Source organism: Equus przewalskii, chromosome 1, assembly GCF_037783145.1.
Source record: "Equus przewalskii isolate Varuska chromosome 1, EquPr2, whole genome shotgun sequence".
NCBI lineage: Eukaryota > Metazoa > Chordata > Mammalia > Perissodactyla > Equidae > Equus > Equus przewalskii.
Window position 1 is genome coordinate 10,416,969 of NC_091831.1, and position 111,398 is coordinate 10,528,366.

At 49.4% G+C, this 111,398-nt stretch overlaps 1 protein-coding gene and 1 long non-coding RNA gene across 2 annotated transcripts; one reads left to right on the top strand and one right to left on the bottom strand.

The window, feature by feature from the left end:
* Positions 1-35,525: 35,525 nt before the first annotated feature.
* HTRA1 (HtrA serine peptidase 1) lies at positions 35,526-87,276 on the bottom strand. Its single transcript, XM_008509315.2, has 9 exons — positions 86,520-87,276; positions 61,278-61,377; positions 60,422-60,626; positions 43,442-43,636; positions 42,445-42,477; positions 40,921-41,035; positions 39,616-39,673; positions 37,562-37,657; positions 35,526-36,242 (listed from the first exon to the last, which is right to left on the bottom strand). Exons 1-9 carry the CDS (start codon positions 87,115-87,117, stop codon positions 36,074-36,076), a joined length of 1,569 nt encoding a protein of 522 aa, XP_008507537.2. The 5' UTR covers positions 87,118-87,276; the 3' UTR covers positions 35,526-36,073.
* On the top strand, positions 85,573-85,957 carry LOC139076075 (uncharacterized). Its single transcript, XR_011527302.1, has 2 exons — positions 85,573-85,703; positions 85,810-85,957. It is a non-coding gene; the product is annotated as an uncharacterized lncRNA (long non-coding RNA).
* Positions 87,277-111,398: the final 24,122 nt, after the last annotated feature.

Here is a 111,398-nt window from a genome sequence, read left to right on the forward strand (position 1 = left end):
AATCAGATGGCACACGCAGGTTGCCAGAGAAGGTGACACCTAAACAGAGCCTTGAAATATAAGCAGGAGTTACCGGGTATCGCAGTGGGAAGCCCGGATGAGGATCGAGGAGCGACTTTCCAGGGCTGCGCAAGGAGGGAGGCAGGGAGCCTGCCTGCCAGGAGACCGCGGGTCAAGCCCCACCGACAGCTCCGCTCAGCTCAGCCCAGGAACATCCTTCTGGAGACCTCGGGGAGACCTCCCAAGGGCACAGCTTCTCCACTTTTGTCATTTTGGTGACCTGGTCTTCCCACTGTGGTCAGCAGCAAAGATCCTAACACAAGGGCTTGTGAGCGTTTTGTTCAGAAGACACCAGGAGGAAGGAAGTGGAAAGAACCCAGCTGTCATTTCAAAGCCTCCTGAGAGGCATTCCAGGTGGGAAAATGGGTGATGTCAGAGAAGCAGGAAGGAGGTGCGGGTCCTGGACATGTGGGACGGACACAATGGGGCCGAGGGCCGCCTGCCACCACGTGTGCGTCCTTCATCACCCGAAACTCAACCTTGTCCCAGTGCCCTTGTGTGGTTGACAAGGCCCTGTTCAGAGAGGTCTTCATCCTGTGGAGAGGTGGGCTCTGCGGGACCCCCATCCCACCCAGCAGCATCTGCTCCCTCTCAGAGGACCCACCTTTCCCTGGCCCACTGGCTAGAAGCATCTGTGTCAACAGCACGTCTGGGTGGAAGACCAGAGCTCCAGAGCTCCATTGACTAACAAAAAACTGCCATTCAGAACAAGGGGAAGAAGGAAAAGCCTGTTAAGGCGCCTAGGCTTGGCCGCATTTCTGAAGGCCCTGCTGACCACCAGCTCTTGCAAACTCCAGGAGGCAGAGCCCTGCGCTGGATCTCGGCCCCGGAGGCACAGCCTTCACTGGGGAGAAACTCATACAGGGTTGCACGTGGCTTTGTTTTAAGCAGCCAGAACCCTTTCTTAAACTGAAATTCACCAGGAAGCACCAAACATCAAAGGTCAGCGGAGCCCCTCTGATTGTGGCCGGGGGTCCCCTGCCTGCTCAGCCAGCTCTTCCTCCTTTCTGTCCCCATCATCCTCTGGCTCCCCCCATGCCCCCAGCATCCCCTGAGGGCAGCCTGTGGCAGAGCTGAGAATTCCCTGATGGAGGCCAGCCCCACCTGTGCAGAACGGGGAACGGAGAGGCCCAGCGAGGCTCCTGGGGTCGCCAGGGGCTCTGCCCCGATGTTGAGCTGGTATCCCAGGCAGACTCCCCAGAGCAGGCAAATGCCCTCGACTTAGCTCGTCTCACCCCTGTTTCCAGACGTTGGCTCTGCCCACAGCCAAGAGCCCTGCCTGCCACCCTGGGAGGCTGAGCAACACAGGCCTCCACCACTGCGGTGTCTCTGGTCTCTGAGCCCCGGAGCCCGGGACCTGGGATAGATCAGGGCATTGAGCTGAGGGGGCGAGAGAGAGGACTGGGAGCCTCGGTGGGAAGGGTCGGGGGGCTGCGGCCTCTCCAGGCATCACCGTTTCCTTCGGGGCACTGGGTCCCAGAAGTCTGTGTGACCACAGCTCCTCTTCAGGTGTCGGGTTGACCCCCAAAATCTGCTCTGACCCTCGTTGATTAGCACACATTACTTGTTACCACTGTAACAACCCTTTAGGCTCTGTGTACATGATGCTCACAATGCCACTCGGCTTTGCCCTCAGAGCCTGACTGCCCAGCCAGCTTACAGGGACCCCCACCACCACCACCACCTCCACCCCAGCCCCGCCATGATTTGAGGACCAAGCTGAGTCTCGTCATTTCCTGCTGCTCCTCTCTCTTCACAGGCGCTCAGCAGGCATTGGCTGTTGAAGGTGGGCGTCAAGAGCAACCCCCTGCTTCTGCTCTGCAGGGTCACCAACATGCAGCCTCAAGCTGGGGACACTGAGGTCCAGAGAGGGGAAGTGACACACCGAGTCACCCAGTGTCCAGGACAGCACTCACAGCTGAAACTGCCCCCCATCAGAAGGATGGAGAGCAGCGGGGCTGACACAGCTCGCTGATCATCAGGTGCAGTCCAACTGCAAACCTTCCCGCAACAGACACAGCACTCTAATGACCCTTGCAAAACAGAATTCTGATCACGGTCCTCTCGTCTGTCTCAGAGTAACACTGAACGCCCTCACCATGGTTTACAAGGCCCCACACACTCAGCCCCCATGGCCTCTCTCCCAGCCCACTCCAGCAATAGACCAGCCTCAGGGCCTTGCGCGTGCTGTTTCCTCTGCCTGGGAGATTTCCCCCAGAAATCTGCAAGTTCGGTCCCTCCCCTTCAGATTTTTTGTGATGTATCATCTCCTCGGTGCAGCCTTTCTGGACCATCCCTCCCCAGCACTCCCTAGCCCCTGGCTTGTCCATCATTCTCCAAAGTGCTTCTCACCATCCGGCCTCCTTCTGTTTCCCTTTATTCTTTTGCCTGTCCGCCCCCACAAAAATGCAAGCTCTACAAGGCCAGTATTTGCATCTATTTTGTTCACTGCTGTATCCCAGAATCTAGTACAATGCTTAGCTCATGGTAGGTGCTCAAGAAATACTTGCAGACGAAAGTGACTGGATGAGTGTGAGCAGGTCTGAAGACGAGGAGCAGGCCTCTGCACAGACAGTTCCAGTGAGTTCTGCAGTAACCAGGTGCCAAGCACATGCTGAGGACGATGCTCTTCATTCATCTGTTCCCTCAGCAGATACCTGCGATGTGCCGGGTGCTGTTCCACGCAGTGGGGCTGAAGCCCAAGCAGCCAGACGCCATCCCGCCCTCGTGAGTTTACAAACCAGAGACACACAGACAGCAGACAAGAAGTAGATACGTGGGGAGAAGCATTTCAGAGTGTGATAAGAATTATGAAGGAAACGAACAAGAAGCTAGAATAGAGAGTTTCCGTGGTTGGGAGGGCTGCTTTGGATAGAGTGGTCAAAACATCACATTAACTTAGGAAGTGCTTCAGGAATGAGGAATCTGAGGCTCAGAGAGGGTATGTAACTTACTCAAAGTCACACAGCTAGAAAGTAGCAGAGCCAGAGCTTGAACCGAAGTCTGCCTCCAAAGCCTGGTGTTTCTCCACCAGACCCTAAGTCTTCACCTTCCCTCCAAAAGACTATGTTTGCATTCAACTGGTGGGCCTTGGGTTTGAGCGCCCTCCACCAAAGGATGTCTTGCTAATCAGAAGCATCTAAAGGAAGGGGTAGAGAAGGAAAACTGGCACTGAGGTCATCAGAACAGTGAAGAATTTTTTTTGACGTACGCCCTACAAAAGATGCTTAGCAGCCTGTCCCTGACAGAGTGAAGGGAGAACTGTTCAAACCAACACTAGATCTGGACCAAAGCAGGTGGAAGTCAGACAGGCCGCCTGCGGCCCAGAGTTGTTTGCAGCCAAGGGGAGATGAAAGATCGGAGCTGGGGTTCCCCAGCCCCTCTCTGCTCTGCTCCTCTCCCTCTCTCCTCACCCTCAGACACCCAGGAGTCCTTTCTCCATCACCAGCACACACCATCCTCCCGAGTGATTTATGACACCTTCCCATTAAGGCACATGAGGTTAGTGAGGGCCTCTGCACTGCCTCTCAGGTGGGGGAGGGAGATGAGGCCGGGGCAGTGTTGTAACTGAGCAGGGACCTCCGAGAGCAAAGGTCAACGGCAAAGTGACGGCAGCACAGGGCGGGGGACAGAGGGAGTGGCCTCAAGTGAGGATGGGGGTCATGGAGTGACAGCCTTTTCCTGTCCAATTCACCCCAGGGCAATCAGGTCCTAGGAAGTGCGTTACACTAATTATGCTCACAAGACACTAATTGGTAAGTCAAGAGGCCAATTCACTCATTTACAGCAGGAGTGTTCTTTGGCTCCAGAATGAGTCTGCTTGAGAAAGCAAATTATACACCAGCAGTTTGCTTGGGGAGCAGAGAATGTGAACAAGGAAACTGGATGGTGTCCAAAAGAAACCCTTATCAAGACAATGGAGCCTGTCACTGTCCTTTCTTGGGATGTCTCTGGTAAAGAACTGTTCTGGGCACCTCTAATGCTTGTCGTCATGCCTGCCCTTCCAAATCCCAGACGCTGGGCCCTGGTATGTAAGAGACACAGGACACTGCCCCAGGCCTCCTCCAACCAGAGCACGGGGAACCGGCCACAGCCGGTTCGGTTCCTTTCATAATTGTTCGTGTTCAGTTCAAGTTGCTTCAGAAGGGTGGCGTTTGGTGGTCTTCTTGCTAAATTAAGAGACTGGAGCTCAGTGACTTTAGGAGAAGTCTTGTGGTCCAAAGAGGGCTGACGAGGGGTCAGTGTGTACCCAGAGGGCGTCCAGATCTGTAGGACAGCCTCTCATCCCCGCCTTCGCCCATGACTGGGAAACAGCATGGAGGGAGGGATGAGCAGAAACCAAAATGCCACCAGTAGGCACGTGGCATTAAGTAAATACCTACTGAAGTCAACTGCCCCAGTCCTGGATGGTGGGGGCGGGGGTGGTTTTCACTGAGCACGTGTAAACACAACTGCGGGGTCAGAATTGACCAGACACCTAATAGGAGTCCAGGGGAATAAGGTGCCACCAAAAGTGAACGGATCTAAGGGTGACTTTATTGCTGCCCGGGACCCTGAGTGAGGAAGGACCCACTTCCCTCTGGATGGACCAGACCATACCTTGAGTACGGGCTCAGGTTCATCCGGTCATTTGATGCGCTAAACCAGTGGTTCTCAAAGTGTGGTCCCTGGACCACCAGCATCAGCATCACCGGAGAACTTGTCAGAACTGCAAAACCTGAGGCTGCGGAGTGGGTCCCTGCAATGTGAGTTTTAACACGCCCTCCAGGTTTCCCTGAGGCTCACTCAGCACAGAGGATGTCTGCGCTAAACGGACCTGCAAGGAGCACAGCCTACATGTGGGGCCCACTTCCCCATCCGGGGACACACAGATCCTTGAGGGCCAGCCCTGCTCTGCAGGAGAGAAGCCAAGCCAGCAAGAGTGGGGAAGGAGATTTCAGAGATGACAGTAACTGAGGGCAGGAAGGTAAGCTGGGGACGTCTGGACGTCGGGGGAGTAGGAACAAAGGAGACGGAGGAGCCTAGAAGGACCAGTTCTTTGGGCCTCCAACTGGAGGAGCCACCACACAAGACAGGGAACCCAGGAGGAAGGGTGGGCTTGGGGGACACTGGGTGCTTTCCTGGGCTCCGCCACAGCCCACTTCTCGTCCTCCTGCTGACGCACTCCGTCTACCCCCACGGCTTCATGGACCTTGACACTGACCCAATCTCTCTGCGCAGCTCCTGCTTCCCCCTCAGTCTTCTAACCGCCTGCTGGTCGTTTCCACCTGCACCAAACCTTAACCTGCACGCCCTGTCGATTTAGCCCTGGAGGGGATGGGAGACGGGCCCTGACAAAGGATACGTTGAAGGACTAGCAAGCAGCCAGCGGTGGCTGAGATTGGGTCACAAGTAAGAGGGGCCCAGGCCCGCTGGCCTGTGGTGTCCCCTCCACCCAGGGTAGGGTGGAGGGACTGTCGGGGGGTTCCGGGGGGCTCTGGAAGCCGGGTGAAACAGAGCAGCATGGGCGTGATGAAAGGAGAGAAGTGAAGCTGGGGGTGGGGGTGACTGTAAACCAGGGCGGTGGGGACAGAGGCTCCAGGGAAATGAGGTCTGGATCTGTCACCATGCGCGTGGAGGCAACAAGGAGGAGAAAGGGTGGGGGCTCCGAGCTGAGAGTGGGCTCTGGCAGCAACAATCAGGCTGAGGTTCTGGAAGTTTCTAAGGTCCAGGGTGTGGCCATGGGGAATAGAGGGACAGTCACTGGGCAGAAGGGCTCTGAGAACCGAGAGGCTCTGCTGGACTCCACACTTCGGGCGTGACGTGGACCTCTTGCGTCCAAACATTTGGTTTTACAGACCCATCGATTTTCAGATAAAGCTTATTTGGGGGAGTGACACTAGGCTGCCATCTTTTATTTGGTGAATAAAGATGTTTTTAAAGCCCAGTTTTCATCACCACCATTTCATAAACTAAGGGACATTTAAACAAAAAGAGGTGGGAGTGACATGAGTTCAGATTCAAGGACAGTCCTTCCTGAAAAGGGGCCTTGTGTTCTCGTTCTGCCACAGGCCGGTCCATCTTCACCCTAGTGGCACGTCCATGAGCCAGCGGCTGGGTGTTAGTGGCAGAGACCAACGGGGGCATCCCCAGCTAAGAGGGGCCAGGGCCATGGCTTGAAGGGGCACTTCTCTCCACTGCTCAGCCCCAGGGCCATTCCCCACCCAAGCCTGGCCTGGCCCCGAAGCCCCTTGCCCCCCTCCACTCTTTATCCACACAGAGCTAGAGCGAGCTTTAAAAACGCTGAACAGATCCCGTTGTTCTCCTGCTGACAGCCTCCAGCAGCAATCCCAGAGTCCTACCCATAAAGACCACGCTCCACAGCAGAGCCTCTGAGGAGGGACCATGTGTCCAGTTGTCCTGGGACAGCCCCACTTCTTCTCCCAGGGCCATGACTGCTGCAACACCCTTCCACCTACACCAGTGTCCTGGCTGAGATGATATGATGTGGTCACCTCGCCAAAGACCATTCCCTGTGCACATCTGGCCCCGCTCACTGGCCTCCAGCCTGGCTGGCCATCCCTTCTCTCCTCAGCTGCACCGTGCTTCCTTTCTCCTCAGGGTCTAGAACTCTCTGCCCACCTTTCTCTCTCACCCTCAACAAGGAACAGGGGCTTTCAAGTCACTGAAACAACACCAGAGCAGGAGGGGAAAACAGAGCAGAGAGAAAAGCAGTGAGGTCGTCACAGGAATGGGTGATGCTGGAGAGAAATGTTGTAATTGATCCGGATTCAAACCCAGTCCTACCCTCCCGGTGCTGTGGATTGTCACACTTCACTGTACCTCAGGACTGGAGGAAACACAGGAGGGGAGCCAGCTCTTGGCAGGCCCAAGCCACCACTCCCCAGTCTTGGAGACGCCACCTCTGCCCAGCCCCTCGTTCTGACTCCGAGGACGAAGGCAGTGGTTCCAAACTCCAGGCAAAGTGGGCCAAGTGGAGCAGCCCGAAGGACACCCGTCACCCAGAAGGAAAGCTTTTTATTCCATAAGGGGGGTCAACTGTTGCCCACATTGGCCGAAGAGCCTGCTATAGTCCCCAAGTGAGCCCAGGTGGCAGGTGTGGCCCTGGGGACCTGGAAGGCGTCCCCATGGCCCCTCCAGTCTGGAGAGCTGGTTCACATGGGGTTTACGGAAGTGGTTCAGATCCACTGCTTTGCTCATCAACAACCACCAAGGAGTCCTGGTTGTGGCCTGGATGGGTGGTGTTGAAAACCACAACAAATACTATAACTCACAGGAAACTGGAACAAAGGAGGAGTCATAAACGCATACGGGGCAATGACAAGCACGCAACACTCAGCCAAACCAAAGAAAACAAAAGTGCCACTGGTGTCACCAGAGTTTAAGAGCAGTGCACCCATAATGGACTTCTTGTGCATGACCAGTGAAGGGGGAAACCGCGATTGATGGCCTCCACAAAGCTGTCGCTGACTCTCCAGCTAGTTCCTTGAGCGAGAAATGTTTTGCTCAGATTTCCTTCTTCCTTGTTACAACACGGGGCCCTGGGAGCCAGTGCACGTGTGTGTGTATGTGTGTGTGTGTGTGTGTGTGTGCGCGCGTGCGCGCGTGCACACATGCACTATGTTCCGCAGGAGACGCTTGACCTACCGTTTGTGTGGATATAATCAGATGAACACGTTTTTTCATCACCTTAAAGGGTGCTTTTGATCAGGCCGAGAGATTAGCACCAGGGGGTCCAGCCCAGCGGGGAGCTGGCCCCAGGCCAAGAGAGCCAACCCCGTGGGAGGATGGGAGGAGCTGCTCTTGCCCAGGGTTGGGGTGGAGCAGCCAAGCCCTCCACCACCTCTGGGGTCACTCCCAAGACACTGGCAGCTCGGGCTGTGCGGAGGGCTCCCGACTGGCCAGCGGTCCACCCTTTCCTCATGCCAGAGGGCCAGGGCATGGGGCGGGCTTTAACCCTTTCTCGTTCAGCCACAAGAGACCCACTCAGAGTTCTCTTCCCTTCTCTGCCGTGGCTGCACCCATCTCTGCAAACTGGATTAATCCCTCTTGCCTCCTTCCGCAACATCTTCTCCCTCTGATGGCCACAGCCAGCCCATGGGGTCACCCCACGCACCCTCGGTCTTCCTCTAGCTCACATGCCATGTTGGGCTGGGTCCTAATTATTTCATGCACCATCATCGTGGGTCCTCCGTGTGGCATCAGGGACCACCGCTTCTATTCCCCTAGGGCTTCACGCCCAGCAAGCTCTCACACAGCCCTCGAGGACGATTGTAGAAACTGCCGTACACTCAGCCCTGTACCGACAGCAGGGCAACTTCCCTTCAGGGGCGACTCGGTTGTAGCAGCACAGCCATTACTGTCGCCACTTTACAGGGGAAGAAAACGAGGCTCACTGGGTGAAGCACTTCCTCCCGAGGTCATGGTTAAAGCGTGAGGAGGGCTCAGGACGCAAACCCGTGGCTGCCTGGCTCAGATCCCAAAGCTCCCTGCTGATACTGACGGCTCTTCCTGGCTGAGAGTCCATGATGGGATGCAATATTTTTCTCATAACCTGTTTGCACCTTGTCTTGCTCCAAAACAATTTGATGCAGTTTTCAAAACCACATACAATGTAACAACAAAGAAAGAAACGTCTAGCAAGATCATGTAAATGGAAAACTACTGGTAGGCTGGGGAAACAAAGCCAGGGAAAATAACACAAAATTGAGGAATACCATAAGGCCCTCCACTAGAGGACCTTAGGTACTGGAGATCAACTGGAATTGTGGCTCTAAGCGTCCTAGCAGCCAAAGCAAAAAAGGAACCAAGACCACTATGAGATTGAACCCATTTGTTGTTCTTAGAGGCATTACTTTTCTTGTTTTCAAGACCTGAGAACAATGTCCCTCACATAGTCTCATGGAGGGATTATCTGGGTGAAGGACAGCAGTTTTCAATCCACATTCCACATCCCTGAGGTGCTGAGGGTGTGAGGAAAGGAGGGCGAGGGGCTGGGCTCTGCTCCTGCACCTTCCTCCTCCCCACCAGCCTCCGCTCCAGCAGAGCAGCTCCTCTTTCTGGGTCATGCAGAATGCCATGCGGGCCTGTGCAGCCCAGAGATAGGCAGCTGCCGCGTTTCAATTCATGGCAGAAGGAATTTCGACTTTGACTTTCCTAAAATCTTCCATCCTAGTCTATTTTCTAGCACCCAGAACTCCCAGGAGCCTGTCACTTTTCCACGCAAACACACATACAAGAATCCCCCATCACATACAGCAAGCCCCACATCTGGTCCCCTTACCTGGGCTAACACACCACCCGGGAGTAGCTTTCCTACTAATGTTGTTACCCTCTCGATTCTCCTGTCGGCTTTGTCTCTTCTCTCCTCTGAAAGCAAGGAGAAGAGAAGCTGCACACTCAACAGAATGAAAAAGGCTGTGTCCCCTACATGAAAATATATATACACACACAGAACGCCCTTGATTATAGTTTGTCGTGGATTATGTATGTCTTGCATTTGGATTAATAACCACGTTGAGAGTGGAAGGAGGAAGAAACAACACATTGAGAGCGTGTCTCAGTTGCAAGACAATTCCCAATTTCAGGAATTTAACACACATGCTAGAATCGACAAATAGATTTTATTAGGGACGACTGTTTTCGGATATATCTTCCCAACACAAAAGGAGAATTTAGAGGTCACCTAATCAACGCTCCTTATGTTCCAAGGAGGAAATTGAGCCCAAAAATGTCATGTATTTTGCCCAAGCGTCCCCGTCTGGAACCCAGTCTCTTGACCCCTCCAGTCAAAGGTCTTCCGGTTCCACCTGCGGCCTCCTTGGGGTTGCTAATGGTTTACACCTTTCACCTCCTCGATAATGCACTACTGATATGGAACCCGAAGTGAGTTTGCTCACCTGTTGTGCAGCAAGCCAATCTCTGACACCGGGTGTGGTGGAAGAAAGTAGGAATTTTATTTTTGCACATTGCTGAGCAAGGAGAGAGGGCAGCTAACGCTGAAATCCCAAACTCCCCGAAAACCTAAAAGGAAGGGTTTTTATTTGGGCTTTCAGGTAGGGGAGGGGGAGCATATGGCCTTGCTGGTCGGAGCTTTCCCACCAGCCCGTATCTCTTTGCAGGAGGAGATAATCCAGGTGCTTGTCCTTAGTGGTGTCTGTCTCCATGGAGGATAGTGGATTCTGGAGCCAGGAAGCCAGAGAATAAGCAGGGAATGAGTGTTTTGGTTTTAACCCCATAAATGCTGGGTTTAATGTGGGGAAACTGATATCAGGGTCAATAACGCACTGCTTTTCCCGTAACAAGCTGCAAAGAAATCTGCGAAGTAAGCAGAGATAAGAGAACCAGACTGTTCAAAGTTGGCTTCCTGATTGAGCCAGGAATCACTTTGCCTCCCATTGCCCTTGGCCCAAAGGTGAGGAGGGCCCTCCCTGGGGATGGAGAGACAGAAGCTGCCTCCTCCAGGTGCCCCTGGAAGCTGCCTTCACTGAACCACGGAAGCTCACACAGCTCAGGGGTCATTAAATGTCCGCTTTGTTCCTCACTAGAGCTACACGCAGAAGGCTGATGAGGCTGCTCCTGAGAGATTCCAAAATCAGAGGCCCTGAATTGCGCGGGGTGGTGTGGCATCAGCAGGGGGCACCAGTTTAACATACAGCCAGGGCCCCCACCCTGAGGCTCCGATACACTAAGCTTGGCGCTGAGCCTGGAGATTCTTCTGTTTAAACTTCCCAGGTGATTTTGACGCACACCCAGCTGTGGGAACTGAGAGAGACCCATGTTGAGTGTGGCCTCCGGCTGCAAACCCGGCAGGAAATTCAGACTGGTGCAGCGGTCATTGGGTCATTGGGAATGGCGGAAGCTGGTTCGGACCGCAGGTGGGGTCTTAAATAGCTCACGGGGGACTCTGTATTTAATTCATGGGGAAACGGGGAGCGCTGGCAGGGTTTTGAGAAGGAAAATGGTGAGAGATGAGTTTTATAAAGACAGACGAGAGAACAAGAAATGACAGCGCGTCTGTATTGGGAGGCCTGGAGGCACACACGTAGTTACTGAACACAGTACACCCGACGCACTGGAAACCTGCTCAGAAGGATAAAATAGTTCCCACCTGAAGGAACTTACAATCCAGCTGGAGAGAAAAGTCACTGGCACCGCAGAAAACATCCGATGAAAACCACTCGGCCCCTTTAAGACCTCTGAGTCAGAACCAATGCTAGAGATGGTACTAAGGGCCTCAGAAGACGCTGGGCTCTAAGAAGAAAGACAGTTGAAACCAAAGACCTTTTATAAGCTTGAATCTGGGGAACAGATAAGAGTTGGATGGATAATAGTGAAAGATTTGTGAGATGGTCCCTGGCAGAGCCTCGATATAAATAAGTTCGAATCTTTGTCTATATTATATATCACTTTTTATAACTAGAAAATCACCGATTGTTTTTGGATTATTATTTACATAAATATTTTTTATTTAAAAGGTAAAGATGACACACAGGCCGTCCGTGTTGTGCTGGGGGACGGCTACGAGCGAGGTGGCTCTGCAGAAGCCAGCCTTGCAGGGGCTCGAGGGGCCGCCGGGACTCAGCACAGATTAGGGCTTCAGCTGGACCCGCAGCTGCTGTCGAGGAGACCATGACATTTCTGGGAGACAAATCCCCAGATCCGGTGAGCGTCTGATGACAACCACTTCAGAACATTCTAGTCTACTGACAGAACAGCAGCCAGAGTGAGTTAAAATAAGCTACAGTGTGAGTCATGAGTTATTTGTGCTTAGATTTAAAACGGTCTCATCAACAAATTGCTGCAACAAGGGGTCAAAACTTAATTTCCTGGTCGTTTTTAATTTTATTATGGAAGAAAACGTCCACTTTTCAAAAAAAGGATAAAATGTTTCATTTCATTAAAAAGGGGGAAATGAAGATAAACTCTCCTTTTACATTTGTGTAAAATACACCTTCCAAATAAATGTTTTTAGGAAGGAAAATACATTTGTTTCTTTGTCACAAGCAATGATGATAAATTGCCCCACAATACTCGGAAGAAATTCCACATTAGTTTTTCTTTACACAACAGGACTGCTCTTGAAGCTTCACAAACAACATTGTGTGACTGGAACCCAACTTGTCCGGGCACTAGGGGAACCTGCTATTTAAAGGAATCCATCCGCACCCGTCCTCTACGTTGAAAAATCCTTTACTGGTGATTTGGGGAGTTAATTAGGCTTCTTAAGCATCAGGTTACTCAAAGGTTTACTTTACTTTTCTTTTCTTTTCTAGTTTAGTTCAACTTCTCTTTCCTTTTGGCTGGGAAATGGAAATGAAAGACGCAAATTGGTTGGTCTTCCATCAGGAGAGCAGGAACCCCCAGTCTTAAACCCGTAGGAAGGCCCGTCTCCCTCGAGGTTTCAAGACCCCTTCCTGCTTGGAAACTGCTGCACCAGGTCAAGGTTCCCTTAGTCACGGGACCCTGGAACCAGCACGGACCTCAGCGAACATCCACATCCAGTCCTCCTTCTCCTTCCCCCCATTTTACAGATGACAAAATAGAACTTTGGGAGGTCAAACCACGCGCCCAAATTCGAAGGAGTGGATGCAACCCCTCCAGCCTCCACTGTCGCTCTGCCTCGGAAAGGCCTCCCGCGGACGAGGCTGCTGCAGGCCGGGGCAGAGACGTGCTTGTCTGCCAGAAGGTTCAGCTGGGGACGCGGGCGACGGGAAGGGGAGGACACGCAGGCGCACTGTGTGGAGGGGAGCACCTCACGCAGCTGCTGAGCTGCGCAGGCGCCGTCCGCGTGTTGCGGCAGAAGGACTGAGCAAACTGTTCCTGAGCATCCCCTGCGGCCCCCACCACACCCCGGAGGCCCCGTACACGGAACAGATGATCTCAGCGCTCTTTGTGTGCAGTGACTGTGGCAGAGGTTGCCGAGGAGTCGGGGGGCAGCTTCCTGTTCGTGCTGCCAACACACATTGCCCAACTCCCTCTGTCACTTCAGCTCTGTCACCTCCCACAGTCAGTGCCACAGCCTGTTTTTCCACGCTGCGGGGCCTCGATCTTTTCCAACCCCTTCCCGGTCCGTCTCCCTCTCTCTTTTTGACTGCTGTTCCGGAGCCAATGCCGCAGATCTCCAAGCCTCCCGTTGCCTGGCTTGCTTTCGGGGCCTGCGTCCTCACCCTCTCTACCAGCTCACTCCACGTCTGGGCAGCCCCATCTCAGAAGCCAGACTTGCTCCTGCCAAAGAGCCTTGGGCTTCTTGTCCCTGGCATGGCTGCCAGGCCTGAGACCCAGGCAGTGGGACCTGCCTGTCTCCATCCTTATCACTTTCCTGCTGTCAGCTGCGTGGAGCAGGAGTCCCTCCCCGGGGTCTCTTTCACAGCCTTCCTGTGTGGCTCCCACCCTGTTGTTCTTTGCCTCAGGATGTGTCCAGAGTGTTGTAGCCATCTGTCATCATGAGCTTGTGAATTAACACTCAAAACTTCAGGGTGTGCATTTAGGTGCCCTCTGTTAGGGGCTCGCTGGCCATGTTCATCATCATAACACATATATGTAATGTTTGGGGATCCCTGGACACGAAGGGACTCGCTAAGAAGTGCAGCTTACCCATCCCTCAGTCCTCAGGTTAGAATAGCTCTTTGAACCACCCTCAGATGGTGAAAACTGCATGTTTGAAAGATATTCAAAAAAAAAGGCCCACTATCTTAGTCACCCTCTCTCCTGGGAGATAAAGCCCATAATAAGATAAAAGCCGTGAGAATAAAAGTTGTTAAACATTGCTCAAAATAAGGAAGGGAAAACACCCGTCTCCCTCTGCCCCCGCACGGCCAGGGCAGTGTTCCCCTTGTCTTCCTTGGGAACCTGCCGAAACAGGAATGGGCTGGACTGGCCCATGTTCATGCTTCTCCACCTGTTACCTGGCTGAGACGCACCCTCTGCCATAAATGAGCACTAATGCACACGTGTGTGTGCGCAAGCATGCAGAGAGAGCACAAAGACGTTCAGGTGGAAGCCGGATGTTAAATTACGCCAGTCAGTCAGAAGTTTTTCAAAATTCATTTTGAATATTATATTTTACACAGTGTCATCTCTCAGGTTCACGTTATATGAATTTACCTCCTACCACTTAACATATTTCATGGATCCTTTCCTCGGTCTAAATGGACCTCTTCCAGGGAATTTAAAGAATAACTCTATCTTATCGTTTCCTCCTTCCTGATTTCATAACCTTTTCTCCATCCTCCCTCCAGCTTCATCTTTCTATTCCAAAGTTTCTTCCTTTGACTTTTGTCAGATGGTGGCATATCTGTGTGTATGGAGATCTTAATTTCTTGACGACACCCAGTTCCACTCTCCTTGAAAGGCAGTGATTAGAATTCTGAAAGTCCTTTTTTCAGTTCCTTACAGGAAAGTGGAAATCACTTGTACTTTAAGCACAAAGGGGATTTTCCTCGCTAAGGGCGGTGTGCTCCATTTGATCACCTAGGCTCTCTGCTTGCTCACACAGCGTCCAGAGAATTTCTTGTCCTTTCTCCTGTCCCCTTTCCTGAAGAGCCAAGTGTCATTCAGTCTTTTGCCTTTTGGAAGGTTGCGTTGTTTCCTTCATTCTCGTCCACTGTGGATGGAGGAATAGTGCTGATAGTGCTCATGCTACACACGAGCCACCACAGTGTCTGTGGCTGGAGAGGACAAGCCCTCTTGTTTCCGTTCCCATTCAAACAAATGGGGAAGGACTCTGATTGGCCTAATTTGAGTCTGATGTTCACCCCTGAGACAATCAACTCAGGACAGTTGCTGGGGTCTCTAAGAACATGGTAACTCCCACTCAAATGGATGAAGCAGTTTCCAGAAGCAAAAGGAAAACTATCCTCAAAAGAATTGAAGACAAAGTACTCAAAACAATGGATACCATGATGAAGTCTTTGTAAGTCTGCGTGTAGGTGTAGTGAGCTACGTATGATAACATCACTGCCTGAAGACATGTTTACACATAATAAATACATTGAGCAGAAGTTGTCAAAATGCCAATAGCTATTATGTTATGATGATAGACTATAGATATTGAATAACTTCATATTTTTCTAGGAAAAAGTTAGAGTTAAATATTAAGTTTAGAAATTTAAAGGTAAGAATTAAAGTAAGAAATGCATAATTTCTAGCTTCCCCATCAGCAAAGGAAAAAAAGGGAAATATATAGAAAATTTCATCAATCTGAGTGAAGGCAAGATGGCAAAAAAATGCAAATAAAAAGGATGGAGGGCACAAAAGAAGATGTTTAAAATAAATTCAATTATATAAGAAATCACAATAAATGTAAAGAGATTATATTCATTTTTTAAAAGAAACAGACTATTTGTATTTTTAAAAAATCAAGCTATGTCCTAACTATAAAAGTCATGCCTAAAACAAAATGATGTAGAAATATTGAAAAAGATGTGCCGTGTAAGCGCTAAACCAAAGTTTGCATGGTGATGTTAATTTATAGTAAAATGTGATACACTTATAGTGAAAATCATTATTTGAGATAAAGAGGAATGCTATATAGTACTAAAAGAAACATTCCACCAAAACTTAGTTGTGTCTATCAAAATAATCTTGAAACATGTTAAGCAAAATCTGATACAATTGCTAAAAGAAATTAATAAAACCACAACTGTAGAGAAGCATTTTAGCAGATCTTTCTCAAACACTTACAGATCAAGCTGGCATAAAATTATTAAGAATATAGAAGAGTTGTATATGAAAGGGAGCTATTAATCACCAAACCATGATAAAAAAAAATCCAACCACTAGTGCAATTTCTCGTAAGTCATAACAGGCAGAAGTTTACACACTGTAATAATCAATATCCTTTCTCTTATCAGCTTGAAAATCATTTACCCATAAGTAACATGACTGAAAAGTTATTGCTACTGGGAAATGATTAAATAACCTGGAAGACAAGACACATTTATAAAACTTGCCAAAGGGTGCAATTTCATAAAACGAGAGCAAAGCAGTCCTTGACTTTTTATCATTTCATCACTTTGAAAAAAATGCCGTCAAGCTTGGATCAAGAAGACCACTACTATCTTCCATGGTCTCTGCCCTAAGACCTGCTACCTACTGACCAGTGGCCTGGTCACCTCTCAGGAAGTCTTTCTAGGGCAGAGCTTCCATCTAGAGTTTTGGCAGGAAGTTGGAGAATAAAAGGCTCAAAACAACACTAAAGATTTAAACAGAATTTTCGTGCTGTCTATAAAAGCCTCCACAGTTAGTGTGACGTTCCCCCTGATCACGATTTAGCACCATATCTCTGATCAGAAACCTTTATTGCCCTGACTGTATTCTCTTAAATGTTCACATCCACACCACCTGTGACTCACTTTCACGCTAAGCCCCTTCTCTCCCTTCAAGTAAGATCAGGGAAAGAGCACCTCACTTCAAATGCCCTGCTTAGTTCCATGAGCCTATGACCAACACCGCCATAACAAAATGTACATTTTATCAAAACAAAAATGTATTTTAAGTGTTTATCCCACTCTACTGACCCTTCTTGAGCAGAGTTCATAACACATTGAAGTTCCACAGCCCAACACTTGAGAACCACGGTCCTAGGGTCTCACAAGACTTACATCCTGGAGGTTTTCCCTTATAATATTTTGCTTTAGTTTGTCATTTCCTGGGAGAGAACAACGAATGCACCCAGGAGAAGTCAAATTTATGAGGGGACCTTTTTTTACTGTATAAACTTTGGCGTTGTTTGGATCTATTACACATGCGTGAAACATTTTGTTGTTAATGCCATCAGGTTGATTCTGACTCCTAGCAGCCCCGTGTACAGCAGAGCAGAGCCCTGCCCGGTGTTTTTGCGCCATCCTCTCACCTTCAGCGCTGTATTAGACAATGTTCCACTGCTATTCATGGAGTTTTCATGGCCAATTTCTTTGGAAGTGGGTGGCCAGGTCCTTCTTCCTAGTCTGTCTTAGTCTGGAAGCTCTGCTGAAACCTGTCCCACATGGGTGACCCTGCTGGTACTTGAAATACTGATGGCATAGCTTCCAGCCTCACAGCAACATACAGCCTCCACAGCATGACAACCGACAGATGGGCGGTGTGGTTCCCTGACGAGGAATGAACCCAGGCCACAGCAGTGAGAGCACCGAATCCTAAGCACTAGACCACCAGGCTGACTACATTAAATATATCACCATAAATACAAGTATTAAAGTTTTAAATGCAAAACGACCAAGAAGTTTATAAAAAAACAATGTCGTAGTTGAACACAGTTGTGTTCTTGGCCAAAAAATCAACAACAAATTAATCATAGATTCAGCAAATGTTACTAAAGCAAAGTTGACCATAATAACCACAAAGGAAACATTTTAATTAGCATTAACTGTGTCAGCCTTGTTACAGTTTATAAGGACTTGCGGAAAGACGTATTGGATGGCTCAGCGCTCTATAGGAACCTTCGATTTTCCTCTCAATACATTTTTCTACAGCAAAGAGAGAAGTGAAAATCGTTTCATGGATCTTAGGTCCTTCAAACACACCCATGGAAGCACTTCTGCCAGTTGATGGTGGAGGTTCTGCCAGTTTGAGAATCAGGGTCATCATCTATTCCACAAATATTTACTGCATCTGTGCCAGGCACTGTGCAGTGAGCAAAGAACGCAGGGCCCTGCCCTCCTGGGGCTTCCAGGCTAGAGGAGAACAATAAGCAAGCAAACACGCGGTAGAGAGGGACCGAACCGACATCTCTGCCCTTTACCCGCTCCTGTTTTATTTAGTCACTCAAGTGACTTATTTAGATGTACTTAATGATCACCAGAAAAGGAGAGTGTAATCCGCCCAGGATTTGCCCCATCCCTCCCCACAGGGGTCTATTGGGGTAGCTTGCTTGCGCTTGACCGCAGAACTACTTCTCACGTGAGTTCAGAGGCATAAGGCAGTTCTTGGTATGGGGATTCCAATGTGAGCATCCAGACCTTTCCCTGGAAAGCTGAGGGGGGCTCCCTCCACTGAGGACCCAGATTCTGACTGTGACTGAATTTGCGATTCAAGGAAGAAGACTGAGGTCAGCCCACTGGACACTCGGCTTCAAAAGAGAAAGGGGCTGCTGAGGAGGAGCTGCCAGCACCATTTCACATCCTGCCAGACTCCAAGTTCAGTGCATTCTAAGTGCTCCATAGCCTGTCATCATTAATTTCCTTTGAGCCAGGGCTTCTACCACCTGGTCCCACGGATCTATGGGCTTGAGGGCCCCATGGACGCTTAACGTGCAGGGTGTGGGTGCATTTTCCAGGGTATAGCGTTCACGGCTTTCACCCAATTCTCAGAAGAGTCTGAGCTTCAGAGGTTGATGTTCTTATCTAACCAGCCATTATGAACCCAGAGTGCAGGCAGCAGAGTGGTGAATTCATGTTCTGCCGTCGTGGTCACCCACAGGAGGGCACCAGCCTGCTTTGGTAGACCAGACAACAAAGACAGCAATGGCTTCAATCGGCTCTGTGCATTGTGCCAAGTACCTAAGCTGCGGTATCTTGTTGATCCTCCCATTGCTTGTAAGACCAGCCCTGGTGGTGTAGTGGGTAAGATTCGGCACTCTCACTGCTGTGACTCAGGTTTGTTTCCTGGTCAGGGACCCACACCACCCGTCTGTTTGTTGTCATACTGTGGCAGCTGGGTGTTGCTGTGATGCTGAAAGCTATACCACCAGTATTTCAAGTACCAGCAGGGTCACCCATGGTGGACAGGTTTCAGCGGAGCTTCCAGATTGAGACAGATGAGGAAGAAGGACCTGGCCACCCGTGTTCAGAATATGGCCGTGAACCCCCTGTGAATAAGGGTGGAGCATGGCCTGATACAGTGATGAGGGTGAGAGGATGGCGCAGAAAGACCGGGCAGGGTCCTGCTCTGCTGTCCAGGGTCACTAGGGGTCAGAATGAATTCGACAGCACTGACAACAATAATATATTATCACATCCCTCTATAGATGAGGAGATGAGGAGCTGAGGCTGGGGAAAGTTGAGTAAGTTGTCTATCACCACAAGTAATAGGTGATAGCACTGGGACTCCGTCCCGGGTCTCAGTGGTCCCAAGCCTGCTGCTCAACCACTGCCTTCTGTTTGTTCTTCCCTGGTCAGAAGCACTTGGCATCTCCTTGGGAACCACAGAGCACTGTGATTACAAAGAGCCCCCAGCCATCCCCTTTGCTGCTAAAATCAAGTCCAAAGCCTGACACCAGTAGACCCCAAAGGTGTCACCAGCAAAATCAGACCTAAAAAACAAAAAAAAGGGAAATCCACACAGGTTCCCAAGATCCCACAGTGCTAGGAGCTCTGACACCCGCTGCATGCGTATTTCAAGGAACCATTGTACACGTTAATGACAGGTAATAGATGGACAGAATCGTCTCTGTTGACTCTTTTCGGGTCTAGCCATTTAATTATAGTCTGCTATTAGGTTTGCCTCCAAAGCCTGGCCTCCTTCCCGCTGGCTCCTGCTGCAAACCCTTTGCTGTAACGTGCATGCGCTCTCCGGTTTATCTGTTCTATATCCTTGGTCTTCCAAGGAGCATATTCAAAATGCTAGTTTTTAAAATGCAGTCTAATTCTGGATTTGAACCATGCAACATGGATCCGTGATCCAGGAGCAGTTGAGGCCTACGTGCTGACCTTCCTTTTCAACGTCATTTTTGAGAAGTCTACCATTCGCCATTTTCCATTTGTTTATTACAAGCAGCTCATACCTTCGACCACAAGCCAGGGACTGGTGCTCCGGGAGCCCAGCTCTTCGGGAGCTGCTAACACTAGCTGATCACTCAGGTTTCCTCTGCAGGAAAATGAGCCTGAGAAATTGCACCAGCCTCCTAGCGCCCCATGCAGGGACACCATCCAGTGGTCCACCTTTACCCTGCAGTTAATCACTCACAGCATTTCTTCACAGCTTAGGCAGTGCCGGTGATGTACAGCGTGAAAATTATCTGCCAGAAAAATGATGGGGTAACAGCAGTAGCCTTTCTATTGCTCCATTATGTTATAAAACAATCAAATTGCTGACATTTAGGTTATCAAGCACTTAGACTGGAGGATAACACTTTGTCCCAGGAGTGGCTTTATCATTATGATTAACTCTGATGCACAAAAGTTTTCCAGGCCAAGTGCACCATCCTGTCTTTTTCAAACATCAGGCTTCTAAGAGCCGCATATCATGCTATCAGGTAGTAGACTGATTTCATGTGACGTGTTGAACAGGTAGAATAATAAATTTTCATTTAGCAAAACTGATGTACGCTGGAGATGCCATAAAAAGCCTACTGTTGTTACCCCTAATAATTGTTAATAGAGGGCAATTATAAAATATCTTTTACCCAGATTGTTCTGAACTCTATAAAACCTGAAAGGAAAATCAATCACCAGAATTAATTGGTCCAACCAGGAGTACTTCGTTCCCCAAACTTCATGCTGAGTAAATTCATAAAATTGCTAAGATTGTTGATATTTTGAAAAAGTTTTGATTGATAAACAGAAAAGTCACCCTGTTCTCAAATCTTAGGTAACATCAGAATGCGGGGGGGCGAGGGGCTCAGACACCGTGATGTGGGCTCAGGTAATTCTGATACAGGTGATCTTCGAGAACTGCACATTAAAGGGTGTAGTTGACCTGTCTGGGTACAGGGCGCTCCCCTCCCCTGGCAGGATGCCCATCAGCAATGTCCTGGGGCTGCCCCACACCCTGGTGGAGGGAACAGAGATATGACCGTTCCAGTCCTTGCTCTCCACTATTCTTTTCAAAGGTGAGGGCTATGGTATGAGGATAAAGGGCAGCGTAACCTTGGGGAACATGGCTGGGTTGTTTACCCAGCAATTCAAAGGCAGGGACACGTGGCTGTAAGTTACAGAGGCAGGCGTGATGAGAGTCCTCTATGGAGCGCTTCCTCATTCCAGCCCCTCCCAGCCCCCGACCTCTGCAGTCCTCACCTGCTTCCTCCCTCCATCCTCTTGCCAGCTCCCCCTGGCCTCCTTATCCTTGTTCTTTGTCATCTGGAGTTAAATTACATTTAAAGAAACTTTTATTTTCACTGCTACTCATTTAAAAGTCAGAGGACCCCTGTTTCTAGCTTCATTGATAACATCTTACTAAATTTGTGTTTTCTTTTGCGTTGTCCCATTTGATTTCTTCGCATGATGGGGACCCTCAGGCACTAGCTGGTTATTACTCATCTCTTTCTTGCAAGGTTTGGAGCTGGAACCTCTAAAAATGCAAAGATTTTAGTTGTGGTCTTCCTGAGGGCAGACACGTGTTTTACTCGTGTCTGTGTTGCTTTCCACAGACGCACTACACTCAAAAACACAGCGAGTGCTCAAAATATAGCTACTGAATTCAGTGGTTCCCGGCTTCAGAAACCTACCTCCCGGCTGGGGAGCTGGAAATAGGTGTAGGAAAAAGAAATCACAGCACAGACTGTATTAGTTTCTTACTGTTCCTTTTAATAAATTGCCACAAACTGGATAGTTTAAAACAATACAAATTTGTTATCTGGCGGTCCTGGAGGTCAGAAGTACAAAACGAGTTTCACTGGGCTAAAGTCAGGGCGTGGGCAGGGCTGCGCTCCTCCTGGACGCTCTGCAGGAGAATCCGCTTCTCTGTCTTTTCTAGTTTCTCGAGGCCCCGCGCTATCTTGGGCTCACGGCCCCTTTCTCCATCTTCCAAGGGCTTCGCTCCCACTTCTGCTTCTGTAGTCACGTCTCCTTTCTCTCCTTCTGGCCCTCCTGCCTCCCTCTTATGATTACACTAGGTGCACCAGCTGGTCCAGGATCATCTCCACATCTCAAGATCCTTACTTTAATCACATCTGCAAAGTCCCTTTAGCCAATGAGGTGACGTATTCACAGGCTCCAGGTTAGGATGAGGACACCTGCGGGGAGGAGCATTATTGGGCCTGCCTCAGAGGAGCACGGATCTAGGAATCCAGGGAGCAGGGTTGGGGGCGGGGCGCCCCCTCAGGTGGGGGTGGTCAGGATTGGCTTTCTAGAAGAAAAGGCTTTCCAGCTGAGCCGGGAAGGATAGGTCAAGTTGACAGGTAAGAGCACGAGTTTTGGACTCAGGCAAACCTGAAGTCTCAGTTTCCCTATGTGGAGATTCGTATAACGTCTATGCCATAGGGCTACGGGAAGATTAAATACGACACTGTATGTAAGGTGCCTGGTGCGTGGTCAGTATGCCACGTGACTGATATGAAGGACACAGAAAGACAGAGGACTTTGGACACATCAGAGATGACGTCTAATGCAACTGCTCATTACAGACTGTTTCCACCGAGGCTGAAAGGACACAACACAAGAGAAATTATCAGTGAAAAAGGTAACATCCTGAGTGACCAGGAAAACATCTTATGGTGCCTCTCTCCTTCCCAGAACTATAAGTTCCACATTCAGTGGTCAAGGTTTCCCGCCAAATTTCTTGGCTTTTCCATCCAGAATAAAAAGAAGTTGGGGATATGGTCAAGCCAAAGGAAATGCCCAGGGCTCCAATCCAGAAGCTGTTTCCATGGCAACCATGCACCACGCTGCAGCTGGGCGCAGCCATCTTGGGCTGTGCTTGAGGTGCTAGCTTTTGTCCTCGCCCCCTTCGAGGGAAATGCTCCCTCCTGGGGTTTCTTTTAAAACACTTGGTTGAGTGAGTGAGACAAGTAAGCCTGACAGGGACTGCTGGGGATGATCCTGGTGGTGGGAGGCTGACCCTATCAGGCCGTTTGGCAGCTGCTTCCTAATGCAAGTGCAAGGCCGGTGAGTTGGGGTTTGGCTCCAACCAGTAAGAACAGGGAAGCTTGCATTCTCCCTGTCTGCATGCCAGAACCCTGCTCAGGGAGGAATACAACCACCGGAACAGGAAAGTCACAGGTAGACACCCAACGCCCTCTGGATGCACTATGGAGGTGACAGCAGAACACGGGAGGGACATTGGACAGCAGAGGTGGCACCTCATGAAGGGCTGAGAAACCAGAGGTCAGGGGCCTGTGCATCCTCCAGTCCTTCAGCTGTGTAGTCACCCAGGCCTCTAATATTTAATATAAGAGGCTCACAGTCCCAAGCCACCTACTGAGGGCATCAGCACAGTCCCCTCCATTTCTGTAACTCACACTCAAAATCACCATCGGCTCCAGCTTCCAGCGCCCCCTGAGCTCTGCGGCTGGTCTCACCAAGGTCCCACCACTTCATCCGTTTGCTCCTCTCTGCCCGGCATTGACCTAAAGTTTCAGCAAATCTTTTCCCAAGTTTGGGGGCAATGAAGAGAGTTTACAGAAGAGCAAGAACTTCAAGTTAAGGATAGACATCTCCCTCAGCTCTTCCCACCTTCGAGAACCTCCCACTGGCTTCCTGTCTCGGTGCCTCTTCACCCCTCTGCCGTTGTTTTTCCTGGGCCTGTTAACCTCTCTCTCTCAGGGCTCCCCGGGAGAAATCCAAATTCCTCTCTTCTTCGATGAAGCGGTTCAGCCATCTCCTCCTCCTGCCTTCTCCCTCGAGATCAAGAGATGGCCTCAGTTGGAGCCTTCTTTTTTTCAACCCCAAAGGCTTCCAAAGTCTCCCCAAAACAAAGAGCCATCTGCTGTGGAGCGAGTTAGGCCCCTCCTCCTCGGGGTGCACAGCAGCCGCAACAGCTCTAGATTCAAACAGCAGTGTCCTCTCTTCCCACCAGAGCTGTAAAACCCCACTTGTTCTGAGGCACCAGTGTCATTTTAAAGAGCATGCACCTGCACTTCTGAGCCAGCCTCCTTCTGGTTGAACAGAGCCTCCTAGAAGAAGGTAAACGTGTGTCTCATGGACCCTGGGGTCAGAAAAGACCCGGAGTCACCTCCCGGCTCAACTAGCAGCGCATCCTAGGACAAGCTAGTTGGCATATCTGAGCCTCACTTGGCTCATCTCTGAAATAGATGACAACACATACACTGCAGGATGTTAGAGGATTAAATAGGAGAGTTGACACACTTCTATCTTCAGCAAATGGTAGCCATTCTTGTCATTATATTCTACTTGGCAAAAACTCTTTCATCCATTTTTTTTATTTCATCCTCTCAAAATTCTGAGATAGGTGGGCCCAGGATTCATTAGACCCATGAAAACACACACAGAGTTAAAGGGTCCCCTGGCCAGGGAGACCCAGCTCACAAGTGGCTGAGCTCAGGCCAGAACCAAGGTGCCCCTCCTCCTCCCGGCAGAGCTGCTTATTCCCGCTGCCTCCCGTTGCACCGGGCGGCCGGAAGTGGGGCAGGGAGGGGGTGGACTTCCTTCTCAGGTAACTCGATTTTCCCGGCAACTGGGTGAGACTGATGTGGAAGCCACCCTGACATCAGCGCATTTCCTAGAGCCTTGGGCTGGACAGTTCTCTTCGTTGAGTGAACTCCAAGATCAGTTACAAGCACAGGTGTGTCCCATCTGTGAGCCACTTGCCTTCTCTCTGGACCAGGTGGAGTAGTGGAATGGGATCCCTAACAAAGTCCAGTTTGATGCTTTTAACAGGGAGTTTCCTCTTTCGCCCCTACACTTGACTGATTCCAGTGCTGTGCCCTACTGCCTTCCAAGGCAATAGAGGTGGCTTAGGGGAAAAAAACTATTACAAAAGTGGCCATGTGAGGACACCAGACTAGAGGCCACAGGGAGAGGAGCCACAGGGAGCAGGTGTGACTCTGGACTGGGTCAGATGGCCAGTTTTGGCAATGGAGTTGGCTTGGCTCCATGTTTACATGAATCAAGACTCTTGTGGTTGCAAGAAACAGAAACTTAACTGGAACCAGCTCACACAAAAAGAGAGATTCCTTATGAGCATCCAGGCTGTCTTGTGGCCTCTGTAGGGGAGGAAGAACTATTCCTCTACCCTCCAGGTTCTTCTGATGGGTGTACGAATTAAATTGACATGAGCTAGGCTAACAGGAGAAAGTCAAACAAATTTCATAACATGTATACGTGGGAGAAACCCAGGAAAACTGAGTAACTCATCAAAATGGCCAAAGCCACCACCTTGAATGCCATCTTCAGCTAAAGACCAAGGAGGCTGTTGGGGGTAGTGGTTTGGGACTTCAAAGGGGAGGAAGGCAATTCACATGGAGATGGAAAAGCAAGTGATTGGTAAACCAATGTTTGCCTGCCCTTGACGAGACAATGGGACATGGGGAGGACTCTGATCAAATGGGCCTTGCTGGGTTCCTCCCTGTCTACCACACCAAGCTCGTACTGTACTCTAGTTATCTACAGTAATAGCTCCTTCCTGGAACAGGCCTTCTGTCTTAAATTCTTCCAGTCACTTGGGAGGAAGGTCAAAGTTTCTTGCTGAGTCTTTTGTTCTTAAAAATAGTCAAGCCACAGAGACACATTTTGGGCTGGCAAATTCTGATTCTCTACATCTCCAAGGGCCAGTACACAGCTGGTCCCCAAAGTGGATGGGAAACAAGGGCGTGGACTCCTCAAGACTCTCTCTCCTTCCCTCACCGCTCCTCCATCAGTGCCCTCTCCCTCTCCTCTTTCTCTCACTCTCTCTTCCCTTCTCTCTTGCTGGATTTTCTCTGCTTCTCGAGAAAACCTCAGGCTGCCAGCAGCTTGCTAATTTCTGTCTGCTTCTTTAAGGAGATTCACAACCTTGAGCTAGAATCTCTTAGTTCCAACCTAAAAGGCCAACAAGTGAGGAAGCAGTGCTTGACACTGCAATGAAATGAAATTCACCTGAGGTTGAAAGTCAATTTTTCTACATCAAAGAATGGGGACCACATGCAACATAGGTTAGAGGACTGGGGAAGGAGGGGTGTGGAGGCCTTAGGCACTTCTCAGAGCTGCTAGTGTCCTGGTCCCCTCCCTGTGCCAGGAGACAGGGCCACACTGTTTAAATGATTGCCTGGGTGCCCATTGCAGTTTCCATGTGAACTGAATGAAGGGTGAGTTCCGAGAAAAGTTGTGTTGGGGAGAGGGCCCTGGGCAGAAGAGCCAGGAGATGCTTAGTACAACGCCGTTTGTACTTAAGGCAGAAAGCATCCTCACAGGGTACCACATTCTCATTTCTGGTGTATGCTGCTGTCCCAAACATTTCAGCAGGAACCCAACACAACCAGGAATTTACCACCTGTGACTGGGAACAGGAGCCCATGAAGAGGATGACTGGCATGGCGAGGGAAGGGAGGACACATCCTGCGAAGGCTGCATTTCCTTTTTGAACTGTGGATGTCTAGAGGATGAAAGACAGGAGGAGGGGTGGGCATGCCTCCTGCCCTTAAATATGCCACTGTGGTGCCAGAGGGGTGGGGTGGCTTCTGTACGACCCAGCAGGCAGAACCGGGGAAAAAAGTGGAACTCAGCGGGACACAGATTTTTGACGCAATATAAGACCAAACCGCCTTTGGGGATAGGAGATGCCCCCCTCCTGGAGGTGTGCACGCAGGGTGGATGGCCACACAGTACCTCATGGAGGAAATGGAGTTAGAGGACTCCTACAACTTCTTCGAATATTAAAGTGGAGCCCCCAGTGCTGACCCTGGTCACTGCGTCACAAGCCCTCCTTCTATGGGGCCAACCTGAAAGGCTGCCATCACTGGACATCGGGGAAGACACTGGACACAGCGTGTCCTACACCAGCACTCATCCCAGGTGCTGGAAATCTGCTCCCTGTGGCGGGTCTCGAGAAGGTTCTGTGGCCAAGTGCCTTGTGAGGTACCTTCGCCTGTGGCCCCTCACACAGCTCCGCAAAGTGTGGGGAAACTATGATGATTCCTGCTTGACAGCTCAAGGCACTGAACCCCGAACCGAAAAGGTCCACCACTCAGGACACAGGAAAATTAACTGTGGCATGTTCACAGGATGGGATACTAAATGCAGCAAAATATAAATCTGTATGTGTATATCCATACATATATCTGCAGGCTAGAATTCAAAAACAAAGTTGAGTGAAAAAACAGAGCTGTAGAATAATACACACTAAGATATCTTAATGAAATTCTTAAAGCCCACATAAACCAATGCATATTGCCACAGACATATATGCAATATATAAATGTATGAAAAAATGACACAAATTAATAACAACTGGAGTGAGGAGGCGGAAGAATGGGATTGGGTGAAAGTGCTCGAAGGGAAGTTCAGACATATTCGTAGCACATTTCTTTTTTATTTATAAAAAAGCAAATATAGCAACGTGTGAACAACTGTTGAATCTGGTTAGATGGAAGATAGGTGTTTGCTGTACTGAGAGGCAGAGACGGGAACAAAGTGAGGCCCCAGTCAGTTGAAAAGCTTGTCCAGAGTCACCTGGGATACCAGCTAAGATGCACTCTCCAGGCCGTACACCCAGCGGCGAGTGGATCCTGACCCAGTTCTGCTCACTCCTGCCTCTGCCTCACGCTGACCTGGAACCACTGTGCTTGACGGCCCCTCGCCCTCACTCACCCTCATCTCTCCCTCCACCCATTGCCTGGACCCCAGCAGCCTTGGCCTTTAACAACAGGGAAGCTCAAGAGGTCCAGGGAGGGTGAACCGCCTGCTCACCAGCCCCAAAAGGATTGATCAGCTCGCTTCCAAGCCTGAGGAAGCATTGGGGATGGAAGAGCCCTGGGTCCCAGAGGGGGGTGGGAACAGAGGAAGGCAGAAATAACGGCTGTAAATAAATGTTCTGGGCTGACAATTTGCCACTCTGGAGAAGCCCGAGTTGTCCCCTTGGCTCCCAGCATTTCTGGCTGGGAGGGAGAGGCCAGCATGATGGAAACAGATCTGATCTCCCCAGGCAGGGGGCTCAGCTGGCGAGCCTGTGAGCAGGCGGGTCCCTGGGGTCAGGAATCCAGCGTGAAGGGGATCCTCACACCAGGGGTGTCCCCATGAACAAATACACAGTGGTTTAAACCAGACCCCAGCCCAGTGCCACAGGGGAGACTAAATCTTGTGAATCTTCAAAAATGGGAGAAACGCTCAGCACGTAAAGAGAGCTACAAGCAGAGAAGACAAATACAGCAGGAGAGGAAACCAGCCACCCAAATCAAAGACCTAAGAGGTGCTCCCAGTCCTAAAGGGTGCTCCCCTGCCCCTTAGGTCCTAAAATAGTCCCGGATTGCAAAGCGCAGGAAGCCAGAGGCAGGAGGAAGCCTCCCCTGGAGCAGGCGGGCCCCTGCAGATCCCTGAGGACGTGCAGACGTTTCTCTACAGGCTTCAGCCCTTTCTGGACCCTTCGCTTCCTGCGACACCCCACACCCGCCACCCGGCATTGTCCGCGGCGCGGGAGAGGCTGTGCGGACGTTCCGGCTGTCACAGGGCTTACATTTCAGCGGGAGAAACAAGCGATAAACCGGCACACAAGTGAAGTGGGTCAGTGTGTCCCGTCAGAGAAGGCGGCTGGAGTGGCGGGGCATAGAAGGGCAGCAGAGGGCGAGGCCGTGGGCTGCGAACCCCTCCTCGGGCCTGGCGGTGCGTCCCCACCCTCGGGTGGACGAGGCAGCCCCGTCCACCCGCAGGCTCGCACGTGGGTCCTCTGCCTTCTCTCAGGTTGCTTCCTCCAGGCATCCTGCCCTTTCACGTCCAAGTCCCCGACATCTCCCGGGAGTTTCATGAGGTCAGTTCACCCCCTAGTGGACACACCTGCACCATCAGCACAGCCCCAAGGTTTAACGGGACCTCTCCTTCTCTCCTAGCCCAACAACAAATGGTTTACTGCTCTGGAGCTCAGATGCAATATGCCAGCGCCACAGATAAAGAGGAGGTTATAAAATGAACCTGCGGAGCAGAGGGGCCCCGTGTGAGCAGGGACCAGGTGGTCCCAGACCTTGTAGCCCAGCACTGCTGAGGGGCTTGGTGGAGGGAACAGAGCACGTGAGCCAGGCAGGTGCACCTGGGGTGGGGGGGACAGTGGCTTCATGGAGAAGCAGCAGCTCTGGGCATCCAAAGCCTCCTTCATTCTGCCTGGGCCCTGAGGGATTTTGTCACAGGGCAGGTCACAGCCACAGGAAAGGGGTCTGCACCCAGGGCGTAGAAACACACACAAAGGTGGCCCGCCTGGAGTGCCACACCATGCCACACGGGCCCAAGGCACAGCGCCCCAGGCCTCATTGGTCAAGAACAGATTTTCTTCCATCAAAACATGTGTTTCTGTCATGGGAAAACGGTGGGTCGGGAAGCACTGGCGGGACAGGTTTCAGGGATGGGGGCCTGGAGTCACGTGGGAGCCCCGAGGGAACCAGCTGCCACAGTTCAAACAATTGCAATTGAGTTTTTGATTTTTATTTCAGGGTTAAGTCTGCCAGCTTGAACCTGCTGGCAGAGTCTCTCCCCTTGGGAAGTTCTTCTCTAAAGAACTCTCTCCTCTCAGGTTCGCCCGGAACACCTGTCTCAGATCTGCAGTCTGGACCAAAGGAGGCAGAATGTGGCCACTGCTGGAGGCCATCACGGGTGAGCGGACTCTGAAGTCTTCATCCGGGTCAGACAGGTGCTCTCTTTGGCTCTAGGCTTGATTGTGAGCCTCCTATTGTTCAGAAGTTTGTTTTTTAATTTTAATTAATAGGCTTTATTTTTCAGAGCAGTTTTAGGTTCATAGCAAAACTGAGCAAAAAGTACAGAGTTCCCGTGTGCTTCTGTCCCCCAACCTACAGCCTCCCCCCGTTATCAGCATCCCCCAGTAGAGTGGTACATTTGTTACAATTGGTGAACCAACATCGACACATCATTATCCCCCAGAGTCCATCGCTTCCTTACGGTTCACTCTTGGTGTTGTACGTCCTGTGGGTTTGGACAAATGAACATACGTATCATACGGTATCACATAGAATAGTTTCACCGCCCTAAAAAATCCTCTGTGCTCCACCGATCCCTCCCTCTCCCTCCCTAACTCCTGGCAGCCCCTGATTTTCTTTTACCATCTCCGTAGTTTTGCCTTTTCCAGAATGTCACATACTTGGATTCACACAGTATGTAGCTTTTACAAATTTGCTTCTTTCACTTAGTAATATGTATTTTTAAGTTCTTCCATGTCTTTTTGTGCCTTGATCTCTCATTTCTTTTTAGCACTGGATAATATTCCATTGTCTAAATGTACCACAGTTTACCTACCCGTTCAGCTCCCGAAAGACATCTTGGTTGCTTGCAAGTTTCCGCCGTTACGAACAAAGCTGCTATAAACATCTGTGCGCAGGTTTTTGTGTGGACATAAGTTTTCTTTCCAGATGCTTTTAAGTGTTTTTATTCTTTGTGGATTTTCAGTTCAACATACATTCAAGTAATTTTTGCTTGTGAGAAAACTGTGGCTGACAAATGTTTACCCCTTTTGCCACCCAAACCCAGGACAGGGACCAGGCCTGGGGCTCCAGACCCCTTAGCCAGCCAGGACAAGCCTTTGCTCACGCCACTTGAAGGATGCACTGTGGCCGCTGCAGGGGGACCAGTGCAAGGGGTTCGGGAGGCAGGCAGCCCAGTTTGGACCCTCTGCTCTGACTTCAGTCACCGTTCGTTGTTGAACAAGAAAAGCCACCCCTCTGAGCTTCAGTTCCTGCCCTAAAAGGAGGGGAAGGAATGGTGGCTAAGGCACCGTCAGAATTCCCCGGGGTGGTGGCTGTAAAGCTTTAGCACGGCACTGGGCACAGAACCAGCACTGCATGCCCAGGAACTGGTGTGTGACCAAGAGTGAAAGTAGAGACTGATGTGACGAGCCCCAAACTCAGCTCCTGTATCTTGAGAGCATTCTCTAGAACTCTCCATCCACTTTGGTCTACTTTCATTAATACAAGAGATCAGCTCATAGTCTTTCATATCGACTCCGCCTTCCTCATTTTCCATCATTAAATGTCAGTGCAATCAATTTATGAGGGAAAGGGCAAAGATAATAAGCCTGAAAATAGCTTGAAAAGTTGAAGATTCTTGATTGTCGGGATTTCTGAGGAAGTTTGAGTCCTAAATGATTTATGAACCTTCTCTTCCTTGAGGTTTCTAGAACACATTGTTTATGTTCAGTGTCAGTGCAAGGCCCTCGACGGTGAAGCCCATTTTTAACCCTGGATGTCATTTCAGACTTTGTGTTCCAGATCCAATGACTCATCAGGAGACAGCATGATGGAAAAGGAACTAGGACAGACAGGCCAGCTGGGAGCTCACGGAGCCTGGGCAGTCTGTGAACTAACGGGAGACAGGCATCCTCCAGGCTCTCTCTTACTGCCCACGCATCCGTGACCTTTCACAGGTGGCGATGGCCATGAAACAGAGTGTGAGCTTTCTAGTCTTGCAAAGTCATTCTCACAAACCAGCCACTGCGCCTGTGTCCAGCCGACTTTCCTTTCCTGCTTCAGGGAGGGGCCAATGGAAAATTATACCACCGTAGAAACGTGGGTCTTCAGTTACAAATGTCACTGAGCATCGTCAGTGAAAGGGGATAAAGGCCTAGCAGATAGCTCTCTGAAGGCAGACTCCTGAGTTCCAATGCATCAGCTCTACCTTCTTCCTTGCTGTGTGACTTCAGGCTGGTTACTCAACTGCTCTGTGCCTCGATGGCCTCATCTGTAGAATGGGGATCCTATGATGGTGGTGGATGAGGTGAGAGAGGATCAGGCAGTTCACGTACGAAAGCTTACTGACCCAGTGAGACACGTTTAACAGAAAACTACTTCCATAAAGCATCTGAATTTTTATTTTTATTTTTTTTTAACTAAAAAGCATTTGTTAGTGTTTATTTCATTTGATCTTTGCTGATTCTTCACAGGCACCACACTGAGGCAATTGCTTTTAAAAGTTCTAAATTAAAAAACTGCTGAATGGCAGAAAGGCCTCTGCTCTGTGCCTGCTCCATGCCTGCTCCACCCACATTTTGATGGAAGCACCAGGGGGCCTTGGCCCCTGGGTGGGAGTGGGCATGGACAGCAGTGAGTCAGCCCAGCTGAGACTCAGACGCAAGACCCAGATGGGGTCAGTGGCCCAGGTGGCTCCTGCAGAAGCAGACCCAGCACCCTGCATAGGCTGGGGCCTTCCACTCTGTGCTTCCCACATGCGGGCATCGTTTGATTCCCAGAACCGGCCTCATGCGTGGCAGTCGATTCCTTTCTGTGAGCCGTGGCTGAGTGCATCCTCGCGGGGGCAGGGGCAAGGGGACACTCTGCAATGTCACCAACGACACATGTCTCAAAACGGGGATAGCTCTCCAAGCGAGCGTCCTGATGCTCCTCTCAGATCCAGGTGGCAAAGTCATAACTCTTGAGCCCGTTCTAGTGACAATCTTTAGAACCATGGGGTCCGTGCAGGGGAGCTGGGGAGCGGCATGTGGCGGGAAGAGAGAGCTGCAGGAGGCACTGTGGAGCGGCAGAGAGTCAGGCCAGACATTGATTCTCTTTTAAAACGCCTTTGCACTGAGTCTCACAAGTTGCTCGGCCCGGTGCTCCAGACAGTGCCTGCCAACCGCTCAGCGTGGGGAGGACACAACAGAAACCTATAAGCCACCCTGGCACAAAGCCACTCTGATGCAGTCACACCTCCAGCCTCACCTCTGCCCACCATCAGAAGAGAAGGCAGCTTCACAGGAACCTTGGACATGGACTGGCCCATTCGCCCAGACATACACCCACTTCCGCACAGCCTCAGCAAGGCTGGCCGTGACTTCAGCGGCATCTGCCAAAATGGGCCTGGCACCCTTGCCGGCCAATCACAACGCCACCATCCGAGGCTCAGGCCTGTCCAATATGTTAGCCGGGCCGAGTCAAGCACCTCACAAGTTCTAACGAAAACACGTGCAGCTCTTCCCCACAGCCCAGACACGCGCATTCTTCCAAATGTTCAGATGGGGACACGGAGCCAGAAAAGAGCAGGACCCTGTGGAGAGCTGCCCAGCATGGCACCCACTCAGCTGGGCACCAGGGCCTCGCTCCTGGCCCGTGAAAATGCTCCAGAAAAGCCTCTGGCTGGCTTGATGAGGCCAGTGGAGCGATGCAAATGTGCTGGCGAAACCCAGCCCCTGTGACTGGTGTCACTTGAAGTTGTGCACAAGCTAGAGGCAGAGGACTGGAGCCGGGGCAGCCGAGACGGTGAGGGGCCTGGGGCAGCAGGAGGGAGCGCTGTGGGGGCAGAGGAGAGGGCGGTCACTGATCACCAGCCAGCGGGGAACCACGAACCGAGCAGGGGGCTGAGTCTGCAGGAGTGAGATGACCACCTTCTAGAAGTGGAGATGGACCCAGGCTGGTGCCGAGACGAAAGGACCAGGAGTCTTGGTCCTCAGAAGGTAAAGATGGGCCGGCGGCACCATGCAGAGGCCGTGGGCTCAGAGCTCCTGGGCTTAAGCGGCGGCTCCCCACTTATGAGCTCTGTGACTTGAGCAAGAGGCTTATTTTCTGAGCGCCAATTTCTTCACCTGTCAAAAGGGATAAACACAGCATCCAGGGCTGATCTGAGAATTGAACTAGTCACAAATGTAAAATGCTCAGACCCAACAGATGTTAGCTATTGTGACTGTCCTTAAAGACAAGAACAACGGCAGGCTAACAACAGAAACAACAGCAGCTGTATTCATCTAGCAGCGCCATTGTGGTTAATCCTCACAGCTCCAGTGCAAAGGGGACATTATTAGTAGTCCCCATTTTACGCAGGGGGAAACTGAGGCTCAAGGACACTCGTTAACATATGTGTTGCTAGTAGTTATTGAGTGCTTACTGTGTGATGTGTATTAATTCATTCAATCCCCACAACCGCCTCAGGAATACTATTATTATCCCCATTTTACAGATGGGAAACAGGCACAGAGATGTTAAGTAACTTGCTCAAAGGTCACACAGCTAGTAAGATGCAGACAGTAGAGTTGAATCCAAGTCCATCTAGCTCCAAACGCCGTGCTTTTTCAATTCAGCTCTGCCTCCTGGGCTCTAAGGCTAATCTGTGTCGCAAAACACACCCTCACAGCCCAAAGTAGGAGGAAGAAACATCTGTCCTGAGAGGTCCCATGGAAGCCTGCAAGGATGGGTGTAGAGTGCTGGCAGGAGCAGCCGCCACAGGACACAGGGTCCCACAGCTCAGTGCAGCCACGTAACCAAACATGAGATGTGACAACAGCAGGCTGAACTGCCATCTCTACATCCATGTCACTGCACACGTAGGCAAAACTCCGACCCACCCAGAGCCCTGTGGACCTTTGGGAGAGGTTGCTAAGTGTTTACAGAGGACTCAGGCCTGTCGGTCGCCAGGCTGACTCCTTCCAGCAGAACCATCTGTGATCTCCAGAAAGCGGATGACAGGCTGAAGACAGATGGGCTCAGGCCGGGGCCGGCTCTGACCTCAGCAGCACCCAGCACATCCTCCCTGCCTGTGGCATCACCTCCGCCCTGGGGACCACCCAGAGGAGCAGACCCACAGGCAACAGATCTGAGGACGAACCCCTGAAGCCACAGGCCGTTCTCTGAGTCATCACCTTTGATGGAGGGGGAGGGAACACAAAACCCATGCCAGGAGCGAAGGGACATCCTGGCTCCTTCCTGACGCTACAAGGTCATCTAGGCAGAGAGCAAAGGGACACAGCAGGGTTCCAAGAACCACAGGCCGCTCAGCTGCCTGGTGTCACTCTTGACGAGGGCTTTGCTTAACTGGATCACTCCTACACTCCACTTGGGCCTCCGGCCTCCCACTGCCTCTCCAGTTAGGAAGTGAACTTAGAGAGCAGTTGGTGGACAGAGGACTCGGCTCTCAGTGTAGAGAACGGAGCCTCCATCCTGTCCAGGGCCCCCCTTTGGACCGCTGACACTTAGAAAGCCTTTTGCCCTTTGCTCTTGGCATAAACAGCCTCCTCTCTGGTGTGTGCTTCCCCCAGGGACTCGGCCTGTGTTGGCTTCCAAGCTAGTTTTTGCAACAGTCTTCTTGGGTCCAGCTTCCCAGATTCCTGGAAGCTTTCGTGGAGATAGAGGTGTCTACAGCTGCTTAACCCTGCACCTGTTTGAGGACCCATCAAGGGGAGCCCTGCTCCAAACCCCAGCAGACTTGAGGTCCAGTTCTCATCAGGACCACTGGAATCAGCTTCAGCCTGCGCTTTCTGGGACTCAGGACAGGGCAGTTCTTGAGGCACATGGTGGTCTCCTGAACTGTCTCCCTTTCAGAAAGAGACCCGGTTTCCAGATTGAAGCTCTGGGGAGGGAGGGGCGGGGGCCGTCCTGCCCTGCATTCCCCCCCAACCCACTGCTACACTTAGCACTGTGGCTGGCACAGAGCAGAGGCCCAGGAAATATATGTTGACTGACTGCATGATGTATGGGGTTGACAGACCCCCTTTAGTCTGAAAAGCTCCAGATGCATGTGTAACTATCCTGAAATCCTATTTATGAAGCCAGGGTGGCCAAGCACAGTTGTTAATAACACCAGTAAATCCCATAGGATGATTTTGAAATAGCTGGTAAGACCTCCAGCTCAACCTTGCATGGACGATGTGGTTTCATGAGGACCCACTGACACTACAATCATTTGAGAGAGACTGCAGCCAGCTGCTCCTGGGAAAGGAAAAGAAGCACACCAGAAAGCAAACATGAAGAAGAATTTTAATAGCTCACACTCAAAATCACTGTGCTCCCAGTTCTGAAGAGATTCCTAAAAGAGGCAACTCTGGCCATTTGGAAGCTGACGCCCACCCTCGCGTGGTCTCCGGCCTCGGCCTCCGCTGGGTGCTGACTCGAAGGGAAGGATAAACACGCCCAGCGCCATTCTGGCCCCCACGGCACCTTCCTCTTATCTATGCGTTATATCAACTGCGTTAGGTGGACTAAGATGATGACTCAGTTAAAGGAGGAGAGAACCGTTGACTGTCTAAGCAGGAACAGCCCAAGCTGGCGAGAAAAAGCACGCTGCGTACATAGGATACAGAAGGACGAGCTTCTGCCTGCGGGTCTATCACATTACATCTGTTTTGCCTGCAGACTATCAAGAAGGATTCTGTTGGCCAGGGTGTTCTGCTGAACAAGCAACATGGCAGTCAAAAGTCTCAGGTGTCCTGCGCCACCAGCCCAGAGTCATCGTGCGTCGTCCACTGGAGCGTCTTTGAGGGAAACATGAAGTCCAGCTCATGCCTCTGCCTACGGGTCGATTTCTTCGGGAATCACCGTAATCATAATGTCTTCATTGCCCCTGCGGACAACCATGTTCAGGGTGCTCTCCTTTTTAATGACGTCGCTGACGTCATTGGCGGAGACCACCGACTGTCCGTTGATGCTGATTATGACGTCATTTTCCTTGAGTCCACCACTGCAACACAAAAGGAAAGAGAACTGTCACGTTTCCATTCCTCCTGGTCTAACTACCATGAAAGGTGATCAGCTTTACATGACAGAGGCACAGTGTAGAACCTAAAAGCCCAGGACAAATGCGGGTGGTGGCGGTGAACTTATAGGCTTACTCCACCAATGGGGTGCATTATTTCCTTTTGAGATTTTTTAGGCCGAATCATCAATCATGTCCATTGCAGAGATGCCTACCAGCACTCGTATGATCTTAGGAGAGACTGACCCCGGAGGATGTACCATATACCATCTACCGTGTATCTTGCCCATAGCCAACTTTCTTGGAATGGGTGTCACAACTCAGAGAGCAGTTCCCACAGGGATGGACGGAAGGGTTCTATCACGAGACACTTCCTTTGCGTTAACGCTTCTGTAACTTTAGCTCTTATGTATCACGGCATCAAATAAGATGCTATGGTCCAAGCGGAGAGGTCAGCAAACTTTTTCCATAAACAGACAGATGGGAAATATTTTAGACTTTGCAGGCCACACTCTCTCTGTCACAATTACTCAACTCTGCCATGGTAGCCCAAAAGCCACCATAATAGACAGACAGTATGTAATCTACTGGGCATGGCTGTGCTCCAGTCAAACTTCATTTATGGACACTGAAGTTTGAATTTCATATAATTTCCATGTGTCATCAAATACTATTCTTACTTCAAATTTTTTCAAACATTTAAAAATGCAAAATCTAATCTTAGCTCACAGGTCATACAAAAGCAGGCAGCAAGCCAGAGCCGGCCCCCAGGGAACAGACTGCTGGCCTCTGGTCTCACAGTTCTCTCTGGATATTACATCAACACAAGAAATAAACTCTGTTCATCAAGCTCCTTCTTTTCATGTTACTTTGATGCTACCTGGGTTATTCTTCCAGAGGTGTGGACGGGGGTGGCCTGACTGACAGACATAATTAGAGAGGGCTTCATGAGGAGACGCATCCGGAAGCCTAGGATGATGGGACCACTGCCCGAGGGCTCAGGGACACTGCTCCCTAAAGCCTCTCTCCCCAGCCAGGCCTGTCCCAGAGACTCATAACGAGCCCAATGTTGCTCCTCTCATCTGGATGGCCCCCATGAAGTGAGGACTTTCGAAGACAGGAAGCATCCTTTGGTTGATGCATCCTGAGCTGAAGCGGGGTGGAAGGCCTGACTGGCAGAATGTCTGACCAGTTCACAGGGATTGTCACAATCACCTGAGCGGATGTGGAAAGAACACTGCCCCCTCCCCTCACCCCCAGGAAGCACAGGGATATTAGGAAAAGGGAAAATGATTGCAACTCACGCTTCTGCTGGGGTATCAGGAATTACTTCAATGATATACGCCCCTGACAGCACATCCGGGAAGTCTCGGTGGCGATCCTTCAGCTCTTTGGCTTTGCTGCTTGGGAGAAAAAGCACCTGGGTTAACAGCAAGTATCAACGTCCTCCCTCAGCTGAGACTCGGCTCTCATCCGGCTTCACCTCCTGTCCCTGATGCTAACCCAAATTCCTCCGGGAGTTTTGATTCTGCTTTAAATTGCCTGTCTACCAGGGTCAAAGATTTACTGGGTAATAGCAAGGAAAGTGCTTCATCATCATTATTATTAATTTCATTAATTCGTTGATAGTAGCTACCACTTAAGGAGTCAATACAGTACAGTCAGGCATCGCTTGCTGACGGGGATACCTTCTGAGAAATGCGTCGTTAGGCGATTTGGTGGTTGTGCGAACATCACAACGTGCATGCACTTACACAGACCTAGATGGTAGAGCCGACTACACCCGTACGCCATATGGTACTAATCTTACGGGACCACTGTCATATATGCGGTCCGTCACTGGTTAAAACGTCATTATGTGGTGCAGGACTATAGAGCAGTTGGCCTGGTCTGGGGCCCGAGCTCCACCCCTGTCTGACTGCGTGATCTTGGGCATTTGCTTAACCTCTCTGTACCTCAGCTTGCTCACCTGCAGAATAGGGATCATGACAGGACTCTATGACACGGGGTTGCTGTGAGGATTAGACGAGGTCATCTAGGGATGGCACTCAGCCCAGGGCCCGGCACAGGGTCAGCAGGTGAGAAACAGCAGCTGCCGTCACTGTGGCTAGTGATCGTTGCCACCAACCATCCAAGCCTGACAACATTAACTCACTCGGTCCTGCCACACCCCCAAAACGCCTGCACTGCTATCCTCACCCTGGAGAGGAGGGAACTGAGGCACTCAGAGGTCAAGTCATTGCCCAGGTCACAAGCCAGGAAGCAGCAGAGCTGGGACGAGAACCCCAGAAGCTGGACCCCAGGGCTGATACTCTTTCCCTATACCTCCATCTCCCACAGTTCCAAGACAAGGAACTGATGCACATTTTAGTCTTGGCAAATCAGGCCATATTCTGGAGTGCTAAGAAAGGTGCCACTAGGCCAGCCCCAGTAGCCCAGTGGTTAAGTTCAGTGCACTCTGCTTCAGTGGCCTGGATTCCTGGGCACAGACTTCCACAGCTCATCTATCAGTGGCCATGCTGTGATGGCAGCTCACAGATAAAATAAAGGAAGACTGGCAGTGGATATTAGTTCAGGGCAAATCTTCCTCAGCAAAAAGAGGAAGACTGGCAACAGATGTTAGTTCAGGGTCACTCTTCCTCAGCAAAAAAAAGAGAAAGGTACCAACATTCATTATATGTATCTAAACTATAGTAATGTGTTCACAATTAACTACTAGTTAATTAATTATAATAATATATTAATGTCTACATTAATATGTTCTGCCCTTTGCCGACCTTACCTAGAACAGTTTCAACCATGCCCTTGGTTACCAGGACTCATGCGATTATGCCACATTTTTCCATCAAGGTTAGAACTCCAGTATGTTATGAGCCGGGCAGCCGCACACCGCAACTTCCACCAGCTCGGGAAAACAAGCCCATCAGTCATGCTGGGCCTGACCCGCATTCCGGGAGCCACAGCCCACATGCGGCAGAGCTCACGAAAGGCAGGGCGCTCCCGGGCCGAGGGAGGTGCCTGGGGCACTCCTGGAATGTGTGTTTCAAAAGAGCAAGTGGTGAAAGGAAGGCACGAGGGAGAGTGACCAACACCCCCTGCTGTTCAGGCCTGCCTTAAAGAGGAGGGCAGAATCTTCTAGAAGGAAAGATCTGCTCAGAACACAAAAACAAAAATGAAAGATAAAACAAGAGGCCAAGACTAACGGCCCCTCCTCTCTTTCCTAATGTTACTTAATTTTAACCAGAAGCTGAGATGTCTTAAGACAGTCTAAGTGTTCTATTTCAGGGGAACCAGGGAGAGCTGTATGAACTTCAGGTTTATTTAAATTTAAGACAGATGCAGACGTCCTGCTACCCACCTGGATGTGAGTGACATCATTCGGATGCCAATATACTTCTTCTTGGTGATGGCTTTGCCTGGGGTGACAGCAAAAAGACAACAGAAGGTCAGCCCAGGTGGCAGCTGTGCTGGGGACACCAGGAAGCCGTGAGGTCCAGCCCCCAGTTGCAGTGTAAAGTGGGGCCATAGGGGGATACGCTGAGGTTGTGGTTCAAATCCTGGCTCGGACCCCTACCTGCCGTGGGACCTTGGAGAGTCCTGTCATTTCAGTTAACAGCCAGAAACCTCGGAGTGGTCCTGGATTCCTCTTTGCCTCATCCTAACATCTGATGAGGTTTCTATCCCTTATGTAAATCCAGACTGTGACCCTTGTACTCCACCCTGGTAGAGATGACCGGGAGAGCCTCTGAACTGGTCTCCCAACTTCCATCCACCCTCCTCCCAGCCATGAGAGTGACCTTTCAGATACATCAAACAGACCATCAACTTCCCTGTTCTCAATGAGGTTAAAATGCAACGCAAGCCCCCCTCCATGGCCTACTGTGACCCTGGCTCACTTCTTTCCACATCCGTCTGTGACTCCACATGTTCACAGCAATCCAGCCGCATGGCCCCGTCGTGGGCCCTGTGCTCGCTATGCTACGCCCACAGCAGAGGCCTGGAATCCACTGGTCCTCTGTCTAGAACGCTCTCCCTGCCTGCTGGCTCCTTCTCCTTCAGGTCTCGGCTCGGGAGGCGTCTCCCAGCCACACCGTCTCCATAAGCTGCCCCTCCCGTCATCCAAGCCCACCATCCCACTTCAATGTCTGGGAAGCACTTGTTGCCCTCTGAAATGATCTTCTGTGTTTGTCTACTGTCATCCTTCCCTCTCCCCCAGGGAGAACGTAAGCGTCACACCTGTAAGGGACTCTGTTGAGCCATGGAACCCCCAGCCTGATCCCGAGCCGACGAATCAATAAACGTTTGTGGGATAAATGATCTCCCTGATCTCAGTTTTCTCATCAGTAAAATGGGACTAAGAATTGCCCCCTGATGGGGCAAAGGAATTAAATGACACAAGTGAACAAGGATGTAAATGACACATAGAAATCACCTAGGATCGTGCCTGGTACACATTAGATTAAACCATAGAAAACGTCGATGATCATAGGTCAAAAATGGCCAAACAGCTCTGACCTAGTCCCAGGGCCTTAACGACATGCGTTCCTTTTCCCTCCTGGGTACAGAGCTTGGCTGATCCTCAGGTGTGTGGCTTCCCCCAAGGCCCCGAGGAGCAGCCAAGCCTCAGGCCTGACTACCCCGGGCTGTCTGGGCTTCACTTTACCTTTGGCCTGTCGGTCATGGGACTCCGTTAGGAACTTTTTAATCTTATCAGATGGGATTGCAAAGGAGATTCCAGCTGTCACTTTCAGGGTATTGATTCCAATCACTTCACCGTCCTGAAAAGCAAGATGGACACGGCTTACTGAGTCCATGAAGGTGTCCCTGAAGACACGCACCAAAAGAGAACAGAGAACGCGTCCGGAGGAAATCTCCAAGCTACTTCAGAGAACGAGTGGGGTGGAGGGAGCCAGAGGGAGGGCGTTCCGGGGTGGTAGGGGCTGAGCCACACTTGGGCAGCGTGAGCCATGCTCAACAATGGAAGACTCCAGACTGTACTCAGTGATCACCGCGCGCTAAGCCCAGCAGCCAACAGATCTTTTCAAAACGCTCATTTGCTCCTTCCACGGGGAATACGTTTCCCAAACCTCTGAGTCCTTTAGGTTCCGTCCACACCTTTCTGCTCCTCCATCTCCCATGATCTTAAGATTGCTCTGCTGACATCAGGGAGAAACCCTTAGCGCTTAGGGCACCAGGCTTCCTTACCAGGAAAATGCGGTCTCATCTCAGACCGCAGCCGTGGGGGCACAGCGGGGGCTTGGGGGAGACAGAGGGCGAGCCACTGCGCCCATTTCCTCTGCTCCTTGCAGACTAGCTTTACATCGTAGAGGAAGCCAGCCTACAGGGTGCGCTTCGATGCAAGATAAATTCACAGTTCAGCGAGTGCTACACCACAGGAAACAATCCCCGAGTAACAGGCTCACCTCACGCCATTCAACCATTATTCTGAATGCTATTGTTAAACACTTTGTTCCACTCAGGCTTTAGAAGGGAAAACTGCCAGGAGAGTATAAATCACGCCTCACACACTCCTGTAGCACTGAGAATTCAGTCCCGACTCCAAGGGACCATCCAGGAGGCACGGCCATCCTGGGCCTTGCTAAAGACGGCCTTGACTTCATCACCTGTAGATGAGAGTTGAGCGGGGTGAGCCCTGAGCTGCGCCCTGGCTCTGACAGTCTGACTTGAAGGCTTCCCTTTGGATGCTCATGTATTATAACATAGCCTTGGTGACATCTTTGTGAGCGGGCTAACTCCTCATTCCAGCCAGGTCTTCAGGGAGGGCTCCCGGCCAAGATAAAGACGGCAGACGAGCCAAGCCAGCTCCTTCAGCAGCCTGGAGACTTCATTTGAAGGAGGTGCCTCTAGGGGACAGGCCAGAACTGCTGACACCTTCAGAATAAAGGCCTGCTCCTTTAACTACGCCTGGGTTGGACCTGAACTCGAGGGCGTTTACTTGTAACTTTGAAACACAAGCGTGTCCGCCGGCATAACACTTCCAGCGCTCAACTCCAGATGCCTTACTCTTTCCAGAAAAGATAAGAAGGGTAATTTGCAAGGATACAGTACATTCACGAATTTCACTTTAAAAGAATTAGATACTGTGCTGTGGAAAGTTCATGTCTAAAAATAAAGCAAAAAAAAAAAAAAAAACCCAGCACATACATAGATTTTAAAAAGGTCTTACCAGGTTTACTAATGGGCCTCCAGAGTTTCCATACTGAAATTAAGCAAAAATTAAAAGGTTATGTTTATGTCATTACACAGTCCAATCTACTTCCCCGCCTGGCAGGTTCCTGAGTGTAGATTCTTTCCCGAGATTTGTTCCTGTCAACTTAGTATTTTGCTGGAAGAAAAGAAGAACCTTAACAATTTTCAGAAAGTCTTAGATGTGCCACAAATGGGAGAGATGTGTTTTTGCTGCAAAGCCCAGAGGCCACCTGTGACCCCCAGAATACCCAAGACAACTTCCTTCTCTTTCGAATAGGCTGGCTGCCCACTTGCTCCAGTATCACAGTATTTCAAATCTGCATAGCCCCCCACCTGTGTGACCCCAACTTTGCTGCTGGGGCTGGAAATCCACAGTTTGTTCTATTTTCATTACTTCATGCAGATCACAAGAAAGCCTGGGAAGAAAATCCATCAAAGCAGCAAGGGCACAAACCTGCTGTGTTTCTTATTTATTAGACAGATGTAGGGGGAAAACATTGCTTTTTAGAAACGTCAATCCTATAGGGAGACAGCTGAAGTGGAAAAATGTGATTTAAAAAAGATTCCCTTTAGGAGATTGTGTGGCGCAATCCCTGGCCTCATTAGACCTCGAATAGTGTAGGGGTAACGCTCAGACTGTGCCCCAAGGCAGAGCAAATACTTCCTGGGGGCCGCCGAGCCTGTGCCAGGGCGAGTGTCCTGCCTGCCACAAAGTTGCAAAAGCAGCTTCACTGAGGGGCCACTGACCCTTGGGGCGGATGGGGGCTCCTCCGTGCTGCAGACCTTGGCAAAGCTACAGTGCCCTTCGCAGGAGTCCCTGGAGGTGGCTAAGGGGCTGAGGACCAGCCCTCCGCCTCATCTGCTCTAGGGGTTCAAAGGGAAGCCCTTGGACAGCTCCTTGAGGAGCCTGCCTCCACCCTGGTCCCTAAGCCCGGCTTTCCAAAACCCGCCCGATCCCAGCCGACAGGGCTCACGTTGATGATGGCATCCGTCTGGATGTAGTCCATGTCCGAGTTCCGGAGCCCCAGCTCTTTGCCGCCGCGCTGGGTGGTGCTGACGATCCCGGTGGTGACTGTGTTTTGAAGGGAAAACGGGCTTCCGATGGCAACCACGAACTCTCCCGGCCGCAGCTCCGAGGAGCGGCCAAGCAGCAGGACAGGCAGGTTTCCCTGGAACCACAAGGTGGTCAGGGCTTCATTTGGTTAAGATCACAGGACAGATAAATGCACAGATGTCATGGAACCCCGAGCAGCGGCGGGCCACTCGTATCCACCAGACCTTGCAGGAAACCATCCCTTCCGGGGCCAAGGGCGGCACTTCCCTCCCACCTACAGCAATCACCATGTGCTGAGCTGTCGCAGGGCACAGCCCAGGAACACGTGGGAACATTACTGGAGGCCATCTCAGGGTCTTACCACATCTTGACACTATCGGCACAGACGCTCTGAAACCTTGAGACCAGGAGACAGAGGAGACAAATCTGGGATTTGGGGCAAGACTGCCTGGGGGTTCTTAGGGAGCAAAGTCCCAAAGAAAGATCCTGAGCCCACACACCCCCGGGGTGGAAGGGAAAGGGGCTCCGCCCCCACTTATCATAGGCACATGCGCCGGAGTCCTGGAGAACCGGGAGCACCGAGGGTGGCACTGACTGCTCACTTAGACTCTGTGCTAAGTCCTCAGCAATTCTGGGGAGGGGCCAGGATGGGCTTGGTGCAGGAGGCATCCAGGACCCCAGACGCCAAGACCCAAGAGGTGGGCTCTCTCCTCACCTGAAAAGGCCCTCCACCAACCAAGCGCCTCTGCTCCCCGGCCCGGGGGGGCTCATTAACCCAACAGGTCCTATCCCCACGCCCTGTGAAGGCTGGGCCGAGTCAGGAGCCCCAAACAACTCTTCAAACTAAAACCAGACACAGGAAAGCCAGCTCGAGTCCCCAGGGCTGGGGAGAGCTGGGCCTCCATCAGCGGCTGGCCTGAACAACGTGGACCAGGCCCAGAAGGCAAAGCCCAGCCCAGGCCTCATGCTAACCCCAACTCACACTTGTCCACCTTGAAAAAGAAAGAAAGAGGCAAGGGGGCCAGGAGGGTGGGGTGGATAGAACCAGCAGTTACTGCAGTATCTCCTCTGCCAGGGATGGAGCAGAGACCAACGGATGAGGTGGGCTGATCGCTGGACCCAGTTAACAGCTGAAGAAACTGAGGCTCCAAGCAACTGGGCGACTTGAGATACAGCAGGGAGTTAAACCTGGGACTGCGAGCCCAAACCCAGACCTTCTTAACTGCTCCACAGCACGATGCCGCAAAGACCCCCTCTCCACCCCGAATAAGGAAGGTGCTGCTCAAGAAAGTCCATGGAGGAAGAAGGAATGTCGAAGAAATCATCTAAGACCTAAAACTGACTTTAAGAGACCACATGAGAAGGAATGCCCATCAGATCGTAGACACTGGGAGGCCCAGTAGAGTACTGTGGTCAAGAGCTCAGACCCTGGACCAGGCTGCCTGATTAGGTCCCGGCCTGAGCTTACAACCACTTGAGTCCTCAGTGTTCTCATCTGGAAAATGGGAACAACGTAGCACACTTATCTCATGGGTTAGTTGTGAGAATTAAGTAACTTAAGACCTGAGCAGCTCTTTGAATAGCACCTGGCTCATGGTAAGCATCATGTGAGTGGGACACGTAAGCATCATAAGCGTTAAGGGTTATTGTTATTAGTACTGGGGTCTGTGCAGACCCATTGGAGGAAACCCCACCCACGAACCTCCCACCGGCTAGTCTGAGTCACCCAGCCCTCCACCCAGGAGAAGGCTGGTGGTGCAGGTCCACCCTGACAGTGACCCTTTGCCCTTGGGGTCACCTGAGGCCAGAGAGCATGGTGCTGCCCTGGAGGGGGCAGGCCTGCAGCCCCATACTCCCCGAGCTCATCAGCGTCCAGCAGAACACCAGCAAGCTCAGCACGGCCTGTTTACCCTGGGCCCGCGCCAGCTGCCCCTGCCAGGAATGACTTCATCCAGCAGTCGCAGGGGTGGGTGGGCGGGAGGCAGGGCCGGTGGTGTGTGCTCGGCCACTCTGGGGGAGGCCTGCCAGGGACAGTATGGTTCCTTCGGGGCCCAGGAATGGCTTTCAGGGCTGGGCTTATGGATGGGCAAGAGGACACAGTGGCAAAGCCTCCTGGGCCTGAGGCTGCCTGGCTGCCCAAGATAACTGGCTTTTCACCAACTGCAAGGCAAGAGACCAAGTTCAAACACAGAGAGGTGGGCCCAGCCCCATCAAGTCAGCCACAAACTGGAAACCACATCAGGAAGTGACACGGCAGGACTCACTGGGAGGTCTTCATTAGCATCTGCTCATCCGCCACCCCTGCCACCCCACCTCCACCTCCAGCAAGGGGCCAGACCCAGGCGCCCAGGTCTCAGGGGGCTTACAAGGCACAGGGGCCTAAAGACAGTACTCCGTCAAGCTCTTCTCTTCCAAATCTGAGCTCAGGCCTAGAGGACGTGGGAAGGAGGCAAACGCTTTTGGGGAAGTAGAAGCTGTGAGGACAGAAAGGAAAGACCCCCCCCCTCCGATGGGAGGAGAAACCAGTGGCCTGCATGCTGCTCAGCTGTGCCCACTGGGAAGGGCCAGGTCTCCAGGGGACACCGCCTGCCACCCATAACAGGCCCAGAGAGCCCCACGGACAAGCATGGCTCCAGCATAGCGAAGTCGTCCACACTCAGGTGACCGCATGGGCTTGAGCAAGTGGACACGGGCCATAGGAGCCCAGAATCTCCCTGAGAACCAATCCTCACTCGAACACAGGAGGAGGAAATGCAGATCACAAGAGCCGTTTATCAACCCTGCACCAATAGGCAACACCTCTGCCACGTTACGTTCTTATCCCTCAAACGTTTCATAGATTAGGAAGGACAATCCTAAAACAGAAAAAAGTAAGCAGATTACATATGGCAGGGTACACTATGAAGGCTGAATTGGTGTCATGACAGTCAATTCAGGTGACAAAGCACTTTCATGACCACCTTGGGAGTTAGCACAGATTTGCCCCCATTTTACAGATAATAGAAACTGAGGCTCAGAGATGGCCTGACTTCTCACAGCTGATGAGCAGCCTCACAAAGAAACAGGCTTCCCAACTCTCAGACCTGCACCTGGTACGTGTTAACCCAGAATTCTAACTATCAGGCTGAAATCTTTGCAAGGGTGTGACATGGGACAGCGACGTGGGCCAGGCCAGATTTACAGTTCTTGTGAAGTCGAAATGCCCTTTGGGGGCCATTTTGGGGGCCAGCTGGCCCCATGAGCATCAGGCTTTCCAGTCAGTTCCAGATCCAAGTGAAGCTCATTCTCAGCCTCGATCCTCACCTCGGGCCTGGCTGCTCGGCGCAGCTATACCTCTGCTGGCCAAATTCCTACTCAGTGATTGAGCATTTTACTCCATAGCTGTCTAGACACACGCTCCATGGGAGGACCTAGGGGAGATGAATTGCAGATATGGCTGGAAGCTCAAAGCTACCCTTCGGCCTTGACCTGCAGACGTGAAACCGGAGTCCGCCCACCCTGGTCTAGTCCCACGCTGCTGTCCGAAGGCTGGTTCCCACGCCTCCCACATCAAAGCCGTCTCCGGGCTCCCCGCTGCAGACACTGTGTCTGAGTCTCCCTCTAAAGCGGCCCCAGCCACAGGCCATCTGGGAGATGCCAGCCCCTCTCCTAATAGCCACTTCCCCCCTCTCACCATCTCGCTGGAGCCTTGCAGCATGCCTACCAAGTCAGAGCGCAGACATCCCTCCTCCACTCGGCAGAGCAAAGAGGAGATGAGGAAGAACGAGGCCCGCAGATCCCACCCTCACGGCAGTCTCCAACCACGGGGGATGAAAATGCAAGTGGGGTGTGCACACAAAAGCAGAGAGGCGGGAGAGCTCGAAGTGGCAAAAGCAAAACTCTGAGGCTCCACCTCAGAGCCCTCGGGCCCCACCTGGAGAGCCTGCAGCTCAAATTTGGCCCACGTCCTTTTAGAACGAGGGACATCCCAAAGTGAATCCATCGCACTGCCAGTTCTCAAGGTCACGCTCCTGCTCATAATGGGGAGCGGCCTGGGAAGCCAGCAGAAAAGAGGTGGCATCTAGGTTGAAATGCACAGCCGCCGGCAGTCTGCAGGTGACCCACTAATGCTGAATGACGTCCTCACCACAGAGCCAACAAGAAGGACTTTAAGAAAATCCCCCTAACACCCGAGTTGTTGGCCCATGCCACCCAGGTCGATGTAGAAACAGCCCAGGTGAGGGTGTCAGAAGTCCCGGGTGTGGCCTCCAGACTCACCACGTCAATGTGAAATCACTAAATCCCAGCCGTAGGCAGGATAATAATTGTGTGGTAGATTTAATGCTGAAACTTGGAAGAGGCTGGTGCATTGCATGGTTAAAGAAGGCCCTACCGTTCATTCAGACTACAACAAACAAACACCCACCAGCAGAGCTGGCAGCGCTACATCCATGCAACAGCCAACACGAAAGAGAACTTTCTCAACAAGCATTCACTGAGCGTCTCCCACGTGCCTGGCGCGGTGAACACAAGAGATCAATGAAATCCACCGTGCCCTCCAGTGACATCCACTGTCTGATGGGTGGAGATACAGACAAGCCACCAGGACACACAGCAGCAGAAAGTGAGAGTCCTTCTCCCTCCCTATGGTCAGCTCAGCCTAGAATCTTCCATAAGGGCTAAATATAGATCAACGCTAAAAATGATTTGAGTGCATCAAGTAGGGTTTCTTCAGCTACGAGTAACAGAAAATCCAATGCAAAATGGAATCAATATCCACCTGTTCAAGGGCAGGGTGGTGGCGGGGCTGATGACCTCAAATTCTCAAAGGACGACATCGAGAAGGGCTCCTTCCTTCTTTCTGTCTGATCAACTTCAGCCTGTTCTCACAGTCACAAAACCACCACTGCCAGCCCAAGCATGACATAAAGATGTGACAATGCCCCGGGGAAGTAAAGGGATCTTTTCTCTCTGATCTCTGGATTCTTTATCTCTGGATTCTTTCTGAGAATCCAGAAGGGCCCAGCATATTAGCTCATCAGCCAGCATCTGGTCATAAGGTTACCCTCAAGCACCCTTTGGTGAGGGGAATGTGCTCCCATGAGTTAGCCCCTCAGGATCTGCCTGAGTTAGGAATGGAGTGGGTCGGGTAAACTGAAGACCAGCCCCGGGTTCCATCAGCAGGGAGGCGGAGGGCTGGGGAGTGCGCAGTCATGAGAGGCCACCGAAGCCTCATTTTAGAGTGGTCATCCTAACACCTATAACATTTGGAAAGGGCTCTACTACTATATGCTCCTTCATGCAGGGTTGTTTGGGGCCTGGGGCAAGAGGAGACGTCGGCTTCAAAGGAAAGCAATGGTCAGCACAAGATACAAGCGGTCCGAGCAGAGCCTGGCCAGTGCCCCGTGCTCTGCCAGTCCCTCGGCCTCCAAAACCTCCGCTCTGTGGGACAGATAGGACAGGCATCATACCCATCCACTCACCAGCACACTGACGGTCCCACAGCGAGGTGGGGGCAGTACCGGGACTGGAGTCCCTGCCATCTTCAGTCCAGGTGTACTTCTCGCCAGCCCATTCTGCCCAGAGGCTCAGGGCACACAGCCGGCCAGCAAGAAAGAGCTGTCTTGTGCCTGGACTGTGTCACAAGGGCAGGCAGCAGGAGCAGAAGTGACACGCAACAGGACGATGGGGACGTCGAAGAAAAATCAGAATAGAGGCCAGCCAGAGGAGCCGAGCTCATGTGTCCTCAGGGTGAGGGCCCAGGCCGTGCTGTTTCTCCAATGGTAGGAGCCCAGATTATCCTCAGACAGCCCGGGCTGGGGCCTTTGTGGCCCGCCTGCTTCGTGGGCTCTACATGTGGCCTGGGCTCCCGCTGAAGATGAGTCACAACTGCCAGATTCTCCCAGGGAGGAACAGCTGGGTCTGTGCTGAGTAATGCCCCCCGGGCCGAGGGCTTGCTTCGGGCTTATTCTCCAGCATTAACCAAGGGTGGTACAGAAGTGAAGACTTAGACAAAATGCACATATGCGTGCACACACACACAGACACACGCACACGCGCACACTCAGTGCTACCTCGGCCTCCACACACCCTGGGAGCACACTGTCCCACACAGCAGGACATCTGGGTTTGGTCTTGGTCCTGTACTGACTCACTCCATGACCTTGGGCCACTTGATTGACTTCTCTGGGTCTTGGTTTCACCGCTTCTAAAATAAGGGAATTGAGCTGGTGACGTCCAAGGTCATTCCAGCTGACAATTAGGGCTCTTTCCAGAAGGCCTGGTAGAGTTCCAAAAAACCTATTATCAGACAACGGTTAAATTAGTAAGATCAAAACAGGTATCAGAGCCCTTCAAATCTCTGTGCACACAACTCCCCAAGGGGGTCAGCTAATCCCTGCCAACTCCTACAGCCGCAAGGGGAGGGGGGATTCCTGGAATTTTCCGGATGCTGGCTCAGCCACTAATCAGCCAGAGAGGACCCAAAAGCAATAACCCACCAGCATTTCAGCTTCTGGCCGCACTGAGTTTTGCCGAACAGCCCCTGAGTGCTCATTTCACTGCAACCTCATTCCCTGAAGCTTGGAGAAAAGGGCAATAAGATGAACCAATTATACTAAAGGAAAAATGGGCAAATTTTTTTTAACTTAATGAGACTAGTCAACTACGTCTTTCTCTTTCTTGAAAAGTATAAACCATTCCTGTTACAAAAATGGTTTTTCTGCTGAATCTGCAGAAGCCACCGCATCCACCAGCTGCCCGGCACACTCGTGCTCCAGGGGCTGGGGCTTCCAGCCTGGTCCTGGGAGTCGGCTGAAGTTTGCTTCAAAAGCCAATATTGCACCAACTGTCTGTGACTCAACTGAGTGATTCAATGTGCCTCTGGAAACAGTTATGCTAACCTTTCATTTTCTTTAAAAAATATACAGTGGGGAAAATAGCACATCCCCCATCCCCAGCAAGAGGCAGTGCCAGGGAGCTCACAGGCCTAAGAAGAAACCAGGCCGCAGAGGCGTTCCGGGGGGTGTCAGCATCTGAGATGCGCCTGAGACAGTGACCCAGCCTGAGTCAGGAGGGACGTGAGCCCCCGAGGGGGTGAGGGACAGTAGCCTGTGGACCCAGATGAACCAGATTTGCTAGAGTTGAGTTACTAGGGACAGGACCAGCTACATAATTTGTGAGGCCCAAGGAAAAAGAAAAATGCAAACCTCTTGTTCAGAAAGTGCGTAAAAAGTGCCGTTCAAGGTACTAAAACATAAAGCTTTTTCTTTTCTTCCACATTCTCTCTCTCGACCTGTCATGATGTTTCATATTTGCTATTTAGTGTCACACTCCCTGGGACACAAAGATACTCACCAGGTTGAGTCTGACACTCAGGGCCTCAGGCTCAGTGCTCTGCCCACCAGCTACCAGATGGACCCACACATTGTGCTGGCTAGGGGTGGGGAAGTCGAGCCAGGCATCACCCCACCCCAAGGGCCCATCGCCCAACCCAAGGAGGATGAACGATCCCCAAGGGCATTGAAACTTCCTTCCAAGCAGGATGCACTAGGTACCTGGACGGAGTGGAAGAGGCCTGGCCCTGCCTAGTTGCGACAGAACACCCCATGGGGTCGTCCACCTGAGCCCTGCCACCACTCGCTGCCCCCAGATTCCATGGCATGTGCAGACCCCCTGGGGGACAGAGGATGGCAGTGATTGCTTCCTGTGGCCAGGGGTCCAGGGGACAGGAGAGCAGGGAGCTGAGACCCCGTCCTGGGGAGGTGCAGAGGTGGCAGGAGGAAGACCAGTGTGTGAGTCAAGGCTCCAAGCCCCTGGCACACACTCCACTGACTCCACTGGATTTCACTTACACAACACAAATTCCAAGATGAAATTAAGATATCAACCCCAGAGCATAAACCCCCCAACTATGGGGCCCTTTTGAGCACAAGGCCCGTGCCCGCACACGACACACACCCATAAAGCAGCCATGCCAGGGGAGGAGGTGGAGCAAGAGCAAGATGCTTGGGATGCAGACTAGAGAGGGTGGAGGTCAAGGGATGGCCAAGGGAGGGTAGCTGCAGAGGGTGAGACCACAGGGCAGAGAGGCCAGGGCAGGCAGGACCTGCTCCATGGCACTGAGGTCACCAACACACACAGAACTCAGAAGAACGGGGTCATCAAGGCGCCCACCATCCATTTCCCACTTGACATACTGTTGTTGCTGAATAGGGACAGCAGAGGTGGAAGAGGTGGGACGAATGGGAGGGTGGCAGGGGGGTAGAAGGTCAAGGGGGAGAGAGAAGAGAAGTAGAGAGATGGAGGAGAAAGAACGAGAAAAAGAATAGAAGATGGTTATGCAAAAACAAAGAGAGAGAGAGAAAGAGGAAACGAAAAACAAAACAGCCTCGCTCCTCGCTGTTTATGAACACCACCATAATATTTAGTCTCCTTTAAGTATATCACGAAATGCTGGCATTTCAAATGTTCCCTTATTCTTGTTGTTTAAACCACAAAATGTCAACAGCTGTGTGCGGGAGCCCAACGGCTCCCACAGATTGTACATATTCTGTGGCATCCAGAGGAGGAAAAACAGCGTCTCCGTCAAGTGTAACTCTTGCCTTCTCCACACGTCAGCCGCTCATCCTTCCACTTGCATCCACTGACTTCAACTCGACCAATGCTGCTACCACAGTGTGGCCAACAGTGTTTGGAAAATAAGTATTTATGAAAATCAATGAATGTGAAAGTAAATAAATGAAAGAATGAACAAAGCAGATCTTAAAAGATCCATCAGTCATGGTACACATGTGCCTGACGGCAATTAGACTTTGAGAGGTGACCACAATGTACTCTACACAGAAATCAAAATAGAATAATGTACACCAGAAATCTATATAACGTTATAAACCAATGTTACTTCAATTAAAAAAAAAAAAAGATCTATCGGGATCTTAAAATTGGGGTTAGCCTAATAAGTGGGGTTAGCCAAGGCCTGGCGTTTCAGTCTGGGTAACTGACTCTGGATGAAGCCTGGTTTTCAGCTGTCTGTAAGGTTGCAGGCTTGGGGCTCAGGGAGGCAAAGGGAGCAGCTTATACCCATCAGCTCCCCAAAGGGAAGGGCTGTGGTCTCATTCTGTTCGGTAGACTCAGCACCCAGCACAGAGCCGCCACTCAGCGTCTGTTGAACTGAACCAAAGGCACACTGGTCCTCATTACCCATGACCACTTAGCACTGTGCGGCCCCATATACGCAGAAGTTGCCCAAAATATATCATTTCTTTCAAATTTATTTTTAAAATTTTTAAAAGATGTATAACCTCCTCTATATAGACATAATTTGAGATGGTCAATGACACCAGGCATATTATAAGTTCATTAATATATATTCATGACGTAAAATGGAGGCATAGAGAATTATCTAACCACAGGGCCAATGACTTCTATGAGATGCCTCATAGCCAAAGCAAAGAGGGAAATACGATGACTCACACATTCCCATTATCAGATTCTGGTGCCTTAATTAACAAAAGTGACTTGTTAATTAGCACTTTTATTAGAATAATCAGTCCTCAATTCATCAGAATGTCTATTTCTCCCTTGCCATCCAAAGTGCTCTGGATGGTTTTAGGAAACCAGTTTTGGGAAACTGCATCCATGAATGAGGGGTGACCGGCTCAGTATGAATCCTTTGCACGTTTAGACTCTCACGAGATGGACTACATAAGAAATTGGAGCTTTCCAGAGGATGACCAGGAACCCCAAAGAACCAAGGCCAATAAGAGACACAGACCATATGCAGAGGAACCAGCTAACCAGAAACATTGGCTTGTGTTCTGGAGGACTCTCATAAATTCTGGGAAATAAGTTTGCACTTGGTCCAAGGTCCGGGTCCTCCAGGCTGGGCAGAAAAGGAGAACTAAGCAACGCTGGGCCGCCCACTCTTCCCCTGGGCTGGCTCTATCTGTCCTTCCCATCTCAACGTGGATGTCACTTCCTCAGGTAAGTTTCCCTGTCTACACTGAGCATAGAGGTCTCCCAGCCCCCAGTGCCTTCTATATCTTGCTCTCTTTGTTCCTTCTTTGTACTTATCACCAGATTTCTTCAAGTATCCCACACTAGACGATCAGCTCCACGGCTCTCGCCCATCGCTGAGACAGCCGCAGCACCTAACACATGTCTGGCCAGGACAGATGCTCAATAAATATTTATAGTCAATGAATAAGGAATAACTGAACGAATGAACAAACCAGAGCTTAAGAGATCATTAGGATTTAAAACTGGATAATAATTTGCAAATTATCTTGGAATTCATGTAAATTCCTCTCTACTGATATTACAAGAAATGGGCAAAAAAAAAAAAGGCCTCTCTCTGCTGAATCCAGCAAGACCTAAGCATCATCGTCAGCAAAGAAGCACAATCCCCTCCAAGAGAAGGAACAAACGAAATCAGCGTCCCTGTCCTTCCGCTTTTGCTCACCTAGCGTTTCACCTTGCTTGGCTCTCATGAGCATATTTAGCTCCCAGCACATTCAGCTCCTCTAGGACAAGGTGTTAATCATCTCACACTGGGGTTGGAAAACTTTTTTCTGTGAAAGGCCAAAAAGTAAATACTTTTGGCTTCAAGTGCCATCTGGTCTCCATCCCAACTACTCAACTCTGCTGTTGTAAGGTAAAAGCAGCCACAGACTCTATGTAAAGGAATGGGCACGGCTGCGTTTCAATAAAACTTTATTTACAAAAACAGATCGAGGGCCAGGTTTGGACTGCAGGCCACAGGTGGTCAACGATGGACTCTAACACAGTGTTACACACTCACTGAACTCAAAGGGAACAAGTGAAGGGCACAGGAGACATTCCGGATGGGGCATCTACAGACTCAGCCCCAACACCCTGGGAGTTGCTTTGTCAGAACCATAAATAATAGTCTTAATCCAGTTCCCTGAAGAGAGAGCGCCAAAGAGAAAAAAGGCATTACCATATTAAGAGAAAAACACAGCCAAAGAATTTCCTCAACAATCATCTAAGTTCTTGAAACTGGGCCAGAGAACACACAAGGGCTCTGGGTTTGATGGTCTGGGGAACTGAAACATTTTCACATTCCAGAAGGAGCTGCAATCAGAACAATAAGGAGCCATGTCCTCATCAGCCTCTGGACAAAGGCTGGCACAGAGGAACAACTGCCGCTTCCACTCTGCCGTCTGCACTTACATCACCTAATGAAATATTGATTCCCACCCCCTAAAAATGGTAAAAATCAATACGATAATAGGAGCCACACAACATCAGCAGGGTCTGTGGCCTCTTCAGCAAATGCGATGGCGGCCCTCTAAGTTCAGGGAGAGAAAGGAGACCACAAAAAGGCCAGTGAGGAGGGAGTGGGGAGAAAGACTCCAAAATGGAAAAACACAGAAACAAATTGAGAGGGTAACTATGGTGGCGCAGTCCGCATTCCAGGCTCCCAGTGCTTTATGAGCTTGAGTGACAGACTCCAGAAGATGGGAAGCCGCTCCAGCACGGGCTCTGTGTTATCTGATGCACTTTTGGACAAGCTCCGGCGGCTTAGTCAGCGCTTCTGACAAGCGGGTTGCCTGAGGAGAACCGGCTGCCGGCAGGCGGGGGGTCATGAGTCACACCCAGCGCCTGGCCACGCCTGGCCCCCGCCCCCCCCCCACCCCGCCACCGCCCCCGGGGGCCACCGGGACCCTCCTCACTCAGAACTCAGAGCAGATTCACCACACACTCGGCCCGATGCTGAGAGAGGCCTGGAGCAGACGCAGCCAGCTCAGCGGCTCCCAGGACGTGTGCATGGAAGGCCCCAGGCCCCTTGGTCCCCTCCCGGAGCGACCCAATATCTGAACCTCATGGAGATCATTGGTTCAGCCAGCTCAGCAGTAAAAGGCCCCTCTGAAAACAAAGCAGCCCCGAGCCCAGAGGTCTCCCTCTTCAGCCACTTCAAACAGGTCTGAAGGTGGCATCTGGCCCGAAGGTGGCCAGGGACGGATGTAGGCCGGGGTGGGGGGTAGGGAAGAAAACCACCTCATAAGCCTCCACAAGGCAACTTCCAAATATTGCCCTGCCTGCTGGCGTCAGGGGAAAGCGCCCACAGGAAACCTCACCAGCGCCTTGAGCTCCCAGAGACCACAGAGCTACCACAGCCCCGCAGAGCCACCCGCCCATCTAGACCCAGTCAGCCCTTGGGATCAGATGAGGGCTGGCCGGGAGTCTGGGACAGAGAGGGCTCTGCAGCCAGCCTGTGGCAGGCTCATCTCCCCATCTGAGAGGAGAGAGGAGCTCACAGCACCAGGCCCCAGAGCCTCCCCGCCCAGCACCCACAGAGCAGGGGGCTCTGAGACTCATCCTCGGGGTGGGGTTGTCGAGCATCTCCTACCTGAGAAGTGACTAAGACAGGCGTGTCCCTCACACTCCAGAAGCAGAGATAAACTTAAATCAACAAATAAATAAGACAATTGTAAATTATGTAAAGAGAGGAGGAGGGAAAAATGATCAGCACAAGGTGATCATCTCTGGGGTGATGTGTCCCCAGAATGATGGGCAGAGGGGGTACTGGGACATGGGGAGCTACCTTGGGTAGTGGGTCAGGGAAGGGCTGTCTAAGGCAGAATTTAACCCGAGCCCCAAAGGATGGGAGAGTCAACTCCGGAGGAGCTGGAGTAAGATATGCCAGGGGAGGGGATGGCCAAGACCCTCAGGAGAACAGCCCTGGTTTATGGGAGGCAATGGGAGGGTGGGGGGTGGCTAGGCGGAGTGGGTGAGGGGCAGAGGGAGGAGATGAGTTTAGGGAGGGAGGGAGGGGGTGCCCCATCAGGCTGGGCCTTCAAGGCCCTGGTAAGGAGTTAAGATCTCCTTGTACGTGGTGGGAAATGTGTAACAGGTTTTATGCAGGGTACACAAGACATGATCTGCAAGTTGCAATCATCAAGGGGGGGCAGATGCTTTTCTCCTGCATGTTTCCTAATCAACACAGCTGGAAAAACAGCTGCATCCAAAGGACCTTGCGCCTCTTACCTTCTTCATACATCCCCAGTATTCCTACCCTGTACTCTGGCCTAAAGGAAACCAAATCACTCTGTTTTTACCTCTCTCTCTCCCTCTCCCTTTCTCTCTCTCTCTTTGTGAACAACTCAGGAAAAAACTGCATGGACAAAATGCTGTCTTTGGATAAAAATTTTAAATGTTCTGCAAACAAGGCCAGTGTCATATTAAACACATTTGGAAACAGTTTGTATCTGAAGCTGAACTAGTTTGCCCTCAAAGCTGCTTTCTATTAAAATGTTTGCATGTACACTGCCTGTCCCTGCTTCCTGCAGCTGGCATTCCCTCTCCAGGCAAGTGTGGAACGCCGGCGCAGCCATGGCAAGGGGAGCTGCAAATCCTAGGACAGAAGCACAGGAAGGGATGCCCGGCCACGGCTGGAGGGGACAGGCCTGCATGGGGACACCCTCCTCCTCCAGCTTGGTGCGGGGGCAGCAGACCAAGCAAGACATAGCTGCTCGGCTCTTGTGTGCTTTCTTCCAAAAGTTCTCCCCGTCTCGAAACTCAGCAGGGAAAGTGAGTGCACATGTGTCTGCTCAGCAGCGAGAAGCAAAAAAAAAAAAAAAAAAAATGGTTTTTGGTTGCAAGCCCAGAAATGTCTCTGGCAACTTCAAGCCAGGAGGGGTTTACTGGAGATGTGAGGGGAGCTCCAAGAAGGGAAGGAAAAGTAGACAAATCAGGCTCAGAAAGGGCAGGAACTCAGACAGGGGGGTCTGAGCAGCAGGGGCTACACCAGCTTCAGCCATGTAGCTTTTCTGGGGGTGACATCCAGCTGCCGCTCCAGGGGGAGGACCTGCTTGGTCTAACAGGGCACGTGTCCACCTCTTGACCCCAGAGGCAGTGGGGCCCCTCCAGCTCCCCACAGTGTCCAGTGGGAGAGAAGCAGACCCCAAAGGAAATGCTGGCTGCTGGCCTCAGAAGAAGGGGGGCTGGATGATGAGCAGGCAATGACAACCCATGTCCATGGTAATTTCCATTCATTAAAAGTGGCTCGAAAACCATGCTAGGGAAGGACGATAGCTGTCCTTAAGCAATGGAGAAGACTTCAACTGAAATCATGATGCGGGAGAGGAAATGGGGCCAGATTATGAGCCACCAACTTAGCCACTGGGCCATGAACGTGGTGGGTGGTCACATCAGTTTCATTGGGATTTGACAATGGCTCTGGGAAGGCCAGGCCCTGGCCTCACACGGCAAGCACCGTTTGGAACAGTTTTCGATCCTCAAGCTCAGTTTTTCTTGGTTCTGTTCTGCCTCCTCTGAATATTCCTACTGGTTCTTTTTCATTGTTCCTGAGAGCGACATTGCAAGGCCAGCTCACACCCCACCCACCGCCTGCACGTCCATTAAATCGTGTCGGGGCCGGCCCCATGGCCGAGTGGTTGAGTTCTCACGCTCCACTTCGGTGGCCCAGGGTTTCGCTGGTTCGGATCCTAGGCGCGGACATGGCACTGCTCATCAAGCCATGCTGAGGCGGCATCCCACATGGCACAACTAGAAAGACCCACAACTAAAAATACACAACTATGTACTGGTGGCATTTGGGGAGAAAAGGGAAAAATTTTTAAAATCTCAAAAAAAAAAATCGTGTGCTGGCCTGAATTCGCATTTGCCAAGGTGAGAGGCTTCTTCCAAACCGAGGCTCTCTAGAAGCCAGCCTCAGCCCCCTCCTAAATCATCATCAGACTGCAGGAATGAGAGGGAAAGAGCCAGAAGAGACGCTTTGACTCTCTCCACTTTCAACTACTATCAGCAAAAAAAGCAGTGTAGTCAGTGGAAACCAGTCTTTTGTGTGGGTGTCTGCAATTTAATATCCTTTCATTTCCGATTCCATTTTGAAAAGCCACATAAGTTCCACTTTAAATTTTCAAGCCCCTTTCTCTTGGGCTAGAAACACATCTCAGATAGCAGACTGCTGGCGGCAGGGCTAGGCTCCCAGGCACAGCAAGAGTCAGGTCAGAAACACTCCGCAAAGCTGGTCTGTCGAGATCTTTCACATCCTGCCTGGACATGCCAGGGGTGACACCAGGATATACTCTCCACCTTGGCTCCAAATCGGAGAAGAATATCCCCAGGCCAGGAGTTGTTGCATGGTGTGCACCACGCATTCCAAAGGCGGAATTACTCAGCGGGGGCAGCTGAGGCAGCGTCAGATCAGCGCCCTGCCTGCAGAGAGTCCCCACAGCTGGCTGCCTTCCAAGGGCTTGGTGCAGCTGAAAAGTCCTGCATGTGGCCACAGGAAGTACTATTCTGGCCGGCCTCCTTCCGGTGAGACTACCACATCCTGGACACCTTTCTAGCAGCATGTTCCTAAACAGGGATGCACTAGCCTTCCCGTGAGCTATTTAAAGTCCAGCCATCCCATCACACCAAAAGGTCAGGCTCCATCCTTGCAGTAAGGGCCACAGGCTTGGGCACTCAGGGAGCAGCAGCCTGGCTGGCTTAGGAGGCTATAATGTCACCACAGTGTAGCTGTGTGGCCTTGGGCAGCTTCCTTAAGCTCTCTGAGCTCCTGTTTCTTCCTCTATAAAATGGGGATAATACAGCTATCTTGCAGATCAGGTGAAAGTTACAAATGAAGGCAGAACCTGGCCCAGCATTGAGCCTATCTCATAGAAGTTATCATTATACTGTGACCAATAAACACATTTTGAAAGATTCGTTGTTGCTTAGAAGTTCCACAGTAACCTAATAGAAATAACATGCAATTGCAACCTCGCTAAAGGCCAGTTACCTACACCAGGCACAGAGCCTGTTTCTGCCCCAGTAAACAGCACAGACAAAAACAGCTTGTGCATCACCACACCGGCCTGACTTCACAGCCCACATCCAGGTAAAGTCACGCAGAGAGCTGGAAAAGCAGGTCCCTTCTAACTCTCCATCTATGATCTTTTCCCGGGCCAGCAACAAGATTCCGACCTACCCAGGTTCTTCCTTCCATATGGAGTCTGGAAAATTACAAGGGCGTGAAGAAACCAGAAAACGTAATGTCAGTGCACACGCTACACAGCCAACCAAACCTCCGAAATCAAGGCACCGACAAGTGGGAATTTTTTGATGGTCTAGTAAGAACTGGATTTATTTCAGGTATGAAGCCTGCTTAAAGAAATCAAGAGAGCAAAAATGACTGCCAGGAGAATATTTAAATAAAAACAAACCATTTTCAAACACAGAATTTCCCAAATTGAGCTCAATATGTCTCAGTTTTGGAAAAAAAAAAAAATCTATCCTCAGACCATCATAATTTGGAGTCTACCCCCTTTTGCAGGAAAGTCACGTGCACATTAGCATATTAAAGCTCTGGGAAGTTCTGTAAAGAAGAATCCATTAGCTTTGTTTTAATTCAAGGTTTCCAAAACTTTTTTGAGTATGGAGTATTGTTTTAAAGCACATTTAGTAACCCTGCAAAAACCCAGTTTGGGAGTCCTGGTTTTTTCAAAATCTGGGGAACACACAAATGAATACAACTCTGTAACAGCAGACGACTGGGGGTCAGGAACAGAAGGGAGACTCAGTTTTCACTGCTTACCTACTAAGTTCTTTACAAACCTATTGCTTTCCTTTATAAAAAGGTAAAATACTATGTTTACAACTCTCTGATCTTCCAGCCTGCTTACTAAAGGAGCCCCTCCCCTCCCCTCCCCACCCTCTCCCCCTCCCCTCCCCACCCTCTCCCCCTCCCCCTCCCCCGCCTCAGGCCTCGTTCAGCATCTCCTAACTGCTCCCCTTTGGTCCACACCTGACAGGCTGAGCCCAGCTTCAGGGCTCTCCCTGGGAATCTCATGAAATCAGGGAGCTCTGGGGCCTTGTGAGCTCTCCAGGTTTTGCCCAGTTTAGCCAGGGCACCTGAGAACTCAGCTCTGCAGCTGGGGAACACCCTTACCTCGTGGTCAATTTTAATAAGTGCAATGTCCGCCTTCTCATCCACATCCTTGATTTTGGCTTCGTAGGTGGCGCCATTCTTCAGCTCAACTTTGACCCGGTGCTTGTTGGTCACTACGTGGGCATTTGTCACAATCAGTCCATCTTCGGATACGATAAACCCAGAGCCACTGGCCACGGGTACCTCCCTCTTGGAAAAAGGAAGCCTAGAACCCAAAGGAGTACCTCATTAAGCTTAAAATGGCTTAAAATCAGCTCTTCAACACGTTGATGAATTGGTTCTGCAACAGCAACATACATCTAGCAATTGTTACTTTACACGCTGGGTTTATTTAACATTAAAAAATGGAATATTAGGCTGACTTTTACACGCATTAAAAAACTCTACTTAGGTTACCAGAGGGGAAGGGGGTAGGGAAGAGGGCAATAGGGGTGATTAGGCACATGTGTGTGGTGATGGACGGTCATTAGTCTTTGGGTGGTGAGCCTGACGTAATTAACACAGAAATCGAAATATATAACAATGTACACCTGAAATTATATACTGTTAAAAACCACGGTTACTGCAATAAAAAAATTAAAAATAAATTTTTTTTTTAAATTCCACTTAGAAAATATTCTTAGGGAATCTTCAGAGCCAGAGGTTCTTGAAACATCCAGAAGGGTCAAGAATTTTTATAGTCAAACAGGAAAAACATCTTTAGGGAGAAACGTTATCTTCCTGTAGGAATATATTCGGTGACACTTTGACACTTTAAAGTGTCTCAAAAATAGCTCTGATGTTTTGCTAATGGCAGCATTTATGGGTGGAAGCTTCAGAGGTTGCAGGAAAAAAAAAAAAAGAAGGCCCTCTTTACTTGCGAAACAATTCGATGTGAACAACAGCAGGAGCGATCTTCTCCACCACGTCGGCAATAAAGTTGTATTTATGGCGCAAACTGTTGGGATCTTCCTGCCCTGAGAACAGAAGCAAAGACAAGATGCTTAATGATAACTGCCTTGTGCTGTGGCCGCCTGGAGAAGGACATGGGTCAGAGGGAGCCAAGTGACATGCTCAGAGTTCTTAAGAAACCTGAAGCGGGGCTAGGACAAGACCCCCGACCCGGGCTCAGTTGTAAAGATCCTTCTGGCTCTCGAGGAAATAAATACCCACTCAGATAAGACAGCAAAGTCTATCCGAAGACGACCTCTTTGCTCAGCTTCTTCCCTCTCAAGAGTTTCACCATGAAAATGGCGAGTGAGAGGCACCCGCCAATCCCTGGACTTCCTCCCAGCTGTCCTAAAAGGCTGGTCGTCCAAGGGTCACCTTGACATGGCATCATCCTCCACCAGTGTCCCTTCCCCCACTCCCACAGCACCACAAGGAAGCAACCCTCCTCAGCACACCGCCCCAGGGAGGGGGCTGAGGCTGGTTTTGACGAGATGCCCATCAGACATTACAGATTTAAAAGACTACTGTGAAAAAGCATTAAGGCACAGATGCAGATCTTGTCTTTCCCACCGATACCACAAGGCCAGCGGAGGCCACCATCTGTCCCCAGAGCAGTTTCCCACCACACCTTAACCATTCCTTCCAACCTCCTGGGACATCCCAGGCCAAAAGGCACAAGAGGTGCCTTGATACTGTTGGAAAAAAAGAGAGAGAAGAGTCAGATGACCATAATTTTCTATATAAACATCTACACTATAATTAGTGAACCCCCACAAGGTGGGCATTTTCAAAGCTACTTTCAGACGAAGCTGTCACGCATCCCAGTGTAGGGCTCCCAGCAAGGCAAAAGCTGGTTTCCACCAACCAGTTGCTCATACCCACGGCCTCTGATGCAGAGCACCCACTCTGCCGGCACACGTGGCAGCAGAGGGAGCATGGCCCCAAAAGGGCAACCTGAGCCTGTTACTCTGGCCCCAAATCCGTGCCACCTGCTAAGATCCCTCCACAAGTCTCTCTCCGTTTAAACAGGCTAGTGGGGTCTAGCTGGTCTGCAGCTAAGAACCCAGAGCCCCCTCCTTTCTCTCTCCTCATCTCCCCCACCAGTCTAGCTCAGCGCTGCGCACAGCATGCTCCAGGGACCACTCGGCTCCCCACCACCACAGAAACTGATGGAAGCTTTCAGGAACCTTCACAGCTGTGTGACAGGGTAATCTGATGCCCACTGCATCTAAAAATTTAAAATTGGGACTTGCATTTTGTGTCTTTTTTATTGCATTTCTGTAGTAATTCATTTTTAAGCATACTGTACAAAGTATTGATATGATGGATAGAAGATAAAAGGAAAAGAAGTCTAGGGGCCAGCCCAGTGACATAGTGGTTAAGTTCATGTGCTCCACTTCAGCAGATCAGGGTTCACAAGTTCAGATCCCAGGCAGGGACCTATGCACCACCCATCAAGCCATGCTGTGGTGGTGTCCCACATACCAAATAGAGGAAGACTGGCACAGATGTTAGCTCAGGGCCAATCTTCCTCACCCAAAAAAAAAAAAAAAAAAAAAGGAAAAGAAACCTGTCCCTTCACCACAGATGGTTTAAGAAGCACTGGTCTATCCCCCTCACCTTCCACTCCCCATCACAGCTCACTCAGCACGATTCGCAACACAAGCCTGCAGTTTAAAAAGAAACCACTGCCAGCAAAACAGCCCCTTATTTCCCAAAGGGCTTATGTGCCCTGCCCCCAACACACACTCACACGCAAACACACACTCACACAAACACACAAGAATATGTACACACACTCAAACACAAGCCCACGTCCACACTTACACACTCAAACATACATGCTCACACAGACTCACAAACACACGTGCTCTCACACCCATCACACCCATGAGCATGCACATACACACATGTACACACACAGAAACACATACATACACACTCATACAGACCCCTTCTGACTCTCACACAAACACACACTCCCATGCACTCTCACTCACAAACATACATACACACACTACACTCATACACACATACATACACTCATACACACACATACAATTACTAGAATCTTCCACTAAGGATCATTAACTACTTCTTCTTTCTGACTTCCCAAATAGGCATGGGAGAATTTGCCCACAGGGGGTGAAAATGAGCATGGGTGTTTCATACACATACACACATGCCTCCCTCCAGCAAGGGCTGCAGCACTCCCCAGGTTCTGGGCTGTCCGTGAGAGCTGTGACACCTTCAAGTCCTCCCAGCTCTCTGAGCTGCACATCCACAGGCTTCCCCAGGGCCCCACAGCATCCTTTCCTCAGACTGTTTCCTCGGTCCCTGCCATAGCTCTGTGTCCCTACCAGGGACTTCAGTAACCCAACTCAATACCACCGGGCACAGGGACATCTGGGGGACCAGCCTGCCTCTCCAGCTTTCCTTCTTGGAAGTGAGAGACCATCAATGAACAAAGTCTGCTCTCGGTCCTGCCTACCGGGCTCTGAGCTGCGTTATTTCAGGGCTGGAATCTGCCCTCTTTTTGCACAGAATGATTTTCTAAGGTACAGAAAACGATCTGCAACTCCCAGGCAAGATAAACTAATTCAACAAATTCGTGGTACCATCATTCCATTATTTTTGCTTTCAAAATTCTTTCATATGGTACCTTATTCTTATTTTCCCCACCTTCCTGCGGAATAGGAAAATCAGATACTGTTCCGCTATTATATTCAGGGAAACCAAGGCTCATAGACTTTAAATGACTTCTCCATAGACACTAAATTTCCTTGATAGAGTGTAAATTAACAGGAAAATCTGACCACATCCATAGTTTTTCCACTTAATGCTGGCCCCATTCCTGCCTGCTACCCTCCAGGTTTCCAAGTGGTTGCAATTAATCGGTGTGTCTCCCTGAGTTCTCCAATGGGAGATACAAATAAGGGGATAGAAACGTTCCTTCCAACGCGGAACCTGGCGAACATCACCCAGAGACAGCTGTAAACAAACGCATCTGGGCTTCCTCAGACCAGCTTCCTGGGAAAGGCCAGAAGGAGGTTTAAGTCCAACAAGGCCAGCAGCCCCCAGGGAAGTGCGGAGTCTCTGAGTCCCTCCCAAGAAGGAGGATTAGTAGAGTCTTGCCCGTAAGGATCATTAACTCGCTTCCTCTTTCCAATCTCCCAAATAGACGTGGGAGAATTTGCCCACATCAGGGGTGAAAATGAGCATGGGTGTTTCCAGCTAAAATGAGAACCAGTTGCTTTCTCACACAAACTAGAGACAGTGGCTCCTGGGCCTGTCCACCATGGAAAAGCAACAGTTGAGAGCAAGGAGGATGCTGGCCTGGACACTAGAAGGCCTGGGTTCCATCCTCACTTGGCTGGGTGGCCTCCATTTCTCCACGTGTAAAATGGGACCAAGTGCCTCTGGGAGGAGCTGTGGAGTCTACTCCAGCTCCAACACTCTATGATCTGATCCCTATCTCCCCCTCTCACCCCAACATGCTACAGCAAGACAAAGAGCTTGTGGGATTTGAAATTGGGCACAGGACTCTCCTATTTCTGCAGACAGTAAACAGAAAGGAGGAGCAGCGGGAGCACAGACCATACTGAAAAGCCCAGCTGACAGGCCTTCATTGTGCAGCTTAGATGAGAAAGCAACCAGTGACCTCCATAACCATCACTTGGTGGACTGGTGTCAACAGGAAAATTAAATAGAGCAGAAACAAGTGAACATAAGGAACATCAACTAATTGTTCAAAGACGGGCAAAATGTCAAACCAAAGAAGAAGGGTTTGGCTCCTCCAAGTGCAATTTCAGAATGAGGAATAAAAGTGTCTCTAAGAGCAGCTTGGCTCAGTGTTAGAGTCCTGTTCCGCTTAAAAGATGGTCCATCAATCTAGAGGAAGTTGCTGCGGCCTCATGGTTTTTAGAAACCCTGGCTGGCCCCATCTGTTCTGATCTCAACTGCGGGTCACCTGTCATCCTTCCGGAGGGATCAATCCAGGTGGAGAATTCCCAGAGAAGGACTCAGGCTGGCTCTGCCACAACCCACTCTCCGAGCGGTGCAGATGGATGGAGGGCTGGGGTGTGCAGGCCGCTCAGCGTGGGGAGAAAGGGTAAGAGCACAGGCTTTGTTCTTAGATGGATCAGTGTGATACTCGGAGCAGCACTTACTTGCTGTGTGACCTTAGGTATGTCACCTACTCCTCCAAGTCTTATTCCCTTGTCCATAAACTGTGATGATAACACCCACCTCAGCGTGTTTTCGATGATTTTATGAGCTACTGTATATGAAATGCCTAACCAAGTCATGGCATACAGTTTAAAAGAACGGGTAAAGGTCCCACTCTGGGCAGCTCTAGGCAGCTATGAGCACCACACACCTCAGTGGTGCAGCAGAGAGGTAAAGGGAGAAGTGAAGGTGTCCAGAGAACCACTCTCCCCACCTTGGCAAATCCATGTAGGTCCTGGAGGCTGCTCCTAACAAGGCCATCACGGCCACCACTGCAGAGGCAGAGATCCAGGGGAAGCTGGGTGGCAGGCCGGTTTATCCAGCTTTGACGTGTACCTCTGTTCCCCAGTTTACAAGACTACCCCACAGCCACTGCAGAAGGCAGACAGGCAGCTGGGTCAGGAGAATCATCTAGGCTCAACTAAGACTCAGCTGCCCTCTCAAACTCCCACGGAGCATCCAACCTGCACCAGGAAAAGACAGACACAATGCCCTCTGTGAAGTCAGGGCCTCGTTTAGTTAGGCCGGAACTGGCATGGCAGAAGGTAACGAGGATGGGAAGCCTCATGCAGGGTCAAGGCCTGGCCCTTCTAATGGCTCCATTACTGTCCAGAAAGCTGGAATTGGCTGGTGTTCAGTAATGGCGTTCATTTACAGAAAGCTAGCCATTCAAAATTCAGATAAGTGAAAGTAAGGTATTTCCTGATATTCCTGATTAATGAAAAAAGAGAAAAAACAAAAATGACCAATATCGGGAATCAAAGAGGAAGCATCATGACATATCCTAAGGACATAAAAAGTAGGAAAAGAGAATGTGATGAACAAATTTCTGCAAGTAAGTTCTATCACTTAGATGAAATGGACAGGTTTCTTTAAAAGACATAAGTTACCAAAGCTCACTCAAGAAGATATAGATAACGTGAACAATCCTATATCCACTAATGAAATTGCATTTGTACTTAAAAACCTTCCTACAAAGAAAATTTCAGGCCCTCATGGCTTCATTGGTGAATTCTACCAAACATTTAAGAAAGGAACAATATTAACACTTCACAAACTTTCCCTCAAAACAGAAGCGGGGAAACACTGCCCAACTTACTCTATGAACTCACCATTACCCTAATATAAAAGGCAGACAAAAGACACTATAAAAACTATAGACTAATATCCAGCATGAACACAGACCAAATGTCCTTAAATTTTTTAGCAAATAGAAATCAGCAATATAATAAAAAGAATAACATATCATGGCCAGGTGGGGTTTATGCCAGGAAAGAATAAGCAAGGTTAGTTTAACATTCAAAAATCAAACAATGTAATTCACTATATTAACATTCTAAAAAAGAAAACCCAAATGATCATCTCAACAGATGCAAAAAGAAGATCTGACAAAACTGAACACCCATTCATGATAAAAACACTTGGCGAACTAGAAAACAGAAGAGAATTTCCTCAACCTGATAAAAGGGATCAACAAAAAAACCTCAGACTAACATCAGACCTAATGGTGAAAGAGTGAATGCCTCTCCTCTAGAAATAGGGACGAGGCAGGACATCTACTTACACCACTTTCATTCGACATTTTACTGAAGTCCTAGACAGAATAATTAGGCTAGAAAAAGTAATTACAGGCATAGAGATAGGAAAGGAGAACATAAAACTGTCTTTATTTGCAGATGACAGTAGGGTTCACATAGAAAAAGCTTAAGAATCTATAAATATACTACCTAGAAGTGAGTTTATCAATGCCACAGGATAACAGGTCAATATACACGATCAAGTGTATTCCTATGCACTAGCAATAAACAATTGAAAATTGAAATTTTAAAAATACCAATTATAACAGCATCAAAAATATTAAATACTTAGGGAGATATTTAACAAAATATGTGCATGACCCATACACTGAAAGCTACAAACTCTGCGGAAATAGATTAAAGACCTAAACAAATAGAGTGAGATCTCACACCGACAGGTCAGAAGACTCCCTATTGATAAGCTATCAATTCTCCCAAAATTGATCTACAGATTCAACGTACTCCCAATGAAAATCCCAGCAGGAGTGTTTGTAGAAATTGGTAAGCTATTTCTAAAATTTATGTGGAAAGCAAAGAACCTAGAATACTCAAACTATTTCTCAAAAAGAGAAAATTGCATGAATGACTTCTAGAAAGTGATTTTATTTTAAACAAAAATTCTGAATAACTAGGATTAGTAGAATGATGTCACAACATTCTACAGAGACAGACCTTTCCGCTTACCTAATAAATATTTATTATTACTGATTTTTAACACAACAAATGACCCATTAAGAGTTGCCAACATTGCCTTAATTTTATGAGTTTTTAAACTGCCAGGATTCCATCAGAAGATAATAAATGATTCATCTTTACAACTACTTTTTTTATAAACTACTAGTCAAGCACACAACGCCACAAATGTTGCTGCCTGGGAACCCAGCATCCCTGGAGTTTTACAGATAATACTTCTTAACTACTTTCCACAACTTCCTTATAGGAGGAAAGAGAGACACACACCCAGTGTTGGTAAGTTTCAATAATTATTATCAAAATTAGATTAACAGACACTTCCATTATTAAATGTTTACTGAAAAGCACCAGGCACTAAGTTAAGTACTGGACATACATTATCACATAGAACGAAATCTGTTGCCGTAAAAATGAAAATCACAAGGAGGGGATTATGAATCAGATAAGACTTTTATCTGTGTTTCTCTCAAAAGATTTAGCACAAAATCGGACATGTGCTAAACAGCACTTTAAATCGTACATCGAAATGTGTATTTCATTCATCTTGAACGCAAAGATGTCAGGTAAAGATTAGATGTGAGGCAGGAAGAAGAAAGAAGGAAGTCTTTACAGTCTTAATGCCATGGTTCTCAAACTCTGCCCCAAGCCACCCCAGGGTGCCACAGTGAACTCATGGGATAGTTCATCTTTTCTGGGGAAACACAGTGATACTTGATATCTATTGGACACCTTGAGAACTAGCTCAGAGCAGTTCACACTTTCAAAATCAGATTGCACCACATTCCTTTTGATGATTCCACATCTTTATGAATTTGGATTTCTGGTGGTCGCTAGTATTAAAAGCAAGTACCATACAAAAATCAATGAAGAATCAACGTTGAACAGGACACAGGGTGGCAGCACCCAATCGGATTCCAAGATTTGAGAGGGCTTACGGCAGCCAACAGGTGCACAGAGCCCAGTCGTAAGTCAGTGTTTACTGAATAATGAAATTAAAATATCACTTTCTCTTTTATTTTTCTATCAAACGACTACTATGTTGTAAGGACACAAATACTTATTAAGTTATTGGGGCCTAATTACTTGATGAATGAAACTGTTGGGTATGTCTTTTGGCCTAGGGGCGCCACGAAAACATTACTGAGACACTAAGGTGCCATAAACCACGAAAGTTTGGGAACCCCCGCCTGACATCTCTTGGGCTCTCTGCAGCGGGTAACCCTGGATCCCTGCACAGCTGCAATCACTCAGAGCAGAAGTGGATTCACAGGGGAGTCAAAGCTTCAGCCTAGAGCCCTCCACTTGCCCCGCGAGGAACCCAAGGAAAGCATTCAGCTGTCAAATGCTTTGGGAAAATTTGTAGAAGTAAAATATTTAAACTATAGTTGATTGAAGCCGTGGTCTCCTTCCCTGTCACACATCTCCTGTGCTGTCAGAGTGGCTGATATTTGGGGGTAAATGTGGGCATTTAGGGGAAGAAGTATTTTCAAATATTCAAAGGTGAAGGTGTACCTGGCAGTTAACAACATCGTAACATTTTTCTGGGTTTTGTGGAGTTTGTCCACTTTTTAAAAAAATTTTTTTTAAAGGTATGCTTTTTTTGGTGAGGAAGGTTGGCCCTGAGCTAACATCTATTGCCAACCTTCCTCTTCTTTTTTCTCTCCCCAGAGCCCCAGTACATAGCTGTCTATCCTAGTTGTAGCTCCTTCTAGTTCCATGTGGGACGCCGCCACAGCATGGCCTGATGAGCGGTGTGTAGGTCCACACCCAGGATCTGAACCGGTGAACCCCAGGCCACCGAAGTAGAGCACGCAAACTTAACCATTCAGCCATGGGCCAGCCTCATTTTTTAAAACACGTAATTTGTGGTAGTTTATTTTTTCAATCTAAATAAAGAATCATTTTCATGCCTAATGTTATACTTATTCATAATTTTGAATTTTTTCTCTTAAAGAGGGTCCTCTTAATTGGACAAGTTTCAGATCCCATAAAACCTGGACTTGCCAGGGGAGAGGTGGGAGTGCCCATTCCTGCCCAGGTAGCAAGGCCAGGTCCCATCCCTCCCGGCTCCCTGGCCCCTTGGAGCACACAGCTGGCTCGCAGTGTAAGGAGTCACCTGAGCCAAGCCAGCAGGACACCTGAGCTACACCTAGAGGACATGCCACTTTGGTCAGCTGGCTTCTCAATCACTGACCAGTCACTGTGGCCAGTGGCGGGGGATCTGCTTTAGAAGGACTGACAGAGCCCCCAGGCACTCCCTGGCAGTCCCAGGGAGCTGCAGGGCGGTCCCCTCCCCGCACCAGTCAGCAGCTACCCAGACCTGGCCCCGGGGGTCCCAGCATCAGGTCCTGGATGCTCTGCCTGTTCTCGGCTCCGTCCCTTGTCCCTTCTCCATGCAGAGCTGCCGGCCCTCTCTCACCTTGGCACGGCAGCTCCGGTTCACAAGCTCAGAGTGTCTGGGATAGACAGGAGTGCCAATCTGAACTCCAATCTCAGTATTTCCTCGCGGGGTCAAGGAGGCTGAGAAAGGTCACAAGGCTCCATGTGAATCCCAGAATGACTTCAGAGCCAGACCTAGCCTCAAATCCCGCTTCTGCCCCTTACAGCTGTGTTACTTCAGGCAGTGGCTTTCCCTGCCCAAGCCTCAGTCTCCCATTCTGCCACATGGAGATAATACCATCTACTCCTGGCGGGTCGGGGTGCTAAGTGAGAGTGTGCACAGAAAACACTAAATCTTAAGCTGGTCTCCAGCCGTGAGTGGCTTATCATCTCCCAGGGACATTTCAACGCCTCCAAGTGGCTCCTCCCACACTTACAGAACTTCTAAGAATCCCACTTCTACCTTCTAACTCAGGCAGGTCTGGCCTGTTTTCAGAGCCTCCCCTTAACTAATAATTGCTACTTGGGGAGCATGAACTTCCTGCAGGATCCCACAGCCACCTCCTGTCTGACACCCAGAGCTCCCTGTATTACGTGGCTTTGATTCCCCAACTCCATCTCCCAGGACTCCTTAATGCACACTCTCCACTCCCACAAACCTCTCACCGGACCTCCAGAAATACTGGGCTCCACGCCCCCTCCTTGCCTTCACACCTATTTTTCTTCCTGCCTAGAGCACTTATTCTCCTTCTCCATAGCTCCCCAACCTTCGATATGGGCAATAAAATAAGACCACCAACAGGAATAGTAACAGTCTCATTTATTCAGCATCCACTCTGGGTCGAGCACAATGCTCGGCACTGAATAAACGTCATCTCTAATCATTCCTGCAAACCTGCAGGGCGATCTTATCCCCAGTCTACAGAGAGATGGAAAAACGGAGGATCAGAGAAGTAAAGCACGTTGCTGGAAGCCTCGGAGCTGGCCAGTGGCAGAGGCGGGGGTGCTAACCCCATCTGTCTAGCCCCCAAGCTGGAGCTCTTGGCTCTGCATCTGGGGCCTCCCTTCCAGGTCCCAGCCCTTCTCCCCCACCGGCCTCCAGCCCCCTGCAGCCCACGCGGTTGTGGGAACATGCTTCCCACTTCCGGGCCTGAGAACTCAGGGCCAGGATTTAGGATTAACAACCCAACCTTCGCTTCCAGCAAGAACAATCGCGCTTTCCAATTTCTCCACAGAGTTGATAAGCAGAGCTAATTTGGAAAACAGAACGCACTGTATTCGAGGGAAAAGAAATGAATCCTCCTTTATTCAGAGGGAACAGCATGTTCCCAAAATTCAGATCAGCTGCAAGAGCAGATTGATCAAATCACTAGCATTTTAATGCACTGTCCTACATTCAGGACTGGCTAGATCATTTGCAGAGCCCAGTGCAAAATGAAAATGTGGGGGCCCCTTGTTGCAAAACTAAGAATTCCGAATGGTCACAACAGAGGTCTGGGGCCCTCTGAGTGTGGGGCCCAGTGGGACTACGCAGGTTGCACACCCTCAAAGCCGGCCCTGCCTGCATTCCAAATTCATTTGACTTAAAACCCAAAGTGCAGACGAAGTACTGAGAAGCATCACACTTGCTCAGGAGCTGATTGAGATGCTGCCTTAAGCTGGTGCAGCCGACTCCAGGGGCTCACAGAGCACTCCACGTGCTGGGAGGTAGGCACCCATCATCTGTTATCCGAGATGCCAGGCACAGCTCACACACCGGAGAGGCAAGCTCCTCGTGCTAAAGCTTCCTCAACTTTAAAATAAGGAGGCCCTGGGCCAGCCCGGTGGCATAGTGGTTAAGTTCACACGCTCCACTTCGGCAGCACGGGGTTCACAGGTTTGGATCCCAGGCACAGACCTACACACCACTCATCAAGCCATGCTGTGGTGGCATCCCACATACAAAACAGAGGAAGACTGGCACAGATGTTAGCTCAGGGCCAATTTTCCTCACAAATAAATAAATAAATAAAATAACATAAGGAGGCTCAACCTGGTGGCTTCCAAGGTGTCTCAGGCTCTCATGAAGAAAGGGAGGGAATCACTTGTGATTTTTCACCTAAGTTCTTCAGCTTTAAATGCCAGCAAAGGTATTGGTACTTTAAAGACTACAGATCATAGCGTAGCCCAGTTCCAACAATTGGCAGGATTCAGGGGAAGGATGAAATGTGAAGAAATTCAGCCAAAACGACGGCTGGGCCAGGGACAGCTCACCCTCCGGTACTCGCCTCGGTCTCCTCTTCCTTCTGTCGCGTGGGCCTGGGCACAAGTGACAAAAGAAATAAGGCTCTTTCAAAGGGCACAAAATGCATTGTACAGAGGCGGGACATGAAGGCCGGTGGGAAACATGTTCCCATGTTCACTTGAAGGGCCGGGAGACCCCTCCTGACTACGTAACCGCCAGGAGAAGTAATTACCCCTGTGACGCCAGCTTGGGCCCACCACATCCAAGTCCACTGCTCTAGAATCAAAGTCTTTGGGAAATTTCGCCTGGTCACCAGCAGACACACAGCCAGCCAGGCCGGCACTGGCTCAGAAACTGTAAATAAGGAAGCAACCAAAGCAGGCCCCCAGTGGGGTGTCATGATGATTTAAAATAGTCTTTGGGAATGGTTCAGTTGCTTAACACTCCTCAGCTGTCATCAGCCACCCCCCACAGCCCCAGCTCCCTCAGCAGGAGTCCCCCATATGAGGCCCAGTCTCTGGAGCCCCATCCTCCAAGGACTGGCCTAGACTCAGACCTAGAATCCAGTGACTCCCAAGAATTTATTGCTGTGGGGGTGTATGCAGGAGGCTGTCCTCCTCCCCATCTTTAGATGGTCCGAGGGTCACATCTGGACATTCCTTTGTCCCCAGCATGGCTAGATGAAAAGCAACTACAAAGAAGCCACTTGCTGGGTAAATAAATGCAGGTCCAGATCCAGGGGGGACCCCAGGAGGAAACTACCCTCCAGACCCAGCATCTGCACACACGGTGGGCCTGCTCTCACCCGCTCTGCTCCACTCACAGCTTGGCACCTCTGCAGAGAGGCCAAGCGGCGCCTGATGAGGCAGGGGGAAGCGAATGCAGTCAGGGCTGGATCCAAAGGTGGTCCCTCCAGCTCGCCTCCACCTCCCCAGCACCGTATCACCATCAGCCAAAGGGCCCCCACACTTCTGATGGGGATAACAGACAAAACAGAGAGGATGAGAGGGCCACAGGCCAAGGCCAACTGATGCTAGTGCCTGCAAGGGCCAGGCGCTGGCACGGCGGGAAGAGAAGACCTGGCGTACTGAGCTCTACGCTGAACGAGGGCTCCCCGCCACATCAGGACTTTGATTTTGGAATTGGAATTTGGGCTCCACAAGTCTGGCCAAGCACAGGCACCTGAGGCCCGAGTAGGACACCTGTCCCCCGTGGGCAGGGCGTGGAGACGGGCCCAGGAGGCAGGCGGTTAACTAACCTGACACCGCGCAGCTGGGAGAGGGGCTGGTCAGGGCAGGCAAGGGAGATGATTTTTCACTAAGAAAAGCTCTCTTTGTGAGGCTGCATGATGAATTCAAGAAGTACCTGAGAGGCACAGGAGGAAAAGGCCAGACCAGCGGAGGGGGAGAAAAAGAGCCAGCCTGGCTGCATTTAAAGGAGCCAGAATGGCAGAGAAACACAGGAGCTCCCTCCTCTGCCCAGGAACTTTGACTGCTTTCTCCCTGAGGGTCAGGAGAGAAATCAATCTAAACAGGTTCCTAATGACTAATGAAGCATGAAGTACACAGGGGATGGGGCCTCGTGTTTGCATGAGTGGTTGCCTGGGGGAGAAACAGGAAAGCATAGCCCAGTCTGTGCAGCAGAGATGCCCCGAAAGACTCATTTGCTCCACGTTTTCAGTCGGAGTGACTGCATTGTGTCTGATCTACTGCATTAAATTCCAAGGAAACTTGTCAGCAACAGCTCCGACCCAGAGTCTGGCCTAGCGCTAGTCTGGGGAGTGAAGGCAGCAGAAACAGGAGCGAGACTGCACATTCCGGGAAACCAGACCCCTATTGTAATGGGTGCTGCGGCTGCAAATTCCAGGGCGCTGGGGGCCTGGGCACAGAGGGGCCCATGCAATTAGGTTTCCTGGAACCTTGCAGGGAAAAGGCACAGGAAGGAAAGGGGCATCACTTGGCTGTGGCCAAGACAGCAGACGGAGGTCTAAAATAAACCTGAAAATCCTGTGCATCATCAGTGGCACCGTCCGCATCTAAGGAAGGATGAAATGACAGGGCTGTGAAGACACAGCTTTGGCATCAAGCTTGCCACGGCCAAAGGCTCTCGGACCTATTCTCGTTAAAATAAACTGAATTCACAAGTAGCAACTGTTAACTGTTTTTTGAAGGTTCAAAATTGGATGACAAACTACTATACTCTCTGTCTTTTACATAGAAATAAAACTCAGAAGCGTTCCGTGTGACCCCTTTCTTTCTTCATCACGAATAAAGGAGGAAGGGGAGGCGGAGCCTGGGAGCCTGGCCTCGGTCTCCAGCCCACACTGGCACTTCCAAGCGCTGGCAGACCCTCTTTCCGGTGCAGTCTCCCAGACGGCTCAGAGTGGGAAAAGCTCGCCCGACGCCAGACCTCAGACTGCAAATCCATCCCCCACATCCATGGTGCCCTGAGCGAGTAACTTTGCAGGGGCCGGGCCAAGGCTGCAGCAGATGGTGCTGGAAGAGTGGGCAGGTGAAGGAGCAGAAAGACCCACCCCAACAAGTCTAAGACAGTCTCCCCAGATCAGCAACAAGCTTTCGGGGGCACCTCGCCAGTTGGCTGCAAACGCCTAAACGGGCTGTCAGTCACACGCACAGCCCAGTTCTGCAGCTTCAACTCTACTAGTAAACGGTGCCTTTTCCAGAACAATGTGTCTATGTTTAAAGGCGCCTGTCACTGACAATCACTTTTTAGTCTCATTGGCAAAAAAAAAAAAAAAAAGTCCTAGCTTTGCACACCATGGTGGATGCTTGGGTTTGGTCAATATTGTTGCATTTAACAGTCTCTTCTGACCCATTTTATGTATTAGAAAAAAGTTTCCAATCAATTCCACCACACGATTTTTTTTCAGAAGTCTCCCACACGCCCGCCATGATGTGTCTATTATTGTCTTCAGGGAAAGGGCTGACGACTCAGTTCTCGAAAACACCATTAACTTTCCTCTTGATAAGCATCTGGCTCCCGTCTTGACTTTCCCAGATTTCTCAACTGAGTTCTCTTCCTGCTCCGACTGCTCCTGGTTGTTACGTCTGGAGGGGCCAAGGCAGTTCGGGCTCCTGAACCCTCCAGCCGCCAGCAGCAGACTGGGAGGCAATGGTTCAATTGATTAAGGGGTCTGTCATCAGCCACCCTCCCACAGCCCCCGGTGGAGGAGGGTGGAGGGAGGGATGTGGTGTGACAGTGAACTGAAGCCCTCTGTCCAGGAAGGGGACGGTTATTCTCGAGAAGCACCCTGTGCCCATTTGCTGACGAGCACTGTCCTTGAGATACGAGGAAGAGAATGAGAGGAACTGGTAAAACTGAGACGGAAGCCAGGAGGAATCTTTGGCTCAAGTAAGAAGTGAAAAGTGGACCCCGAGACCCAAGATGAGCCACTTCCCCTCTCTGGGCCTCACTTACCTCACCAGTAAGATGAGGGGGTAGGCTAGACCGTTTCCGACATCCTTTCCAGCTCCAAAAAAGTTGTATGATCTAATAAATCCATAAACTCCGTTTTCTCATCTTTTCCTTTCAACACATAATTCCCATCCATATAGAATATTCTTATTTTCAACACTGCTTCCTGGGTCATGTGCTCCAGTTTCTTCCAATACAAGAAGTCAGAGCCTTCTCGGCAATTTAGACTTTTAAAGTGACTTTTGGGCCTGGGATTTGGGCTCCCCATGAGAGCGAGAAAATAAAAGTCTGGCCTTCCTATATTCACATAACAATATTATTTGGTTATAAAATGGAATGAAGTGCTGATACATGCTACAACATGGATGAACCTTGAAAACACAATGCTAAGTGAAAGAAGCAGTTACAAAGCACCACATGCTGTGTGATTCCATTTACATGAAACGTCCAGAATAGGCAGATCCACAGAGACAGAAAGCTGATCAGCGGCTGCCTGGGGCTGGGCAGGGGGGAAGTATGGGGTGACTGCTAATGGGTACTCAGTTTCTTTCTAGAGTGATGAAAATGTTCTAGCATTAGAACACAGATAATGATGACAGTTGCACAACTCTGAATATATAAAAACTCTGAACTGTACACTTTAAAAGGATGAATTTTATGGTGTGTGAATTCTCTCAATAAAATTGCAATAAAAAAGGAAAACATTAATGTCACCTGTTTCTTTTTATTTTTTTAAGGTGGCTACTAGACAACTGGATTTTATCTATGTGGCTCACGTTATATTTCTATGTGTACAAAACATGTGAATCAACATATTCTTCACTTTTCAAAACAAACACAGTCTGGGCTCCTCCTGCATCCTGGACAGAGCTGGCATCCGGGAGGCTCCGGGCAGGGAGCCCTGGGCTGGGCATCCAGGGACTCAGGCTCTCTGTCATATCCTGGTTTGTGACCTTGAGCCTTCACGTCTCCTCGCTGGTCCCAGTTCCTCACTGAAAACATGAGTTTTGGACCAGATGACCTGACGATCACATGACCCCTTCCAGGTGAGACGGTCTGTGATCACAACTCCATCCCCAGGTAAAAACAACTTTTAAAAGTGCTCAAGCTACCCCAAACCTTGCTTAGCTCTTGAAATTGATCAATCTGAGAATAAAAGTAACTCAAAGACAGACCAGGCGATTTACCAACAGCAGAATGACCGGTTTGGTACTGTTCTATTCCATTTCTCCGGAAGAATCTCTTTCAGGGGAATTTCTTTTTGGCTGCCCCAGCCTTCAGTGACTTGAGAGGTTGATAATTCCATAGCTGATGGCAATGAATATGGATACAACCCTCCTGAAAAATAATTTGGCAATATATACCCAGGGCCATGAAAAATCCATATCCTTCCGTCCTGTCATGGCACTTCTTAGTATCCATCCCAAGGGAATAACTCTAGATACAGAAACAGCTGTGAATATGACAATGTTCGTTTTAATACTGTTTGCTAGAGCAGCCACGGCCCAGATGAACACAAAGTGGAAAACAGTCAACCAGATGGTGCTGATGCTCCAGACAGAAACGATGAAGCTGCTAGAATGATGGCAGAATCATGGACCTTTTTTCTTCCTTTCTTCATCTTTGATGTGATTAAACTATTTATAATTTTAAAAAACTGGTAGAGTACAATATGTCATCAAATGTATGAACGCATTTCCCAGGATGTCTAAACAGTATGGTGAAAAGAAATTAAAAAGAGCCTTTATGCAAAGAAGGGAGAAACTCTGTATAGTCATCCCAAAGAAAATCGAACCACAGCTTAAAAGACATGGGAGCATCTCAGTCCTGACGTTTCTGGCATATTCACCATGATATTCATACTGATTTTCTTTTCCCTTCAGCAAGAGCACTGTAATTACGGTTCAAGGGCATTAATATGTACTTAGAACTCTTGAGGGGAGAAATCAGTCATTGTATGGATAGCTTTTGGGTCATCTTCCAACCCAAGGAGATTATCTCGGGGGGGGGGGGGGGGCGGTTTCCTTAGCATCATTTTGTAACAGAAGACTAAATGAAAGTACCCAGTGTTTCTCAGCTTCACAGGAAAATCCCACGGGTGGACCCTGGCCTCTCCCGTCCCAGCAGGAAGGTGCGGCTGAGGTGGGGAGGGCTTAAGAGCTCTACCTTGGGCCTCAGGACAGAGTCCACACTGGACCCCCACTAACGAGCTGGGCAGCTTATGAGAGTTGTGTAACCTTTGGGTGCCTCAGTTTCCCCATCTATAAAGTGAAGGGTTGGGCAATAGGACCTGCAAGGACTTCCACACTCAGGCTTCAAGCTGTGGGATTCTGTCCTCTTTAGAAGCCAGCTGATGGCTTTGGCCAGCTACCAGTGTGTCTGCAGGAAAGGAGGTGTCCTTGTTCTTACGCACAAGATCCCAGAAAACATGAAAATGGGGACTGATGTGGTTAGAGATGGGTTGTGGAAGGTGAGAGCACAACGATATTTTCCAGAGGATACAGCATTATATGGTTGGCCAATGATGGGCATTGCGAGGGAACAGACTGGATGAGAAGTAGTATAGAACACCACGCGGGCCGGCCCCGTGGCCGAGTGGTTAAGTTCGTGTGGTCTGCTTCAGCGGCCCAGGGTTTTGCAGGTTCGGATCCTGGGCACGGACCTAGCACTGCTCATCAAGCTGTGCTGAGGTGGCGTCCCATGTGCCACAACTAGAAGGACCCATAACTAAAAATATATACAACTATGTACCAGGGGGCTTTGGGGAGAAGAAGGAAAAATAAAATCTTTAAAAAAAAAACCCGCTACTTTAAAAAAAGACCACCACAGACAGAAAGGTATTAGTGTACATGGTCCTTTCTAGATTGTCTCAAATTCCTGCCCTTCCTCCTGGACCTTCCGTGAGGTTATCAGACTTTTCCTACTGGGTTTTTTCCAATGAAGGCTGAACCATACTGGACTACATTTTTCAGAGGCAAAAATGTCAAATTGGTGGAGAAATGTCAAGCTTAGGATCAAAGGAACCTCAACTCAGGCCATTTCTTGACCAGCAAAGTCAGCCTGAGAAGAACAGTAGAGGGCACATCACGGGCTCCCCGGTAAGCAGCAGGTACTCTCTCTGACCTGGACACAAGAGATGGTCATGTGCTCTGTATAAGAGCTGGGGTGCTGGTGTTTTCAACCAGAGCCTTCTGACCTTGCTGATGATGGTGGTGAGCTCTGCCTGTAGCTTTCCTGAAACAGGGTCAGTGCCCCAGGGCAATTCAGTCACTTTGGCCAAGAGCTGCCATGTCTCAGTGGGACAAGAGGCCCAGAGGAGACCTATGTCTTGACACCCAGGAAGCACATTACTTTTTCCATCCTTCCGGCTCCACTCTTTGGTGCCTAGAGTCCCGGAAGACTAAGGTTGGCAGGCAGAAGGCAGGCAGAAAATCAGTAAGGGTATAGTTGACCTGAACAGCACAATCAATCTGCTAGACTTAACCGACATTTATAGAATACTCCATCCGACGACAGCAGAATATTCTGCTGTTCACATGGAACACTCACCAAGAGAGACCACATTCTAGACCAGAAAACATACCCTAACAAATTCAAAACAACAAAATTCATACAAAGCCTGTTCTCAGCCCACAATGGAACGGAACTAGAAATCAACAAGAGAAGGACAGCCAGAAACTCCCCAAATATTTGGGTATTATACAACACCCTTCTACATAATGCTGAGTCGAAGAAGTCTCAAGAATAGTTGGAGAGTGAGACAGACTTGGGTTCAAATCCTGGCTCTGCCTTCTCCCACTGGGTGGCCTTGGACAATGATAATTCACCTCTGGGAGCCTCATGGATTTCCTCAGCTGGGGAACGGGGACAACGGCTCCTCCCTCTCTGGGTGGAGATGAGGGAAGAGCAAGACTAGCCCAGAACACAAGGAGCACAGCGCCCAGCTCCCAGGGAGCACTCAGTGCTCTCAGGTCATTGTTCTGTCCACTGTTGTTTCCTCCCACGTGGCCATCCTGGAGAAGGTGGCCCCCCATCCCCCAGGCTAGCTCACTGTGTGCCAGAGGAGAGCAGATGTGACTGCTGACTGCTTTCTCTCCACTGTATCCAGTGACAGCCATCTGCCTGGGCAACCCCAACTGGCAAAACTCTCTGTGTCCATCCATCCCTACCAAGCGGTGACTGCCACTTGGAATACTGGCCCCAGAGAGAGGGCTCTCCTAGTCACGGGGTGCAAGATGACTCAACAGCTGGATGATCCGGTAAAATGTCTCCGGAGACTCTGTGAAAGGGAACTCTACTGCAAGTCTCACCAAACCCTGAGGAAAAACACAGCTCGCCACACAGACGGGCCTACTGTCTTCTCGAGATCTGATTGCACAACTAAAGAAAAAGATGTTTCCTGAGGTTTGAAAATACTGCACGAGGCTCTGACTCATTAACGCAGGGCTTACTCAAATTTGAAAATTATCAGAAATCCCAGCCACAACAATAGGCCCAAGGAGACAGGATTATCTCCTGGTGAGGGACCAGCTGCTATCACACAACGTGGTGGAGGATTGTTTTTATGAAATATGCTGACTCAACAATTTGTTCTAGGAATAATACCCTAAAATAATAGGGTATCTGTGGACTCTCAAACTTTTATTTTCCTTAAGATGTGAGCAACCTACCCTTGTGAGGATCTTCCAAAGCATGGAAGCCAAAGCAAGCATCGTTCAAGAAGGTCCCAGGGCTGCTATAAACCGCCATCTCCTGAGTGTCACAGACTCCAGGGAGGGTTAACGAGATGACATTTGTAAAACCCCAGGTGTTCCAGACACGCAGCTCTTTGCTCAGGAGAAGTCACACACTTCTCAGATGATACAGACAACCACGGGGGGTTTCAGAGGGTGACAGGCAAGGCGCTGTCTGAGTCCCTCTGCCCGGGGAAACTCTCCTAACATACTTCTTGGCAAATTCCAAGTCAGCCTCCAGGACACACGTCCCACATCACCTTCCTTCTCTAACCCACCACCCACCTTATCCCGGGGGAGACAGGATCAGTACAGCACCTCCCGCTCAGAGCTGACTCCTTGTTAGCTGTTTCGATGATATGACGATCATTATCATTCTTATAGCTCTCATTGATTGAGTTCTAGCAATGCCTCAGGCACAGCGCTAAGCACTTCATATAATTAGCTGCTTCTTTCCTCCAACAATCCTATGAGGTATGTACGTATGCACTATTATTTTTATTATTAATTTACTGGTGAGGAAACTGAGACTTAGGGAGATTCAGTCACATATGAGAAGTCACACATTTAGAAAGTGGTGAACTGACTCCAGAAGCCCAGTCCCTAAGCCGGATGCTACATGATTAACTATGAACTCATGGGCCACTGAGCCTTACTCACCGCTGACTCCCTATATCTAGACACTTCTGAGTACACCGTAGGTACTCAAAAAATGCTCTGAATGAATTTAGAACTCAGAGATCTCATGTCACTGATTCCAAAAGCTGAACTCTGCGTGCTCCCAACAGTGATAGACACGCCTCTTCACTGCCACTCATTTCCGTCCTGCAGCGTGTTGTGCTGGCTGGTGTCCATCGGCGGTTCTAGACACACGTCACCCAGCAGCACAGAGTCACCCAACTTCCCTGCCACTCCTGGGAACCTTTTAGAAAAGCATATGCAATGGCTACACTTCTCAGTTTCTCTGTTGATATTAATTTTCTTTCTTCTTCTTTTTTAATGGCAGAGAAGGTGGGGCAGGAAAAATGAAATGGCTCAGGAGGGACCTCACTCCAGAGGACCCATGGCAGCCTGGCCTTGGGGTCCCCGGGAAGGAGTGAGGGATCTAGGCTCACTGGAGCTCAACTCTTGGGAGTGGGTGTGTCACCACAGAGGTCATCCAGGGACCCTCAGCAGCCGACACAAAGCTGAAGTATAGGCAACCAGGCCCGAGACGGGCCACATGCATTCAATGCCAACCTTGGCTTTCACCATCAATAATTTAAGAAAAAGAAACAACTCTTTAAAAAGCCAGCCCAGCCTTTAAAATAGGGATGAGATAATCACAATTCTTCAGAGATTGGTTTTCTTACAAGAATCACAGATCAGTCCCACCAGACGGGACCTCAGAGATCAGGTGGCCCAATCCTCGCTTTGCTGAGGCTCTGAGAGGTCAGGGGCCGGCCACCTGGCCAGGTAGTAGCCTACGAGGGGCCAGAACCAGTGGTCAACCTGCAGCCCCTCCACCCCAGCCAGCCTTCCAAGGAACCCTCAACCACTGCCAAGCCTGATTTCTTCTTCAAACTAAGCCTGACCTGAGCTATTTATTCACTTGAAAGACAAGCTCATGGAAAGTCTGATTTCTCAATCCAAGGCACGGAACTGCATCCAGGATCACACAACTCCAAATGGACGCAGAATTCAGCCCCGCAGCCCAAAGGCTGTCGGGTGTCTGACCATGGTTAGCTCACAGCCCCCGCCACAATTGCTTACTGAATACAGTTATTTTAAGCTCTAAAGCAACCTATTTAGAGCTCTTCTGGATGGAACAAAAGTTACTCAAATGCCTGGCTTTTGATACCGTTAACTTACGAATTTTATGAAACCTTAATACGTTAACTCTTTAGCAAAACCAACACAGCAAGAAAAGAAGATAACCAACGAGAGTGAGCAAAGCCTTATAAACTGCTCAGAAGACACTGGGGCCCACGGTTCTTCCCCAGGAATGTGGGGCCGCCCTCCACCTCCAGAGGCCCCTCCTTGTCTGTTCCGGGGCGAGACCAGGACAGGGAGTTCCTGGATCCCCACTGCAGCTTGTAGGTCTCCGGGCTACTCTGGCTGCTGTTTGGGTCCCTCCGGCTCCCGGGGTGTGTGCTAGGAGGAGAAACGGACCAGGCCTCCAAGGTTGAGGGGGTCTTTCTCAGGGCTCTCTCCTGGCTTCTTGTCCATTTTTCAGCAGAGCTCTGCAGCACTGCACACCCTGGCTGGTCTTCTGGAATGTCTGGGAATCCGGAGGGGCCTTTCCCTCCCCACAGGCAGCTCGGGGCCCAGGGCTCTGGTTTGCAAACATCTTCACTACAGCCCCTTCAGCTCTTTCGTTTTCCTTCCAAGAGGGCCGCAATGATGGCCACCAGAGGCCACGCTGTCCTCCGACTCCCGTGCCTGTGGCGTGAGAGTTGTAATGCGTCCTCTGCTTCAGCTCCAGGCCACGGCCATCTGGAGCACTGTTTATTCCAGCTCTGAGCTGCAGCTTAGCTGGGGTTGGCTGATAATCCCAGCTTCTCTGTCAACAGCATAACACGCTGATTAGGAACGGGCTCTGGATCAGAGGCACAGGTTCAAGTCCTGGGCAAGGTGCTGCTCTGCTCTGTGACTCAGTCTCCCGGCTGCAACACACGAGCATGACAGCTCTCCCCTCGGAGGACTGCTGGAGGGTCAGTGGGTTCCCATGGGCCTGGCACAGAATAAGCACTAAATACAGGTCAGCCCCTATGTTTGCTATTTGTCATTGCAATTTCTTTTTTTGTAATCTCCTGATCAGTAGAGAGTTTTTGCTTTAAACTAATCCAAACCGTTACCGGAGCAAGACGACAGATCCTGGTTCTCCAGTATAACTGCACACTCGCCCACCCAAACCCTGACAGCACCACTGCCTTCTGAAATAGATGATTTGCCCTCATTTCCAGAGCAGTGAGTAGAAATATTCTCTGAAGTCTCCGTTAAACAGCTTACAGATAACAGCACCATCTTTTGAATGGTGACACGGTCCACCAGCCAAAGACCCTACCACGATTCCCAGCGCGGCTCGCCTACCCGGGGACCTCGGGTCTGACAGCGTTTCCTGCCTGCCTCGCCCGCCCTCCCTGCTCCAGACGAACCCTTGTTATGCTCCTGGAAGCTGCGGAGCCCGCGCCATCTCTGGAGCTCCTTCCCCACGTGTTCACAGGGCTGGCTCCAACTTCAGGCCTCCAGTCACACGGCAGCTCCTCCAAAGGCCTACCCTGTCCACCCCAGCTGAAACGGCACTCCCGCCAACCCTCTCCGCCAGCACAGGCAGCCAGTTTACCTCATTTAACAAGGACACCAAGTGACCTGCTCGCGGGCAGGGCTGTGACTGAATGAAGCCTGCTGGCTCCCGGGCTCCTGTCCTCAGAGATACCTCCGGGGAAGGCAAGGGCAGAGTGTCAGATGAGGGGTGGCAAAAGCAAAGACTTGCATTAAGCAAAGACTGGATGGCCCTGGACCTCAAGCAACTCTTGTTTCTACATTCATTCATTCATTCATTCATTCATTCATCATCCACCCACCAGGTGCCTCATATGTGCCAGGCAGACAGACAAACAGACAAGCAGTGCTGGACACACTGCAGAGCTCAATAAATATTTGCAGAAAGAAGAGAGAAGGATGAGATCAGCCTGCACCCGCTGTGTCTCTCCCTCCTTCCAAGGCCGCCACGCTCATCCTTCTGTGCCTGTCCCCTCACTAGCTCTCCTGGGAGCCTGCTTTGGGCCACATGGCCCGTAGGAGGGGACCTGTTTCCCTCCACATGGTGAGTGTCAATGATTCTGCCAACTCCAGAGCTTGCTAAGTGACTCCACCTCAAAGGCAATAAATCGGGTGCTCAAACGGTGCCAGTTACCCAGGACCCCATGCAGCGAGACTACAAACAGTAACAGCTGGCTTGTTTTTGACAAAAATAAGCAATATGCTTTTTTAAAGTCATCACCTCACACCCAGACTACTGCAGCAACCCTAACTCCGCACTCCAGGGCATTCTGCACCCCACCGCTAAGTCAGTCCCACGCCAGGCTTTCTTTGAGCTGCGGGGTTCAAAAACATCTGAGTACACAGCACAGCTCTCCTTTTCCGCCCTGAGACTCTGCGCCACCAGCCTTGGTCACTCCTGCTGCCCGCCCCTAATGTCCCCAGCCGTACCAATCTATTCACCAGCTCCCAAAGAAGGCTTTGCTCAGGCTGTTCCCCGCTCCACCTGGCATGCACTTCCCAGCCCTCTGGAAACTTCTTTTACCCTGCTTGACCTCTCTTCCTCAGCCTTGGAATTAAGCATTGAGTAGGCCCTGCTAAGGCTGTCTGGATTCAAATTCCAGCATAGTGGTCCTGGGCAATTAATTCAACCTCAGTTCCTCTTTCTGTAAAATGGGAATGACAGCAGAGGCTCCCTCCTCATGGGGCTGTGAAGACTGACTGGGTGCAGTCATACCCGTAACACCCCTGGCACACGGACTGGGGCATGCAGTGGGCACTCAACAGGTGCGTGTCCATGCCCACTCCTGAGGCTCCGTGGGATCACTTCTCTCCTGGATAATTCTCCTCCCCCCTCTCACTAGGCTGTGTCCCCAGGGTGGAGACTCGGTTCCATGCTCCCATGTTAGTGGAATACACAATCTTGGATTTCTCTTCCACTGCTCTGGCACCTTCTTCTCCATTTGAGCCAAACTGTGCCAGGCCCTAGTTAGGCATGCTGGACCAAACTCCTGCAAAGAAAATCTAGACCAGCCCCTTGCCCCAGGCTCCCCTCTCCCCCTCTCCGTGCACTGCCTGCGGTGAGGAGGCAGAGCAGAGCGTGGCTGCAGCCAAGGGCACTGCCAAGCACGGCTGGCGGGTCGCTCGGCCGCTGGATTGGCCGCAGCTGAACTCGGAATTGTTTTTCCACATGGTCTCTCTGACTGGAGAGGAGAAGCATCCTTCTGCAAGGTCCCGCGAGAGAGTTAGACGATTACTCCACCCCTCACCCCATCACCACCACCTCGCCTGCCAGGAAGGGTCTTGCTAATACAGAAAAGATGCGGAAGGAGGGAGAAGGGGTACGCTTCTTCCTCGTTCCTAACGCGGCCCCCCTCTGCCTCTGCCGATTTCCTGATCCAAAGCCCTGTTCAGCTTATTCAAAAAGAGCCACTTTCATTTTCGCAGAGTTGGCCCAAAACACGGGAAGCAAGGCAGGCAGCGACGCCGCCGCAGCGTCTGCGGTCCCAAACCGGTGCCCGGCCAGGGAGACCATCCGGAGAAGTGAGGAGCGGATGGGCAACAACTGTTCCTTCCAAATAAAAAATTAAGAGAAGTTTCCACGGGCAGGATCCATAAGAAAATGAATGCATGGTTAATTTTAAAGGGGGATACTAAGAGGAGAAACGCAGAGAAGCAGAAGGGAAAGCGACAGAAATGAGTCCTTGTGGTCCCAACACCTCCAGCTCGCTCCGCGCGAGACACCTTTCCCAGACCCGAACTTTCTCCTCCCTTTATGCCCACAGTCCTCGTTTGTCCTCCAGCCCCTGGCGCGGTGTGATTCCACGCGGGGCACCCAGCAGCCGGCCACCGGGCGGGACGCCCCGTCACCCTGACTCCGGGCTGCCAGACAGAGCGTGCCGGGCACCTGCTGGGCGTGGAACCGACCCCGGGCTGGGCGCAAAGCCTAGTTTCGAGGGAGCCCGCGGAACGCTGCCACCCCAGGGGCCGGTGCCCTCCTCTCCCAGCCAGTAGGTGCCTAGAACACCCTGCAGCGTCTCGCTGCCCCTTGGCTAGCCCGTCCTTCCCGCGGGGACAAGTCAGGGCTAGGATGGCGCGACTGGGGAGCTCCCCGGAGCGCAGCGCGCCGCGGGGCAGGGGTCGCCGCCCGCAGGTACCTTGGCCGCAGGCGCCGCGCTGCAGGACGATGACCGGCGGCTGGTGCAGCCTCTCGGAGCGGCGGCTAGCGGCGCGCAGCTGGCACGGGTTGGCGTAGGTCTTGGCGTCGCTGCCGCACACCGGCTCGCTGCTCGCGCACACGCAGAGGCCGGCCTGCGAGCGCCGCCGCACGGTGGCCGAGGCGGGGACCCCGAAGGACACCACACACTGCAGTCCCTCGCCGCACGGGCCCTCCTGCAGGCCGCACTCAGCCCCCTCGGGAGCGCCGCACACCTCGCAGCAGCCGCACGCGTCGCGGACGCGGCCGCCCTCGCAGTGTGCCGGCGGCGGGGCGCAGCGCGAGGGCTCGCAGCGCTCGGGACACCCGGCGGCGGGCACCGAGCGGCCGGCGCGGGCCGACTGCGCCGAGACAGGCGGCGCGAGCAGCGGCAGCAGCAGCAGCAGCAGCGGGAGCGGGAGGAAGGAGGCGCGCGGGCGCTGCATGGCGGCTCCGACGGCGGCGGCTCGAGCAAGGGCCAGAGAGCAGCGCCGGCGAGAGCGCGGGAGGGACTCCGGGGGAGCAGTTGGGAGTGCGCGCGGCCGCGCGGCCCAGCCCATTGGCCTCGCGGCGGTGACGAGCTGCCTTGGGGACGGGCACGGCGCCCGGGAGGGGGGCCGGCCGGATGGCGGGAGGGAGGGCGGGCGGGCGGCTGGACCCGGGACCGCCCGCCGCGGGGGCAGGGCGGGCGCGCTCGGGCACGCCGGGGCTCGCGGGGCGCGGGCGGGGCGGCGCGCGGGTCCGCCCCCTCGCGGGGCTTAGTCTCCCGGTCTACGCGTCCCGCTTAGCCGCCTTTCGCGTGTTCTCTCACCGCGACCTTAAAGCTAAAAGGAGACTCTGCAAGTGGGAACCTGCGGCGGCCCCGCGCGCGAGAACCCAGGAAAGTTCCCGCAAATTGCCGAGGTGGGCAACGGCCAATCGGGAAAGGGGCCGCTGCCCAAACCTGCGGTTAAGTGAAAAAAGCAAAGAGCAGAAGTAGTTAAAATATCATCAATCGCGCCTGACTCTTTTTAAAAGTTGTCGTGGGTGGGATGCGTGCTGGTACGTGCACAGAAGAGCTCCCAAGGAGACTCGAGAAGCTGGGAACGGACGGGGTGGGGGAGTCTTGGGTGGGAGAGGGGCTCTGTACTGTTTGAATCTTGACCACGTGCATGATTACTTCAAATATTGCTATTAAATAGAGCTCGCCTTTCATCTCCCACGTAAGAGTCTTCGGTGCATCTTTTGGGAGAGAGGCGAGTCTAGGCATCGCCAGGAGGGACAAGGGCGACCTGACATGTGGGTCCTCGTGTCCTGGCCTTGTCAGCCTGCGGGCGGCAGCCACCAGGCCAACACGGAGCAGATGGGCAAGGCTTGCCCCCCAGGTCCTGGGGGGAGGCGGGTTCGCGCTGACCCTGGCCGGGCAGACGGGTCCGAGGCCGGGTGGGCAGGGAGCGCTGACCTTGGGGTGGGGTAGGTGTGGGAAGGGCGCAGGAAGCTCAGGGATTTTGCGCTATTCTTCTGTATTTGGGTCGTTGCCCTGTCCACACAATACTTTCCCAACAAAAATAGTTTAAAAGAGTAAAATACAAATATTTATAACCCTGCTCAAGCACTTTTCAAATGTGAGCAGTGTTAGCATCCAGGGACCAGAGGGGCCCCTTGGACCAGGAGCCGGGATGCAGAAGGTCCGGCAGCCTGGGGCGTGAGAAGGACGTTGGGGTCCCCAGCCTGCGTCACTAGACCCCACTACAATTTTTCTTAAAGCCAGCCCCTCATCCTTGTGGGAAGGGGGGCCTTGACCTAGAATTCACTCAGCCCCAAATACCAGAGCGGGTGTGGATTCCTCTGCTGATTAGAGGCCCTGAGTGGGTGCCCAGCTGTGATTACTCAAAAAGAGGGTGAGGTGGGGAGTAATTATCAAAATCATCAGCAAATAAAAAGACTCTCCCCACAGCAGTCCACTGCGCAGATGGAATAAACAGGGCCAGTGGTGGTGAATAAATGGGTGAAAACTTCTCTTCGTCCAATATTCTTATCTTACAGATGAGAAAACTGAGGGCCAGAAAGGATAAATGCCACCCCCACCCCACCCCCAGTGTCACACCCCAGGTTAAGAATGATGGAGGCAGGACACCTTCTAAATGATTTCTGTGCCTGCAAAACCCCGTCTTCCACCCTCCAGCCAGGTGGCCAGACTGTAGGGGGAACTAGCTGGTTAAAAACAAAATGCGACTACAGCTTCCCCACTGCCTACTGGGTGGGTCTCCAAGCTCCTTCACTGTCAGAGAATAAGTCACAGAGGGTCCCGCTGAGTCCCCATCACCCCCTCACCCCATTCTCCACCCATCCCCCCACCGTACATACTTTACTCAGCCAGTGCTGAATGATTTGCATTTTCTGGAACACACCATCCTGTTTAAAGTGTCTAGGCCTTTGCTGACGCTCTTCCCTCCACCTGAAATGCTCTTCCTCTCTTCCAGCGTGGGTTGGTGACCTAGTGAAGCAGGCAGGAGCCATGTTATCTGATGGGCTGGGATTCCAAATCCCACTTCTGGCTCTTAATTCTGACTTTTGACAAGTTGTTTAAGAACCTCAGGGACCTTCACCAGGAAAATGGTGGTGGCTGCACGGCTCCCTGGAGTGACTAACCTAAGGGTGTTGGTGGCAGTGGAACCACTCTAGTGGTGGTTCACAACTAGTAGAGGTGTTTGTGACAGTGATGATGGGAGAGTGCGGGCCGCGGAGGCCGCGTGGCTGTTCTGCTAGGGAAGGAAGGTGGCCCCACCCTGCCGTTGGGAGCCGTCCCGTGATTTCATCAGGAGGAGTCCACAAAGGGAGGAATGGAAAACGGAACAGTACCCTGGAAGCAGAATTCGCAGTGCCCGAAGTTTTAGAGAGACCGTGGTCGCGTCATGATCATCTCCCAGGTGTGAGTGCAGTTCACCCACCATCCAACAAGTCCTTCGACTGGGAGCTAAGAAATATAAATCAACAGAAACCTGGCGTCCGGGGCCCCTCCCTGAGCTCCCCCTGGTTCCAACATCTCCGTCTCCGAAGCAGTGCTTTTGATCTGAAGGCACTGCTCTTTCTCTCTTCTATTCTTCTCCCCTGATGCCATTTATAAAGACAGTTTCTTAAAAGATGCATTTTTTTGATACATCACGAAAACTCATTTCTCACTCACTAGGTCTTGGCACAGATTCCTGCAGAGGATTTTTCCAGAAAAAAGGGGGCAGTTGTGAATCCACACAGGCGAGTTCCCTGACATCCTCTCTGTGGCCCAAAATTGCTTTAATTTTGAACAAAGTTCAAATTTAAGCTTTAATTTTGAACAAAGTCAAGTCTATTCATGAATAATGAACAATGGAACACCGTGGCTGCCAAAGCCTTCATTAGGAAATGAGGCTTCTGAACCAGAACAGAACAACCCCGTCTGCGCTGCCCAGAAGGAGAAAGTTCTCCCATTTGGGGCCTCTGTCCTCCCAACTGTGTGAAGGACCCAGACTGGTCGAGGACCTGAATCCGCAGGACCTAAAACCTAAGAAGCTATGGGAATAGTTTTGACTCTTCCTGCAATCTTATCACTACTCACCTTCTCGATAATTTCCAGGGGCTCTCAATCCCAGTAAAATGAAGTCTAAACTTCTTAACCTGACATCCAGAGTCCTCCACTCTCTCTCCCAAACCACCCTCCAGCCTGCTGTCCTCTAGTTCCAGGGCCACAGACATCCCTAGCTGCCCCTAGCCTCCACACCAACCTTCACCATAAGAACAGAACCCTGGCTGGGGACACGCCATCCAGATGGAACGTGACTTCTGAGCCCGTTTTGGCTCCCTTTCCTCTGAGCACCAGCACACACCCATCACCTTCCACCATCCCACCATTGGAAGCTCATAACCTCCTTTGGCAATAGGCACACCTGGTCCTGCTTCTCTGAAGACAGCCCCATGTCGGTTCAGTTTGGTCTAGTTTGAGAGAAACTTCTTTAGCATCTGCTGTGTGGTGGACTCTGGAGATGGAGCATTGAACAACTGAGCCCCTGCCCCTAAGGAGCTCAAAGTCTAGGATTTTCTGCAAGGATGAAAATGCTCTAACTGTGCTGTCCAAGATGGTAGCCAGTAACTATTTGTGACTACTGAGCATTTGAAATGGTCGCAAGTGCAACTGAGGAACTGAATTTTGTTTTTATTTCTTTTTTTTATACTTAGATTTTTTTTTTCATTTTTCTCCCAAAGCCCCCCAGTACATAGCTGTATATCTTTAGTTGTGGGTCCTTCTAGTTGTGGCATGTGGGATGCTGCCTCAGCACGGCCTGACAAGCAGTGCCATGTTTGCGCCCAGGATTCGAACCGGTGAAACCCTGGGCTGCCACAGCAGAGCGCGCAAACTTAACTGCTCTGCCACGGGGCTGGCCCCTATTTCTATTTTTTTTTTTAAAGACTTTATTTCTCCTTTTTCTCCACAAAGCCCCCCAGTACATAATTGTATATTTTTAGTTGTCGGTCCTTCTAGTTGTGGCATGTGGGACGCCACATCATCATGGCCTGATGAGCTGTACCATGTCCGTGCCCAGGATACAAACAGGCAAAACCCTGGGCCACTGAAGTGGAGCGTGAACTTACCCACTAGGTGACGGGGCCGGCCCATTTTTTTATTTCATTTTAATTCATTTAAGTGTAAGTAGCCACATGAGTGCAGCCCATGAGCTTTGTGAAGCTAGTGCCTATCACAAGGGAGAGAGAGGGATCTGAAACAAATGCAGGTTGACAGAAGGGACTTCCATGAAGGGAGGAATCAAGACGTTAGAGGAGGTGCCAATTGAGCTACATCCTGAGGGCCAGGGACGTTTTCACCAGGAGGACAGGAGAGGGAAGCACGCAGTTGTGAGTCCATATTATGAGTCCACCCAGCTGGGGAGATGCCAAGCTGTCCAGTGTGGCTGTGGGCAGGAGAGGGGTCCCCGCAGGCAGAAGAGGCAGCTCGAGGGGAGGACCAGGTTGTGAAGGGCTCCGGCTGTCCCCCTAAGGAACTTGGGCCTTCCTCGGGTGCGAATGCGACACTCCAGGAGGCTTTTAAGGAGATGTGTTTTGGCAGAATCACCTTGCTGCAGTATGGATGGTAGATTGAAAAAAATGGATTCAGTCACATGTGTTTTTAAATATAGATACATCATTAGATTTTAGGTTAAGGAGCACTTTAAATTAAATGGAAGGTATAGTTAATGCAACCCAATAGAATAAGAAGAGATTCCATTAGCTTTGTAATCATTCATTGATTTCGGCATGACCTCCTCAGTGCAAACCCCTCCTTCAAAAACAGTGCAAACGGCAAGGATGTTGAAAATATTTCTGAGAACTTTGGAAGCGCTTTAGAAATACTAGCATTTCTAATATCAAATCACAAAGCATTCATGTCTATTAATTATAGAAGAAGCCCCATAAACCAGGCCCAGGCCTGGCCGCTGTTCTGTATTTCCTTTCAAGCCGTCACGATCTATAATTCAGATCTTTCATTAATTTAGATGAACCTGTCTCCTAAGTCAACTGCAGAAGATCAACAGTCCGTGTTTGCATTAATTGGTTCCTTCCAACGTATTTGCTTTAGAAAATTAAAAGTGCATGGCATGCGATGAAATTTCTCCACCCCCAAGGACCAAATATCAGAAGACACAAGTTCCAGTAGAACCATAGGCAGCCACCAGAGTGTAATGAGAGACAGCTTGTCAATTTTCTGTTATTCAGGAGCAGCATGAAAAGCTGAACAAGGTCATACATAGAACATGCAGCCTTTTAGGCAAGATTGTTTGATTTTTTTTTTGAGGGGACAAAGAGAACAAGCATTTATTGATCACCAGCAGGTTGCAAGTAATTTAAATATACAAGCTTTACAACAACCCTGTAATATAGGTATTATTATCATAGCCTTGTTTTTTATTTTTATTTTTTTTGAGAAAGACTAGCCCTGAGCTAACATCTGTTGCCAATCTTCCTGTTTTTATTGAGGAAGACGGGCCCTGAGCTAACATCCGTGCCCACCTTCCTCTAGTTTATATGTGGGACACCTACCACAGCATGGCTTGCCAAGCGGTGCCATGTGCGCACCTGGGATCCGAACCAGCGAACCCCGGGCCGCTGAATCGGAACATGCGCGCTTAACCGCTGCACCACTGGGCCGGCCCCCATAACCTTGTTTTTTAAATCAGGAAACTGAGGCTCGGATAAACCAAGTAAATTATCGAGGTCACACAGCTCATAAGTATTGGAGGTGAGGTTGGTACTCAGGTCATTCTCTGTCTTCCCACTTGTGTGTGATAAACTCTTCCTGGCCAAGTTGAAACAAACTTCTTAGAGGAAGTGACACTTGAAGTCGGCACAAGAAGGATGTCTAAAGGCACGGAATTATGGCAAGGCTGCCGAAAGAGCAACAAGGAGCTCTTTTTGTCTGGACAGGTAGGAAATAGGAATAGGAAGGAATTTTGGTACAAGACTGTGCAAGTCTTCGTAGGTCTTGCTGAGGAATTCTGGTGAGTCAACGCAAACCAGCCCCATGTCATAGAAAACAACCCCAAAGGCAAACCCCACTGATGATGGCGTGATGATATCATCTTTAGGTAGAGAAGGCAGCATCCTGCTGCCCCCTGGGCTTAGTCACAAGATGTACCCTGGAAAATGTAATTCAGAAAGCAGTTGGAAAAAAATAGTTACTGGAAAAAAAACCTGCCTTCAGAAAAGAGGGGTTTTTTTAAGAACATATTTTTTAATACTTAAGAATTTTTTTAGAATATATAGGAGTTTCTTTGGGTTTTTGTTTCTTTTTTTAGGAGATTTCATATTTTTATTATTTATTTTGGCCATCAGGTACAGAGGATTGAGTAAATCATACTTCTTATATTTTTCCATTCAAGGCCCTCTCTTGTTTTACATATTTATTTATTCTCATTTATTCACATATCCATCTCGCCATGCCCTCCCCACGGTCAATCATTCTAATGGTTCGGTGTGTATCTGTTTATTTGTATGTATTAATGCAAATGGATATTGTTTTGTATCCATGTATTTTTATTGAGGTGTAATTGACATATGACATTATATTAGTTTCGGGTGTACAACATAATGATTCAATATCTGTATATGATGTGAAATGATCACCACAATGTCTAGTTAACATCTATCTGTCACCATCCATAGTTACAAAAATTTTTTTTCTTGTGATGAGAACTTTTAAGATCTACTGTGTCAGCAACTTTCAAATATGCAATACGGTATTATCAGCTATGGTCACCAGGCTGTGCATCACATCCCCAGGACTCATTTATTTCATAGCTGGAAGTTTGTACCTTTCGACTCTCTTCACCCACATGTGAACCATGGGACCCCAGTGACTTGTATGTGAACAAGGTCACGCATAGAACGTGCTGTCTTCTAGGTAAGATTGTTTGACTTTGAATCAAGGAAATTATGAGCTAAAATTTTAAATGTGCTGGTAAAAAGATGTTTTTTAAAAGGTGGAAGGGGTTTTCAATCTTGGAGTTATTTCATCTTCTAGTTATACAGGCACTAAAGTACACAGAAAGCACCAATTTTATAAGCATTAAAAAGCATTTACTGGGGCTGGCCCCGTGGCCGAGTGGTTGAGTTCGCGCGCTCCGCTGCGGGCGGCCCAGTGTTTCTTTGGTTCGAATCCTGGACGCGGACACGGCACTGCTCATCAGACCACGCTGAGGCAGCGTCCCACATGCCACAACTAGAAGGACCCACAACGAAGAATATACAACTATGTACTGGGGGGCTTTGGGGAGAAAAAGAAAAAAAATTAAATCTTAAAAAAAAAAAGCATTTACTAAGTTTATTTATCAACAGGATTTCTGTGGTGCTCAGATGTCAAAGTTTTAAACCAGCTTGACCTACAAAGCCCAGATCCTTTCTCTACAAACTTGCATTGTTATTTTCCTATGTATACAGCCAAGTGGTATTTTTTTTAACCCCTAAACTAATAGGAACAATGAGAAATGTAAAGCTGTGAGAACAGAGGAGAATGGTGCAGTTTTCCTGATGACTGCCCTAAAAACCTGGACCAGAAGCCGCTGATGGCTGAGGTCTCCGCTTCCATCAGTGTAACCCCAAACCCAGCCCGCCAGGTCAAGGACGGCACAGACAGCCTCCTATGAGCTCTGGGTTTCCCTCTGGTTTCCCAGTCACATTCGCCCACCTAGTGCACTTTGCCTGGCACAGAGCAGGTGCACTGGAACTATTTGTTGATCTTGATTCACCAGCTGGCAGGAGAGAAGAGGACCAGGGAAATAGTGGTCTGCAGGGATTTCAGCATCTGGGCTCATGGAGGGCAACACAGAAACAGTTTGCCCCTCTGCCTGTACCCAGCTCCCTCTCCTCCCACTCTAGTGTCAAGCTCAGACTCTCCAAGGACAGAAAGGCAGGGCACACGCCCCACTAAGCAGAACAGACTCACCGTCCCAGGCCCCCAGGAGCCCGGCTTTCCTCTCCCTCTCCTGAGCCACAGTCAGTCTCAGAAGGAGAATGTGCCATGTGCTAGGGGGCAGGGGGCATGACACAATGACACAGGTGCTGTCCCCTCACCAGGGGGTCGCCCATCTGGCTCAGCTCCAGGAGAAGTGTCTTTTCCTATGTCACACATAGGTGCCCCCAGGGGTGGGGACCCTGAAAACTTGGCCCTAAATTGCTGATGATCTCAGAAGGGCATTCTCCTTCCTGGCTTTCACAGTCCCCCTCTGCAAGAGGAGGTGACAGAGACCCCAGGGGTCCATTAGAATCACCTGTGGAGCTTTTTTAAAATGCTGATGCCAAGGAATTTGGCAAAACTCAAACTCAGTAAATTATAGTATTGAGTCAGTGTTGATTTTCTGATTTTATCATTTTACTGTGGTTGCATAAGAGAATTGTTTTTTAAAAGAAAATACACACACATTTTAGAGGTAAGAGGCCTTCATGTCTGCAACTTACTCTTAAACGTTTCAGCGATCCGGAATGATTAAGCCAGTATGGTTAACATTTGGGGAATCTAGGTTAAGGGTAAGTGAGAGTTTTACACTATTTTTACAACTTTTCTCTAAACCTAAAACTATTTCAAAATAAAAACTTTTTAAAAGGAAAAGTAATACCCTGATCAATTGAATCAAAAACTCTAGAGGCGCCAATAAGCACATGAAAAGATGCTCAGCATCTTTAGACATAACGAATCAACAAATCGAAACCACAATGAGGTACCACTCCATAACCACTACAATGGCTAACATCAGCAATCAGATGATAACAAGAGTGGGTGAGGATGTGGAGAAATGGGAACCCTCGCACACTGCTGGTGGGAATGGAAATGGTGTAGTGCTTAGAAAAACAGTCTGGCCATTCCTCATATAATTAAACACAGAGTTACCATATGATCCAGCAATTCCCCCTGCAGGTATATACCCAAGAGAAATGAAAGCCTATTTCCACACACAAACTTGTACATGAACGTCCATAGCAGCATTATTCATAATAGCCAAAAGGTGGAAATAACCCAAATGGCCAACTGATATGCCATATCCGTACAATGGAATATTATCCAGCCACAAAAAAGAACAAAATACTGATACATGCTATGACATGGATGAACCTTGAAAACATTACCCTAAATGAAAGAAGCCGGTCACATAAGACCACAGATTGTATGATTTCACTCATATGAAATGTCTAGGGCAAGGGAATCTACAGAGATGAAAAATAGATTGGTGATTGCTTAGGGCTGCCAGGAGGCTGAGGAGATAGAGAGGTAATCCCTGCAGGGGTACAGGGCTCCTTTTTGAAAATGTCCTAAAATTGACTGTGGTGATGGTTGTACATATCTGTGCATATACTTAAAACCATTGGATTGTACGCTTTTAAATGATGGATTGTATGGTATTTGAATTATATCTTGGTACAGCTATTTTTTTAAAAACCCTCTAGAGGGTGTCATTGAGCATCTCTGGTGTCTAGTTTTCAGAGCCCCCCCAGGGACTCCAATAGCCGCAGGGATGAGACCCCCAACAGACCATTTCTCTGTGTTGACACTATGTGAATATATGTTTAAACCATCCAGTTATTCTATAGTCGGGTAATGTCCTTAGAGATCCAGAATTCAGTGGCACTGGAAATTCCATTTGTCTAAATCACAGCCCTTTTTGAATCAGCCGATCTGTGTTCAGAGGGGCCCCTGCATCACCCTCCCCCAGCAGGCTGGGAGTTGCCTGGAACGGGAAGCCTGACTTGCCCATTGTGCCAGACAGTACCAGGCACACAGCAGACACTGGCCTCATGTTGGTTGGGTTAGACAGATGGTTGAGCAGAAGCCAGGTCCAGCACTGAAGTAATATATTTTTATCTTGATTTTCATTTACTTTCTTCCCTTAAACCTGGTTCCATTTTTGATGTGGCCTCCAGCTGTCAGCCGTTGGCACTCCTGGACGGCGATGGCACGGCCCCAGCAGAGCTTTATCCCCGATGAATCACAGCGAGGTACTTTTCCACTGGGCCAGCAGCCACAGCCCCTTCTCCATCCTTCCTTAGGGCTCTGTCGCCTCGCATTGTGGAGACCCATGTCTCTCTCTCCCACGGGACTCCATTTCTTGGGGGCAGTTTCCGGGCGCTCCAGCCTAGCCCAGTGCCTGGCATCCCGTAATTAAATTAACTCTATTCCTTTAAAAAAGAATAATCACCAGTTTTAGAAATCAGGCCTGAAAGCTAAGTCTCCTGCGTTTGCACCAGGCTTCCTGTCACGAAGACCTGCGGCTTGATAGGAAGGGAGGGAGAAATAACCTGAGCTCTCAAGCTCAGGAAGACCCAGCCCAACCACTGCGATCATTCAAAGGAAATGAGGAAATCCTCACTAATGACCCAACTCCTCTGGTTTGAGATTCGAAAGGAAACAAACTTACTGACCCACGGGGTTACTTACACACGAAGCAAGAAATGCAGGATATAAAACTATGCTTGCTGTTTGCTCCGATTGTTTCAGAAAGTGATCCTCAGGCTGAAACCTGGATAGCACGAAGCCTGAGGTTACTTCTGGGTGGAGGGGTGAGGGCGGAGATGGGTGATGTTTTCTGCTTCTTTCTCTGTTCTGTACTGATCATTAATACTGGGAGAGATAGGGAAAGACAGTGGAAGGAGGAGAGGGGAGGAAGACTGAGCCCTGGGGTGGGGGCGCCAGCTCCCTGCACTGCGGAACGCACTCCTTGAAGCCAGGGCTCCCTCTCTGAGGCTCCCCAACACTGAGCCAGCACCTGCCCGTGGTCGCTCCTTGTCCCTCAGGCACTTCAAGCCCAGCCTGTTCCACCTCCAAGCTCGGCGTCTGCTCCAGTTCCTTCATAAACTCCACCCACGACTGCCCTCTGCGTATCGGGCACATCAAGAGTGCGCACCAAGTGCTTAGCACCGAAAATGCAAAACGTGATAGATCGTTCCAAATCTATGTTTTCTGACATTTTAAAATGAGGATGCTTTTCCCTGCTTTTCAATCCACCAGGACAATTATATACCTTTTTTTAAAAAAGAAACTTTAAGTCTGTAGAAGAGCTCTTTTGGCATTTGGACGTGGCTTATTCACTCCCTGTCTGTCTTCTCAGTGTCACTGTCTCCATCGCTGAGGGCCAGGGCTCTGCTTCCGGGCACGAGGGAACGGCCGTGCCAACTCTGTAGAGGTGCCAACTCCCAGGAGACCTTTGAAGACGGTGCTTAGATATCACAACGTAAACTGACAGTAATCAGGACAGTCGAGTATCAGCACGCAGATAAACAAATCGATCAGTGGGGTGAGCCCACCTCAGACACACACATACAGACGGCTGATTCAACCAAGGTGTGACTGCAATGAAGCAGCCTTTTCAGCAAATGGCACTGCATCAATTGGCTGTTCATATGGGGAAAGAAATGAACCCAGGTCCCATACACATATCAAACATAAAAGTGAATTCAAAGTGGATCATAGACCTAAATTTGAAAAGTAAAAACAATAGAGTCTAGGAGAACAGGGTCCAGATAGGAAAATACCTTTATGATCTTGGGGTAGGCAGAGATTTCATAAACAGGACACAAAAATCACTAACTATTAGAAAAATTGGAAAATATGATTCAGTTAAAACAAAGAATTTCTGTTCGTCAAAAATGAAAAGACAAACCGTGAACTGGGAGAAGATATTTACAATATCTGTATCGAACCAAGGACTTATATTCAGAATATGCAACTCAAAAATAAAAAGACAAACAAAAAAGATCTGAGCCCAAGATTTCAGAAAGAAAGATATACAAATGGCCAATGACGTCAGGAAAACGGATTAAAACAACAATGAGACACACCCACAAGAATGGCTAAAGTTAGAGACTCACAACCCCAAGGCGGGAAGAATTTTGGGACCTCCAAGCCTTCCACCCGCTGGCGTACATGCCCCGTATAATCGCCTCCCCTGGAGTAGGGGCAGGCCCCATAGGGGTGGAGGTCACTTCTGTGATTAGATTATGTTATATTCGGAAGATGGAGGGATTTTGCAGATGTAATTAACGTCTCTAATCAGTGTAACTTTGAGCTGACCAAAAGGGAATGTGCCCTGGGTGGGCCTGCCGTAACCAGGAGCACTCTCTAAAGAGGACTTAGGCCTGCCCTGAGCTCAGAGAGTCTCCTGCTGGCCTTGAAGTAGCCGCCAGCATTCTACAGCCCCATGGAAATGAATTTCACCGACATCCACGTGAGCTTAAAAGAGGACCCCAAGCTCGAAAACCTCCCCAGGTCCCCCCGACCCCCCATCTCTAAATCATCTGGGCCTGATGGTGGAGGAGGAACTAGGATTCAGCTCCCTGAGGATAGGCACCTTGTCTGTCCATCTGTCTGTTTCACTGCCCTATCCCAGTACCACCCACAGAGACTGGCACATTGCAAGAACTCAGACCATTTTTTTTTTAAAGATTGGCCCTGAGCTAACATCTGTTCATCTGTTGCCAACCTTTTTTTTTTTTCTTTTTCTTCTGCTCCCGAAAGCCCTCAGTACATAGTTGTATATTCTAGTTGTAGGTCCTTCTGGTTGTGCTATGTGGGACACCACCTCAGCAGGGCCTGATGAGCAGTGCTAGGTCAGCACCCAGGAGCCAAACCGGTGAAACTCTGGGCCTCAGAAGCGGAGCGCACAAACTTAACCAATCAGCCACGGGGCCGGCCCCTCAGCACATTTAAAATTAACTTAGTGAGACATGCTCCTAAAGCTGGAATCCAAATCCAACAAAAGTTTTATGAAACATCCTGCACTTTCATTATCCTGTTCTACAGGTGGAAGGGTTGGTTGTACATGTCCCTCTCAAGTGAAAGGCAGGATTTAGGTAATTTTAATCATTTTTTACTTAAAAAATGGCAGTCTCATATGATTCAACCTCATACTTCCCTGCCCCTTTGATGTCAGACCCAACCACGTCATTTTCTCTGGCCGACAAAATGTGAGCTTTGGTGGTGTGTGTCACTTCTGGGCAAAGTTTTAGGAGTGACTGCACGATTGGCCAGCATATCCTTTTTTTTTTTTTGAGGAAGACTAGCCCTGAGCTAACTGAGCCAATCATCCTCTTTTTGCTGCGGAAGACTGGCCCTGAGCTAATATCCATGCCCATCTTCCTCTACTTTATATGTGGGATGCCTGCCACAGCATGGCATGCCAAGCAGTGGCATGTCTGCACCCGGGATCCAAACCGACGAACCCCAGGCAGACAAAGTAGAATGTGCACACTTAACCACTGCACCACCAGCCAGCCCTGGCCAGCATATCTTTTCCCTCTGCCATGACCACCATTTTCCAGATAGAGGCTCCTCAGTTCACTTGGGTCCCAGGGTGAAAGTGCACGAGCAGAGCTGTAGCCAACCCACAATGGATGTATAGCTTAGCTGATCAATAAACCTTTATGGCTATAGACCTCTGAGATTTTTGTTACTGCACAATAACCTAGTATATTCTATCAGATACGCTCTCTTAGTTTGCTTTGTAATAGAGGTAACTTTTGTGTGCCTGCCTCATGTATTTTTTTCATTTTTTTTTTTAAGATTGGCGCCTAAACTAATCTGTTGCCCATCTTCTTCTTTTTTCTTCTTCTCCCCAAAGCCCCCCAGTACATAGTTGTATATTCCAGTTGTAGGTCCTTCTGGTTGTGCTATGTGGGACGCCACCTCAGCATGGCTTGATGAGCAGTGCCATGTCCACACCCAGGATGCGAACCGGCAAAACCCTGGGCTGCCAAAGTGGAGAGCGCGAACTTAACCACTTGGCCACGGAGGGCCCCCAACCTCACTTATTTCTTATACCCCAGCGTCCAGCAAAATTTCTTGTTCATAGGAAGCCCTTGAAAAATATGGATTGAATTTAATTAAACAGAGTATTTCTTCTGCTGGGGGAAAAAAAAAACTGGCTGAGCACAATCAAAGACATTTCGTGGCATTCATTAATGCCTGTTCTACTTTTAAGCCTAAGGACAAGAATCAGACATGAGCCAAGCTGTGTCAGGTCAGCAAAACCCGAGAACAATTAAGGCTCCTTTAAAGCTGGAATGGAGCTGTTTCCAGAGTCCAAACGCAACCTAGTTTTCGGCATGTGCGTGCTAGCTTCTCTTCCGGGGGCCCTCCTGTTATGCTAAGGATGTGATGCCCCCTCTAGCACTGACGCCAAACCCAAGGCAGAAGGAAGTTGCAGCAAGCTCCGACTAGATGGCACAGGGCCCTCGGAGACCTTGGGATATGGCTATTGTTTTAAGAACAATGGAAAACTATCAAAGGTTTTTACTCAGGAGAGTGACAATCTGATATCTTAAATGTTTTGAGAATCAATTGTAGGGCGACAAGAGTAGAAACAGTGAACAGGAGTGGATTAAAAGTTTTCTCAGAAATCATAAATTCACCAAGATTGACAAAAGAAAAAAATCTTAAATAAATCAGTATCTATGGAAAAAAGACATATTTGTCAAAAACAAAAATCACCTCTGGACAAATTCTTGAGGCCAAATGGTTTCAGGGTTGAATTCTTTGAAACTTTAAATAAATGGGTAATTTCATGTTCTTTAAACGGATGTAGAGCATGGGCGAAAAATGAAAAACTTCCCAGCTGATTTTGCGAAGCAAGCACGTGCCAATGGTAAAACTTGACAAAGGGAGCAGCCCTCCCCCACCCAACCTCGTCAAAAAAGTCTACGAGTCAGCATCATTTATGCGTCCACATATAGAGCTACTACCTATAACAGAAGCGAATCAATCTGGCATCATATTAAAGAACTAAATAAGAATGAAAGAATGGTATAGTATTAAGAATTGTATTAACGTAATTTATCACATCATCTCAGTAAATTCTCAAATCCCAAAAAACATCTAATAAAATTTCATATCCATTCCTGAGAAGAAATCTTCCTTTTTTTTTAGTAAACTAAAAATATGAGGAACTTATTTTACATGATAAAGAATATCTCAAGTCAACAGCCAGCATTGTACATAATAATAATAAAATACCAGACACATTCCTATTAATATCTGGACTAAAACAAGCGTGCCTAGCACTAGAAATTCAGGCTAATTCAGTAAGAAAAGAAATGCCAAGAGTAGGAATTCGGAGGAAGAAGTTAAAAGATCATTTGTCGCAGCTGACGTTATTGTTATTCCTGAAAACACGAGCCAGTCGGCTAGGAACACATAAGCCCCAAGGCGATGGTGTTAGGAGATGGGCCTTTGGGTGGTGATTAGGGAATGAGGCCTCACCATCACCCTTATAAAAGAGGCCCCAGAGGGCTCCCTCGGCCCCTCCACCACATGAGGTCAGAGCAAGAAGACAGCGGTCCATGACCAGCAAGAGGATGCTCAGCAGACGCCCTCAGCCAGCGCCTGGATCTTGGACTTCCGGCCTCCAGAAATGGAGAGATAAATCTCTGTTGTTTGGGGCCAGCCAGCCCAGTGGCACAGTGGTTAAATGCGCACGTTCCACCTCTCCGTGGCCCGGGGTTCACAGGTTCAGACCCTGGGTGCAGACCTGGCACTGCTTGGCATGCCATGCTGTGGTAGGTGTCCCACATATAAACTACAGGAAGATGGGCACAGATGTTAGCTCAGGGCTAATCTTCCTCAAAAAAAAAAAACAAATCTCTGTTGTTTATAAGCCACTCAGTCTATGGTGTTCTGTGATAGCAGCCTGAACTGACAAGGACACTGATAGAAGTAGCATTTTGAATCAGTGGGAGGAAATAGATTTTTTAAATTAATAGCACAGAGAAAACTGGCTAAACTCCTGTGTTGGAGTGGAGTGGTGGAATATATTAGATCTTTATACTGTTTGCCAAAATTAATTCCAGACGTATTTAACTTTTAGAAGCAAAACATTAAAATAAATGTCTTGAGAGATATTGTAGGTATATATGTAATATCTGTGTGGAAAATTACTTAATAGGCGTGATAGCAAAGGCAAAATCCATGAAGAAGAAAAAAAGACACCCATAAATAAAAGAAAAACGAGAAACAAGGATAATATTTAAACATAGGACAAAGATTAGTAGTTTATATATAAAGAATTTTTAGAAATAAATAAGAAACATTCAAACAGCAATGGAATAATAGATAAGGATAAAAATATGCAATCCACAAAAAGGACAAATAGAAATGGCCAATTAACATTTAAAAAAATATAACTTCCAGTAGTTTTCAAAGAAACATAAATAAAAATCACAGGATACCATTTTTTCCAATCTGATTGCCAAAAATTGAGAATATTGATGAAACTCGACCTTTCCCAGGATGGGAGGAAATGGGAGCTCTCATGCATTGTTGGTGGGAGCACAAATTAATACATCATTCCTACAAGATCATTGGACAATATCGAGATGTGAAATACGCATACCTCTGAGACCAGTGCACCTGCGAGCAGGGATGCCCCAGGATGGGGGCAAGCACATGGCCTGCAGTTATTGTCAGAATAGTGAAAAGATGGAAGCAATCAGAATTCCACAAAGGAATGGATAGAGAATTTCTCATAGATACACACGAGGAAAGACTAAAGGTTTACACCTTTACAGGTAGTGGTGCTGACACATATTTATCGATATGGGAAGGTGTCCACAATATTTTGCTGCACAGAGAAAAGGCTACAAGGCAGAATGTTACACATGGTCCCAAACATGTAAACCTGGCTATGTACTGTGCAGACAACACAAAGGGGCGTCCAGGTCAAAGTTAAGTGGTGGGAGGTCAGGCGATTTTACCTTATTGTTTTGGGAAAGGGGACACACGTGTCTGTGATAATGGGCTTGTTTGCAAAGACCACAGGACATTTTTACACACACACAAAATAAAGCTGTTTCCATCCACATGCAATAAAAGACTGAAATGTTCACGCGGGTTATTTCTTGGCCATGAGATTACAAGTCACTTTCACTTCTTTTTGCTTACGTTTGTGTTCTACTATAATGTGTTCACTTTAAAATCAGAAAAAAAAACCTGAAGGCTATTCTCTTTTAAACAATAAAACAAAGATCCTCGGTTTGAGGAACTCTTAGTCTTGCAAAAGAAAAAAATGTAAACAAAATAAAGTACAACAATGGCCAAGGTGGGTGTATGTTTCCTGGAGAGTAGAGTGTTCTGGAAGCACTAGCCGCGGAAGGGTCAGGGAAGGCTTCTGAGATGTTGTGTGACATTCTGAGCCATGGAAGGTTACGTGGAGTTTCCAAAATGGACAGAAAGTGAGGTAAATGGTGTTCGAGACGGAGGGAACTCATTTCCACAGAATTACGCTAACTGGATTATCCTTGGTTCTAAGGGTGAATATGGAAAACCACCAAAGGAATTTTCCATCTTCTGCAAACTGCCATTAAGGACATTGGTCTCACGTTATTCAGTGTCCCTTGTATCACAATCCACATGACAAAAGCTTGTGAGCATTTAATGCTAAGAAGATTCCTCTTGCTCAAAAAAGGTAAACCTGCTTCTTTCCAGAAAACAACAAAGGCTACTAGAGAACTCAAAGAGTGTCTTTTCCAGTGCCAGGAGGCTCAGAGTTAGACTGGTGTTTATGTGTGGTAAGCACCTTTCCTAGATTCCTGATAAAATTCTGTCTGTATAGAAGATATCAAATAAAGAAACTTTTTGTTCCAAACTGAGTTTAATCTGTCAGAGCAGGTTGATGCACGCAGCCTTTCCCCATGGGGCTCCTCATCAGAACCACAGAACACAGACGATGGTTCGGGGGACTATTTTCTCAGCTCTCCTAAGGATGGTGTATAAGCAGGGCCATTCTAGATGGATTGGAGAGAAGCTAATTCATTACATGCAATGGATGCTTTAGGGCAGTCGGTCTCAAACTCTAATGGGCATCAGAATCACCTGGAAGGCTTGTTAAAACAGATTGCTGGCCCCATCCCCAGAGATTCTGATTCAGTAGCACTGGGCGTGATAATTTGCATTTCCAGCAAGTTCTTAGGTGAGGCTGATGTTGTTGGTTTCGGGACCACACTTTGAGAGCCCTTGCTTTAGGGGATTAGAGTTTCTCTTGCTGCAGGCTTAGAGGAACCACAGGGTGATTATGAGCCACTGAAATTAAACGTTACATTGAAAGTGCAAGCGCACGCAGGGGCCCATGACCCTCCCACAGCTGTGGGCAGCACCGGACAGCGCTCCTGCAGAGCGGCCATCACTACCAGGATCAGTTTGAATTTTGCTTCCTGTCTTATTTGCTTCTCTTTTGGGCCAATCTCATCAACAAAGAGCTAGATTTGGGCTGTTTCCCTTTTCTAACCTCTTCCAAATTTTGAAGTCGTTGGCTTTTAAAAGGGGACTGCAGTGGAGAGAGGGAGGCTCCTTAGCCCAGAGTTTAAGAGCAAAAGCTTAAATGGAATTCCAGGTCCCATTGACTGAATTGAATGTTGGCATGGGAAGGGACAGGGAATCAGGTATTTTGGGGTCATCATGGCTTGTGTTGTGAAGGAGATGAGAAAGCAATTCCAACACCTCAAGGAGAAAGTTGCATCTTAGAATTGAAGGATGGGTGGAATTAAAAGGCAAAGATGGTCAGGAAGGTGGCATTTAGGTGGAAGGAACAGCAAGAATAATGACAGGGAGGTGGGAAAACCAGGAAACAAAGAATGGTTCAGTTGAACTGGAGGGTAGGATATACCAGAAGCACTGTGTGAGAAGGTGGAAGTGGAGGGGCCTTGAACATAAGCTAAGAAGTTTCAACACTGTTCCAAGGGCAGTGTTTCTCAAGTAGGGAACTTACACTTGTTCTCCAGGGATCACACATTCTTTATGAGAAACTACACATTTCACACTTGAACTTAATTTTTTTTGCTGAGGAAGATTTGCCCTGAGCTAACATCTGTGCCAGTCTTCCTCTCTTTTTTTGTACAAGGGACACCTCCACAGTGTGGTTGGTGAGTGGAGTAGGTCTGGGCCCGGGATCCAACCCCACGAATCTGGGCTGCTGAAGCGGAGCACGCAGAACTTTAACAAGTCGGCCTTGGGCCGGGCCCTCACACTTGAGTTTTAATTTTTAGGATTCATAGGATTGCTTTGGATGGCCTCCTTATACCTGAATACTTCCACTTGGCTCTGGTGTCCATGCCTGTGTTTGCAATCACCTTGGTGCCAGGTAAAAACCAGATGCTATCACAACTTGCCAGATAAAGTCTTCACATTCGTTCATATATTTTGAGTTGAAGACAAAGTGAGTTCCTGCACTGTATATTTTGCTCAGCTCCATGCAGATACATTTGAAAAACTTAGAATGTATAATTTCCTAGGAATACAATTTATCAGAACCCATTCCATAAAAGATAGAAAACCCAAGCACATAGAGTTTCATAGAGGAAATGAGAAAGTTGTCACATGCACCCTCAAAAGGGCCCAGAGGGTTTCACAGGGAAAGTCCATCCACTCTTTAGAGTAATAATTCCAATTCTTTTTAAGCTGTTCCAGAACACCTTAAAAGAAGAAAATCTTCCAAGTTCTCTCTATGAAACTAATGTAACACCACAAAATCTTTAAAGACTTAAGCCACACAAAAGAAAAATACAGACCAATGTCACTTATATTTATGCAACAGTCTCAAACAAAATAATAGCAAACAGAATCAAGCAGCATATTTAAAAAATAACATCCTGGGGCCGGCCCATGGCCGAGTGGTTAAGTTCGCGCGCTCTGCTTCAGCAGCCCAGGGTTTTGCCAGTTCGGATCCTGGGCGTGGACACCGCACCGCTCATGAGGCCATGGTGAGGCGGTGTCCCACATAGCACAACCAGAGGTACTCACAACTAGAATATACAACTATGTACTTGGGGGGCTTCGGGGAGAAGAAAACAAAAGAAAAAAAAGATTGGCAACAGTTGTTAGCTCGGGTGCCAATCTTGAAAAAAAAAATAATTAAAAAAATACATCCTGAGGGGCTGGCCCCGTGGCCGAGTGGTTAAGTTCGCGCGCTCCGCTGCAGGCGGCCCAGTGTTTCGTTGGTTCGAATCCTGGGCGCGGACATGGACATGGCACTGCTCATCAAACCACGCTGAGGCAGCGTCCCACATGCCACAACTAGAAGGACCCACAACGAAGAATATACAGCTATGTACCTGGGGGCTTTGGGGAGAAAAAGGAAAAAAATAAAATCTTTAAAAAAAAAAATACATCCTGACCATGTGGCATTTATTTCAGAAATGTAATGATAGCTAAATATTAGGAAATGGATTAATATTATTCACCAAATTAATCAATATAAGGAGTGAAAAAAGATTATTTCCATAGATACTGAAGATACTTGACAAAATTCAACCACCATTCTTTTTTTTTTTTTTGAGGAAGATTATCCCTGAGCTAAATACTGCCAATCCTCCTCTTTTTGCTGAGGAAGACTGGCCCTGAGCTAACATCCGTGCTCATCTTGCTCCACTTTATATGTGGGCAGCCTGCCACAGCATGGCTTGCCAAGCGATGCCATGTCCGCACACGGGATCCAAGCCCGCGAACCCCGGGCTGCCGGAGCGGAACGTGCGAACTTAACCGCTGCGCCACTGGGCCGGCCCCCCAACCACCGTTCTTTATTTTTTTAAAAATCCCTCAATAAAATATGAATAGTCGAATACTTCTTTAACCTGATAAAATATTTCTCTCTCAGCCCAACAGGCAGCATCATGCTTAATGGGAACCACTAGAGACCTTTCCACTCGAGTCGGAAGCATGACGAAAATGACTGTGATTATCTGCTATTTAACACTGTAATTCATGACCACAGAGCTCAAGTGGGCTCTCAGTGCCCAGGACAGCCTGTATTTTCCTTCCTTCTGTATGTCCACTCCCTCTTCACAATCCAAGACAATTTCACACCTTCTACTCTCCTTGAACGTCTAACTCCTCTTCCCCATCTCACTCACCGTTGAGGATTCTGTTTCCAAATTTGCAGACTTTCAGAGACCGACTTCCTCCACGTGTACCCACCTAACCAGCAGTGCACCCACATACTACGTACGCCCTCCTACTACAGACAAACATCTATGCTCTTACATGAAGCCAAGCCTTCCACTCTTGCTCTAGATTCCATCCCGTCTCACCTAGTCAAGGACTCAGTTCTCCCCATCTCCTACATCATCGACCCTTCTCTTGCTGTTGGGTCATCCTACCAACAAAATGCCAGTTGTTCTCCTATCTTAAAAAAACACAAAAAAACAAAAAAACGACTTGACTCCGCTTTTGCTACCAGCAGCCATCCCACTGCTTCCCCATTGGAGCAAAACTCCTCAGATAGCTCTATTTGCCCTCACCGCTTCACCCAAACTGCTCCAGTTAAGACCACCAATGACCTCCACACTGCCAAACCCAATGGCCAATTCTGTCTGCCTCTTGCTTGACCTAGGGGCAGCATTTGACACATTTGATCACCCCCTCTTCCTTGATTCATTTTCTTCACTTGGTTTCCAAGAGACCACATAATCTTGCTATCCTGTTGACTCGGTAGCCACACCTCATTCTCTATGGCCAGTTCCTCTTCCAGAACTCTGAATGTCGGAGTGCCCTAGGTTCATTCCTTGGTCCTCTTTTCTTCTTTCTCTCTCTAATTCAGTCTCATGGCTTCAAATAACATCTATGTTGAAGACCTCCCAATTTTTATCTCCAATAAAGATTTGTCTTAATTCCAAATTCGTATATCCAACCGCCTTCCTAACATTTCTACCTGGATGTCGAATAGTCGTCACAAACCATCACCTTCAATACTGCAATCACAATCTTCTCGCTAAAACCTGCTCTGCCTGCACTCTTCGCCACCTCAGCCTCTCTGTTCTAAGTGTCCAGGCCGAATGCAATTGCCATTATTCTTGATGCCTCGCTTCCTTTCACTCACCACATCTAATCCATTAGGATATCTTCCACCTTCAAAATACAGACAGGCAAGGAGAGTGAGAAGATAATGAGCATAAAGTATGTGAAAATCATAAAGGCACAGATGTCACTGGCACCAAAGGCCCCTATTAGGAAATAACAGTAAATAAGTTTCCACAGGGAATAAGTTAAGCTCACATTATGAAAGGACCAGAGCCAGGCAAAAATGGCCTTTGATGTGGTAAGTTCCTAAATAGTGAAAACTTCCCCACATTTCCCACCCACTCATCCTCTCTCCACCATGCTACAGGAAACTAGTGTGACTAGAATAAGTACCATAGTTTGGAAGGGAGAAAGAGGCAATGAAACTTTAAGAGAATGACTTAAGTTTCATGTACCAGTTTGGACCCTTCCAATTCTAAATTAACACTCATAAATTTATTGTCATGTCACGTAATTTTTAAGAACCTTTTTCTCTCCTGGGATCTTTTAAAAGCCCCTCCACCACAATGGTTCCCTTACCACCCACTCCATCACTCATTGCCCATCTGTCTCCTGATGTGCAGTTTTCCATGCTTGACTTTATCACACATTGCACTTTGTATTTCTTTTGGAAATTCTGTGTGCATGTCATCATCGCCTTCTTAGGTCTCCTCTGCACTGTGTGTGGTACACTGAAGACACCAATTTGATCCAAGCTTTCATCAGGTCAAGTTTCCTCCCACGAAAAACAGCTCACCCTTACCCTATACCCAGTGATTATAACCAGTCCCTACAACGATTCCAGTGCAAGAATTTGGCACCCTAAAGCTTTTTTATTTTATAATCCTTATTTCATGTGCCTTGTTAATTTACATAATGCCAAATGTCAGAGCTTAAAGTCTCTCAGGGAGGTTATGATCGGGATACTTCTCTCTCACTGATTTTCAAATGCTAAGTTAAATTTAAATGTGTGTATAAATCAATACATCATTTGGGGGCCAGCCCCCAGTGGCACAGTGGTTAAGTTCGCACATGCCGCTTCGGTGGCCCAGGGTTCGCTGGCTCGGATCCCGGGTGCGGACTTACGCACCACCTATCAAGCTATGCTGTGGTAGGCGTCCCACATATAAAATAGAGGAAGATGGCTACGGACGTTAGCTCAGAGCTAATCGTCCTCAAAAATAAATAAACACATCATTTGAAATATTATGGTTCTGAACATGTTGAAAATAGATTGAATGAAAATTAAATTCACCTAATAATCTGGAGATAGTACAATATAAACAAAGAGTAAATTTTAAGACTTCTACTGAGGCAATAATACCATAATGGTTGAGTCCAGACTTCAGTATCAAAAGGATTGGATTTTGGGGCCAGCCCCAAGAAGTTAAGTTCAAGTGCTCTGCTTTGGTGGCCTAGGGTTTCACCGGTTCAGATCCTGGGTGCGGACATGGCACCACTCATCGGGCCATGCTGAGGCGGCATCCCACATGCCACAACTAGAAGGACCCACAACTAGAGTACATAACTATGTACTGGGGGGCCTTTGCAGAAAAAGAAGAGAAACAAATAAGATTGGCAACAGATGTTGGCTCAGGTGCCAATCTTTTTTTTTAACAAAAGATTTGATTTTAAACCTAATGTGATTTTGAACAAGTGCCTAAGTTTATTTCCAAACCTGTAAAATGGGAGGTGGCTCTAACTATAAAAGGGCAACAATGAGGGAGCCTTATGATGGTGGAATTGTTCTTTATCTTGACTGTATCAGTGTCCATATCCTGCTTACAATATTTTACAACACTTTCCAATGTTATCACTGGGAGAAACGGAGTAAAGGGTACATAGGAGCTCTGTATTATTTCCTACAACATGTGAATCTACAATTATCTCCAAATAAAAAGTTTAACTAGTCATTGAAAATCTTGACTTAAATTGTATATTAATTTCAAAACTATCCCAGGCAATTAGATATCTTCTCTAATTTTCTATGATGAGTGAAATAAAGTGAAATAGACTCCAGATTACTTTATTTTAAATTTAGCGATGACAGAACCAGAAGGTGGCGCTATTACCACACAAATACACCATGGTAAGGCACCATTCACTTTAAATGTCGTAAAAGTGGAGTTATAGGACTTTATCAAATTTGTAAACGCTAACCTCAATTCAGCAATATTTTCAATACATGTCTTACGTGAGGTTTGAAAAAATACAACTTTCATAAATCATTGAAAAGTGACATATACAATCAATCAATTTTGGATCTATATAACATGGAAGATTACAAATGGAAAATACAAACCCATCTAACTAAGTGTATTCTTCATCATGTCCTATGTGGGCTGTCAAACCCTTCCAAAGACAAGAAAGATTCTTACAAATCTGGTATTAGCTGTTACATCATTGTACTTCTGATACAAATATTTCCTGCCTCACCAACTGTTCACAGGACTTTTGACAATGGTGTGAGCACCACTTAAAATTCCTGAACTGCAACTAGGAGTAAAAAGCAAGCTGAGAAAGGGATCT

Bases quoted from the DNA above. Each gene is read 5' to 3' on its own strand.
- HTRA1 (XM_008509315.2), bottom strand. From the start codon at position 87,117: ATGGGCTGGGCCGCGCGGCCGCGCGCACTCCCAACTGCTCCCCCGGAG. The intron at 60,627-61,277 runs GTAAAGAGGGCC...TTTGGGTTCTAG, and splicing joins CACATCGAATTGTTTCGCAA to GCTTCCTTTTTCCAAGAGGG. The intron at 41,036-42,444 runs GTAAGACCTTTT...CTTGCTTTTCAG, and splicing joins GAGGCCCATTAGTAAACCTG to GACGGTGAAGTGATTGGAAT.